The 136027-nt window shown below is 43.7% G+C and overlaps 1 long non-coding RNA gene across 2 annotated transcripts; it reads left to right on the top strand.

Moving 5' to 3' along the window:
• Positions 1 to 53770: 53770 nt before the first annotated feature.
• On the top strand, positions 53771 to 135037 carry LOC121533785. Of its 2 annotated transcripts, XR_005994504.2 has the most exons (6): positions 53771 to 53909; positions 54923 to 54945; positions 73126 to 73237; positions 129876 to 130057; positions 133684 to 133803; positions 134958 to 135037. It is a non-coding gene; the product is annotated as an uncharacterized LOC121533785 (long non-coding RNA). The 2 variants fall into 2 exon arrangements; XR_005994505.2 differs by lacking the exon at positions 54923 to 54945.
• The last annotated feature ends 990 nt before the right edge of the window (positions 135038 to 136027 follow it).

The raw sequence follows: 136027 nt of genomic DNA, 5'->3' as shown, positions 1-136027 counted from the left end.
TGGTGGAATTAAGCATTATAATAAACTATCTATTATTTCAGAAGCAGAGGTGATATAGTCAAGCAATTTTAGTATATTAGGGGGAAAATATAATTCATTTGGTTAGGTCGTTAGATCTGTTTCCAAATCAATGAATGTGGGGTTTGACTTGTTGACTGCTAAGTTGTTTACAGTGGGGGAAAAAAGTATTTAGTCAGCCACCAATTGTGCAAGTTCTCCCACTTAAAAAGATGAGAGAGGCCTGTAATTTTCATCATAGGTACACGTCAACTATGACAGAAAAATTGAGAAGAAAAAAATCCAGAAAATCACATTGTAGGATCTTTTATGAATTTATTTGCAAATGATGGTGGAAAATAAGTATTTGGTCACCTACAAACAAGCAAGATTTCTGGCACTCACAGACCTGTAACTTCTTCTTTAAGAGGTTCCTCTGTCCTCCACTCGTTACCTGTATTAATGGCACCTGTTTGAACTTGTTATCAGTATAAAAGACACCTGTCCACAACCTCAAACAGTCACACTCCAAACTCCACTATGGCCAAGACCAAAGAGCTGTCAAAGGACACCAGAAACAAAATTGTAGACCTGCACCATTATTATTATATTACAATTATTAGGAAATGGAAGACATACAAGACCACTGATAATCTCCCTCGATCTGGGGCTCCACGCAAAATCTCACCCCGTGGGGTCAAAATGATCACAAGAACAGTGAGCAAAAATCCCAGAACCACACAGGGTGACCTAGTGAATGACCTGCAGAGTAACACACTACGCCACCAGGGACTCAAATCCTGCAGTGCCAGACGTGTCCCCCTGCTTAAGCCAGTACATGTCCAGGCCCGTCTGAAGTTTGCTAGAGTGCATTTGGATGATCCAGAAGAGGATTGGGAGAATGTCATATGGTCAGTTGAAAACCAAAATAGAACTTTTTGGTAAAACTCAACTCGTTGTGTTTGGAGGACAAAGAATGCTGAGTTGCATCCAAAGAACACCATACCTACTGTGAAGCATGGGGGGTGGAAACATCATGCTTTGGGGCTGTTTTTCTGCAAAGGGACCAGGATGACTGATCCGTGTAAAGGAAAGAATGAATGGGGCCATGTATCGTGAGATTTTGAGTGAAAACCTCCTTCCATCAGCAAGGGCATTGAAGATGAAGTGTGGCTGGGTCTTTCAGCATGACAATGATCCCAAACACACCGCCCGAGCAACGAAGAGTGGCTTCGTGAAGAAGCATTTCAACATCCTGGAGTGGCCTGAGCCAGTCTCCAGATCTCAACCCCATAGAAAATCTTTGGAGGGAGTTGAAAGTCCGTGTTGCCCAGCGACAGCCCCAAAACATCACTGCTCTAGAGAGATCTGCATGGAGGAATGGGCCAAAATACCAGCAACAGTGTGTGAAAACCTTGTAAAGAGACTTACAGAAAACATTTGACCTGTGTCATTGCCAACAAAGGGTATATAACAAAGTATTGAGAAACTTTTGTTATTGACCAAATACTTATTTTCCACCATAATTTGCAAATAAATTCATAAAAAGTCCTACAATGTGATTTTCTGGATTATTTTTTCTCATTTTGTCTATCATAGTTGACGTGTACCTATGATTAAAATTACAGGCCTCTCTCATCTTTTTAAGTGGGATAACTTGCACAATTGTTGGCTGACTAAATACTTTTTTCCCCACTGTACATTGAGTGTGTGAGATCTGTGTCCTTCAAAGCTATTTTCTGATAAAGTGTGGTATGTGCCAGATAATAAAACTACTGACCATTATCATTTAAATAAAGGAGGATTAACTTGTCTTTTCAATAAAGCATAGATTCTGCATCGCTGATCAGTCTAGGTTTTCTAAGTATAGTTTAACTATGGTTGTGGGTTGTTTAGATTGACGGAACAGTCAGGATAAGACTGGACGATTTAGCAGCCTGCGTCTTTTCAGACTGGACAGTTACATACATTTGAATAGCGGACTGGCAATTGCGATAGAGGTATGGCCATAATTTGAATTGTTTAGGTAGACTGGAACGAAAGTAAGGTATTTTAATAATATGAATATAAATATATTATTAGTTATTGTTGGGATGTGAATAGACTTTACTAATGCCATGAACTAGTTTCCGGGTAAAAGAGTCGTACTTTCTTGACTGTATCGAGCTGAAAGAGATATTTGAAGCAAGTTTGAATAGTTGGATGGAAAACATTTATTTGACACATTCTAATTGTTATTACTTTATTCTATAGTTTGTGTGACACCAGTGATGTATGTGAATAGTTGGTGAATTCAAGAATGATAATGTATTTTCGTTACGTGAACCAGGGGATGCAAGGAGCTTTGGCTATTATGCTGAGTGAATAGCACCAATTTATAGTGGGTTCTAGATTTGTTGAATAAACAAACGTATATTTTAAACTAAAGTAATGCAATAGGCTACAATTATAACATTATCAGAAAAGGGCACTATACACTCATCTGTGGTCCTCTGTAGCTCAGTTGGTAGAGCATGGTGCTTGCAACGCCAGGGTTGGGTGTTCGATTCCCAAGGGGGACAAGTATAAGTATAAAAATGTATGAGCTCACTAATTATGTGTTGCTTGGGATAAGAGCATCAGCAAAATGACTAACATGTTAACGGGTATGGAGAGGAGAGTACGTGGTAGTCATTGAATAAGGTTTTGCTAGATTAAACGAGTGACAATGGTGGAATATGTCTATAAATAAATTGGATCGTGATAAATGGATGATTTCAATATATGATGGTAAACTACAGCAAGTGTTTGGTGTTACTTGTAGCTTACTTAGAAAGGATAGTTGAATAGATCTCATTCATTCTGTAATGGCGGAGTGATGGTTTAATTGCGTGGCTATGATTTTAGTTGATTACAAGAGAAATAGGATATAGTTTACGACGCATGGAGAAGTGAATGTCTTATATGGTAATAGATAAACTGAACCAAATATGACGTTACTACAGCAATTTAGGATGGTTAATGTTGTTAAGTACGTTTTTAAACCCTATGATAGAGGTAAATGCAGAACGCTGTTTGAAAGTGTGTTTTATTAGGTCTGCTAGTAAAAATTGAAGAATTTCCATTTTTGTCTGCGGGTGTTAACCATTGGGGCTTGCTGAAACGTGAGAGCGCTATAAGGGACATTGTGGGTTAAGTTAGGTGTACAAGGATCGCGTATTTTGTAGGACGTCGTAGGAGGTTGAATTTTATCGGCAGGAAATTGCTAGCTAGTTAGCGGTGAGAGCTAGTGCGGTTTTCGTTGGGTGATGTCACTTGCTCTATGAACTGGAAGTAGTTGCTTTGCGGGGACCGCGGCTTTTGTGGAGCGACGGGTAACGGTGCTTCGATGGTGAATGTTGTCCATGTGTGCAGAGGGTCCCTGGTTCGAATCCAGTAAGGGACAGAAAGCAAATATTTTACATTGATGTTATTGATGTGAATTACTGGTTTCATTGATAACATTATAGGAAAGATGTTGTCCTACCAATCCATGTCGGATAGGATAACATAGTAATTAAAATTGCATATCGGTGAATTGGATGTTTTATTGGTTTTTACTATAAATATAAAATTATTTGTCATCTGTTGAGGTACCGTTGTGAGGGAAATTAGCGGTAGAGTATGATAGATATTGTAGAGGGTTTAAAAAATAAGTTAATTGGGTGATGAGACAGGTTGACTTGATGTTGAATGGGATTGTTTAATAGAAGTAATTATTTATATTTAGGAGAATGAGAATATGTTATTAGGTAGTATTGCTTTGTGGAGACGATTTACTAATGAAGAACATGTCTCGATGTTGAATAAGGAACGATATTTGATAATTGATCATTTTATTATGACATTATATAGTTTGTTTAAACAGCAGTGAGTTATGACGATGGTTTATTACTTCAGATAACGATAATTTGTTTATAGTACGTTGAATTATGGGAGGTAGTTGTTGCTGTTGGCCTGATGGATTAAGTAGACATCTTTTTATGGGTTTTGGATTATGAAACAATAGGTTTATAAATATTTTTTAAAACATCAATGCAACAGTTTGCGATGTTTAAATTACTAAAAAGGAGTGAGATTGATACGAATGATTGTTGATGAGATAGGACTGGGGATATACAGTGGGGAAAAAAGTATTTAGTCAGCCACCCATTGTGCAAGTTCTCCCACTTAAAAAGATGAGAGAGGCCTGCAATTTTCATCATAGGTACACGTCAACTATGACAGACAAAATGAGAAAAGAAAATCCAGAAAATCACATTGTAGGATTTTTAATGAATTTATTTGCAAATTATGGTGGAAAATAAGTATTTGGTCAATGACAAAAGTTTGTCAATACTTTGTTATATACCCTTTGTTGGCAATGACACAGGTCAAACGTTTTCTGTAAGTCTTCACAAGGTTTTCACACACTGTTGCTGGTATTTTGGCCCATTCCTCCATGCAGATCTCCTCTAGAGCAGCTTTTCTATGGAGTTGAGATCTGGAGACTGGCTAGGCCACTCCAGGACCTTGAAATGCTTCTTATGAAGCTACTCCTTCGTTGCCCGGGCGGTGTGTTTGGGATCATTGTCATACTGAAAGACCCAGCCACGTTTCATCTTCAATGCCCTTGCTGATGGAAGGAGGTTTCACTAAAAATCTCACGATACATGGCCCCATTCATTCTTTCCTTTACACGGATCAGTCGTCCTGGTCCCTTTGCAGAAAAACAGCCCCAAAGCATGATATTTCCACCCCCCATGCTTCACAGTAGGTATGGTGTTCTTTGGATGCAACTCAGCATTCTTTGTCCTCCAAACACGACAAGTTGAGTTTTTACCAAAAGTTCTATTTTGGTTTCATCTGACCATATGACATTCTCCCAATCCTCTTCTGGATCATCCAAATGCACTCTAGCAAACTTCAGACGGGCCTGGACATGTACTGGCTTAAGCAGGGGACACGTCTGTCACTGCAGGATTTGAGTCCCTGGCGGCGTAGTGTGTTACTGATGGTAGGCTTTGTTACTTTGGTCCCAGCTCTCTGCAGGTCATTCACTAGGTCCCCCGTGTGGTTTTGGAATTTTTGCTCACCATTCTTGTGATCATTTTGACCCCACGGGGTGAGATCTTGCGTGGAGCCCCAGATCGAGGGACATTATCAGTGGTCTTGTATGTCTTCCATTTCCTAATAATTGCTCCCATAGTTGAATTCTTAAAACCAAGCTGCTTACCTATTGCAGATTCAGTCTTCCCAGCCTGGTGCAGGTCTACAATTTTGTTTCTGGTGTCCTTTGACAGCTCTTTGGTCTTGGCCATAGTGGAGTTTGGAGTGTGACTGTTTGAGGTTGTGGACAGGTGTCTTTTATACTGATAACATGTTCAAACAGGTGCCATTAATACAGGTAACGAGTGGAGGACAGAGGAGCCTCTTAAAGAAGAAGTTACAGGTCTGTGAGAGCCAGAAATCTTGCTTGTTTGTAGGTGACCAAATACTTATTTTCCACCATAATTTGCAAATAAATTCATTAAAAATCCTACAATTGTAACGATCCCGGCAGTCTGAGTCGGGTCCTGTCTGTGGACTAGTTTTTCTGTTCGTGATCTCCAGTTTCCCGAGGGTTCGGGAACGCTCCGGGGAGCTCTCTTGATTTCCGCACCTGCATCCCATCAGCAATCTGCACACCTGGTCCTGATCATCACCCTTCTTAGGCTCTGGCCTAACATCCATTCCCTGCCGGATCGTTAGCCATGAACAGTAGGTTTACCAGAGTATCAGTCTTAGAGCCTAGCGTTAGTTTTGTTGTTTTTGCACCTTGTTGGTTTGTTGCTTACTTACCCCCGTTTTGTTCCATCTGCAGTCACCGTCCGGAACCTTCATCCAACCTCTGCCTGGTGGTCGGGCGGCTGCCGACCCAGGATGGGATCAACCACTGCACCCCCAACAACTAATCAACGCCGCCCGCTCTGTTCCCTGGATTATTCAGCATCACTCTTGAATTTGTAAATAAACACTCACCTTCGTTTCAACTTACCTTGTCCTGGTCTGCTTCTGGGTTCTGGCTTAGCAACTCGTGACAGAACGATCCGGCCAGTAATGAACCCAGCGGACCTGGACTCTGTTCGCCATGCCATTACCCAGCAGGAGAAGATGTTGGGCCATCATAGCACGGTACTACAGGAGATCGCGTTGTCAGTTCGGAACCTTTCTACCGGTCTGACGGAGGTCCAGAACCAACGCAAGTGTCCGGTGGAGGATCCACTACCGGTTTCACCCATCTCGCCTGCCGCTTCTGAAGCTGTGTCCTTCCGTGAGCCCAAGGTTCCGACGCCGGATAAATATGAGGGGGAGCTGGGAAGATGCCGTTCCTTCCTTATGCAGTGTGGATTAGTGTTCGATCTACAGCCCTACTCTTATGCCACAGACAAGGCTAGGATAGCCTTTGTGATTGAGTTGCTGCGTGGTCGAGCGCTGGAGTGGGCTTCAGCCGTTTGGGAACGACAGGATCCCTGCATGGCTTCATACCAGGGGTTCACGGCCGAGATGAGGAAGCTCTTCGACCATTCCGTCCGAGGGAGGGACGCAGCTAGGCGCCTGTTTCGCTTCGCCAAGGAACTCGCAGCGTGGCCGACTTCGTGATCGAGTTCAAGACGTTGGCTGTGGAGAGTGGGTGGAATGAGGAGGCTCTGCAAGCGGCCTTTTACCAGGGTCTGTCGGAGCAGCTCAAGGATGAGTTGATCTCCTATCCGGAGCCTAGTGACCTGGACAGCTTGGTAGCCTTGTCTATTCGGGTGGATAATCGAGTCCGTGAGCGAAGGAGGGAGAAGCAATGGGTTCCGTGCCCAACCGATCAGCTTCTCAGGTTCCAGTCGGAGTCGATCAAACTGCGCGGCTCGCTAAAGTTGGGAGGACTTTTAGCGAGCCAGTTTCGACCTCTCAATACCTCTGTCAGACCCCGTTTCCCGGCTACCCTTATGAACAGGAATCAGAGCTTAGCGATTAACGCTTTTATCGATTCAGGTGCCGATGGAAGCTTTCTAGATGCCGAGTTGGTGGAACAGCTGGGGCTTTCAAGGAGCAATTGCCGGAAGCCATTGAAGCTACCACTCTGGACGGCAGTAGTCTGGCACGTATCACGATGAGGACTGAACCCGGTTAAGATGCGGTTGTCGGGGAATCATTCTGAGATGATTTCATTCTTCATTCTGCCGTCTTCCCATGTTCCTCTGGTCCTTGGATACCCCTGGCTGAAGGAACACAATCCCACGCTCGATTGGGTGACGGGCAAGGTAACGAGTTGGAGCCTTGATTGTCATGCTAACTGTCTCAAGACTGCCTGCCCCCCATTCGGTTCCCAGTCAGGTGATTGAGGCTAAACCCCCAGATTTGTCCCTGGTTCCCGAGACATATCACGATTTGGGGGAAGTTTTCAGTAAGCAGAAGGCTCTGTCACTCCCTCCCCACCGACCATATGATTGTGCCATCAACCTGTTCCCTGGAGCTGTCTACCCCAAGGGAAGGTTATACAGTATCTCCCGACCTGAACGTGAGGCTTTGGAGACCTACATCAAGGAGTCCCTAGCTGCTGGTCTCGTTCGTCCCTCGTCATCACCCCTGGGGGCAGGATTCTTCTTTGTGGGTAAGAAGGATGGCTCTCTTCGACCGTGTATTGATTATCGGGGTTGAATGACATCACGGTCAAGAACAAGTATCCCCTGCCCTTGATGAGTTCTGCCTTCGACTCCTTACAGGTTGCTACGGTGTTCACCAAGCTAGACCTACGCAATGCGTATCACATGGTCCGGATCAGAGAGTGGGACGAGTGGTTGACGGGTTTCAATACACCGATGGGTCACTTGAGTATCAGGTGATGCCGTTTGGACTGACCAATGCTCCAGCGGTATTCCAGAGTATGGTGAACGACGTCCTGAGAGATATGATCGGTCTCTTTGTGTTTGTTTACCTGGATGACATTCTGATCTTCTCGAAGGAACCTTCCGACCACGTCCAGCATGTCCGGCAGGTTCTGCAGCGATTGTTGGAGAATCGCCTGTTCGTGAAGGCCGAGAAGTGCGAGTTTCACGCCCACACGACATCCTTTCTCGGGTACATCATCTCCAGGGGAGAGATTAGGATGGACCAGGAGAAGGTTAGAGCGGTTCTGGAATGGGCCCAGCCCGGTACGAGATTGCAGCTCCAGAGATTTTTGGGGTTTGCGAATTTCTACCGCAGATTCATCCGGGATTACAGCCGTGTGGCCGCTCCGTTAACTGCCTTGACTTCCAGTATCAGGACCTTCAAGTGGAATCCGGAGGCGGATCGAGCGTTTCTGGATTTGAAGAGGCGATTCACCAACGCACCGATTCTCTCTCAACCGGACACGGCCCGTCAGTTCGTCGTTGAAGTGGACCGCGTCTGATGTGGGAGTTGGCGCCATCCTGTCGCAGCGATGCTCCACGGACAGTAAACTCCATCCCTGCGCCTACTACTCTAGTCGCCTTTCGCCTGCGGAGAGGAATTACGATGTGGGTAACCGGGAGCTTCTCGCGGTGAAACTTGCCTTGGAGGAGTGGCGCCACTGGTTGGAGGGGGCGGAGCAACCGTTTATTGTCTGGACTGACCACAAGAATCTTGCTTACGTGCAATCGGCTAAACGTCTCAACTCCCGGGCCAGGCCAGGTGGGCGTTGTTTTCGGACGATTCAAGTTTTCCCTGACGTTCCGACCTGGATCTAAGAACGGCAAGGCGGACGCCTTGTCCCGGATGTTCTCCAAGACGGAGGAGAGTGGAACCAAGACCGAGACAATTCTCCCCGGAACTGCGTCGTGGGAGCAGTTATGTGGAAGATTGAGGAGGAGGTGCTGGCGGCCCTTCGGACTCAGCCCGGTCCCGGTAACGGTCCACCCGGTCGGTTGTTTGTGCCTGAGTCGGTTCGTCCTGCTGTCCTCAAATGGTCCCACGCCAGCAAGATGGCTTGTCACCCTGGCGTGGCTCGGACAATGGCGTTTCTTCGCAGACGTTTTTGGTGGCCTGCCATGGCCGAGGATACTCGGGGGTTTTGTTGCTGCCTGTCCAGTGTGTGCGCAGAATAAGAGTACCAATCGGCCCAGCTCTGGACTACTTCACCCCCTTCCTATTCCCCGCGACCATGGTCGCATCTGGCCCTGGACTTCGTCACTGGGTTGCCCGCTTCTGAGGGGAACACGGTCGTTCTGACTATCGTGGACAGATTCAGCAAGTTCGCCCACTTTGTGCCAATTGCCAAGCTTCCCTCTGCCTCGGAGACGTCCGAGATCCTGGTTAGGGAGGTTTTCAGGGTCCACGGTTTGCCCAGTGATATCGTTTCCGACCGTGGCCCTCAGTTTACCTCTGCTGTCTGGAAGTCCTTCTGTTTGGCCATTGGAGCTACAGTCAGTCTCACATCTGGTTTTCACCCCCAATCCAATGGTCAGGCGGAGAGAGCCAACCAGAAGATGGAATCCACGCTACGCTGCCTGGTCTCTTCCAACCCCACCTCCTGGGTCTCTCAGTTGCCTTGGGTTGAGTATGCCCACAATACTCTCCCTACATCTGCCACTGGGATGTCTCCCTTCCAGTGCCTGTATGGCTACCAACCTCCCCTGTTCCCTTCTCAGGAGAAGGAGCTCTCAGTGCCTTCTGTTCAGGCCCATATTCGTCGTTGCCACCGGACCTGGCATCGGGCCAGAAAGGCACTCCTTAGAGTTTCGGACCGGTATCAGCTCCAGGCGAATCGTCGCCGGATCCCCGCTCCCACCTATACCATCGGAGATAGGGTCTGGTTGGCCACACGGGATCTTCCGTTACGGACTGAGTCTAGGAAGTTGTTACCGAAGTTCATTGGTCCGTTTGTGGTGGAGAAGGTGATCAATCCAGTGGCAGTTCGACTCAAACTACCGAGGACGCTCAGAGTCCATCCCACCTTTCATGTCTCCTGCCTCAAGCCTGTTTTCCTCAGTCCTCTGTTGCCTCCTCCGCCTCCTCCTCCTCCTCCTCGGATGATCGGAGGTGGTCCTGCCTACACGGTGCGACGCATCATGGATTCCAGACGGCGGGGCCGGGGTTTCCAGTATCTCGTGGACTGGGAGGGGTATGGTCCTGAAGAGAGGAGTTGGATTCCGCGGCGACAGATCCTAGATGCTGACCTCATCCGTGACTTCTACCGCCTCCATCCTGGCGCTCCGGGAGTCCGCCCGGTGGCGTTGTCGGAGGGGGGTACTGTAACGATCCCGGCAGTCTGAGTCGGGTCCTGTCTGTGGACTAGTTTTTCTGTTCGTGATCTCCAGTTTCCCGAGGGTTCGGGAACGCTCCGGGGAGCTCTCTTGATTTCCGCACCTGCATCCCATCAGCAATCTGCACACCTGGTCCTGATCATCACCCTTCTTAGGCTCTGGCCTAACATCCATTCCCTGCCGGATCGTTAGCCATGAACAGTAGGTTTACCAGAGTATCAGTCTTAGAGCCTAGCGTTAGTTTTGTTGTTTTTGCACCTTGTTGGTTTGTTGCTTACTTACCCCCGTTTTGTTCCATCTGCAGTCACCCGTCCGGAACCTTCATCCAACCTCTGCCTGGTGGTCGGCGGCTGCCGACCCAGGATGGGATCAACCACTGCACCCCCAACAACTAATCAACGCCGCCCGCTCTGTTCCCTGGATTATTCAGCATCACTCTTGAATTTGTAAATAAACACTCACCTTCGTTTCAACTTACCTTGTCCTGGTCTGCTTCTGGGTTCTGGCTTAGCAACTCGTGACAACAATGTGATTTTCTGGAATTATTTTCTCATTTTGTCTGTCATAGTTGACCTGTACCTATGATGAAAATTACAGGCCTCTCTCATCTTTTTAAGTAGGAGAACTTGCACAATTGGTGGCTGACTAAATACTTTTTTTCCCCACTGTATGTATGATGTTTTGTGTGTAATTACTATCTTTGGATTGTTGATGATATGTTAACGACATGTATACTTTCTCTTCCAGGAACATGGGGATTTCCTTATATCTCATTCGGATGTTAAAAAAGTCTGTAGGCTAGGGTGGAACTAGTTAGTAAAATTAAGTAGTTTTATTTTTAGGTTGTCATAGGGAGCTACCAAAATAAATAAGGCCTGGCCATTTTTTGTTTGTTTATTGTTTTACTATATGGTGTTCAAATAACCACAAACAAACTACTTAGTATGAAATGTTATTCTGTATAGGATTTTTATTTCTATTTTGTTTTTTTTTACGGGATGGAAGTGTAATATCTTCAAGGGGCATACACATGTAATTTGGGTTTTATTTACTGAGGGATAAGTAAATATGTGTGATTTATTTTGTAAAGAGCTGTACTAAGGACTTACTGTACACTCGGGATACAACATTTATGAAATGTCTTGATGGTTATTAATGAGTAGTATAGTATTGGATGAAACAATTAATTGAATGATTTCAATGACCTCTGAAATTTGTCCTGGCTTTATAGTGTGACCTGATCACCCGCACTATAAATTCTAGAGGCATGCTGTATTAGGGGGTTAGATATAGTAAGGATAATTGTGAAGAAGTTTATAATTTGGACAAAATCCTATATATATATTAGTCCAAACAGGACAAGGGTGAAGTGAGAGAGTTAGTCCTGAAGGAGAGGTATTCCTTGAATAGTGTTATGGGATACAGTTAAGTAAAGATATGGGTTGTCATTTTCAGTTTAGTTATTATTTTTGGTTTAATAGGCAGTATTGTTGTTGTTTTGTTTTTTTGAACACATGAATCACAATGTGATGCATGTGTCCAAGGGGGGAAGTTGGGCTTACAGAGGTTTTTAATGTTTTATAATGGTTTTGTGGGGAAATATGCAATGTGTATTAAGGATATGAGCAGTAGTAATAATGTGTTATGGGTTAGGTTAAATCTTTTTTTTGTTTTTGTGATAGGAGGCATGGTGTAGAGGTGTTCTGTCTATGAAATAAGTGGACTACAACAAGCTGGAAGCAGGTGTGCTTCATAATTTCAAGGCTTCTCTTGACGGATGAGAGCACATAAGTAGCATACTGTGTCTCACCTAACCTAACAATGTTCTTAAGATTTTATTTTCATGGGTGAAGATAACCCTGCCCAACTGAGTAGGAGAATCTGAGTATTTTCTGTGCCCTGGAGACTATGTGATGGCAAAAGACTACAGAAGAAAGAGCTGGAAAGACCCTATGTGGAGGGGCCTGTACCAGGTGTTGTTGGCTACCTTAATGATGGTAAAAGTGGTGGAGACAGATACTTAGATCCATGTTTCCCACTATAGAAGTGTTCCAACCTCAGCCATTGGGTAGCATTGTTGTCTTTTGTGTGTGTCTGTGCTTGTGTCTTTGCAGCAGTAACTCTGAGCTTCCCTATGGGTAGACTGATAGAAGGACACTCTTCGCAGACTGATGTTGATAGATTGAGAGGGACTCTGGCTGATCCGGAGACCCTAGTGATGGGAGAAGGTTAACAGCTAAAAGTGACCATACATCATCGTCCAGGTTACACCAACAGCGGTACGGATAGAGGGGAGTGTGATCGTGTATCATCTAAACCATTGTACCAGAGTGAGGGAACTGATGACTAGGAGACCACCGAGACTTCCAAGACCTTCCAGACTGCAGAGAGATTCCAGACCACCGAGAGATTCCAGACATTCAAGATGTTATTACAGATGGTGTTGTAATGCATAGTAGAAATAATTCGGTCCAGAGCGGTGTGAACCTCAATAAAAACAAAAAACCCTCTACCCGGCTGAAGAGGAACAACAAAGGCGGTGAAGACGTTCCTGTCCGACACCACCTCTGCCAGGAGACCTGAATCCAGCATCAAATCAAAGCAATCAATTGCCTTCTCTTTTGTGCCTTTTCTCTCAAGAATGTGACAGGAGTCCATGTGGAGTGAGCAGGAAGAGCGAGGTCTATGCCAATGCAACGTTCTTCGTAGTTTGGGTATACTGGTTTGCAAATTGACAAAACAGAATGATGGTGGAGGTGGGGCGGCTCAGGTGTGACATTGGAATTGGGACATTGCCATGGGCAATCCAAGATGAACTATGAAGCTATCTGAAGAACATAATGAAGACGCCAGAAGATTGAGTGCCGGTAGAGTAAGGGAGTGTTAGTTAAGGTAGTATGTTGATTAACGAGGTATTATCCACTGCTAAATTTATAGTAATTTAGACTAGGAATGTATTAAGATAATGATCTGTTGTAATTCTTGTTATGAGGTTAATGCTAGAATTATGATAGTATAAATATACGTTCTGCCAGTGTCAATATGTGCCAAGGTGAGAGATTTAACTTTGAATGATGGAACCAAAGTGAATAACTAAGAATTGTCATTCTAAATTTGTTTTGGGTAATTAATCTGATAATGACTATGAATTATAAGGTGACTGATTGATTTGAATAAGTTATTAATATGTTAATAACTAATGATGTTGACATCACAATTAATGGATTAGGCCGGGGCGGCAGGTAGCTTAGTGGTTAAGAGCGTTGTGCCAGTAACCGAAAGGTCGCTGGTTCTAATCCCCGAGCCGACTAGGTGAAAAATCTGTCGATGTGCCCTTGAGCAAGGCACTTAACCCTAATTGCTCCTGTAAGTCGCTCTGGATAAGAGCGTCTGCTAAATGACTAAAATGTAAATGTAATATTGATATTGATTCTTTTGATTGTTATAATAATTGTGATATGGGTAAAAAAGGTTATGTAAGCTAAAGATGTTGACACTATTCTTAACATGTCCTAGATATTATGGTTAAAACAAAGTTGCATTTATTTCTTATATATTTTGATGTGTTAGGATACTACCACGTATATTGGAAATACAACAAAACAAAAAGGGGAGCAATGGTTACAAAGCTCAACAGCAACAATTGGAGGTTAGCTTAGAGGGAAACCTTCAGGACTTGTAACCAATACCTGACTGGGCTCCTTGTCCTCATCAGGATGGGTCAGACAATGAGGAAGATACATTGGTCTGAATATATATTCTTATAAACATGTAACCACAGATGGCAAGGCTAAGAATAAGTATATGCACATGCTTACACTCATTTTATGTTAACTTTTGTTTTATTGGTTGGGACTTAGAAAGTCCCAAAGGGGGGAATATAAATAGATGATTTTCAAGTACATATGTTGTAGAATTAAACACCTATATGCCTTAAAATGTTTATGGATTGAGAACCAGTTGAAGGGTTAATAAAGAGCAGAGACATTTATGTGTTTTTCATAACTCCCTGCAGCTGGTCTGGGTATGTCAATGACATGTGATGGAGATACAACTCCTCGTGGTGGCTGTGTGCAGATTGGAGTAACAATGTAACTAGTGTTATCATTTGTTTGTGCTTATGACCTGACACATAGCCAAATGCACATAATCTCAAGGGCCAGGGAGGATGGTAAATGATAAATGCTTAAATGTATGTGGTTGAGAATGTGTTATGGATGACATGTTTAAACCATGTTTAAGTATTAATTGATATGTTTTATAATGTGTTATGAAATGATAAAGGTAAAACAGAATGAACATGATTGATACTTTGTACTTCAGATATATGTCTGGATAGTGAATATAGTCAATACAGAGTGTGATTGTTATTTAATGTACGTATGTACATAATTTTTTGAGTCACGCCACTAATAAGATACAGAGGCCCCATTTAGAGAAGCGCAAGTAGCCCTCGTGAGTAGCCAACATGTGATACTGAAATATGTTATTCATTCACATAGAGAGGAGTGACTATTTATGTTGTATCAGTGTGACTATGCATTTGTGTCTGCATAAAAGGACAGCTCCGGTTCAGGGCAAGCAGTTGCTCCATGGAGCAAGCTCGGCTTTGTTATGCAAATAATAAAAGTCAAATTTTTGAATTCACATGTTCCAGTCTCTTGAGAAATATTTTTAAGTTGACTACTTTTTGAGTCAAATATTTCTACGACAACAGCTATATAAAATTGAGCACACAGCCATGCAATCTCCATAGACAAACATTGGCAGAAGAATGACCTTACTGAAGAGCTCAGTGACTTTTAACGTGGCACTGTCATAGGAGTCCACCTTTACAACAAGTCAGTTCATCACATTTCTGCCCTGCTAGAGCTACCCCGATCAACTGTAAGTGCTGTTGTTGTAAAGTGGAAGCGTATAGGAGCAACAACGGCTCAGCTGCAAATGGTAGGCCGCACAAGCTCACAGAACGGGACCGCTGAGTGCTGAAGCGTGTAGCACGTAAAAATTGCCTGTCCTCGGTTGCAACACTCACTACTGAGTTCCAAACTGCCTCTGGAAGCAACGTCAGCACAAGAACTGTTCATCGGGAGCTTCATGAAATAGGTTTCCATTACCGAGCAGCCGCACACAAGCCTAAGATCATCATGTGCAATGCCAAGAATTGGCTGGAGTGGTGTAAAGCTAGCCGCCATTGGACTGGAGCAGTGGAAATGCGTTCTCTGGGGTGATGAATCACGTTTCACCATCTGGCAGTCCACCGGACAAATTTTGGTTTGGCGGATGCCAGGAGAACGATACCTGCCCCAATGCATAGTGCCAACTGTAAAGTTTGTTGGAGGAGGAATAATGGTCTGGGGCTGTTTTTCATGGTTCGATCTAGGCCCTTTAGTTCCAGTCCATATACTTTTAGTGTATATTGCAGAGGAGGCTGGTGGGGGGAGCTATAGGAGGATATACTCATTTTAAGGGCTGGAATGGAATTAATGGAATGGAGCCAAACATGTGGTTTCCATATGTTTGATGTGTTTGATACCATTCCATTGATTTCATTCTAGCCATTACAATGAGCTCATCCTCCTATACTGTAGCTCCTGGTGGCGAAGGATATCATTGCTACTTAATGCGGATCCAAGTTCAGTTTTGGCGTAGGGTTAGCTGGACGTTTCTGACTGGTCTTGGAACTGTGGCAACACTTGGCTCGATGGGATATGTAGTGATTTTGCCAACACAGCTATATATGTACACGGCCTTGTAACCTACACCTTTTTTAAACGGACTATTGTATGTGTTGATTAAATCGGACTTTATTAGTGTAATGAGTTATCCAGGAATGTCACAAGTTAATTGACACGAGAAAACTTGAGAAAATAGAAACTCTACAGAGCACCAATGGCTACAATTAATGGCACCAAGGGTCAACCGAGCTCCTCCTCCTCACAACTCTATAGGGGTAAAGTGACTAGGCATCAGGATATATACCTTTTATCAGGGCGTGGATCAGCTTTAATATTGCAGATAGATTGTAGCTTCCATCAATGTAATTGTCTGCATCAGGATATATGATAAACAGAGTATCAGCAGCGTATGTGATGATTGTATGTGAGTGTGTGTGTGTAGAGTCAGTATAAATGTGTGTGCATGTTATGTATGTGTGAGCAAATGAAGTGTGTGTGGGTGTGTGTTGGGGTGTCAGTGTGTGTGAGTGTGTACAGTCCTGTGAGTGTGCATAGAGACAGTGCAAAAATATAAATTAAATACAAGGGTCAACTCAGATTGTCCGTGTAGCCATTTTGTTAGCTATTCAGCAGTCTTATGGCTTGGTGATAGAAGCTGTTCGGGAGCCTGTTAGTGTCAGACTTGATGCACCGGTACCGCTTGCTGTGTGGAAGCAGAGAGCATAGTCTATGGCTTGGGAGGCTGGAGTCTTTTTTTTTTCTGGGCCTTCCTTTCACACCACCTGATATAGAGGTCCTGGATGGTAGGGCGCTCTGCCCCAGTGATGTACAGGTCTGTCCGCACCATCCTCTGTAGCGCCATGTGATCGAGGGTGGTGCTGTTGCCATATCAAGCAGTATTGCAGTCAGTCAAGATGCTCTCAATGGTGCAGCTGTATACCTTTTTTGAGGATTTGAGGGCCCATGCCAAATCTTTTCAACCTCCTGAGGTGGAAGAGGCACTGTCGCGCCTTCTTCACGACTGTGCGTGTGTGTGTGGACAATTTTAAGTCCTTAGTGATTTGGACACTGAGGAACTTGATGCTCTCGACCCGCTCCACTGCAACCCCGTTGATGTGGATGGGGGAGTGCTCGCCCCCCCCCCGTTTCCTGTAGTCCGCGATCAGCTCCTTGGTCTTACTAACGTTGAGGGAGAGGTTGTTGTCCCGGCACCACACTGCCAGGTCACTGACCTCCTCACTGTAGGCGGTCTCATCGTCGCCGGTGATCAGGCCTACCACTGTCGTGTCGTCAGCAAACTTGATGATGGTGTTGGAGTCGTGCGTGGCCACGCAGTCGTGGAGTGGGTCTATGATGTGTGCCATAACCAGCCTTTCAAACCACTTTATGATTACAGATGTGAGTGCTACAGGGCGGTAGTCATTGTGGCATGAAGCCTTAGTGCTCTTGGGAACAGGAATGATGGTGGTCAGCTTAAGACATGTGGGGATAAGGAGAGTTTGAAAATGACTCTGAATATACCTGCCAGCTGTTCTGTGCATGCTCTCAGATCGTGCCCTGGAATACCGGTGACGGAGGTGGTTAGCCCGTCGATGGAGTCTCCTATTCCAAACAGCACTAGCAAAGCAGTCTTGTAGCATAATCGAATGAAATGCAGATCACTATACAATAAGGGTAGAGTCAAAATCAACAGAGTACACTGTGATACGTGTGCCATTTGTACATTTCAAGTTTTAATGACAAGTGCACAAGGACAGTGAAATGCCTTTCTTGCAAGCTCAAATGAAATCAAACTTTTCCAAGCCCTCTACATTCGTACCCGTATATGGGTTGAAAATTGCAGATTTGGGCACTGTAAGCACCTAAATTGGAACGCAGTGACTACACAGTAACATGCTATAAATTATGTCAGAGCTCAGGCTCTACGCTTCACAGCGCTGTATGGGTTATTACTGACTGAACTTGAGCACCACACGCGACATTAAGTTGCCCCCATCACTCCCGCTAATTGGGAAATTTTTGCAATTCTTTTGTTGTCTGAGTGAGGGAAATGCTATGAATTAATAGGACTCGATGTATTTTGAAAGATGAGACGTTGAGGATTATAATAAAGGCTTTGATGTCATACAAGCAAGCCAAACATCCGTGAGTTCAAATGTGCGCTTCACATTTCCATATCATAAAACTCATGTCATTCACAGTGTCATGGTTTATGATCACTATGTTTGATGTTTGATGACATGGCATCATACCCTGGGTTGTTCTGAACAGAATGAGCCTATGTTTTTCTATTGTGAAGAAAATGTGCGGAACACACACCTGAATGCACGCATGACTCCTTTCTATGTGCACCAAAATTACAATCTGTTTCTCTGAATTGCCCTGTGAAAGCATAACACTGTAAGATCATATTTTATAACTTAGTTAGTCATGTTGGCAATAGAACAAGCTTTCAAATGATGCCCACCTGACCCAGAATGCGATTTATAATGGGTCATTTTTGGATTGCGTAAACAACAACGGTAATTGTGTGTTGCTGGGGATTCAGGGTTGTGTTCCAAACAAAACAACTACAAGTGTGTTTGCTCTAGTTCCTCAACAGCAGAGTTAGGAGAGCTCATAAAAACACCTTATATTTGAAGACTCTTCTTTGAGTCATAAAAGTGCATTGAAATTAGTTAAGTACTGTACATACTTTGGAGAGGTGTGTGGCCACTTGGAGACACCAGTTAGTCCTCTCACTCAAACCCTTGTCATTTTTCATATTCTTATCATGTTACTGAATGTATTTTCAGATTTCGTTATCAACAAATGCGGCGAAAAGTACAGTAAATGTAAAATGCACATAAAATCAACAGTGTAATGTTTGGATTCAGTCTTGTGTCAGGTATTTGTATTTGTATTTGTAATTATTATGGATCCCCATTGTTTGTATTCTTCCTGGGGTCCAGCAAAATTAAGGCAGTTCATACAATTTAAAAAACATTACAATACATTCACAGATTTCACAACACACTGTGTACCCTCAGGCCCCTACTCAACCACTACCACATATCTACAGTACAAAATCCATGTGTACGTGTGTGTATAGTGCATATGTTATCGTGTGCGTGTATGCATGTGTCTGCGCCTGTGTTTGTGTTTCTTCACAGTCCCTGCTGTTCCATAAGGTGTTTTTTTAATCTGTTTTTCTAATCTAATTTTACTACTTGCATCAGTTACTTGATGTGAAATAGAGATCCATGTAGTCATGGCTCTATGTAGTACTGTGCGCCTCCCATAGTCTGTTCTGGACTTTGGGACTGTGAAGAGACCTCTGGTGGCATGTCTTGTGGGGTATGCATGAGTGACCGAGCTGTGTGCCAGTAGTTCAAAACACCAGTCTCAACGTCAACAGTGAAGAGGCGACTCCGGGATGCTGACCTTCTAGGCAGAGTTGCAAAGAAAAAGCCATATCTCAGACTGCCCATCTTAATCTTTTCTTTTTATTGGCCAGTCTGAGATATGGCTTTTTCTTTGCAACTCTGCCTAGAAGGTCAGCATCCCGGAGTCGCCTCTTCACTGTTGATGTTGAGACTCGTGTTTTGCGGGTACTATTAAATGGAGCTGCCAGTTGAGGACCTGTGAGGCGTCTGTTTCTCAAACTAGACACTCTAATGTATTTGTCATCTTGCTCAGTTGTGCACCGGGGCCTCCCACTCCTCTTTCTATTCTGGTTAGAGCCAGTTTGCACTGTTCTGTGAAGGGAAGGGAGTAGAACACAGCGTTGTACAAGATCTTCAGTTTCTTGGCAATTTCTCGCATGGAATAGCATGGAATAACCTGGTTCCAATCCCCACTCTATCACTGTATATATACTCCCTCTGTCATTTGTCTTTGTCGGTCATTGTAAATGTTGCTTGTTTTCCTGAGAGGAATCTCTCCTACTATTTCCTGAGTACTTTATATTTTGCACTGTGGGTTTCGTCCCGCTTCAAGCTATGGCGCTTTAATATATTCAGTAGTTCTAAACCTGCGACTGCCTCCTGCCTACTCCTCTCTACACTTGTGACAGGCTCAGATGAAAATATTCAGGCATTAGATACAGTACATCTCCTTTAAATGTTGATATTTGGTTCCCTTGTCAACCAAACACATTTTTGTAATACAGTAAATAGCCTAAAGTTAAGGCTCTCTTACAAACTAATGTAACAGTATTTATTCATCCTTAAAATTAGTAAAAATTCAATGGCCACATTGTGAGGTTACTGTAGCTATACATGTCTTTTTATGTAATCTCCTGTGTGTAGACTGAAGAATCTGATGGGACTGAATGGGATGTGTGAGATAACGAGCTGCAGTAGTTCCGGTCTTTGGGTTTTCGTCACTGGTTATATGGACGTATCAGGATTAGGCGAAGGCACTTAAACTGCTTATTTTCTAATGCTTCACACGTGTGCTTACACAGATCAGAAGGGGGGTGGGGGAGGGGTTTGGCTAAGAGTTTCCTTTTGCGAGGGTGGAGAACTCTCAATTTCGAACACATATAGACCCAAAAGTTAATCACGCAGCTGACCAAATTACACAAGATTTTACTTCTGGGTTAACCGAGATGACTTCTTATGTAATCATAGAAAGCATGCCTGTTCAAGATACAGTAGCATACAAATCTCACAGGTCTGTGGAGATATTCACAATTGCTATAATAATGTGTGCAGAATCTCAAACAGCATGGAACTCTTGCACTATGTACTTTTACTGTAATCTCAACTGCAATCCAGGTCATTTGGTTGTGCAGTGATAACACATTAAGTTGTTGTATAAATACAAAATATCAGACATTTTATTCCCATTTGAACTATGTTGTGCTTTAAAATGGTTGGAAGTGCAGTAATAACACATTGCAAATTCAACAAAACTCTGGCTATCTTTTTGAGTGGGAGAATAAAGGTTGAAATCTCATTGATCAACGTCTCAACCAAATATTACCAAAATGTTCACATTGAAATGACGTGGTGTGCGCAGTGGGCAACAAATAGATACATTTCAAACATTGGTGTAGTTAGAGGAGCAACATTTGGGGAAGGGGTAGTCCAGGAAACCCACTTCTTTGGGTCCAGGAAAGGAATACAGTCAGAGAGACAGAAAAGCTGTCTCTCGCCTGGCGTCGTCATTTATCAGTGCAACACTTGGCTGTCTAGAGATAAATACAGCTGACGGAGACTCAGTGGGTGTCAGTGGGTGTCAATGAGCCTCGTGTCATGAAGGGCCCTCAGATGGCGACCCTGCAGGAGATCTCTGTGGCTCGCTCTTCAGCGAACACCTGAAGCTCACAAACAACTGATGCAACAGCAGGGAGAAATCAGAAAGACCCCTCATGTTGAAACTTACAAGGATAATGAACTCTTGTAGGCCTGTATGTCAAAATATGTTTCTATGTAGCACTATGCATTTGTAGCCTGGTCCCAGATCTGTTTGAGCCATCTTGCTAACTCTTATGGTCATTGTCACTCCAAATTGGTAAGACAGCACAAATAGATTTGGGCCAGGCTAATGCATTTCTGATCTTTTTATTTATATTTTTATGGAAGTTCCATGGCTGGATAAACTGATTTGTTTAATGGTTTAGTTGTTTGAGTTTAAATGTATTGTAGTTATCAGGAAATAATTTAGGCCTATCCAGTCAAGCTCCTCATACTGAAGAAAAATAATGTGGTAAAATTATGAGGTAATAAACTGCTGATCTCTTGACATGGTTAGGTTGTTTTTGATAATAAAGACTTTTCCACATTTTCTCCATATTCCCTCCCTCCCTGTTCCCACACATTTGTTTTGATATGGAGCGGCCAACTTCCTTTGTTGCGGTGACCGCTGAGCGATGCCGCCGTGGCTCGCGCCCTGGGTTCACGCGGCCACCTGGAAAGTGCGTCACACCATCACAAGTGGCCCGTTTCCTCGCATTATGCTGTTGCTTGCTGGCCTTGTGCATGACATTAAACACTGCAAATAAGGTAGACAAATGCAGAACTGGAACTAGTCCCGCTTAGAGTGTAAATAATTAGCTGTCATCCTGCTCCATTTACCAAGCAACCCATAGCTTACAGATCTTTTCTCTCCAACCACACCCGAGACCCCCTCATTGGCACAACAATGCTGCATGTTTATTAGGGATTCTTAGGTGGAGGGTGTCACACAGACACTGCTGCCTTTCTCGGCCTGTGTGCCACTAAAAGCCCTGTCTATGAAGCCTGTGTAGCATAGAGCCAGCCTCAGACTGGAGCAAATCAACGGCCCACTCTTTCACCCACCAACACTGAAGAGGAATGCGATACCATGGAATTTCCTCTATACATTTTAAATACTAGGCAATGTTAACATTCATCCCAGACAGCAGGACAAGACAAGTTGCCTTGAAAATGCGAATTCAACTTCATGCAGAGAGTGAGCATAGACATGACAATAAACAGCCTACACGCACGCACGTACGCACACACACACACACACACACATACGCACGCACGCATGCATACCCACACACACACACACACACAGTCTCCCTCTCACAAAACACACACACACAGTCTCTCTCTCACACAACACACATGCACACCCAGCATCCGCAGGACCACTCATTCTGTATCATGCAGCTGTCGTGTGAGTTGGCGAGGGAACCGCAGCCCACCACAGGATATGAGTACAGTGCAGCACTGGACAGTTTTATGCGCCGGGGACCAGGGTACACAAAGGGTGGCTCTGTAGGCAATATAGGCTAGGCACCTACCAGCCCAAGCTCCAAGCTCCACTATCTTGCTCCACTGTTTCTCAACGGCACAGAGAAGTGCACAGCACCGTGTGGGCAAGTTACAGTGGGGGAAAAAAGTATTTAGTCAGCCACCAATTGTGCAAGTTCTCCCACTTAAAAAGATGAGAGAGGCCTGTAATTTTCATCATAGGTACACGTCAACTATGACAGACAAAATGAGGGAAAAAAATCCAGAAAATCACATTGTAGGATTTTTAATGAATTTATTTGCAAATTATGGTGGAAAATAATTATTTGGTCAATAACAAAAGTTTCTCAATACTTTGTTATATACCCTTTGTTGGCAATGACACAGGTCAAACGTTTTCTGTAAGTCTTCACAAGGTTTTCACACACTGTTGTTGGTATTTTGGCCCATTCCTCCATGCAGATCTCCTCTAGAGCAGTGATGTTTTGGGGCTGTCGCTGGGCAACACGGACTTTCAACTCCCTCCAAATATTTTCTATGGGGTTGAGATCTGGAGACTGGCTAGGCCACTCCAGGACCTTGAAATGCTTCTCACGAAGCCACTCCTTCGTTGCCCGGGCGGTGTGTTTGGGATCATTGTCATGCTGAAAGACCCAGCCACGTTTCATCTTCAATGCCCTTGCTGATGGAAGGAGGTTTTCACTCAAAATCTCACGATACATGGCCCCATTCATTCTTTCCTTTACACGGATCAGTCGTCCTGGTCCCTTTGCAGAAAAACAGCCCCAAACCATGATGTTTCCACCCCCATGCTTCACAGTAGGTATGGTGTTCTTTGGATGCAACTCAGCATTCTTTTTCCTCCAAACACGACGAGTTGAGTTTTTACCAAAAGGTTATATTTTGGTTTCATCTGACCATATGACATTCTCCCAATCCTCTTCTGGATCATCCAAATGCACTCTAGCAAACTTCAGACGGGCCTGGACATGTACTGGCTTAAGCAGGGGGACACGTCTGGCACTGCAGGATTTGAGTCCCTGGCGGCGTAGTGTGTTACTGATGGTAGGCTTTGTAACTTTGGTCCCAGCTCTCTGCAGGTCATTCACTAGGTCCCCCCGTGTGGTTCTGGGATTTTTGCTCAATGTTCTTGTGATCATTTTGACCCCACGGGGTGAGATCTTGCGTGGAGCCCCAGATCGAGGGAGATTATCAGTGGTCTTGTATGTCTTCCATTTCCTAATAATTGCTCCCACAGTTGATTTCTTCAAACCAAGCTGCTTACCTATTGCAGATTCAGTCTTCCCAGCCTGGTGCAGGTCTACAATTTTGTTTCTGGTGTCCTTTGACAGCTCTTTGGTCTTGGCCATAGTGGAGTTTGGAGTGTGACTGTTTGAGGATGTGGACAGGTGTCTTTTATACTGATAACAAGTTCAAACAGGTGCCATTAATACAGGTAACGAGTGGAGGACAGAGGAGCCTCTTAAAGAAGAAGTTACAGGCATGTGAGAGCCAGAAATCTTGCTTGTTTGTAGGTGACCAAATACTTATTTTCCACCATAATTTGCAAATAAATTCATAAAAAATCCTACAATGTGATTTTCTGGATTTTTTTTCCTCAATTTGTCTGTCATTGTTGACGTGTACCTATGATGAAAATTACAGGCCTCTCACATCTTTTTAAGTGGGAGAACTTGCACAATCGGTGGCTGACTAAATACTTTTTTTCCCCACTGTATGCAAACTAGCCTACTTCTTTTGCTGTAATTAAAGTGAGTGGAGGGGGATTTACTGTGTAGGCTGGCTAGTGGCTACGTCTACTTGTGGGGCGAGGCGGTCAGTGTTATTGTCAGCATTTTCTTGTGGTGCAATATTCTCTACATGCCAAGAATAACTGACATCCAAGCAGACCTGGTTTTACATACTTTTTATTGTAATTCACCCTTCAATCCTAACCCTTTCAAATCCCTTTCGAAGTACTGTAAGTATTTATACAAAGTTTCTTTGAAAATGCAAGTAGTGTAATATTGGAATTTTACATTTAACATTTTCGTAATTTAGCAGACGCTCTTATCCAGGGCGACTTACAAATTGGTGCATTCACCTTATGATAGCCAGTGGGACAACCACTTTACAATTTATTTTTGTATTTTTATGTGGGGTGGGGTAAGGGGGGATAGAAGGATTACTTAATCCTATCCCAGGTATTCCTTAAAGAGGTGGGGTTTCAAGTGTCTCCGGAAGGTGGTGAGTGACTCCGCTGTCCTGGCATCGTGAGGGAGCTTGTTCCACCATTGGGGTGCCAGAGCAGCGAACAGTTTTGACTGGGCTGAGCGGGAACTGTGCTTCCGTAGAGGTAGGGGCAGACCAGAGGTGGATGAACACAATGCCCTCGTTTGGGTGTAGGGACTGATCAGAGCCTGAAGGTACAGAGATGCCGTTCCCCTCACAGCTCCGTAGGCAAGCACCATGGTCTTGTAGCAGATGCGGGCTTCAACTGGAAGCCAGTGGAGTGTGCGGAGGAGTGGGGTGATGTGAGAGAACTTGGGAAGTTTGAACACCAGACGGGCTGCGGTATTCTGGATGAGTTGTAGGGGTTTAATGGCACAGGCAGGGAGCCCAGCCAACAGCGAGTTGCAGTAATCCAGGGAGATGACAAGTGCCTGGATTAGGACCTGTGCCGCTTCCTGTGTAAGGCAGGGTCGTACTCTGCGAATGTTGTAGAGCATGAACCTACAGGATCGGGTCACCGCCTTGATGTTAGCGGAGAACGACAGGGTGTTGTCCAGGGTCACGCCAAGGCTCTTTGCACTCTGGGAGGAGGACACAATGGAGTTGTCATTCGTGATGGCGAGATCATGGAACGGGCAGTCCTTCCCCGGGAGGAAGAGCAGCTCCGTCTTGCCGAGGTTCAGCTTGAGGTGGTGATCCATCATCCACACTGATATGTCTGCCAGACATGCAGAGATGCGATTTGCCACCTGGTTATCAGAAGGGGGAAAAGAGAAGATTAATTGTGTGTCGTCTGCGTAGCAATGATAGAAGAGGCCATGTGAGGATATGACAGAGCCAAGTGACTTGGTGTATAGCGAGAATATGAGAGGGCCTAGAACTGAGCCCTGGGGGACACCAGTGGTGAGAGCTCGTGGTGCGGAGACAGATTCTCGCCACGCCACCTGGTAGGAGCGACCTGTCAGGTAGGACGCAATCCAAGAGTGAGCCGTGCTGGAGATGCCCAACTCGGAGAGGGTGGATAGGAGGATCTGATGGTTCACAGTATCAAAGGCAGCAGATAGGTCTAGAAGGACGAGAGCAGAGGAGAGAGAGTTAGCTTTAGCAGTGCTGAGAGCCTCCGTGACACAGAGAAGAGCAGTCTCAGTTGAATGACCAGTCTTGAAACCTGACTGGGAGGAGGATTCAGCAGGGAGGAGAAGGTGGCAAAGAGCTTCCTAGGGTTAGAGGCAGATGCTTGGAATTTAGAGTGGTAGAAAGAGGCTTTTGTAGCAGAAACAGAGGAAGAAAATGTAGAGAGGAGGGAGTGAAAAGATGCCAGGTCCGCAGGGAGTCTAGTTTTCCTCCATTTCCGCTCGGCTGCCCGGAGCCCTGTTCTGTGAGCTCGCAATGAGTCGTCAAGCCATGGACCAGGAGGGGAGGACAGAGCCGGCCGGGAGGATAGGGGACATAGAGAGTCAAAGGATGCAGAAAGGGAGGAGAGGAGGGTTGAGGAGGCAGAATCAGGAGATTGGAGGGAGAAGGATTGAGAAGAGGGAAGAGATGATAGGATGGAAGAGGAGAGAGTAGCGGGAGAGAGAGCGAAGGTTGCGACGGCGCATTACCAACTGAGTAGGGGCAGAGTGAGTAGTGTTGGAGGAGAGCGAGAGAGAAAAGGATACAAAGTAGTGGTCGGAGACTTGGAGGGGAGTTGCAGTGAGATTAGTAGAAGAACAGCATCTAGTAAAGATGAGGTCAAGCGTATTGCCTGCCTTGTGAGTAGGGGGGGACGGTGAGAGGGTGTGGTCAAAAGAGGAGAGGAGTGGAAAGAAGGAGGCAGAGATAAATTAGTCAAAGGTAGACGTAGGGAGGTTAAAGTCACCCAGAACTGTTAGGGGTGAGCCATCCTCAGGAAAGGAACTTATCAAGGCGTCAAGCTCATTGATGAACTCTCCAAGGGAACCTGGAGGGCGGTAAATGATAAGGATGTTAAGCTTGAATGGGCTAGTGACTGTGACAGCATGGAATTCAAATGAGGAGATAGACAGATGGGTCAGGGGAGAAAGAGAGAATGTCCACTTGGGAGAGATGAGGATTCCTGTGCCACCACACCGCTGACCAGATGCTCTCACGGTATGCGAGAACACATGGTCAGACGAGGAGAGAGCAGTAGGAGTAGCAGTGTTTACTGTGGTAAACCATGTTTCCGTCAGCGCCAAGAAGTCGAGGGACTGGAGGGTAGCATAGGCTGAGATGAACTCTGCCTTGTTGGCCGCAGAACGGCAGTTCCAGAGGCTGCCGGAGACCTGGAACTCCACATGGGTTGTGCGTGCAGGGACCACCAGGTTAGTGTGGCTGCAGCCACGCGGTGTGAGGCGTTTGTATAGCCTGTGCAGAGAGGAGAGAACAGGGATAGACATTGCATTGTCTTTTACGCTGCTGCTGCTCTGTTTATTATCTATGCATAGTCACTTTAACTCTACCCACATGTACATATTACCTCAATTACCTCGACTAACCGGTGCCCCCACACATTTACTAAAACCTGGTACCCCCTATATATACCCTCCTTACTGTTATTTTATTTTACTGCTGCTCTTTAATTATTTACATTTTATATTTTTTACTTATCAATTTTTTACTTAACATTTTTTTTTCTTAAAACTGCATTGTTGGTAAAGAGCTTGTAAATAATCATTTCACTGTAAGGTTGTACCTGTTGTATTTGGTGCATGTGGCAAAACATTTTTTTGTTGTTGATTGCTCAGAATGTTTGTGCAATAATTTCCTACAACAGACAAATACTTCTGGATCATGAATTGGAAGCTAAACACACTGTATCACGATTCAAGATAAGACCCAGATGCAGTTCGAATCACAGATGTTTCTCAACAAAACAGGGGGCAGGCAGACGACAGGTCAAGGGCAGGCAGAAGTTGGTAATCCAGGGCAGAGTTAGTAAGGTACAGAAGGGCAGGCAGGCTCAGGGTAAGGGCAGGCAGAGTGGTCAAAAACTAGAAAAACAGGGGCTAGAGGAAAACAGGAGCAAGGGAAAAACACGCTGGTAGGCTTGACGAGACAAGATGAACTGGCAACAGACAAACAGAAAACAAAGGTATAAATGCACACGGGATAATGGAGAAATTGGGCGACACCTGGATACTGTAAGGTCCCACAGTTGACAATGCATGTCAAAACAAAAAATAAGCCATGGAGTTTAAGGAATTGTACGTAGAGCTCCGAGACAGGATTGTGTCGAGGCACAGATCTGGGGAAGGGTACCAAAACATTTCTGCAGCATTGAAAGTCCCCAAGAACACAGTGGCCTCCATCATTCTTAAATGGAAGAAGTTTGGAACCACCAAGACTCTTCCTAGAGCTGGCCGCCCAGCCAAACTGAGCAATCGGGGGAGAAGGGCCTTGGTCAGGGAGGTGACCAAGATCCCGATGGTCACTCTGACAGAGCTCCAGAGTTCCTCTGTGGAGATGGTAGAACCTTCCAGAAGGACAACCATCTCTGCAGCACTCCACCAATCAGGCCTTTATGGTAGAGTGGCCAGACAGAAGCCACTCCTCAGTAAAAGGCACATGACAGCCCGCTTGGAGTTTGCCAAAAGGCACCTAAAAACTCTCAGACCATGAGAAACAAGATTCTCTGGTCTGATAAAACCAAGATTGAACTTTTTGGCCTGAATGCCAAGTGTCACATCTGGAGGAAACCTGGCACCATCCCTACGGTGAAGCATGGTGGTGGCAGCATCATGCTGTGGGGATGTTTTTCAGTGGCAGGGACTTGGAGACTAGTCAGAATCGAGGCAAAGATGAACGGAGCAAAGTACAGAGAGGTCCTTGATGAAAACCTGCTCCAGAGCATTCAGGACCTCAGACTGGGGCGAAGGTTCACCTTCTAACAGGCCAACGACCCTAAGCACACAGCCAAGACAATGCAGGAGTGGCTTCGGGACAAGTCTCTGAATGTCCTTGAATGGTCCAGCCAGAGCCCAGACTCGAACTCGATCGAACATCTCAAGAGACCTGAAAATAGCTGTGCAGCAACACTCCCCAATCAACTTGACAGAGCTTGAGAGGATCTGCAGAGAAGAATGGGAGAAACTCTCCAAATTCAGGTGTGCCAAGCTTGTAGCGTCATACCCAAGAAGACTCGTTGCTGTAATCGCTGCCAAAGGTGCTTCAACAAAGTACTGAGTAAAGGGTCTGAATACTTATGTCATATTTCAGTTTTTTTTTTTTTATAAATTAGTAAACATTTCCAAAAACCTGTTTCGCTTCGTCATTATGGGGTATTGTGTGTAGATTGATGACGGAAAAAACATATTTAATCAATTTCAGAATAAGGCTGTAACTTAATAAAATGTGCAAAAAGTCAAGGGGTCTGAATACTTCCTGAAGGCACTGTAAGTACTTCATCTTCAAAGCCTGTGTCTTTCTTTTAAACATTTTACTTTCTCTAATGAGAAGTTAAAACGATAGCAGCTATTCAAAGATAATCATGATTTAGTTAGTTGACATTTCTCTTCAAAGAGATAAGTAACCAACAAACAATTTACAAGTCAAGAGAAAATCCAGTCCAGCATAACTGAATTTGGCCAAACACAAAAGCCATGGTAAATAAGTAATTCAATCTTATTTTCGTTATAAGCATCCATATAGAAAGATAGACAAAATAATAATAAGACAAAAGAGACATACCATATTTCGAGGGACATAAATTAGGTTTCCTTATTCATAATATAACGTAACCAAAGCTGTAAGCCTTATTGTTTACAATTTCTCCAGAAGGAAATGGTCACAAGGAAAGAGAGAGAGCATCTGGGTAATTTAAGACATTGATGAGACACTGGCTGCATCCCATATGACAACCTATTCTCTATGTAGTGCACTACTTTTGACCAGGGCCCTTAGGACTCTGGTCGAAAGTAGTGCACTACATAGGGAATAGGGTACCACTTGGGACATATCCATCAACACCGTATAAGCTATGACAGCTCTGTTATGACAGCTGCTTATTTAGTTCTTATACGAAAGTATTAGCTAAGCATTTAACTTGAGAGCATTTCAGTTCAGACGGAATTCAGGGGGTTTGCGCAGATACACACACACACGCACACAAATCACTGGATACATTCCAAATGGACTTGGAAGGACAAATCATAACAAAACAAAAACAAAACAATCAAAGTCTTTTAACGGAATAAGAATGAGTATGTTATGTATCCTCTACTACAACCACCTTTTGACCTGAAAAGGACAGTTTTGTACATTAATCATGAATAACAAAGACAGCAACCTTCCCACTAGCCATGATTGGCTGAGATAATGAGTGGGCTGGACATGCTGAGAGATGAGTTCGGATTGGTCTGCCATGTAGAACGCTTCTGTCTATAATATGAACTGGTCAGTATGTGTAGGTAATCCTTTCTAAGCAGCTTTTTTAAAAAGATATCCAGTAGTAAAACTGCAGAAGTGTTGCTCTCCACTTTCTGGAGGACCGAGTTTTGAAATCAGTGGAATTAGAGCATGGTAGCTAAGGAGATGGAGAAAATTCTGGCGATTGATTGCAAATATGCAGACAGAGTCGAAAAGAGAACACACAGAAAGATGTTGTCTAAAACACCTGTCTCCGGATTACATCTTCAAACTAAGGGCAACCATGGCATCCGGGACAGAGAGGGAGAAGCATCCATCCATGTATACGGCTAAGAGAGTCTAGCTAGCTACATTTTCAGATATTACACGTTTCTAATTTTGTCAGAAAGTCGTTTTCATTTCAAGTTAATGTGTACTGTTAGCTAGCTAGCTAACATTAGCTGGCTGGCTGGCTAGCTAGTTAATATAACTTGTATGATCTGTGTATTAATATTATTTGGATCTCAGAGCCATTTGCATTGCAAGTTATAGTCTAATGTTAGCTAGCTAACATTGAACCTAGTTGGTTAGCTACCTGCAGATTCATGCAGGGTAGTAACGTTATGAGTTATGAGTTCATTGTTTAGCTACCTAGCTACATGTCTAAACAAAAGACTCCACTATGCAAGTAACTATTTCAATAGAATGTTTATGATGTCACTGCCACAACTGTCGATAGACGTAGCTGATAAATTCGCTCTGGTTTTCTACTCCAATTTCAGAGCACTCTCGCCTGAGTGTGCCAGAGCGCAGAATAACTGACAAATTTATGAACGCTCAACACCCGTTGAATATGGCCGGTGTCAGTAAAGGTTGATAAAAAAAGCAGAATACAATTTTTGCCAGCAGCAGAGTTGCAGTCACCAATGCTCTGGATAACATAACAACAGCCTAACCAGCTCTGCTAGGGCGAGTAAAATAGTCAGAGTGAGCTGTTCTCTCATTTGGAAGTAGCTAGCAAGCTAGCCAACGTTAGCCAGTTAGCTTGTAAAAATGCTTGACTGCTGTTGTTAGGTCAGAATACTCGGATCAACGTTACTCCTCGGCCAGAGTGTCCAGTGTGCGCTCTGAATGCTCCGAGAGCGAAACGCTCTGAATTACGAATGGACAATCTGACAACGCTCTGAGTTTACGAACGCCCAGAGCACACACTGGCACTCCAGATTAAATTTACGAACACACCCCTAGTATAAGCCAGCCTTTAGTCTTGAAATCTTTGGTTGTTTAGTACATAGCCTCACATGCGAATCCTTAAAGAGATGGGTGCGGCTAAAGCTTAAGAGGGTGTGAACGATGCTGAATGGGTGTAGACAAAGAAGAGCTCTCCAGAAGGTACCAAAAAATGTAATGGCCATTTTCTTAAAAATAAGGTTACAAGTTGATCAACTTTCAAAGCAGAATTACTTTCCCATTGTTCCTCAGCTGTAGTGTATGATACACCATTTTCTAGCTCTGAGTCTCTACTTCTATCCAATGTAAAAAAACACAATTTCAGATTTTGCTTTGAGCCGGAAGGAACCTATCCAACTTTTTCACCCATTGTAATCTTGATAGAAAGAAGACAAGGAAACAAAGACACACTATGAATCAATATTGGGACACAGCCTGTGGTTCTCAATAGTGCTACTACATTGTAGCTGGTAATGAACACTCTACAACAGAATTAGAAATAATGAATTCCATGTACAGTAGCTGGTTATGTAATGTTCTATAGGTGTTTAAGATGAAATTAGAGAGCAAGTACTGTGCTTTTATTTCCCTTTCCCTTACAGTAACCTAAAGTGACACAACGGGGAGGGATATGGGGGGGTAAAATAGGTATTTATTGACATATAATTTCCTGGGGGAGAGAGAGAGAGAGGTGAACAGAGAGAGAGAGGGGTAAACAGAGAGAGAGGTAAAGAGCGAGAAAAGAGGAAGAGAAGAAAGCTTTGGCCAGCTGGGTAGGTAGGGTGCATCGGGCGGCTCACGGGCTTGCATGATTATTGTGCTTATTTGAATTATGCCATGTTGTGTTACCAAAGTGTTCTATGCCAAGGTTGAAAGGGTACTCCGAGCCACTATCCTGCACATTATTTCCCCCTCCTCCTTTCCTCCTTTCCCTCCACCTCTCCCCCTCCCTGCCGATCTATTGTAGTGTTTATATTGCCCTGACGCTGATCACAACCTGCGGATGGAGTTACAGGAAGCTGGATGCTCCTCGGGAGATATGGTGACCTGTGGTGAAAAGTCATTTTTTCACGTCCTGTGCGACTGCCTGTCTGGAGAGCAGAGAGGGGAGGGGGGGGGCGTGGCAAGAGGGAAGGAGTGGGGGGGTTAGGTGGGGGTAAGTGGGAGCATTATCATGCTTCCCCAACAACCAGGATGTTCCGGTTTTCAGGGGAAATGGAAAAAGAGCCTGTGACGCGACTTCCACTTTTGGACGTTAACAAGGTGACGCTCCATCTTAACTCCTCCACATTTACTGGATTGGTTGAACAGTGCAGAAGAGAACCTCCCCCAACAGTATGTCGGGGATCTAATTTCACGCCTGCTACGTTAGGTTATCATGATCATTGCCATCATTATCACCATTATCGTTAGCACTTATTTGAAATTGGGTTAGGACTTCCCACATTCAGCAGATTAACAGCACTTACAAAATGAATGACAACGAAGGGCAAGAGTTGATGTGAATGCAATGTTGAGTGATATGCAGGATGTCATTTTTGTGATGCAATATCGGTATCAGGAAGTAAAAAGAATTATGTCACTTTTTTGTTGACAAATTTGATATTTGTGAGAAAGCATGCATTTCCAGATTTAGCCTACTGATTTCAAGACACACAGAAAATAAAACATATTTTTCTTCCCAAAAACATCACTCTCTGTTATGTGGGCAGCTTGTCTCTCCCTTTTCTGTTTCCCTTCCTCCTTGTTTTGTCCCCTCTTTGTCTGTTGTATCTGTATGTGTGTTTGTCCCCATTATGTGGGTGTGTCTGGAGTGGATCGGGGGGCGTGCTCAGGATCTGCCTCTCATGTGCAGCTGCGGGTTGTTTCCAGTGATTCCTGCCTACGCAGCTGCATCCTATTCTCTCATCAACCTGCACTACTAATCCTGGGCATGGCTCTCCACCGGCGCCAGATCGTTGTTCTTACTAGAGCGGTAACTTGGCTCACCAGTAGAGTTAAATTGTCTTTGTCTTCAGCCTGGCTCTTTACTCTCCTTAACCTGTCGTTTGTTTTGTCTTCAGTTCAGACATACCTGCCTGCCTGCCTGCCTCAGCCTCTCCTTCCTCCGGAGCCGACTAGCCCACTCTGTTCCTTTTCTTCAGTTGTTTTTGGACTGAGACAAATTGAACTTTTATTAAAATAATTTTTGTTTCCTCCACTCCCTTAGTCGTGTTTGTTTCTCTGAGTGCTGGGTTGAACCATAGCCTAACACTCTCACTGGTTCAACTCTTAATCACTTTTAGCATAATATGAATATCAGCTTGGCTGTCTCTTCAATACCACTATCAAAAGGAATGGAGCCTATTTTCTAATCATATCAATTATCACTGAGCAAGTGGGTCAGTGTGTGTGTGAGAGATCCAAGAGCATTATCACATTCTTCCACCTGCTCTGGTCGACATGGCAACACAAGGGGGGATCTGTCATCGCCATCGTGGAAAGAGACTCTGCAAGTCGACAGGATAACACATTTTTGTGTTCGTTGAATGAACCTAGGTCGTGTTCATTAGGCACCAAACGGATGACTGAAACAGGGAGGGACTACCTGAACTACATCCAATAAGAAACATTTACATTTTAGTCATTTAGCAGACGCTCTTATCCGGAGCGACTTACAGTTAGTGAGTGTTTACATGTTAATTGTTTTCATACTGGCCCCCCGTGGGAATCAAACCCACAACCATGGCGTTGCAAGCGCCGTGCTCTACCAACTGAGCTACAAGTGGTTTTTATTTTCTGTTGCAAAACATATTGCTACAGTGTGAATACGCCCCAGGTCTTTCTCCACTCGCTAATGCGGCAGCCCATGCTGTTGTAGCTCACTCCTCCCTGTGACATTCTGAAGCACCTGCCAGTCAGAGCAGTTTCCCTATAAACCTGACCCTGGACAACCACTCTCTCGCAGGGCCAGTGTTATGGGCGGGCCTTAGGGGGCCTGGCCCACCCTACCGTACCTCCTTGCCCGTCCAATGAAAATATAATTAATTTGACCGAGATGCACACCGACAGAAAGACGCATCAATCTCAGATAAATCATCTGAGCGAAACAGCGCCACTGTCTCAGTATGTGTAGCCCATGTATCTGATGCTGTCTGGACAAAAATAGTATATAAAAACATTTTCCTTAAAGTATAATTTTTAGAGATTACTAATTTTACTGTCCCCACTACAATAAAAAAATACTTAAATACATGTAATTTTGTCCTTGAAACATTTGATTGAAATACTGTAGAATTCCATTCATTCCTATGGAGACCAGGGTTTGGAACCGGTTCAGGGAACAGACCCGAAAACCGGAAAATATTTTTTTTTTTTCAAGGAACAGAAACGGAACTGGGAACAAAAGTGATCCATACTGTTCTGGAACAAAATTGTTATTCTAAAAGCATGGGAACCGGTTAACCCTTTAAAACCCATAGTGGCCTTCAACAACCTTTCTTTAAATTACTATAGCGGCTGCGAATGGCCTTGTTTTTCTAACATTAATCTCTGTGTCAATATCGCAAAATGTACTTGCTAACAACCTGTTGTCGTATTTGCATGGCTGTTGTCATCAACCAGAAACCGGAAACAGGGTATGCTGTAATTTGACTTTTTCAATAAAAAAGAACTTAATGGGCATTCATATGGAGTTGGTCCCCCCTTTGCTGCTATAACAGCCTCCACTCTTCTGGGAAGGCTTTCCACTAGATGTTGGAACATTGCTGGGGGACTTCCTTCTATTCAGCCACAAGAGCATTAGTGAGGTCGGGCACTGATGTTAGGCGATTACTTCTGGCTCGCAGTCGGAGTTCCAATTCATCCCAAAGGTGTTCGATGGGGTTGAGGTCAGGGCTCTGTGCAGGCCAGTCAAGTTCTTCCACACCGATCTCGACAAACCATTTCTGTACTGACCTCGCTTTGTGCACGGGGGCATTGTCATGCTTAAACAGGAAAGGGCTTTCCCCAAACTGTTGCCACAAAGTTGGAAGCACAGAATCGTCTAGAATGTCATTGTATGCTGTAGCGCTAAGATTTCCCTTCACAGGAACTAAGGGGCCTAGCCCAAACCATGTAAAAACAGCCCCAGACCATTATTCCTCCTCTACCGAACTTTACATTTGACACTATGCATTTGGGCAGGTAGCATTCTCCTGGCATCCGCCAAACCCAGATTTGTCCGTTGGACTGCCAGATGATGAAGCATGATTCATCACTCCAAAGTACGCGTTTCCACTGCGCCAGAGTCCAATGGCGGCAAGCTGTACACCACTCCAGCTGATGCTTGGTATTGCGCATGGTGATCTTAGGCTTGTGTGCGGCTGCTCAGCCATGGAAACCCATTTCATGAAGCTCCTGACGAACAGTTATTGTGCTGACGTTGCTTCCAGAGGCAGTTTGGAACTCGGTAGTGAGTGTTGCAACCAAGGACAGACGATTTGTACGCGCAACGTGCTTCAGCACTCAGCGGTCTCATTCTGTGAGCTTGTGTGGCCTACAAATTTGTGGATGAGCTGTTGCTACTCCTAGACCTCACAATAACGGGGCTGCTCTAGCAGGGCAGAAATATGACAAACTGACTTGTTGGAAAGGTGGCATTCTATTTGTGCTCGATTTTATATACCTGTCAGCAACAGGTGTGGCTGAAATAGCTGAATCCACTAATTTCAAGGGGTGTCCACATACTTTTGTATATATAGCGTATGTTGGTTGGTAATACAGATTCGGACACGTCCTTCCTTGCACTTTGAGAGCGATGATGTCGAGGTGAGTGAAATAAGTAAACAGCAGATATTTGTTTGGTGTTGTCGATGTTTGATGCTGTGAAACTTGGGGAATAGCTCTCAGATTAGGAACTCCTGTCATGATCACTTGGTTGGTACACATCAGCGATGGAGCAGGAGCTCGAATGATTGCTCTCTGTTTCATGGAAATAGTTGCAGTGTTTAACTGTATATAGTCAGCTAACTAGTTGGTTGTTTTGTCTTGTTTGTACCGATGTAATTCATATGGAAAGGACCCAAGCTGCTTGCTATAGCTAGCTAGCTAGCTAGTCTTTCAGGCAAGAAAAGTTGTGTGTGGCAGTAAATTTGGGCTGTGCTTGCGAAGTGTCAACCTCAGCTGTCACTTTCACTAGCTAGCCATTCAGACAACCAGCTAACTAGCTACCGAAATGGAGATTAGAGTAATTAGTGTTTATCTGTTGGGCTTAGGTCATGGTTTGTCATGTTTGCTAGGTACAGATATTCATTGCCTCGATTTCCTATTATTTGACAGCTTAGCTGTCCTGTTAGGGTAGATGCCCGCGCAGTGGAGCTCATATGATATTTAGTTTCAGTGATATTTGTTTATATAGCCAGCTAACAAGTTGCTTGTTTTGTCCTGTTTCTACCGATGCTATTCATGTGGAAACTGTGCCAGCTTCGTAACTAATCATTAACATTGGCAACCTCTGTAGTTAGTCTGTCAGGCAAGAAAACGGAAGTTGGAGACAACATTGTGCTTCGCTCGCGACACTGTCACTTCATCATCTCACTCCCTCCCTACAAAGACAACCAGCTACCTATTCCCATCGAAATAGATTAATAATTATTCTAAACCTGTTTGGCTAAATTGCACAGTGTCATCTTTGTAATATTTTACTTTCAACATCCTAAATAAATCAACAATAGTTGATGATGTGTTGAATCTGTAAACCATTGTGCCACATACTTTGACTTCTTACCATCTATGAAAAGTAGTCTGACCATGGGTCTTGAAGTGTGTGTACCCTATATAGCCTTTATGAACATATTCATGAACGTCTTTTTGTGTACTCCATACTGTGATTATCTATCAGTCTGACATACATATGCACACCATGAACTGAGAAATAATCTGGCCAGTAAGTATTTTGATTGATTTAGGTGATTAGTAGGAACAGAGTATGTGTATGGTTGAGAAAAAGAGAGGAAGGAAGAGAGAGACAGTGTGAGACAGAGGGAGAGAGATGATGTTCCTGACAACAATTGTATCCTATTTGTTGCTCTTCTCTCTCTCTCTCTCTCTCTCTCTCTCTCTCTCTCTCTCTCTCTCTCTCTCTCTCTCTCTCTCTCTCTCTCTCTCTCTCTCTCTCTCTCTCTCTCTCTCTCTCTCTCTCTCTCTCTCTCTCTCTCTCTCTCTCTCTCTCTCTCCCTCTGTTAGTCTGTTCCTCTAGGTCAGTGAAAACGAGGGAAGTGATGTGGAGAGTCAGGGCTCAGCAGCAGAAGGCAGGGAGGAAGAGGAGTTAGAGATGATTGGAGGGATAGAGACGTGGAGTGAGGAGGAAGAGGAGGGAGGAGTGGAGCGAGAGGAGAGAGGAGGGAGAGGAGAGTGGAGAGGAGAGAGAGGAGGAAGCAGAGCGAGAAGAGGAAGCAGAGGGAGAGGAAGAAGCAGAGGGAGAGGAAGAGGAAGACAGAGAGGAGGAGGAAGAGTGAGAGGAGGAGGAAGACCCTTAGGATGACAAATCAGAGCAAGATTGCTGAATGTAAGTACATTATTTACCTTCAGAGGTGAATGTATCAAACCAATTGCCATGATAAGTTTTGTTGTTGTTGTGCACTCTCCTCAAACAATAGCATGGTATTTTTTCACTGTAATAGCTACTGTAAATAGGACATTGCAGTTAGATTAACAAGAATTTAAGCTTTCTGCCCATATAAGACATTCTATGTCCTGGAAAGTTTGCTCTTACTTACAACAGTCATGCTAATCACATTAGCACACGTTAGCTCAACCGTCTGAGCCTCAGCATGAACCTACACCTCCGAAGCCTAAGCGCAAAAAAGCCAAAACAGGTGTCCACTGAGCAGGTCGCAGTGCCATCACCAAATAAAATGGTGAGAGAGGAAGGGACAGCACCGTTTGGATAGAACAAGCTAACTTGGCGCTTATAATGATGTTTAGTCTGCTAATGTTTTCATCATTTGACCGCACATTTTGCTTACCATTCGTCTTGGTGGTTGGGGTATTTATTTTATTATTATAAAAATAAGCTGTTACCGCGTTCCGAGTGGCGCAGCGGTCTAAGGCACTGCATTTCAGTGCTTGAGGCGTCACTACAGATTCCCTGGTTCGATTCCAGGCTGTATCACAACCGGCCGTGATTGGGAGTCCCATAGGTCGGCGCACAATTGGCCCAGTGTCGTCTGGGTTTGGCCGATGTAGGCCGCCATTGTAAATAAGAATTTGTTCTTAACTGACTTGCCTAGTTAAATAAATGTAAAAAAATATAAACACATATGCTTTCTGTTTCATAGTTGTAACAAAGGCACCCCACAAATACAATTTATTGAACAGTTGAATTTTGTTTTTGTTTTGTTTTTACATATATCCTACAGTAACAAGCCAATTAAATATTTGAAATATCTATTTTTTTGTATTCTAATGTTACTTAAGACCTTCATAAACCAAATGATTATTTATTGTGATAGCATATATGAAATGCATTAATTAAACTGTTTGAATGTTGCAGTCAGAATGACTGCTCATTAACTTGAAGGGGGGTCCCTCAAGGCCCAGCAGTTCTAGTGTTAAAAAAATAGGAGGTCCTGTGAAAAAAAAACATGCCCCCCCCCCCTATGGAAATCAAATGCCCATCCAACTGATTCGCCGGCCCTGCTCTCTCGAATCAATCTCCAATAAATACGTTTGAGTTGTTACTTCATTACCGGGTTGGATCTAACTAATATAGAACTTAGGAACTCCTCGTTTGGTTTAGGGTAGGTCAATCCAATAAAGTATGAAGGATTATGTGTGAAAAGCAATAATTCCTGATTTCCTGACTAATCAGGAACAATCACATCCCTGACACTTTGAAGCTTACTTCAAATGATTGTCAGCATATTCTAGATCCGCATTTGGTGAAAACAACGAGTGAGATTCCCAGCTCTGGGCTGACTAAGACAGGGGCTTTACAATGAACCATGATGTTGATAAAGCTTGTGTATAGGGTCTTTATCAGCTACCTCATTGTTGATTGCTAAGTAACCTGTGGCAGATGGCTCCAAGATGAACTACTAGGACTATATACAGTCCATCACCCTATAGAGAGTCTCATAGCTTCCTTTATACTATTGTGTATTTAAAGAGACAACTCCCAGACCTCCATAATGACTGGTAAACACATTGGGGATGGGGATGGGGATGTATGACTTAGCTGCAGTCTCTGTGACATTGCATTAAGGCCCATATCTGCCTTTCCAGTAAGGCATCGGGCGTAAAGACCGGATGTAATCACTTCCAAATGCAATAAAGACCTAGAAAGAGAGAGCATAGACCCAAGATGTTATCGCGCAACTAAGATACCAGACCACAAACATCAGGCCGTCCATCCTTCCATTTAACCATCCATCGAGCCATCAGATCACTGTTTAAGATGTGTCATAGCTTGATCAGGAATTAAGCAATAAAGCTCCGGTCTTTGAGGAGATAGTGTGGGAACGACTCATTATCTCTATGTCAATACGGCTTAGGAATACCCCCTATTATAAAGCCAGATAAAAAGCTTTCTCAACGTTAGCCATTGTGCCAGCAATAAGAGCTGACAGCAATGGCGGTAAGCTTACATTGCTAACATTGCGGTCATGTTTTGTTTTGAAATGGCTTCACTTTGACAGATGAGGCAGGACACAATGAGTTCCATAATAATATGACGAACACACCACAGGCACACACACACACGCACAGCACGCACACACACACACACACACACACACACACACACACACACACACACACACACACACACACACACACACACACACACACACACACACACACACACACACACACACACACACACACACACACACTCCTTGAGTCTTGGCGCTACTGTAAGTTTCCTGACCTCCAGCTTTAAAGTCCAGCAGGGGCAGATGCTACTGTCTTCACCAACATCCGTAACCCAAGACCCAGCTTCTGAAAATACACACTCTGGGAAACTCTGGGAAACTAATGGACACTACCCGCTTAACAAGCGCACAATGCATTTAAGGTCATCCTAAATGTTTTTTGTATCTTGTTTTGTTCCACTTCCAAGTTTATTTTCTTTTAATTTATCACTTGCTTTTTTCCCGCATCGATGGTATTCTACAATGAGGGCCAATTCGGATAAGAAACAGGGAAAAAAGGCACTTGGCAGTGTGTGTGTGTGTGTGTGTGTGTGTGTGTGTGTGTGTGTGTGTGTGTGTGTGTGTGTGTGTGTGCGTGTGTGAGTGTGTGCATGTGTGCGTGTATGCGTGTGTTCGTGCATTTCCTCGTGCAGTGAGATAACATTGGTTGGAAACAGATGCTACGCAGCCCAACTTCTTATCCAGTCAGAATATAGACTCCCTAGTCTGTTCCCAGATCTGTTTGTGCTCTTGCCAACTCCTATGATCATTTACTTATTTACTTATGGCCCTGCCAACACCTAACGACGTGTTTTTTAATTATATGAGCAAATCATATTCCACTTTATTTGGAACGGCAAGCCAGACAAAATTAAACGGGCCTATTTATATAATGATTATGAATTAGGAGGGCAGAAATGATTAAATAAAGCATTGGACCTCTCACTAAAACAAGCAATAGAAAGCTGGTTGCAATTTCAGTTTAATCCACCAGAAAAGACAGAACAAATATTATAACAAATATTATGGTTAATCTCAAATATATTATTAATAAAGAAAACATTATTTTGGGAATTAAAAAAAATGATATACTGTATATCATCTTTGTAAATTATATCTTAAATGGACTGGTGGAGTTATGTCACACATGCAGTTAACAAAAATATATGGAAATGTCTGTTCTATCCAAAATTACAACCAACTGATTGCAGCATTACCTCAAAAATGGAGGAGGCAAGTGGTAAGCGGAGAAGGTAAGGAACTTGTCTGTCGGCCCTGCATTAAAGACGAAAATTGGCTATAAATAATATTGTGATAAATAAAAAAGTATACCAGTTTCATTTAAAGACCCAAAAATGAAACTGGTTGCAAAATCTCTTCTCAACTATTTTGCAACCTGTATGGCGCAGCTGTCAATGTGAACTGATACAGCCTTATTCTAAAATGGATTAAATATCATATTTCCTCAGCAATCTACACACAATACCACGTAATTTTTGCAAATGTATAAAACATAAAAAAGAGAAATACCGTATTTACATAATTATTCAGACCCTTTGCTATGAGACTCGAAATTGAGCTCAGGTGCATCCTGTTTCCATTGATCATCCTTGAGATGTTTCTATAACTTGATTGGAGTCCACCTGAGGTCAATTCAATTGATTGGACATGATTTGGAAAGGCACACACCTGTCTATATAAGGTCCAACAGTTGACAGTGCATGTCAGAGCAAAAACCAAGCCATGAGGTCGAAGGAATTGTCCGTAGAGCTCTGAGACAGGATTGTGTCGAGGCACAGATCTGGGGAAGGGTACCAAAACATGTCTGCAGCATTGAAGGTCCCCAAGAACACAGTGGCCTCCATCATTTTTCTTTGTTGTATTTCTTTTGTACTTTTAGACCTTTTTCTCCCCAAATTCGTGATATCCAATTGGTAGTTACAGTCTTGTCCCATCGCTGCAACTCCTCTACGGACTTGGGAGATGTGAAGGTCGGGAGCCATGCGTCCTCCGAAACACGACCCTGCCAAGCCGCACTGCTTCTTGACACACTGTTCGCTTAACCCGGAAGCCAGCCGCACCAATGTGTCAGAGGAAGCACTATCCAGCTGGCGACAGAAGTTAGCTTGCAGGCGCCCGGCCCACCACAAGGAGTCGCTAGAGCGCGATGGGACAAGGAAAACCCGGCCGGCCAAACTCTCCCCTAACCCAGACAACGCTGGGCCAATTTTGCACTGTCTCATGGATCTCCCGGTCACGGCCGGCTGTGACACAGCTTGGGATCAAACCCGGGTCTGTAGTGACGCCTCAAGCACTGAGATGCAGTGCCGTAGGCCGCTGCGCCACTCGGGAGGCCAAGCCTCCATCATTCTTAAATGGAAGAAGTTTGGAACCACCAAGACTCTTCCTAGAACTGGACGTCCGGCCAAACTGAGCCAAAAATCGGGGGAGAAGGGCCTTGGTCAGGGAGGTGACCAAGATCCCGATGATCACTCTGACAGAGCTCTAGAGTTCCTCTGTGGAGATGGGAGAACCTTCCAGAAGGACAACCATCTCTGCAGCACTCCACCAATCAGGCCTTTATAGTAGAGTGGCCAGACGGAAGCCACTCCTCAGTAAATGGCACATGACAGCCCGCTTGGAGTTTGCCAAAAGGCACCTAAAAACTCTCAGACCATGAGAAACAAGATTTTCTGGTCTGATGAAACCAAGATTGAACTCTTTGGCCTGAATGCCAAGCGTCACGTCTGGAGGAAACCTGGCACCATCTCTACGGTGAAGCATGGTTGTGGCAGCATCATGCTGTGGCAATGTTTTTCAGCGGCAGGGGCTGGGAGACTAGTCAGAATCGAGGCAAAGATGAATGGAGTAAAGTACAGAGAGATCCTTGATGAAAACCTGCTCCAGAGCACTCAGGACCTCAGACTGAGGCGAAGGTTCACCTTCCAACAGGACAACGACCCTAAGCACACATCCAAGACAACGCAGCAGTGGCTTCGAAACAAGTCTCTGAATGTCCTTGAGTGGCCCAGCCAGAGCCCGGACTTGAACCCAATCAAACATCTCTGGAGAGTCCTGAAAATAGCTGTGCAGAAACGCTCCCCATCCAACCTGACAGAGCTTCAGAGGATCTGCAGAGAGGAATGGGAGAAACTCCCCAAATACAGGTGTGCCAAGCTTGTAGCATCATACCCAAGACGACTCGAGGCTATAATCACTGCCAAAGGTGCTTCAACAAAGTACTGTGTAAAGGATCTGAATAGTTATGTAAATTACATTCTTCAGTCTTAGATTGTTTTTAAATTTGCAAAAAATTCTGAAAACCTGTTTTTGCTTTGTCATTATGGGGTATTGTGTGTAGATTGATGATGGGGAAAAAACAATTTAATCAATTTTAGAATAAGGTTGTAACGTAATAAAAAGTCAAGGGGTCTGAATGTCATGAACCCTGCGTCCTGAGTCTGTTCCTGCCTGTGTTGCCGTTTTTCTGCTCTGTATCTCCTGTTTCCCGAAGGTGCCTGAACGCACCCTGTCCGGTTGCCGGGCGACATTGCTAGGCGGGTGATCTCTCGATTACCCGCAACTGCTTCTCATCAGCTTCGGCACACCTGGTCCTGATTATCACCCCTTCATAAGCTCTGACCTGACATCCATTCCCTGCCGGATTGTTAGCCAGAAACAGTATGTTTTGCCAGCGTATCAGCCTCTGAGTACTAGCGTTAGTTTTGTTGTTTTTTGCACCTTGTTGACCTGCCTTGTACTTACCTCCGTTTGTTCTGTCTACAGTCATTCTCCCGGAACCTTCACCCAACCCCTGCCGTGCCATCAGTTCATCTGCCACTTCACCACCACCTACTCATCTCCGCCACCCGCTCCGTCTCCTGGACTATTCTGCATCTTTTATCTGTAAATAAACACCCTCATTCGTTCAACTCACCTTGTCCTGGTCTGCTTCTGGGTTCGGTCTTAGAGAACCGTGACAGAACGATCCGGCCATAAATGAACCCAGCGGACCTGGACTCTGTTCGCCATGCCATTACCCATCAGGAGATGATGTTGGGACAACACAGCACGGCGCTACAGGAGATAGCGTTATCGGTTCGTAACTTTTCTACCAGTCTGACGAAGATCCAGGCTCAGCTCAGTTTGCCGGTGGAGAATCCACCACCGGTTTCACCTCTCTCGCCTGCCGCTTCTGGAGCTGTGCCCTTCAGTGAGCCCAAGGTTCCGACGCCTGAGAAGTATGAAGGGGATTTGGGAAGATGCCGTTCCTTTCTTATGCAGTGTGGATTAGTGTTCGATCTACAGCCCCACTCTTACGCCACAGACAAGGCTAGGATAGCCTTTGTTATTGAACTGCTGCGTGGTAGAGCCCTGGAGTGGGCTTCAGCCGTATGGGAACGACAGGACACCTGCATGGCGTCATACCAGCAGTTCACAGCAGAGATGAGGAAGCTGTTTGACCATCCAGTCCGAGGTAAGGACGCAGCTAAGCTCCTGTTTTCTCTTCGCCAAGGAACTCGCAGCGTTGCCGACTTCGTAGTCGAATTCAGGACATTGGCTGTGGAGAGTGGGTGGAATGAGGAGTCACTGCAAGCGGCCTTTTACCAGGGGCTGTCGGAGCAACTCAAGGATGAGTTTATCTCCTATCCGGAGCCTAGTAACCTGGACAGTTTGGTAGTTTTGTCTATTCGGGTGGATAACAGAGTTCGAGAGAAAAGGAGGGAGAAGCAATGGGGCCCATCCAATCAATCAGCTTCTCAGTTTCCAGTCGGGTCAGGAGGTGGACCAGAATGCGTCGATCATTGTCCACCACACGGGATTAGTGGAGAGGTCCTGCCTCCAGATTCTGAACCCATGCAAGTGGGGCGGCACGGGTTAACCAAGGAGGAGCGCCAACATAGACGTAAGACCAACCGCTGCCTCTACTGTGGTAGTTCGGGACATTACATCTCCACTTGTTCCCAGCAGCCGTCAAACTGCTCGGCTCGATAAAGTTGGGAGGACTTTTAGCAAGCCAGTTTCAACTTCTCAATACCCCTTTCAGACCCCGTTTCCCGGCTACCCTCATGAACAGGAATCAGAGTTTAGCGATGAACGCTTTCGTCGATTCAGGTGCCGATGGAAGCTTTATTGATGCCGACGTGGTGGAACAGCTGGGGCTTTCCAAGGAGCGATTAACGGAAGCCATTGAAGCGACCACTCTGAACGGCAGTAGTCTGGCACGTATCACGATGAGGACTGAACCGGTTAAGGTGCTGTTGTCAGGGAATCATTCTGAGGTTATCTCATTCTTCATTCTGCCTTCTTCCCATGTTCCTCTGGTCCTTGGATACCCCTGGCTGAAAGAACACAATCCCACGTTCGATTGGGTGACTGGCAAGGTAACTAGTTGGAGCATTGATTGTCATGCTAACTGCCCTGACTTCTAGTACCAGAACCTTCAGTTGGAATCCTGAGGCGGACCGAGCATTTCTGGATTTGAAGAGGCAATTCACCAACGCTCCAATTCTCTCTCAACCTAACACTGCCCGTCAGTTTGTCGTTGAAGTGGATGCGTCTGATGTGGGGGTTGGCGCCATCCTGTCCCAGCGATGCTCCACTGACGGTAAACTCCATCCCTGCGCCTACTACTCTCGTCGTCTTTCGTCTACGGAGAGGAACTACGATGTGGGTAACCGGGAGCTTCTCGCGGTGAAACTTGCCTTGGAGGAATGGCGCCACTTGTTGGAGGGGGCGGAGCAACCGTTTGTTGTCTGGACTGACCACAAGAATCTTGCTTAAGTGCAATCGGCTAAACGTCTCAACTCCCGTCAGGCCAGGTGGTCGTTGTTTTTTGGACGCTTTAATTTTTCCTTGACGTTCCGACCGGGGTCTAAGAACGGCAAGGCGGACGCCTTGTCCCGGATGTTCTCCAAGATGGAGGAGAGTGGGGCCAAGACTGAGACGATTCTTCCCCGGAACCTTGTCGTGGGAGCCGTTATGTGGAGGATTGAGGAGGAGGTTATGGCGGCCCTTCGGACGCAGCCCAGCCCCGGTAACGGTCCACCCGGTCGGTTGTTTGTGCCTGAGTCGGTTCGTTCGGCTGTCCTCCAATGGTCCCACGCCAGCAAGATGGCTTGTCACCCTGGCGTGGCTCGGACGATGGCGCTTCTACGCAGACGATTTTGGTGGCCTGCCATGGGAGAAGATACTCGGAGGTTTGTTGCTGCTTGTCCAGTTTGTGCGCAGAACAAGAGTGCCAATCGGCCCAGCTCTGGACTTCTTCACCCCCTACCGATCCCCCGGCGACCATGGTCGCATCTGGCTCTGGACTTTGTCACTGGGTTGCCCTCTTCTGAGGGGAACACGGTCATTCTGACTATTGTGGACCGATTCAGCAAGTTCGCCCACTTTGTGCCCATCTCCAAGCTTCCCTCTGCCTCTGAGACGTCCAAGATCCTGGTTAGGGAGGTTTTCAGGGTCCACGGATTGCCCAGTGACATAGTTTCCGACCGTGGCCCTCAGTTCACCTCTGCTGTCTGGAAATCCTTCTGTTTGGCCATTGGAGCTACAATCAGTCTTACATCTGGATTTCACCCCCAATCTAATGGACAGGCGGAGAGAGCCAACCAGAAGATGGAATCCACGCTGCGCTGCCTTGTTTCCTCCAACCCCACCTCTTGGGCCTCTCAGTTGCCTTGGGTTGAGTATGCTCACAATACTCTCCCTACTTCTGCCACTGGGATGTCTCCCTTCCAGTGCCTATACGGCTACCAACCCCCCTTGTTTCCTTCTCAGGAGAAAGATCTCTCGGTTCCCTCTGTCCAGGCCCACATTCGTCGTTGCCACCGGACCTGGCATCGGGCCAGAAAGGCCCTCCTTAGAGTTTCTGACCGGTATCAGCTCCAGGCGAATCGTCGCCGTATTCCAGCCCCCGCTTATGCAATCGGAGATAGGGTCTGGTTGGCTACACTGGACCTTCCTCTGCGGACTGAGTCAAGGAAACTGTCGCCGAGGTTCATTGGTCCGTTTGTGGTGGAGAGAGTGATTAATCCTGTTGTGGTTCGACTCAAGTTGCCTAGTACGCTCAGAGTCCATCCCACCTTCCATGTCTCCTGCCTCAAGCCTGTTCTCCTCAGCCCTCTGTTGCCCCCTCCACCTCCCCCTCCTCCTCCTCGGATGATCGGAGGAGGTCCTGTCTACACGGTGCGCCGCATCATGGATTCCAGACGGCGGGGCCGGGGTTTCCAGTATCTCGTGGACTGGGAGGGGTATGGTCCTGAGGAGAGGAGTTGGATTGCTCGGCGTCAGATCCTTGAAGCTGACCTCCTTCGTGACTTCTACCGCCTCCATCCTGGCGCTCCGGGTAGTCCGCCCGGTGGCGTTCGTCGGAGGGGGGGTACTGTCATGAACCCTGCGTCCTGAGTCTGTTCCTGCCTGTGTTGCCGTTTTTCTGCTCTGTATCTCCTGTTTCCCGAAGGTGCCTGAACGCACCCTGTCCGGTTGCCGGGCGACGTTGCTAGGCGGGTGATCTCTCGATTACCCGCACCTGCTTCTCATCAGCTTCGGCACACCTGGTCCTGATCATCACCCCTTCATAAGCTCTGACCTGACATCCATTCCCTGCCGGATCGTTAGCCATAAACAGTATGTTTTGCCAGCGTATCAGCCTCTGAGTACTAGCGTTAGTTTTGTTGTTTTTTGCACCTTGTTGACCTGCCTTGTACTTACCTCCGTTTGTTCTGTCTACAGTCATTCTCCCGGAACCTTCACCCAACCCCTGCCGTGCCATCAGTTCATCTGCCACTTCACCACCACCTACTCATCTCCGCCACCCGCTCCGTCTCCTGGACTATTCTGCATCTTTTATCTGTAAATAAACACCCTCATTCGTTCAACTCACCTTGTCCTGGTCTGCTTCTGGGTTCGGTCTTAGAGAACCGTGACACTGAATAGTTTCCAAATTAACTGTATACAACCATCCCAGCTCTGCAGATTTTGCTGCGAAGAGACAGAATCATTAGATCACTTGCTTTGGTACTGCCCATACAGTAGGTAGCATGTTTTTGGTTGCAGGTTCAGGAATGGTTGAACAATTGCAACATTTACTTGGAGCTAACTCTGCAACTCTGTGTGAGATTTGAAAAGTCATAGTCAATCGATCAATACTATAATAATACTCTTAGCAAAGGTGTTTATCTTTAATTTACAATCTGTAGAAACTATTAGAATAGAAAGGTTCAGAACTTTTGTGAAACATCACAACACAGCGGAAAAATATATGGCAGCTACAAATCAAAATTGGATGGTCTTCAGAGATGAATGAGAGGTGTTGAGGGTAGCTGAAGGCTGGGACTAAAAACAAACAAAGATAACTCATGTAAAATATACTGTCCTTGAAATGTATGTAGTACTGTATGTGTAAGCGGGAAGCGTAAGTATTGTTGTCCATTAGTTTACTCCAATTAGGGGAGGGGTGGTAGGGTTAGGGTAAAATAATAAAGAAGGAAAATATATTTAATTAGTTTACTCCAATTAGGGGAGGGATGGTAGGGTTAGGGGAAAATAATAAAGAAGGAAAATAATATATATTTACAAATAAAAAATATATGGGGGATTGGAAATTATGCAGATAATTACATTGATAGAAGCCACAATCTATCTGCAATATTAAAGCTGATCTACCCCACATTTCTTTTGCAAATCAAATAATAATAATACTCCTATTTTCATTGTCATGTTTGGCATGAGGTGGGAATCTGTATTCTTAGCCTGGTCCCAGATATGTCTGTGTGCCATCTCGCCAACTACCATGGTCATTGTCATGACAACTCCCATAAGAGTTAGCTATACAGCACAAACAGATCTGGGACCAGTCCAAAAATAAAAAGACTCCTTTCTTGATAACCGCAAAACACAGACAAAAGAAGCTGGCGGTTATGAAATCATATTTTTCATTTGTGTCAAATACACATATTGTCTCTCCAAGAACAGAGAGGATTATGTGGAGAGGAAATTACAAGTAGGACTTTTATTTAGAATGGCAGAAATGGCAGAAAAATGCCATGGGGATGCTTCCAGTCTAAAATGTAGGTGCCACGATGACGTAGGTTGGTCCACAACACAAAACACAATGGGCTTCATTTAACTTCATTTATCAAACACCTGTGACTAGGCCAAATCACAAGAAACATTCACCCACACAAGAGGACCAACCAAAGCTTGGCCTACAATAGCCTGCTCCAAATGAGAAGCTTACAAAGGAGATGGGCAGAGTGAATGCTGACAGAATGTCCCGGTGCAAATCTGACAGGGTCGTGATTTCAACATTCCCCAGTGGGTTATCTCACTCTCACTAAAACAAGAGGTTGATTGGAGAGATTAGTTATTCTCCACAAGGACAGAGCAACACAAGGATAAAAATTAATAATAAATGATTATGATAAAGAGAGATAGACAAAAGAGAGAGTGAATGTGACAGAGAGATATTGTGAGAGATAAATTAAAGTGTGTGTGTGTGTTTGTGAGAGAGAGAGAAATGTGTGTGTGTGTCTGTCTGTCTGTGTGTATGTGTGCGTTTGCGTCTGTTTGTGTGTTAGAAAGAGAGCGGTGAGACGTTAAGACTCCATCTGCTGCTCCTGGCCCTCCCACGTTGACAGAGCCACCTGATCCAGACCGGCTGCTGCTCTGTTGGGGCTCAGACTGGGAGAATTGGGGGGCCAGTGGCGGGACAACGCGACCCCTCTGAGGAACGCTGCCTGGTTCGTCACTCTCAGGTGTGCGGAGAATCTTGGGCCGGCTTGTAAACCCGGGGACATTCTCACCACTGAGGACAGGACCAGGGGGAAAAAAGATTATGAGCTATGCAGTCCGTCATTGGTTCACACGGTCAAAGGATTTTACCTTGGCTAGACTTGGGTCTCAGTCATATCATAACACACTGTAACACTGTATTATTGTATCAGTTTACAGGGATTATTTGTTAACGGGGGGAAAGAATAACTTGATTTAGAAATATGAGGATAATGATTTAAGAGTCTGTCTTCATCAGTTGAACATATTTTGGGGATATTTTTTATAACCAGCATCTGCTCAAAGAAAATGGATGTGAGTATGTACAATAGGCTTAATCTTTTGGGACAATGCTTTCAAATCATGGCTACCATTGGTCATTCTTTGATTTCTAACTTAAATAGCTGGCTTTGATTTTAGACACTCATGGCAGTTGGCATTTGTCCATTAAATGTGATATGTCTATCATCAAAATGAGCCATACTGTTATTTTATTAGGCCACTGAACAAGAAAATGTAACGTAATGGAAAGATTTCGGTAACACTTTACTTGACATCCAGCATCATAACACGTTATGACATAACCATGTCATAATATGTCATAACAGCTGACATAACTTGTCAGTACCTGTTAAAATATGGTCATAACACTGTCATGACACATAAATGTAGACATGTTGTGACATATGCTGTGTTATTTTATGGCTGGTTATGACACCTACATAACAGTGTCAAAACCCACAAAACCTACCACACAAAGCATTACACCATAGCCTATGTGTCAACAGTATGTTTATATTATATACAGTATATATATTTTTTAAACTGACCACATTAAATTATCATTGTAATTGCGCACACATTGATGTCAGACATGCACCTACCCCAATGCTCTGTTGCTGATGACTGGGATGAATGCAGGAGCAGATTTCAGGAGCAGGACAAGACACCCTCTTTTTGACTGATGACTGATATAAGGGCATGTACGTGATAGGCCTATCTGGCTTATATGATTATGATGGTCATAATGCTTCTTGACTGTGTCATAAAGTGTATTTTCCACAAGATATTTTAAATATGATTTTAAAAAATTGACCGTAAATAATTAATTACAACAACAACAAAATATTTAAGAAACAAACTTTCAAACGAAAGGAAACTTATTGGCAGGGAGAAAAACTAATTTAAATAAATGTGGGTTTTGACACTCTTATGTAGGTGTCATTACCAGCCATAAAATAACGCAATATTTGTCACAATAGGTGTAAATATATGGGGGATGACAGTGTTATGACCATATTATGACAGGTTATGACAAGTTATTTCAGCTGTTATGAAATATTATGACATGGTTATGACCCTGGGTGTCAAGTAAAGTGTTACCAAGATTTCATTTCACAAAGGCCTCCGTGTGTGTGTGTGTGTGTGTGTGTGTGATACTTGGTATTCCCCACAGAATATGCAACTCAAATCCTCATCCTGAGATGGGTGCACAAATGCAATTCATTATTCATCACTTTCATAAATCATCATCACAAAATAATATATGATAGGAATTGCAAACTGGTCATGATGTGGCCCCTATGACTTGCTAGTAGAGTCATAATGGACCCCAATGTCCCAGCGAGAAACTGTGGCTTGGATACCCCAGTCGAACCAAAATGGATAGCAAATAGCAATCTCTACACCACAAGGGAGCCAAAATGAAATCCTATAGAAATGCAATGCCCCCCTTATCTTTACAGAGATAGAGGGAGCCTCTGTCCTATCTAACACCGCATTTCAGCCGCAGTTGCAATCGTTACCACTGACCTTTCTGCCTACAGAGATAAAACTGTCCTCCATGTAAACAGAGGGGTGAAGTGAGGTTGAGTTTCAAGGCGTTTTTACATTGGCCCTCAGCATTCCTGGGGAGAAGAGAGCTTAATTAAAGTGGCGTTTCCTAGGCTCATTACGTGCAGGGAGATGCAGGAATCAAGTTCCCATGGGATTTAGACTAAAAGGAGGGGTAACTGAATGATCCTCATTGTTGACTGCTCATTTAAACACATGTCACACACAGCCAGGCTAGTGCTGAGTCATAGATTAGTGTAGTCCCCCCTCCCTCCTCCTCCTCCCTGCTTTCTCGGACTCAAGCCCTCTACCCTTCTGTCTTCTACTCTATGTGGCTCCCTCCCTTCCACTGCTTAATGTTGTCTCATTTTCTCTCCTCTTAACACTGCTAGTCCTATTTCCTCTCTTCCTCTGTCCTCTCTTTCTTTACCAGTTTATTGTCCTCACTATATTCTCATATCCTCTTCTCCTCCGTAGCTCTTCCTCTCTCATCTGTACTGAGGCCAGGATAAGAGAGAGAGAGAGAGAGAAGAAGAAAAGAGAGACAGAAAGAGACAGACAGGGAGAGAGACAGAAGGAGCAAGAGAGAGCAAAATAGAGACTGAGAGCGGGAGAGGGAAAGAGAGTGATATAGAGGGCAAGACTGAGCTGAACCTCCCAGACCTCTAACATTCCAGTACTGACGTGTCACTCTCAGCCAGGAATTTCACACTCTGTCACGTGGCCCTCGCCCTCTTTTAGTCTGGCACAGCTAAAGGGTGCCAGGGCACCACTAGATTGATATAGAAGAGATAGATGTGCATATGGCACTGCTGCTGCTGTGTGTGTGTGTGCGTGTGTGTTAAAGAGAGTATAAACATGAGTGTGTGGGATGTATTGTATGTAAATGTAAGTGTTGTGTATGTATACATTAGTGCATTTAAGTAATGTTCTTGCAAGTAGATACATTAGTGTGTGTGTGTATCTGTGTGTATGTTAATCTGGCGGAGTGTCCGTTGGACTCCTCCCTCTCCCCCTCCTGGGTTTTTCATCCTTCATACGGCCTGTCCAACTCAGACTCCTGGGACGAACGGCCACACTCTGAGTCTGTGTGTGAGCAGAGAGAGGGAGAGAGAGAGAGATCGAAGAGAGAGCAAGAGAGAGCAAGAGAGAGAGTGATAGAGAGAGAGCGAGATAGAGACCAGAGAGGTCACACACTCCATTCTTCACACACTCTCAACGGCCCTGGCGTCATTAACACACATATAGCAAACTTCGATACCCCCCAGCATTTTGGCTTAATGCAGAGGTGTCAAGTGCACCAAGACAGAGAGGGGAGCATGTCATTTTGGGTCTTGACAATGTCAGATTTACTTAACGCTTTTTGAGATTGCTCTTATTGCACCTATTTTTTTAAAAATCTTAATGAACGAATTCAAAAACAATTCTTAATTATAAGAATTCAGTCATTTACAACAATATATATTTTTCCTTTTTAAGATACATTTTCGTTCACTTAACAATACATTGAGGGTGAAAAACTTCAGTGACTTGTTTGTATCCCTCTAATAATGTATTTGCAAACGCATCAAAGATGTCATTGTGCTAACCAAGTGCCTACCATTGCTATTTAAAATAACTGCCCAGTGTTTCCAAATGTCTATAATTACTTAGAATACGAGTGAAAGTGTTTTCCTTCCCAAAAAATGCTAATTAAGTATGTTAAAAAGCAGCTTAAAAATATTCGCAAGTAGACCGTTAATTGGCCAGCTCATCCTCCTCATGTTCTATGAAGAAATAGCAAGCATTTTTTAAACGGTCTGTTTGAGATAGAAGTTTGAGGTGGGGTTTTTGAAGTGGTTTTTTTTTTCTCCAAAATTATCCTTTGGCCACAAATACAAGTATAGGATCAGTCAACATTATTTGGATATGAGTTAACAGAATGAACTTTTAAAAGATTTTCACTGGTGAAAACATATCAATGAATAATCAAAATGCAAAAGGGAGGGGACAGGATGTGTGTGAGTGTGTGTGTGGCAGTAGCTATGACTGGTCTTTTTCAACGGCGGATATCTAAGGAACCGCCCTGCCCTGTGGACATTGGACATCACATAAAAAGAAATCAAATAAATCTCAAACATGGGGTGGTGTTTTCTGTAGAAGTAGAAGCAGCAAGAAATGAAATCGCCCTGTAGCAACAATGGACATTTATTGGAAACCTACTGCTAGGTATGAGCTCATCTTTTCATAGCAAGCCAAGATCACAGTTAAGGTGCAAAGACCGTAAAGCTAATGTAGCCCATCAGGAATCTAGGCTACTGCAATGAAGCATTTAGGTGAAAAGAGAAGCTTCTTGTGATTTATTATATGAATATTATTATTTATTCATTTTTTTTATTGGGGGTGGGGATCAGGGTATTTTGAAGCTTCTTGTTATTTGTAAAATATCATTTATCAGTTAAGTTGATGAATAACTGCCACTCGCTACAAACCAAAGCCTGTTTCATCTCTGATCAAAATAACTCTTCTTTGCCAAAGTTTTATCAATGAGAAACATTTATTGACTGAGGTGGGGTGTAATACGCATGAAAAGTAAATATGCATGGAAGCTGCGTCACAATTGCTAAATGTAAACACAACTGAAGACACCTTGTCATTTTTGGAGACAGGTGTTTGACGTTGCTAAATACAGTAAACAAATTTAGCTGGCAAGCTAGTAAAAGCAACACTGTAACCAAGTAATGTTTACTTTTTAAATGTTTGTGATACTATTACTACTTTCTAAAGGTATATCCGTTGTCCGCACGCACATGCGCACACACACTCACATGTCCATGCTGAAGATATCACCCACCCATGGAGTGGCACAGGGAGTCGCTGTTGGTGGGCCGGCTGTCGGAGTGGGTAGGGGAGCGGGAGCTGTAGCAGGATGGGGGCAGGCTGTCCTCGTTCCTCTGTATGCTCAGGGGGTACTCTCCTCCACCCTGTCGCCCTCGCTGCCCACTCGGAAGTCCCTACAAACCGCACGCACACATGCACAACCAATAAAAACATGGTTGTAAGGATACTAGACACGACCCAACTCACTTGACTTAGCATTAGACTAATCGTATAGAACAGGAAACTGTCTCAGTCACACTTGACGTCTTCATTGATTGAAATAACTGTGTAATCTTGTTATGATCTGCAGCTCTTTCATACACAATATGCTACAGCTGCTCTAACTCCATTCTCATCCCCAGGTCTCCCTCCCTCAAGACCACAAGTAAGGTGTCAAATTCATTATACTAGCCTGAGCCCAGATCTGCTTGTGCCGTCTAGCCAATTATATTAGGCCAATTACACCACCCAATTCAGAGAATCCCAAGAGATACTGTGACTCACAACTGCTTTGTTTTACAACCACTGGCCTCTGCCCTGACAATAACCACAATTGACCACACTTTCTCCTTTGTGCTCCACCATCGCTTCGATGACTAAGACCTCTTCAAATCTTCTTTAGTCCAGGGAAACACTGGCACTTAGGGGCAGGAGACAATGGACTGAAAATACCTCCTAAACCTTAGCAGAAGCCTTTGTAATAGCTTGGCTGATACAGCGAGTGATACAGCGAGTGATTTAGCAAGATATTCAGTGAGTTATTTAGCGAGTCCAACGGGGAACAATGGTGGTGCAGAACATGAGCCCTGAGGACCTAGAAGACGTCCAGGGAGAGAGGGAGGGTGGGAGACATCCTGCTTGTTGTTTGATTCTAGGGCAGGCTGGCTGACCTTCTTTTGGCACTGTTGATTGACTTGATTACCCCTCCATTCTAATAACAGCCACAGAGTAGACTGGCAGTGGAAACCAGCCAACAGGTGCAAACGTGTGACCTACACTGTGGTGCTTTGTTGGCGCTTAGTGACTTATTCTGTGAATGCTTTGTGTCATGTTTGTGCTTTGTTCACCCTGTTGATACTGAGTAGTGTGTAGTAGTGTGTAGTTACTTTGTTCGTATGTTATACTTTTAGTTTATTTTTGTTAGGTAAGACTTCATTTGAAGTGTTGTATATGACATGTTCATAACAGACTTGACGCTTACATGCGACTTCTGCTATCAGAATACGATGGTTGCATTGAAAAGACAGGTCTAGCTGCACAAAAGTCGCATTGTGGTCTAATTGAGGTCTTGACTGTGTTCAGATCTGGCTGACCACCTCAGGATGTTTAACGTTTTTTTTATTACACTCATATCAAATCAAATCAATATAGCAGTCAATACAAACTGAAATCCATGAGCATACAAAATATTAACGGATAAGAGCAAAAAAATTACAAAATAAGAGTACAAAAATGTAAATCAATAATGTCCTTCGGTCATAAAGCGACTCATTAATCAATGAGCAGAAAATGGGATTGGTGAACTCATGTACTGTTCAGTTCTAGACTTTGGTATAGTCCGTTTGTTTTGGCTGCAGGTGTTCCTGCCTGTCCCTGTGAGTTGGTAGCCAGTCTCTGAATTGCGATTTTAGGAGGCTGACAGTATATGCCAAGGATGGTGCAGCATGCTCTCTTCTGAATACGCTCCAGGTTTTTAAAGGACCAAAGAGTGCTTCGTGTTTTCATATTCGCCATGGATTTTTTTTTGCGATACTGGTATTGTCACAGCCCTAGTTACCATAGTAGCAATCTACTCGCCCCATTGTAAGTCCTTCTGTACCATTAACCCTAAAATCTTTACACTAAATCACACTGAGATCCTGGCCCTCGATCTGAAGAGGGCATTGGACAGGTGAATTTCTTGTGAAGGTCCTTGCACTTGGCAGGGTTCAGCGACATTCTGCTTACATAAACCAACGTGTCGAAGTTGTTCAGGGCCGGCTGTGATGTTCTGATATTTCCTGTTGTACACGTGTGGACCAGATTTAGATCGTCAACATATTTCCACCTACTGTCGTCATCCCGGGCTGCACTGTCAATGACCGCAAGGTAGATGAGAGGGCCCAGAAGATTTCCTTGAGCCACACTTCCCGTCAGCTCCTGCCAGTCTGAGAGGCTTTCCTGGTAGCGTACCTGTTGTTTGCAGCCGGTCACAAAACTGCAGAGCCATGCTGTGAGGGCAGGTCTGACACCCAGTTGGATTAGGCAGTGGGCTAAATCAGGTTTCTTGGTAGCATGTCAGATATAGACTTGAAATGTATTCAATTTTGAGTTTGCATCCCAATATTACACTTTATATAGAGTACATCACAGAAGACTCAAACAGAACAAAACCGTTTGACATAGAAACATCGTATTTTCAGGTTTAAATATCTTAATTTTTATTAATGATAAAATAATGACAAATATTTATAACATTCCACCAATGAGGCCACTGAGTCATTTGACTGCAGGAAAGGGCTACAGGCGATGGTATGGTGGATTTTGTCAAAGGCCTTGGAGAAGTCAGTTGTGATGAGGGTGGTTATGGTGGATGGGATGTCTGAATGCTTGTATAAACAGACCAGGAGGCTAACAAGTGCCTGAGGTGGTCAGGGATGCATTGTGTGCAGATTTCTCCTCAGTGTGGACAGAATCCGGCTACAGAAAGCGCATACAATGGGTGACGTAATCAGCATTCCGCCCAGTGCCCACAAGTATCCAGCAAACGTGTGTTTTGAGAGTGAGAGGCATCTTTTCATTATAAAGTTGGAGGAAATACGTTCCTAGTTTGTGAGGAACGTTCTGTTTGGCTATTGTTATATAGACGGCTATGCTTACCCGTTTGCAGTCTCTTTAGCTTTGCTAGCCATCTTACAGGCTAGCTACAGAGATTAACTGTCTAGTTACGCTAGTTAGTTAATGCCATCAAGTTGTTGTGTTATAATTAAGCAATAAGGCCCGAGGGGGTGTGGTGTATTGGCCAATTTACCACAGCTAATGCAAAGTGGAGTGCCTGGATACAGCCCTTTGCAGTGGTATACTGGCCATATACCACAAACCCCCGAGGTGCCTTATTGCGATTATAAACTGGTTACCAATATAAATAAACAGTAAACAAGTATTTTTGCATCATACACATGGTATATTGGCTGATATGCACAAGGCTGAAATGCTTTTCAGCCAATCAGCATCCAGGATCTTTTGTTTATACTTTGGCCCATTGTTAGTACTCTTGTTAGACTTTTAGCATGTACTTTGTTGGTGCTTAGTATTTTATTGGTCCTCTTTGTAAATTAATGGTACTTTCTTAGTTCTTTGTACTTTCACTGACAAATAAATGTCTAACAGATGCAAATCAATCAAATATTAAACACTAGGCTAATTCACTATTCCTAAAGCATGGAATTAATTGCCTGACCCTTTTGGTAGCATATTATTGGCACTTTGCTGCTACATTGTTGCATCTTTGTCACTGCTATTGGGTCATTCATTTGTTCGTAGGATGGCCTTGTGGAATATTCCAAAAAGCCCTAATTAATAGTTATCTACTCTTGTATTGTTTGACACCACTCTTTGACGTTATGAGGGTCACCAATACATCATGGTGTAATTGTCACGCCCTGGCTCTGGGGACACGGTTATGTTGAGCCAGGGTGTGTAGATCTATGTACTCTATTTCTATGTTGGCCTGAGTGACTCCCAATCAGAGGCAACGAGTGTCAGCTGTTTGCTGGTTGTCTCTGATTGGGAGCCATATTTAAACTGTCGGTTTTTCCTTTGTTTTTGTGGGTTCTTGTTTCAAGTTGGTTGTGTTTGACCGTGAACTGTCACGTTACGGTCTTTGTTGTTTTGATCGTGTTTCGCTCAATAAAGAGTATGTTTGCCTGCAACGCTGCGCCTTGGTCCTCATCTGTTCCTGACGATCGTGACAGAAGAACCCACCAAGACAGGACCAAGCAGCGTGAAGAGGAGAGAGGATGGACCTGGGATCAGTGGAGTAGGAGTCTCGACTGGGCCAAGCCAAGTGAGGAGCAGAAAGGTTGGACTTTGAAGCAGTGGAGTGAGTGTCTGGCTAGAGACATGGAGACCTGGTCCACGGGTAGGAAAGAACCCCAGAAAATTTTTAGGGGGGGGCTCACGACGTCGGGGCAGCAGGAGGCCGCGATAGAGCGGTCCAACAGGTTGGCAGAGGAGGCCGCCAGGTTACGGGGGCCACTGGTCGAAGAGGGGATGGAAGGTGGAGAGGCACGGCGAGAGGTACTGGGGTGTGTTACCAGTCCGGTCCGGCCCGTTCCAGATCCCGGTGTAGGGCCAGTGGTGTGTGTCCCCAGTACGGTCCGGTCTGTTCCTGCTCCCCGCACCAAGTCTGTGGTGCGTTTCGTCAGCCCAGTCCGGCCCATTCCTGCTCCCCGCACCAAGTCTGTGGTGCGTTTCGTCAGCCCTGTCCGGCCCGCTCCTGCTCTCCACACCAAGCCAGTGGTGTGCGTCATCAGTCCAGCACGGCCCGTGCCTGTTCCCCGCACCAAGCCAGGGGTGCGTATCGTCAGCCCGGCTCGGCCCGTTCCTCCTCCACGCACCAAGCCAGGGGTGCGCATCGTCAGCCCGGTCCGGTCCATTCCTGCTCCACGCACCAAGCCAGGGGTGCGTATCGTCAGCCCGGTCCGGCCAGTTGCTACTCCACGCACCAAGCCAGGGGTGCGCATCGTCAGCCCGGTCCGGTCCATTCCTGCTCCACGCACCAAGCCAGGGGTGTGTATCGTCAGCCCGGTCCGGCCAGTTGCTACTCCACGCACCAAGCCAGGGGTGCGCGTCGTCAGCCCGGTCCGGTCCGTTCCTGCTCCACGCACCAAGCCAGGGGTGCGTGTCGTCAGTCCGGCTCCGGCCAGCGGGGCCAGACCGGACCAGGGGTACTTTGGGGGGTTGGAGAGGGAGTGGGGATCAGGCCCGGAGCCGGATCCGCCGCCAAGGCGGAGTGCCCACCCGGTCCCTCCCCTGTGGTATTTAGTTGGCGCGGTCGGAGTCCGCGCCTTTAGGGGGGGGTACTGTCACGCCCTGGCTCTGGGGACACGGTTATGTTGAGCCAGGGTGTGTAGATCTATGTACTCTATTTCTATGTTGGCCTGAGTGACTCCCAATCAGAGGCAACGAGTGTCAGCTGTTTGCTGGTTGTCTCTGATTGGGAGCTATATTTAAACTGTCGGTTTTTCCTTTGTTTTTGTGGGTTCTTGTTTCAAGTTGGTTGTGTTTGACCGTGAACTGTCACGTTACCGTCTTTGTTGTTTTGATCGTGTTTCGCTCAATAAAGAGTATGTTTGCCTGCAACGCTGCGCCTTGGTCCTCATCTGTTCCTGACGATCGTGACAGTAATATTATCCCTCCTTATTAACTGGTCTCTGGCAGAGCAAAAGTCATTTGTATTGACCACGGGGCAGCATTCAATAGTAAGTGCCTCTAGTCCTGGATTCTTCCTATTGAAAATAACCAGACGCATTATCTGCATCCCAAATGGCACTCTATTCCCTATATCAGGATTCTCTAACCTTTTCTAGCATGAGAGCTACTTTTTAAAAAATTAACATGTCACGTGCTACTGATTATATTCTAGGTTTCAAATAGGCACATTCTTCTCTTCTCCCCTACTAAGTTTTCTGTCAATAGAGTTGGTTAAAGTTGGTTAATAAACCAACTCTAAGGGGGGCCCTATAACATCTGTAATTGCTTCCCAAATTATGTTACATATATTCCTAAATTATGTTTTTTGTCAGTTGTATTCTTCCAGATTTTAGATTTTAGTTTAGTTTTTCACTCTCAAAATTACAATTGTTCATAAAGAAACAATGAAATTGAATGTTCTCAGTCCATGTCAATGATTAAATCAAATAAGAAGAAACATTTTATATATTTTTGAGTGTAATTAACCTTTAATTGTACATCTGGTCCTTTAATTGAGCATATAGCAGCGAGGAATGTGCCATTTAATATGCCAGTCTAGCGATGGTTCTGTACTGTTGCTGCTCACTTCATGGCAAAGTTTGTAAATAATAAATAATATTGTAGATACAAATTATACACTTACTTATGGTATACTTCTGCCAGGTACAGTGGTTTGCGAAAGTATTCACTCCTCTTGGCATTTATCCTATTTTATAAAAAAAAAAAAAAAAAAAAAATTGCCTTACAACCTGGAATTAAAATTGATTTTTGGGGGGGTTTTTATCATTTGATTTACACTGTCACGATCGTCGTATACAGAGGACCAAGGCGCAGCGTTATTTGCGAACATGCTTTTATTATAGATACACGAACAAAATAACAAAAACGATACGTGACGTCCAAAGGTGCAAAACACAAACCTACAACAGGAACAAGATCCCACAAACACTGTGGAAAAACAGACAACAGCTGACACTCGTTGCCTCTGATTGAGAACCACTCTGGCCAACATAGAAACACAAATACAAGAACTATACCCTAGAAACACAAAACTAGAACAACATAAAGAACACTCACACCCTGGCTCAACATACAAGCCTCCCCAGAGCCAGGTCGTGACAGTACCCCCCCCCCCCAAAGGCGCGGACTCCGACCGCGCCTACAGAACACCACAGGGGAGGGACCGGGTGGGCACTCCGCCTTGGCGGCGGATCCGGCTCTGGGCATGATCCCCACTCCCTCTCTAACCCCCCACAGTACCCCTGGTCCGGTCTGGCCCTGCTGACCGGAGCTGGACTGCACACTGGTGGAGCGGATTGCTCTAGCTCCGGCGTGAAGCAGCTGACCCGTGCCGAACCAGGCACCGGTGGAACAGGCACGGGCTGTGCCGGACTGGCTGACGCACACCACTGGCTTGGTGTGGGGAGCAGGAACGGGCCGAGCCGGGCTGGCCAAACGCACCCCTGACTTGGTGCGGGGAGCAGGAGCGGGCCGGACCGGGCTGACGAGTGCACCACTGACTTGGTGCGGGAAGCAGGAACGGGCCGAGCCGGGCTGACGAAGCGCACCACTGACTTGGTGCGGGGAGCAGGAGCGGGCCGAGCTGGGCTGACGAAACGCACCACTGACTTGGTGCGGGGAGCAGGAACTGGCCGGGCCGGGCTGGCGACGCGCACCACTGGCTTGGTGCGGGGAGCAGGAACTGGCCGGGCCAGGCTGGCAACGCGCACCACTGGCTTGGTGCGGGGAGCAGGAACAGGCCGGACCGGGCTGGCGACGCGCACCACAGGCTCGATGCGAGGGACAGGAACAAGCCGGACCGTACTGGGGACACACACCACTGGCCCTACGCGGGGATCAGGAACGGGCCGGACCGGACTGGTAACACACCCCAGTACCTCTCGCCGTGCCTCTACACTTTCCTTCCCCTTTAATACCAGTGGCCCCCGTAACCTGGCGGCCTCCTCTGCCAACCTGCTGGACCGCTCTATCGCTGCCTCCTGCTGCCCCGTCGTCCACGGCGTGAGCCCCCCCCTAAACATTTTCTGGGCGGCTCTCATCTTGGACCAGGTCTCTAGCCAGACACTCACTCCACTGCTTCAAAGTCCAACCTCTCTGCTCTTCACTTGGCTTGGCCCAGTCGAGACTCTTACTACACTGCTCCAAAGTCCAACCTCTCTGCTTTTCACTTGGCTTGACCCAGTCGAGGTTGCAACGGAGATCCGCAAGAGATTCCCCTGGCGATGGCTCCTGGACACGCTGCTTGGTCCAGTTTTGGTGGGATCTTCTGTCACGATCGTCGTATACAGAGGACCAAGGCGCAGCGTTATTTGCGAACATGCTTTTATTATAGATACACGAACAAAATAACAAAAACGATACGTGACGTCCTAAGGTGCAAAACACAAACCTACAACAGGAACAAGATCCCACAAACACTGTGGAAAAACAGACTGTTTAAATATGGTTCCCAATCAGAGACAACCAGCAACAGCTGACACTCGTTGCCTCTGATTGAGAACCACTCTGGCCAACATAGAAACACAATACAATAACTATACCCTAGAAACACAAAACTAGAACAACATAAAGAACACTCACACCCTGGCTCAACATACAAGCCTCCCCAGAGCCAGGGCGTGACATACACAACATGCCTACTACTTTGAAGATGCAAAATATATTTTATTGTGAAACAAACAAGAAATAAGACAAAAAAAACTGAAAACTTGAGCGTGCTTAACAAATTCAATACTTTGTAGAGCCAACTGTTTTCAGCAATTATACTGCAAGTCTCTTGGGGTATGTCTCTATAAGCCTGTCACACCTAGCCACTGGGATTTATGCCCATTCTCCAAGGGAAAACTGCTCCAGCTCCTTCAAGTTGGATGGGTTCCGCTGGTGTACAGCAATCTTTAAGTCATACCACAGATTCTCAATTGAATTGAGGTCTGGGCTTTGACTAGGCCATTCCAAGACATTTAAATGTTTCCCCTTAAACCACTCGAGTGTTGCTTTAGCAGTATGCTTAGGGTCATTGTCCTGCTGGAAGGTGAACCTCTGTCCCAGTCTCAAATCTCTGGAAGACTGAAACAGGTTTCCCTCAAGAATTTCCCTGTATTTAGCGCCATCCATCATTCCTTCAATTCTGACCAGTTTCCCAGTCCCTGCCGATGAAAAACATCCCCACAGCATGATGCTGCCACCACCATGCTTCACTGTGGGGATGGTGTTCTCGGGGTGATGAGAGGTGTTGGGTTTGCTCCAAACATAGCATTTTCCTTGATGGCCAAAAAGCTCAATTTTAGTATCATCTGACCAGAGTAACTTCTTCCATATGTTTGGGGAGTCTCCCACATGCCTTTTGGTGAACACCAAAAGTGTTTGCTTAATTTTTTCTTTAAGCAATGGTTTTTTTCTGGCCACTCTTCCGTAAAGCCCAGCTCTGTGGAGTGTATGGCTTAAAGTGGTCCTATGGACAGATACTCAAATCTCCGCTGTGGAGCTTTGCAGCTCCTTCAGGGTTATCTTTGGTCTCCTTGTTGCCTCTCTGATTAATGCCCTCCTTGCCTGGTCCGTGAGTTTTGGTGGGCGGCCCTCTCTTGGCAGGTTTGTTGTGGTGCCATATTCTTTAAATTTTTTAATAATGGATTTAATGGTGATCCGTGGGATGTTCAAAGTTTCTGATCTTTTTTTATAACCCAACTCTGAACTGTATTTCTCCACAACTTTGTCCCTGACCTGTTTGGAGAGGGTGGGGGGGGTGAATAGTTATGCACGCTCAAGTTTTCTGTTTTTTTGTCTTATTTCTTGTTTGTTTCACAATAAAAAATATTTTGCATCTTCAAAGTAGTAAATGTAGGCATGTTGTGTAAATCAAATGACACAAACCCCCCAAAAATAAATTTTAATTCCAGGTTGTAAGGCAACAAAATAGGAAAAATGCCAAGGGGGGGTGAATACTTTTGCAAACCACTGTGTATAGGATGCCATTTGGGACATAACCATTCAGTTGTTGTTATGTGAAGCCTGATAGTGATCTATTAATGTAGAGGATGATTGATGATGACAGCATGGTAGGGTTTCTTGAAGGCTATTATCTCTCCTTCCTCCCAAAGTGTACATTAATTTAAAAGGAAATGACTGGTATAAGAAATATGGTGGAAACTCCCACTAGCCCATGACTCCACCAATCCAATGCTTTTAAATTTGTAGGAAGTAGTGAATGAGTGCACACTTCAGGAGAAAGTAGATATTATTGGGATGCACTATAAGTAGTTACCCACATCCCCCCACTCATACCTTGCCTACTGCGCTGGGTAATGTATGCTATCTAGTTAGTACACTACATGACCAAAAGTATGTGGACACCTGCTCATCGAACATCTCATTCCAAAATCATGGGCATTCATATAAAGTTGGTCCACCCTTTGCTGCTATAACAGCCTCCATTCTTCTGGGAAGGCTTTCCACTAGATGTTGGAACATTGCTGCAGGGACATGTTTCCATTCAGCCACAAGTGCATTAGTGAGGTCAGCCACTGATGTTGGGCGATTAGGCCTAGCTCACAATCGGCATTCCAACTCATCCCAAAGGTTTTTGATGGGGTCAAAAAGTCAAGTACTTCCACACAGATCTCGACAAATCATTTCTGTATGGACCTCGCTTTGTGCACAGGGGCATTTTCATGCTGAAACAGGAAAGGGCCTTCCCCAAACTGTTGCCACAAAGTTAGAAGCACATAATCGTCTAGAACGTCATTGTATGGTGTAGCGTTAGGATTTCCCTTAACTGGAACTAAGGGGCCAAGCCGGAACCATAAAAAACCATTATTCCTCCTCCTCAAACTTTACAGTTGGCACTATGCATTCGGGCAGGTAGTGTTCTCCTGGCATCAGATTTGTCGGTAGGACTGCCAAATGGTGAAGCGTGATTCATCACTCCAGAGAACGCGTATTCACTGCTCCAGAGTCCAATGTCGTCGAGCTTTACACCCCTCCAGCCGACGCTTGGCATTGTGCATGGTGATATTAGACTTGTTTGCGGCTGCTCAGCCATTGAAACCCATTTCATGAAGCTCCCGACGAACAGTTATTGTGCGGACGTTAATTCCAGAGGCAGTTTGGAACTCGGTAGTGAGTGTTGCAACCGAGGACAGACGATGTTTACGTGCTACGTGCTTCAGCCCTCAGCGGTCCTGTTCTGTGAGCTTGTGTGGCCTAACACTTTGTGGCTGAGCCGTTGTTGCTCCTAGACATTTTCACTTCACAATAACAGCACTTACACTTGACCTAGCAGGGCAGAAATTTGACACGTTGAAAGACACTGAGCTCTTCAGGAAGGCCATTCTACTGGCAATGTTTGTCTATGGAGATTGCATGGCTGTGTGCTCAATTTTATACACCAGTCAGCAACAGGTGTGGCTGAAATAGCCGAATCCACTAATTTGAAGGGGTGTCCACAGTCCATTGATATGGTATGTATTATTTTGTGGATGTCCATCACCCATTTCGTATGATATGTTACGATTTACAATTCGTATTACATGTTACGAATTTGCAAAATCTACAATATGTTATGAATTTGCAAAATGTACAATGTGTTACTAATTTGCAAAACGTATGATATGTTATGAATTCTAGCTAGGTGGCTAGGGTTAGTGGTTAAGGTTAGGGTTAAGTTTAAGAGTTAGGGTTAGGGTTAGAGGAAGGGTTAGCTAACATTCTAAGTAGTTGCAAAGTAGCTAAGAAGTAGTAAGTAGTTGAAAAGTTGCTAATTAGCTAAAATGCTGAAGTTGTCCGTGATGAGATTCAAACTCGCAACCTTTGGGTTGATAGAAGTTCATGTTATACGCCCACCAATCCACCCTATACATTTTTTAAGGGGTAGATCAGCTTTAATATTGCAGATAGATTGTAACTTCCATCAATGTAATTGTCTGCATCACTTCCAATCCCCCATATGGTCCCCCATTTTCTCGCAAATATATATATATATATATATATATATATATATATATATATATATATATATCATACATACAGTGGGGAAAAAAAGTATTTAGTCAGCCACCAATTGTGCAAGTTCTCCCACTTAAAAAGATGAGAGAGGCCTGTAATTTTCATCATAGGTACACGTCAACTATGACAGACAAATTGAGAATTTTTTTCCCAGAAAATCACATTGTAGGATTTTTAATGAATTTATTTGCAAATTATGGTGGAAAATAAGTATTTTGTCAATAACAAAAGTTTCTCAATACTTTGTTATATACCCTTTGTTGGCAATGACACAGGTCAAACGTTTTCTGTATGTCTTCACAAGGTTTTCACACACTGTTGCTGGTATTTTGGCCCATTCCTCCATGCAGATCTCCTCTAGAGCAGTGATGTTTTGGGGCTGTCGCTGGGCAACACGGACTTTCAACTCCCTCCAAAGATTTTCTATGGGGTTGAGATCTGGAGACTGGCTAGGCCACTCCAGGACCTTGAAATGCTTCTTACGAAGCCACTCCTTCGTTGCCCGGGCGGTGTGTTTGGGATCATTGTCATGCTGAAAGACCCAGCCACGTCTCATATTCAATGCCCTTGCTGATGGAAGGAGGTTTTCACTCAAAATCTCACGATACATGGCCCCATTCATTCTTTCCTTTACACAGATCAGTCGTCCTGGTCCCTTTGCAGAAAAACAGCCCCAAAGCATGATGTTTCCACCCCTATGCTTCACAGTAGGTATGGTGTTCTTTGGATGCAACTCAGCATTCTTTGTCCTCCAAACACGACGAGTTGAGTTTTTACCAAAAAGTTCTATTTTGGTTTCATCTGACAATATGACATTCTCCCAATCCTCTTCTGGATCATCCAAATGCACTCTAGCAAACTTCAGACGGGCCTGGACATGTACTGGCTTAAGCAGGGAGACACGTCTTGCACTGCAGGATTTGAGTCCCTGGCGGCGTAGTATGTTACTGATGGTAGGCTTTGTTACTTTGGTCCCAGCTCTCTGCAGGTCATTCACTAGGTCCCCCCGTGTGGTTCTGGGATTTTTGCTCACCGTTCTTGTGATCATTTTGACCCCACGGGTGAGATCTTGCATGGAGCCCCAGATCGAGGGAGATTATCAGTGGTCTTGTATGTCTTCCATTTCCTAATAATTGCTCCCACAGTTGATTTCTTAAAACCAAGCTGCTTACCTATTGCAGATTCAGTCTTCCCAGCCTGGTGCAGGTCTACAATTTTGTTTCTGGTGTCCTTTGACAGCTCTTTGGTCTTGGCCATAGTGGAGTTTGGAGTGTGACTGTTTGAGGTTGTGGACAGGTGTCTTTTATACTGATAACAAGTTCAAACAGGTGCCATTAATACAGGTAACGAGTGGAGGACAGAGGAGCCTCTTAAAGAAGAAGTTACAGGTCTGTGAGAGCCAGAAATCTTGCTTGTTTGTAGGTGACCAAATACTTATTTTCCACCATAATTTGCAAATAAATTCATTAAAAATCCTACAATGTGATTTTCTGGATTTTTTTTCCTCAATTTGTCTGTCATAGTTGACGTGTACCTATGATGAAAATTACAGGCCTCTCTCATCTTTTTAAGTGGGAGAACTTGCACAATTGGTGGCTGACTAAATACTTTTTTTCCCCACTGTACATACATTTACAGTGGGGAGAACATTTATTTTATACACTGCCGATTTTGCAGGTTTTCCTACTTACAAAGCATGTAGAGGTCTGTAATTTTTATCATAGGTACACTTCAACTGTGAGGGACGGAATTTACAACAATAATCCAGAAAATCACATTGTTTGATTTTTAAGTAATTAATTTGCATTTTATTGCATGACATAAGTATTTGATACTTCAGAAAAGCAGAACTTAATATTTGGTACAGAAACCTTTGTTTGCAATTACAGAGATCATACGTTTCCTGTAGGTCTTGACCAGGTTTGCACATACTGCAGCAGGGATTTTGGCCCACTACTCCATACAGACCTTCTCCAGATCCATCAGGTTTCGGGGCTGTCGCTGGGCAATACGGACTTTCAGCTCCCTCCAAAGATTTTCTATATATATATATATACAGTGGGGAGAACAAGTATTTGATACACTGCCGATTTTGCAGGTTTTCCTACTTACAAAGCATGTAGAGGTCTGTAATTTTTATCATAGGTACACTTCAACTGTGAGAGACGGAATCTAAAACAAAAATCCAGAAAATCACATTGTATGATTTTTAAGTAATTAATTTGCATTTTATTGCATGACATAAGTATTTGATACATCAGAAAAGCAGAACTTAATATTTCGTACAGAAACCTTTGTTTGCAATTACAGAGATCATACATTTCCTGTAGGTCTTGACCAAGTTTGCACACACTTCAGCAGGGATGTTGGCCCACTCCTCCATACAGACCTTCTCCAGATCCTTCAGGTTTCGGGGCTGTCGCTGGGCAATACAGACTTTCAGCTCCCTCCAAAGATTTTCTATTGGGTTCAGGTCTGGAGACTGGCTAGGCCACTCCAGGACCTTGAGATGCTTCTTACGAAGCCACTCCTTTGTTGCCCTGGCTGTGTGTTTCGGGTTATTGTCATGCTGGAAGACCCAGCCACGACCCATCTTCAATGCTCTTACTGAGGGAAGGAGGTTGTTGGCCAAGATCTCGCCATACATGGCCCCATCCATCCTCCCCTCAATACGGTGCAGTCGTCCTGTCCCATTTGCAGAAAAGCATCCCCAAAGAATGATGTTTCCACCTCCATGCTTCATGGTTGGGATGGTGTTCTTGGGGTTGTACTCATCCTTCTTCTTCCTCCAAACACGGCGAGTGGAGTTTAGACCAAAAAGCTCTAATTTTGTCTCATCAGACCACATGACCTTCTCCCATTCCTCCTCTGGATCATCCAGATGGTCATTGGCAAACTTCAGACGGGCCTGGAAATGCGCTGGCTTGAGCAGGGGGACCTTGCCTGCGCTGCAGGATTTTAATCCATGACGGCGTAGTGTGTTACTAATGGTTTTCTTTGAGACTGTGGTCCCAGCTCTCTTCAGGTCATTGACCAGGTACTGCCGTGTAGTTCTGGGCTGATCCCTCACCTTCCTCATGATCATTGATGCCCCACGAGGTGAGATCTTACATGGAGCCCCAGACCGAGGGTGATTGACCGTCATCTTGAACTTCTTCCATTTTCTAATAATTGCGCCAACAGTTGTTGCCTTCTCATCAAGCTGATTGCCTATTGTCCTGTAGTCCATCCCAGGCTTGTGCAGGTCTACAATTTTATCCCTGATGTCCTTACACAGCTCTCTGGTCTTGGCCATTGTGGAGAGGTTGGAGTCTGTTTGATTGAGTGTGTGGACAGGTGTCTTTTATACAGGTAACGAGTTCAAACAGGTGCAGTTAATACAGGTAATGAGTGGAGAACAGGAGGGCTTCTTAAAGAAAAACTAACAGGTCTGTGAGAGCCGGAATTCTTACTGGTTGGTAGGTGATCAAATACTTATGTCATGCAATAAAATGCAAATTAATTACTTAAAAATCCTACAATGTGATTTTCTGGATTTTTGTTTTAGATTCCGTCTCTCACAGTTGAAGTATACATATGATAAAAATTACAGACCTCTACATGCTTTGTAAGTAGGAAAACCTGCAAAATCAGCAGTGTATCAAATACTTATTCTCCCCACTGTATATATATATGTATATATTTATATATATACAGTGGGGAAAAAAAGTATTTAGTCAGCAACCAATTGTGCAAGTTCTCCCACTTATAAAGATGAGAGAGGCCTGTAATTTTCATCATAGGTACATGAAAATCACATTGTAGGATTTTTAATTAATTTATTTGCAAATTATGGTAGAAAATAAGTATTTGGTCAATAACAAAAGTTTCTCAATACTTTGTTATATACCATTTGTTGGCAATGACACAGGTCAAACGTTTTCTGTAAGTCTTCACAAGGTTTTCACACACTGTTGCTGGTATTTTGGCCCATTCCTCCATGCAGATCTCCTCTAGAGCAGTGATGTTTTGGGGCTGTCGCTAGGCAACACGGACTTTCAACTCCCTCCAAAGATTTTCTATGGGGTTGAGATCTGGAGACTGGCTAGGCCACTCCAGGACCTTGAAATGCTTCTTACGAAGCCACTCCTTCGTTGCCCGGGCGGTGTGTTTGGGATCATTGTCATGCTGAAAGACCCAGCCACGTTTCATCTTCAATGCCCTTGCTGATGGAAGGAGGTTTTCACTCAAAATCTCACGATACATGGCCCCATTCATTATTTCCTTTACACGGATCAGTCGTCCTGGTCCCTTTGCAGAAAAACAGCCCCAAAGCATGATGTTTCCACCCCCATGCTTCACAGTAGGTATGGTGTTCTTTGGATGCAACTCAGCATTCTTTGTCCTCCAAACACGACGAGTTGAGTTTTTACCAAAAAGTTATATTTTGGTTTCATCTGACCATATGACATTCCCCCAATCATATTCTGGATCATCCAAATGCACTCTAGCAAACTTCAGAAGGGCCTGGACATGTACTGGCTTAAGCAGGGGGACACGTCTGGCACTGCAGGATTTGAGTCCCTGGCGACGTAGTGTGTTACTGATGGTAGGCTTTGTACTTTGGTCCCAGCTCTCTGCAGGTCATTCACTAGGTCCCCCCGTGTGGTTCTGGGATTTTTGCTCACCGTTCTTTTGATCATTTTGACCCCACGGGGTGAGATCTTGCGTGGAGCCCCAGATCGAGGGAGATTATCAGTGGTCTTGTATGTCTTCCATTTCCTAATAATTGCTCCCACAGTTGTTTTATTCAAACCAAGCTGCTTACCTATTGCAGATTCAGTCTTCCCAGCCTGGTGCAGGTCTACAATTTTGTTTCTGGTGTCCTTTGACAGCTCTTTGGTCTTGGCCATAGTGGAGTTTGGAGTGTGACTGTTTGAGGTTGTGGACAGGTGTCTTTTATACTGATAACAAGTTCAAACAGGTGCCATTAATACAGGTAACGAGTGGAGGACAGAGGAGCCTCTTAAAGAAGAAGTTACAGGTCTGTGAGAGCCAGAAATCTTGCTTGTTTGTAGGTGACCAAATACTTATTTTCCACCATAATTTGCAAATAAATTCATAAAAAATCCTACAATGTGATTTTCTGGATATTTTTTTCTCATTTTGTCTGTCATAGTTGACGTGTACCTATGATGAAAATTACAGGCCTCTCTCATCTTTTTAAGTGGGAGTACTTGCACAATTGGTGGCTGACTAAATACTTTTTTCCCCCACTGTATATATATATACACATACATACATATAAATACATATACAGTTGAAGTCGGAAGTTTACATACACTTAGGTTGGAGTCATTAAAACAAGTTTTTCAACCACTCCACACATTTCTTGTTAACAACCTATAGTTTTGGCAAGTCGGTTATGACATCTACTTTGTGCATGACACAAGTAATTTTTCCAACAATTGTTTACAGACAGATTATTTCAATTATAATTTACTGTATCACAATTCCAGTGGGTCAAAAGTTTACATACACTAAATTGACTGTGCCTTTAAACAGCTAGGAAAATTCCAGAAAATGATGTCATGGCTTTCGAAGCTTCTGATAGGCTAATTGACATCATTTGAATTAATTGGAGGTGTACCTGTGGATGTATTTCAAGGCCTACCTTCAAACTCAGTGCCTCTTTGCTTGATATCATGGGAAAATCAAAAGAAATCAGCCAAGACTTCAGAAAAAAAATTGTAGACCTCCACAAGTCTGGTTCATCCTTGGGAGCAATTTCCAAACGCCTGAAGGTACCACATTCATCTGTACAAACAATAGTACGCAAGTATAAACACTATGGGACCACGCAGCCGTCATACCGCTCAGGAAGGAGACGCATTCTGTCTCCTAGAGATGAACGTACTTTGGTGCGAAAAGTGCAAATCAATCGCAGAACAACAGCAAAGGACCTTGTGAAGATGCTGGAGGAAACAGGTACAAAAGTATCTATATCCACAGTAAAACGAGTCCTATATCAACATAACCTGAAAGGCCGCTCAGCAAGGAAGAAGCCACTGCTCCAAAACCGCCATAAAAAAGCCAGACTACGGTTTGCAACTGCAAATGGGGACAAAGATCGTACTTTTTGGAGAAATGTCCTCTGGTCTGATGAAACAAAAATAGAACTGTTTGGCCATAATGACCATCGTTACGTTTGGAGGAAAAAGGGGGCGGCTTGCAAGCCGAAGAACACCATCCCAACCGTGAAGCACGGGGGTGGCAGCATCATGCTGTGGGGGTGCTTTGCTGCAGGAGGGACTGGTGCACTTCACAAAATAGATGGCATCATGAGGAAGGAAAATTATGTGGATATATTGAAGCAACATCTCAAGACATCAGTCAGGAAGTTAAAGCTTGGTCGCAAATGGGTCATCCAAATGGACAATGACCCCAAGCATACTTCCAAAGTTGTGGCAAAATGGCTTAAGGACAACAAAGTCAAGGTATTGGAGTGGCCATCACCAATCCATGACCTCAATCCTATAGAAAATTTGCGGGCAGAACTGCTGAAAAAGCATGTGCGAGCAAGGAGGCCTACAAACCTGACTCAGTTACACCAGCTCTGTCAGGAGGAATGGGCTAAAATTCACCCAACTTATTGTGGGAAGCTTGTGGAAGGCTACCCAAATCGTTTGACCCAAGTTAAACAATTTAAAGGCAATGCTACCAAATACTAATTGAGTGTATGTGAACTTCTGACTTCTTCTGACAACTTCCGATAATTTTCATGATGTCCATTCGGTTTGCTTCAATATGCCATATCTTTCTAACTGTGCTCTTTCACAAAAGCTCTCAACCTATAACCTATATACTTATTATGGACACAGTATGCTTTACATTAGTTATCTTGTTGTTATTAGTTGTTATTAGTCCCATCCTTCAACTTCATTCAACACCACCCATCTATCTCTTAACACCATCCATATTGGATTTCTATTTGCCATATATTTTTCAACTGTACTGTGATGTTTTACAAAAGTTCTGAACCTTTCTATTCTCATTGTTTCTACAGATTGTAAATTGAAAATAAACATTTTTGCACTTCCTCTTTGTCCAGGTCCGTCTCCATCCCGTTCTCCTGTTACAGACTCAGGACATACCGGTCATCATAAATCCACACCAGGGTTGTGTTCATTAAGCACCAAACAGAGGAAAACAGACTGAAAAAGGTACGGACTACCGGGACTATTCCAATAAGAAACACTCATTTTCTTTTTCTGTTGCAAAATGTTTTAAGGTGTGCCCTAATGAACATGATGAGAATAGCATGACATAAAATTATACTGGGAGAGAGGTAAGATCTGGTGATGGAGAGAGAATCAGTTTTGGAGATTGATGGGTTTGTTTGTAAAGACCTAAATCAAATGTTGTGCCGACTTTGCCAACTCATATTATTGCACCAATCTGTAGTACAATGGTAACAGTGATAGTAAAATTGTTATTATTATTGGCATAACATTGGGGACTACGGTGGTTTCATTGTGGGTTTCACTTTGCTGGTCTCACTTTCCAAAATAGAAGTGCAGTGCTTCACATATTTGCCCGTAGACGGTCAGTGAATGGGGGCACATGCCCTTACACATAGTTCACACAACACACACACCTGGGCGACCCCAGGCCCCCGAGGTGCTGCCGCAGCTCCATTGGACGGCTGACAGGTGGGAGACAACCAATATCTGTGTCACGCCGATATTACCTTCAGCAGTTTGGGTGTGTGTGTGTGTGTGTGTGTGTGTTTGTGTGTGTGTGTGTGTGTGTGTGTGTGTGTGTGTGTGTGTGTGTGTGTGTGTGGCGGAGTTGGTAGGTATGTAGGAGTGTGTCCTATTTGCGGAGGAATGTCTAGGTGACATGGGGCAGCCTTACCTCATCATCGTCGTCCTCATCTTCCTCATCAGACTCTGGCCCCTCTTCAGTCACCTCCCCTGAATAGCAAAGAGCCACAAAGGTCAGCTCAGGTCAAGGGTGAGAGGTCACATAGGAATTACAGACCCTTCAGTTTGTACATAAGGTGCCCTCCAACAAAAAACTGTGTGTGTCAATGCACAGTGCCTTTAGAATGTATTCACACCCCTTGACCTTTTCCACATTTTGTTGTGTTACAGCCTGAATTTAAAATGTATGCCATTATTTTTATTTTTTTGACAATACCCCATAAAGTGGAATTATGTTTTTCGGAACTTTACAAATTAATTACAAATGAAAAGTTGAAAAGTCTTGAGTCAATAAGTATTCAACCCTATTGTTATGGCAAGCATACATAAGTTCAGGAGTAAAAATGTGCTTAATAATTCACATAATAAGTTGCATGGACTCACTCTGTGTGCGAGAATAGTGTTTATTAACATGATTTTGAATGACTACCTCATCTCTGTATCCCACACATACAATTATCTGTAAGGTCCCTCAGTCGAGCAGTGAATTTCAAACACAGATTCAACCACAAAGACCGGAGAGGTTTTCCAATGCCTCGCAAAGAAGGTCACCCTTTGGTAGATAGGTAAAAATAAAAAAGCAGACATTGAATATCCCATTGAGCATGGTGAAGTTATTAATTACACTTTGAATGGTCTGTATCTATACACCCAATCACTACAAAGATACAGGTGTCCTTCCTAACTCAGTTGCCAGAGAGGAAGGAAACCTAACTTAGAGATTTCACCATGAGGCCAATGGTGACTTTAAAACAGTTGAATGGCTGTGATAGGAGAAAACTGAGGATAGAACAACATTGTAGTTACTCCACAACACTAACCTAATGTGAAATGAAGGAAGCATGTACATAATTTTTTTTTTTACAAAACATGCATCCTGTTTGCAATAAGGCAGTAAATTAATACCGCAAAGAATTTGGCAAAGCAATTCCCTTTTTGTCCTGAATACAAAGTATTATGTTTGGGGCAAATCCAATACAACACATTACTGAGTACCACTTTCCATATTTTCAAGCATAGTGGTGGCTGCGTTATGTTATGGGCATGTTTGTAATTGTTAAGAACTGGGGAGTTTTTCAGGATAAAAAAGAAACAGAATGGTGCTAAGCAGAAGCACAATTCTAGAGGAAAACCTGGTTCAGTCAGCTTTCCAATAGACACTGGGAGATGAATTCACCTTAAACCTAAAACACAAGGCCAAATACACACTGTAGTTGCTTACCATGAAGACAATGAATGTTCATGAGAGGCCTAGCAAGACCTGAAAATGGTTGTCTAGCAATGATCAACAACCAATTTGACAGAGCTTGAAGAGTTTTGAAAATAATAATGGGCAAATGTTGCACAATCCAGGTGTGGAAAGCTCTTACAAACTTACCCAGAAAGACTCACAGCTCTAATTGCTGCCAAAGGTGTTTTTACAAAGTACTCAGGGGTGTGAATACTTACATTTGAAGTCGGAAGTTTACATACACCTTAGGCAAATACATTTAAACTCAGTTTTTCACAATTCCTGACATTTAATCCTAGTAGCAATTCCCTGTTTTAGGTCAGTTAGGATCACTACTATATTTTAAGAATGTGAAATGTCAGAATAATAGTAGAGATAATGATTTATTTCAGCTTTTATTTCTTTCATCACATTCCCAGTTGGTCAGAAGTTTGCATACACTCAATTAGTATTTGGTAGCATTGCCTTTAAATTGTTTAACTTGGGTCAAACGTTTCAGGTTGTCACGGTCGCTGACAGATGAAGCGGACCAAGGCGCAGCGTGATAAGCGTACATTCTTTATTAGTACACACACGAACCAAAACAATAAACCAAACGATACGTGAAGTCCTAGGTTATACACAAAACCTAAACGGAACAAGATCCCACAACCTAACATGCCAAAAGGCTGCCTAAGTATGGTCCCCAATCAGAGACAACGAGCTACAGCCGTCTCTGATTGGGAACCACCCTGGCCAAACATAGATATAAACGATCTAGAACAAAAACCAATGAAAACTAAACATAGAAAATCCACTCCCTGGCTCAACAATTAAGAGTCCCCAGAGCCAGGGCGTGACAGTACCCCCCAAAGGCGCGGACTGCGACCGCGCCACACCAACACAACAGGGTAGGGGCCGGGTGGGCATTCCGCCTCCGGGCGTGACCACCACTCTCTCTCTACACCCCCGTTGTGCCCCTGGTCTGGTCTGGCCCCACTGGCCGGAGCTGGACTGAACACCGGTGGAGCGGATTGCTCTGGCGCCGGAGTGGAGCAGCTGACCGGTGCCGGACCAGGCACCGGTGGAACAGGCACGGACCGTGCCGGACTGATGACGCGCACCACTGGCTTGGTGCGGGGAGCAGGAACGGGCCGGACCGGGCTGGCGACGCGCACCACTGGCTTGGTGCGACGAGCAGGAACGGGCCGGACCGGGCTGATGACGCGCACCACTGGCTTGGTGCGAGGAGCAGGAACGGGCCGGACCGGGCTGACGACGCGCACCACTGGCTTGGTGCGGGGAACAGGAACAGGCCGGACCGGGCTGGCGACGCGCACCACTGGCTTGGTGCGGGGAACAGGAACAGGCCGGACCGGGCTGGCGACGCGCACCACAGGCTTGGTGCAGGGAGCAGGAACGGGCCGGACCGGGCTGGCGACACGCACCACAGGCTTGGTGCGAAGGACAGGAACAGGCCGGACCGGGCTGGCGACGCGCACCACAGGCTTGGTGCGAGGGACAGGAACAGGCCGGACCGGGCTGGCGACGCGCACCACTGGCTTGGTGCGGGGAGCAAGAACAGGCCAGACCGGGCTGGCGACGCGCACCACAGGCTTGGTGCGGGGAGCAGGAACAGGCCGGACCGGGCTGACGACGCGCACCACAGGCTTGGTGCGAGGGTCAGGAACAGGCCGAGCTGGACTGTGGAGACGGACTGGAGGTCTGGAGCGGAGAGCTGACACAACCCGTCCTGGCTGAATGCCTATTTCCACACACTCTGTGTGAGGCATCAGCACAGGACGTACAGGGCTGTCCACTCGTACTGGCACTACAGCACGTAGCACTGGCGCAGGATATCCAGGACCGAGGAGGGGTACTGGAGGCCACGAGCGTTGAGCCGGCACACTCCGTCCTGGCTGCATGCCCACCTTAGCACGACACGTGCGTGGTGCTAGCACAGGACGTACAGGACTGTGCCGGAACACTCGCGGCACAGTACGTGGCTCCGCATAACACGGAACCTGGCCAGTCTCACGCTGCCTAGCCTGAGTACAGGGAGTTGGCTCTGCTCTACCTTTAGGCTCCGCCAACCACCCTTCCAGCCCCCCAAACCTGATGGCCTCCTCTCCTAGTCCGCCGAATCGTCCTGTAGCTGCCTCCAGCAGCCCCGTCGTCCACGCCATGTGCCCCCCCCCCCCCAATTTTGTTTTATTGGGGTTGCCTCTCGCGTGTCCGTCGTCGGCACGGTTGGCGCCGTTTCTCCTCTCCTGCCTGGGCATAAACTTTTGCCCATGGCCCTCTGCCCGCGAATATGTCCTCCCATGACCACCATTCGCCCACCTGAGCCATCGCCCTCTTCTCCTCCTGGGCACGCTGCTTGGTCCTCTGGTGGTGGGATCTTCTGTCACGGTCGCTGACAGATGAAGCGGACCAAGGCGCAGCGTGATAAGCGTACATTCTTTATTAGTACACACACGAACCAAAACAATAAACCAAACGATACGTGAAGTCCTAGGTTATACACAAAACCATACGGAACAAGATCCCACAACCTAACATACCAAAAGGCTGCCTAAGTATGGTCCCCAATCAGAGACAACGAGCTACAGCCGTCTCTGATTGGGAACCACCCTGGCCAAACATAGATATAAACGATCTAGAACAAAAACCATTGAAAACTAAACATAGAAAATCCACACCCTGGCTCAACAATTAAGAGTCCCCAGAGCCAGGGCGTGACACAGGTAGCCTTCCACAAGCTTCCCACAATAAGCTGGGTGAATTTTGGCCCATTCCTCCTGACAGAGCTGGTGTAACTGAGTCAGGTTTGTAGGCCTCCTTGCTCGCACACGCTTTTTCAGTTCTGCCCACAGATCATCTATAGGATTGAGGTCAGGGATTTGTGATGGCCACTCCAATACCTTGACTTTGTTGTCCTTAAGCCATTTTGCCACAACTTTGGAAGTATGCTTGGGGTCATTGTCCATTTGGATGACCCATTTGCGACCAAGCTTTAACTTTCTGACTGATGTCTTGAGATGTTGCTTCAATATATCCACATGATTTTCCTTCCTCATGATGCTATCTATTTTGTGAAGTGCACCAATCCCTCCTGCAGCAAAGCACCCCCACAACATGATGCTGCCACCCCCGTGCTCCACGGTTGGAATGGTGTTCTTCAGCTTGCAAGCAACCCCCTTTTTCCTCCAAACATAACAAAGGTCATTATGGCCAAACAGTTATATTTTTGTTTCATCAGACCAGAGGACAATTCTCCAAAAAGTACGATCTTTGTCCCCATGTGCAGTTGCAAACCGTAGTCTGGCTATTTTATGGTGGTTTTGGAGCAGTGGCTTCTTCCTTGCTGAGCGGCCTTCAGGTTATGTCGATATAGGACTGAAGGTAGGCCTTGAAATACATCCACAGGTACACCTCCACTTGACTGAAATGATGTCAATTAGCCTATCAGAATCTTCTAAAGCCATGACAGCATTTTCTGGAATTTTCCAAGCTGTTTAAAGGCACAGTCAACTTATTGTATGTAAACTTCTGACCCACTGGAATTGTGGTACAGTGAATTATAAGTGAAATTATCTGTCTGTAAACAATTGTTGGAAAAATTACTTGTGTCAATCACAAAGAAGATGTCCCAACCGACTTGCCAAAACTATAGTTTGTTAATAAGAAATTTGTGGAGTGGTTGAAAAACGAGTTTTAATTACTCCAACCTAAGTGTATGTAAACTTCTGACTTCAACTGTATGTAAATTAGATATTTCTGTATTTTATTGTCAATAAATTTCTAAAATCATGTTTTCACTTTGTCATTATGGGGTATTATGTGTAAATGGCTGAGAAACAGTTGTATTTAATCCATTTTGAATTCAGGCTGTAGCACAACAAAATGTGGACTAATTCAAGGGGTATGAATACTTTCTGAAGGCGCTGTATGTCATGCTGATACATACACTACCACGCAGGCGTGGACAAGTGGAGTGAAAGAGGCTTTGGGTCGAGTGGGTACGGTACGTTTTGTGGTTGAGTCAAAAACAGAATGAGCCATTCTGTTAAAACCTATCATATGACATGGCACTTTTCTATCAACCTTCCGCACCAGTATAGTATATTACGTAAAGGTACAGTATATTACGTAAAGGATTTAACCTTTTCGAGCTGTAGGGTGTGCTTGTGTGTGTTCTGTTGGGGTGACGTCCTTAAACTTTTGCAGAACTTCTCAGAATGAGGAGTGCCACTATGCTACAATATTACTCATGGACAGCTAGGAGCTGTTATGATTTGTAAGGACAATTTCAGGGGAAATGCTCTGCAAATACAGTATTGTATTGGGTAGCAACTAACTTTCCTACTTGGTTACGATTAGGCCTACCAACTTGAGAGACTAAAGAAATTAGCTCTGATAAGTTATGTTGCTATAAAGTATTGCTACACAATGCTATGTCACGTTTAGAAATCATTCACTCAGGAGAAAGCAGAGAGGCTATACTGTAGAAAGTACACTACATTTCCCGTAATTGTTTTCTACAGTACTCATGGGAAATGAAGTGTTTTTCCCCGATCAGTGAGAGGTTGTGTGCTTCACTCACAATGTCAGGCCTGGTGAAGTCGATGCTCTGCACTGCACTCTGCCTCAGCTGGCTACTGAAGAGAAGCACACACACACTCTTGATGTACTCTGGGGAAAACAGTACCATGACATCCCACCTGAGCTCTGAGAGGAGTGTGTGGGGAGGAGGGAGGAAGGGGTTGCTATTTTTGTGTGTGTTGTGAGTGTAGCCTATGGGTCGTTCCACCTCAAAAAGCACAAGAAAGAGGATTTCGACACCCACCATCTCAAATTGTTCTGAAATCGTTTCTGTTGTTCGGAACAGATAAGATTAGCATTCTTGCAATATTATCAACTAAATAATATTATGTTTCAAACTACAGAAACAATTTCAGAACAATCTGAGATGGTGGGTGTCATGGCTTGCTGAAATTACATGGAGCAGTCATTCCTGATGTGCTATGAAAAAGTATTTGCCCCCTTTCTAATTTTCTCTACTTTTGCATATTTGTGATACTGAATGTTATCAGATCTTCAACCAAAACCTAATATTAGATAAAGGGAACATAAGTTAACAAATAACACAACAATTACATATTTATTTCATAAACCACCATGCTTGACCTTTGGTATGATGTTCTTACTGTGGAATGCAGAGTTTGGTTTTCGCCAGGCATTACTGGAACCATGTCGTCCAAAAAGTTATACTTTTGAATCATCTGTCCATAGAATGTTCTTCCAAGAGTCTTGATGATCATCCAGGTGCTTTTTGGCAAACTTGAGTCAACTGTTTGGATGAGATGGGTCCCATTATGCCTGGCGAAAACCGAACACATCATACCAAAGGTCAAGCATGGTGGTGGTGGTGTGATGGTTTGGGGATGCTTTGCTGGCTCAGGACCTGGACGACTTGCCTTAATAGAATAATTAATTCTGTATCAGAGAATTCTACAGGAGAATAGCAGACCATCCGTCTGTGAGCTGAAGCTGAAGCGCAGCTGGGTCATGCAGCAAGACAATGATCCAAAACACACAATCAAGTCTACATGAAAATTGCTAAAAAGCAACAAATTGGACGTTTTGGAATGGTCTAGTCAAAGTCCAGACCTAATCCCAATTGAGATGTTGTGGCAGGACTTGAAACGAGCAGTTCATGCTTGAAAACCCACACGTCACTGAGTTAAAGCAGTTCTGCATGGAAGAGTGGGCCAAAATTCCTCCACTGCGATGTGAGAGACTGATCAACAACTACAGGAAGCATTTGGTTGGAGTCATTGCAGCTAAAGGTGGCACAACCAGTTATTGAGTGTAAGGGGGCAATTACTTTTTCACACAGGGGAATTGGGTGTTGCATGACTTTGTTTATGAAATAAATTGATTCAAAAGTATAACTTTTTGGACGCCATGGTTCCTGTAATGCCTGGCGAAAACCAAACTCTGCATTCCACAGTAAGAACATCATACCAAAGGTCAAGCATGGTGGTTTACGAAATAAATATGTAATTGTTGTGTTATTTGTTCACTTATGTTCCCTTTATCTAATATTATGTTTTGGTTGAAGATCTGATAACATTCAGTATCACAAATGTGCAAAAGTAGAGAAAATTAGAAAGGGGCCAAATACTTTTTCATAGCACTGTATGATGGTTTTAGTATACTGTGTGTGCGTGTATGTGTGCGTTCAGTGTTTTATGTTTGTTATATTCACATTAGCCAAGTAGCCTTTCCATAAAAGGTTTCTAAAAGGCCTACTCGTGAGACTTTTGCCATCATATGATTTTGCATTATTCACAATTCACATAGGCCTACCTGTAGTGCATACTCCATTCAGCAATCCATCCCCACCTCTTGTCCGGTTACCAAAGACTCGCTCCTCCAAACATATTCAATTTATTCAGTCCTTCAACATCATAACAAAAGGAAGGCTATATCATGCTTAGTGAGAACGTGCCTCACACATACAATACAATTTAACGGAGCCTAGTATTTTTTATTTGAGGAGAAGTCTGATGCGTAAAGACATATAGGCCTATTCTCGTTGAAGACAATTACAAAAAGTTGACTGTTAACACTCCATACATATTGAGCAAACACTGGATGTTAAAATGTTTTACTGTTGCTATTACTCGTTACTGTAGCCTATGTTATTTAATAAACTATCAATTCCCAATGGACTAGGACAATAATATTCCTTTCCCCTAGCCAAATTGGTGTTGATGACAATGCAAAGACTGTCAATAACCTACAGAACTTGAGACAACTGCATGCAGTATTAAGCCATGAAACGCGTTGATTGGCAAGTGAGTGGCCAAGCCCTCATCACACCTCCAATGTATTTATTCATCAAAACCCAGCACTTTTGCTCCACTGCCAGCTATTGCACTCATAATTCTCACTGTGAAAATAGCCAAAATATTTCTGACACACCCCTGGACCTATAGCACTAAGATTATTGTGTTAGGTTTGTTAAAATAAGAGCCCATAGAGATAGTTCCTCTAACATTTCTTTGACTGAATGTACCCATGAGGGTGCAGTCAAATAGTCGTGGCCCGAGGATTTAGTCATTATTTTTATATGGTAGCTCCTACAATGCCTCTGAGGATATAGAAGAGTTATATAAAGGCATTGAACTGAGGGCATGTCGTTAGGATGCGCATTATTAACTAATGCATTTGCTGTATCAGTATGTGTGTCTGCATTGGCTCTACCCTTTGACATTGAGACGTGTAAATACTAAGGATAAGTTACAACACAACAAATAATCATATTATGTATGGTGAATATTCAATAAGAGCTTAATGGTTAAAAAAAAATACTAGACTCTTGGTATTTTAGATACAGTAGTGACAGTAGTGACAGGTGTATGAAAGTCCAAAGTGCATCTGATGTAAATATGCTTTTCACAAAATACTTGAGAAAGACAATTATAGAAATATAATGACAATAGAATAGAGAATATTAATTATATTTCCATGGAGACAATCACCTTTGGTACTCCTTCTGCCATCCTTACGCATGACTCCCACATTAAAGAAATAATTAGCATAATAAAAAAATCTGTTGGATGCGTCTCAATCTACCGCATTAGCCGATGTCGTACTTCCGCATCTGCGGTGAAAGGTGGCAAAGCTAGAGCAATGTTTGTCAGACCATGAGACATCCCGAAAATCTGTTTTCTCACGAAATCGTCTGTAGCCACCGAACGAACATGATCGTGTTCTCCGTTTTGCTCTACGACCCCCACAAGCATCTTGGGACTCATCTGAAGTCGGTATAGCCAAACTGCCAACTTCTGTCTGTAGCGTCCGAACAGTTTGGGCTACACACTAGTATGACCCCGGTGTGGAAAGGTGAGTCTCTCATGAACACGGTTTTGCTCTAGGATGCCCACAAGCCACACAAGACTCATCTGAATATCCCCCGGTACCAGTTAAAAAAATTAGTGGAAGCATACAGTGCCTTCGGAAAGTATTCAGAACCCTTGACTTTTTCCACATTTTGTTACGTTACAGCCTTATTCTAAAATATATATTTTTTAAAGGTCCCACAGTTGACAGTCCATGTCAGAGCAAAACCCAAGCCATGAGGTCGAAGGAATTGTCCGCAGAGCTCCGAGACAGGATTGTGTCGAGGCACAGATCTGGGGAAGGGTACCAAAAAATTTCTGCAGCATTGAAGGTCCCCAAGAACACAGTGGTCTTCATCATTCTTAAATGGAAGAAGTTTGGAACCACCAAGACTCTTCCTAGAGCTGGCCGCCCGGTCAAACTGAGAAATCGGGGGAGAAGGGCCTTGGTCAGGGAGGTGACCAAGAACCCAATGGTCACTCTGACAGAGCTCTAGAGTTCCTATGTGGAGATGGGAGAACCTTCCAGAAACCCAACCATCTCTGCAGCACTCCACCAACCAGGCCTTTATGGTAGAGAGGCCAGACGGAAGCCACTCCTCAGTAAAAAGGCATGACAGCCCACTTGGAGTTTGCCAAAAGGCACCTAAAGGTCTCTCAGACCCTGAGAAACAAGATTCTCTGGTCTGTTGAAACCAAGATTGAACTCTTTGGCCTTAATGCCAAGCGTCACGTCTGGAGGAAACCTGGCACCATCCCTATGGTGAAGCATGGTGGTTGCAGCATCATGCTGTGGCAATGTTTTTCAGTGGCAGGGACTGGAAGACTAGTCAGCATCGAGGCACAGATTAACAGAGAAAAGTACACAGAGATCCTTGACGAAAACCTGCTCCAGAGCGCTCAGGACCTCAGACTGGGGCGAAGTTTCACCTTCCAAAAGGACAACGACCCTAAGCACACAGCCAAGACAACGAGGGAGTGGCTTCTGGACAAGTCTCTGAATGTCCTTGAGTGGCCGAGCCAGAGCCCGTTCTTGAACCCGATCGAACATCTCTGGAGAGACCTGAAAATAGCTGTGCAGCAACGCTCCCCATCCAACCTGACAGAGCTTGAGAGGATCTGCAGAGAGGAATAGGATAAACTCCCAAAATACAGGTGTACCAAGCTTGTAGGGTCATACATAATACATGTGCAAAAAATTCTAAAAAACTTGTTTTTGCTTTGACATTATGGGGTATTGTCTGTAGATTGATGAGGAAAAAATACAATTTAATCAATTTTAGAATAAGGCTGTAACGTAACAAAATGTGGAAAAAGTCAAGGGGTCTGAATACTTTCTGAATGCACTGTATATGGAGATCGTTTAGGGGTTAAATACATGTCAAAGAGAACAAAAAAAAGTTTCCTGATCTGCTTATATCTCTCAGATAAACTTCCTTTTGATTTTTTGGGGGGGACTATCTTTTTATTCATGTATGAAGCTGTTATTCAATGCCCTTCTATGGGCTTATAGCAGTAAGGCCAAATTCAATGTTTTAGCAAATACGTTTTTAATTAAAAATATATGTATACCTTAAGGGGTCCTAAAACTCAAAATCAAATAGCTAAATGATCCTTGGTATGACCATCTTAAAACAATTCCATATGTTAGCTTAGAAGACCCTCCCCCCCACCTGCTTAGGGGGGATTATATTATTAATGTTTTGTACACTCAGTGTATATCATCATATCTGACAGGTGTAAATGTCTTGCCATTTAAAATTACTGCCACCCTTCAATGTTGTTCAAGGCAAACATTATGTGTCACAAGCGGGACAAGGGAGAACGTTGTTTTAAGGCAAAGGCCATGGACATCTTACACAAAGTCCCATGGGTCGGTAAACACTACGACTATGAATGTCCATCAGGCCGGAACAGTGAAGTGGAGGAACTCCCATGCGGATACTAAACAAACCTTGATGTCTTGGTTGTTGGGTAAAGGCCGAGCTCCATAGTCATAATTATATAACGTTATAATCCTGAAGGCTTTTCATGATGAGGCAGATAAGGTTTAATGCCGTGAATGGACGAGGGAAGAAAATCTATCCACTGTGTTTTTAATATGATGCTACAAATGTTCTGACGTCATCATTCTATCCATTTCTCTCACTACTTGCCCTTAAACCATAACAAGGGTCAGGGGTGGGACCGGGTGGTTGTTGTTGCACTTGAATGTAGCCCAGCTTTCACAATATCAAAATCGGTTTTATTCCCCTGCCTAAAGCTTGAGGAGGTTGCTGGATGTGATACAATCAAGTATGGGTGACTGTCTGAATCTTAACGATCTCTTTAGTGGCTGAATGAAAAGCTTTTTTATTGGAGGCTTTAATATGCGTCTCAGATGAGAGAAAGAGAGCTAGTCTCTATTTGGAGTGGCTTGAATATGCTTAGTTTTTTTATTTCTCACTGATTCATTATTTAGAGTCAATTTCATGTCCTTCGTCTCTCTAGAATAGGCTACAGGCCTTTGACTTAGCATTCACTGATGACTCAGACTTTCTAAGCCATCTCTGTAACTAAGGATGGTGAAGCGCTCTCTGAATGCAGAGAACCTTAGGAAATTGGCCACTGGCTACTCGGCAGGGTGAGAATAGAGCTTTACTACTTGAACAACTCTTGGTTAACACCCAATGCCTTAGATGAACTCAGTCCCTCCATTTAGGGTACTGACTACTGAGTACAATACTGTCATGAATGTGGTTTGAGACAGAAGCTTTGATGAATAAGATCCATTAAATTGTTGTTGTATTCCCGGTGTGCACGGACTGTTGTAAGTCTATCTGGATGTCTGCTAAGTGACTAAAATGTAAATGTAGTGAGTGCCAATAACAGTATAACTGTATTCAATTCCCAATCATAACTACTTTTAAAAAAAAAACATTACTGTGAGTTTTGAGATAAAGGATGCATATCAACTGTTACTCATCAGTCCTTCAATGCTCAATAGAAATGTAGTGCACTAAAATCCTATTTTCTTATCCAACTGCCACACCATTGCATATTTGCACTGCCTTATTTGCACTGTACTCATCCCCTATGAAAATATATTGTATTATTTTCTAAACATATTTTATGCTGCTCAAATTGCCCTTCAGGGTTAATAAAGATTTACTGATTTGAACTCAACTTTACTGAACTGAACATAGGTCACATTCAACCATTCTGGTCAAAAGGATACTTACACTGCTCAAAGAAATAAAGGGAACACTAAAATAACACATCCTAGATCTGAATGAATGAAATAATCTTATTAAATACTTTTTTCTTTACATAGTTGAATGTGCTGACAACAAAATCACACAAAAATTATCAATGGAAATCAAATTTATCAATGATCCAACTTTGATGTAATGTCCTTAAAACAAGTCAAAATTAGGCTCAGTAGTGTGTGTGGCCTCCACGTGCCTGTATGACCTCCCTACAACGCCTGGGCATGCTCCTGATGAGGTGGCGGGGATCTCCTCCCAGACCTGGACTAAAGCATCCGCCAACTCCTGGACAGTCTGTGGTGCAACGTGGCGTTGGTGGATGGAGCGAGTCATGATGTCCCAGATGTGCTCAATTGGATTCAGGTCTGGGGAACGGGCGGTCCATAGCATCAATGCCTTCCTCTTGCAGGAACTGCTGACACACTCCAGCCACATGAGGTCTAGCATTGTCTTGCATTAGGAGGAACCCAGGGCCAACCGCACCAGCATATGGTCTCACAAGGGGTCTGAGGATCTCATCTCGGTACCTAATGGCAGTCAGGCTACCTCTGGCGAGCACATGGAGGGCTGTGCGGCCCCCCAAAGAAATGCCACCCCACACCATGACTGACCCACCGCCAAACCGGTCATGCTGGAGGATGTTGCAGGCAGCAGAACGTTCTCCACAGCGTCTCCAGACTCTGTCACGTCTGTCACATGTGCTCAGTGTGAACCTGCTTTCATCTGTGAAGAGCACAGGGCGCCAGTGGCGAATTTGCCAATCTTGGTGTTCTCTGGCAAATGCCAAACGTCCTGCACGGTGTTGGGTTGTAAGCACAACCCCCACCTGTGGACGTCGGGCCCTCATACCACCCTCATGGAGTCTGTTTCTGACCGTTTGAGCAGACACATGCACATTTGTGGCCTGCTGGAGGTCATTTTTCAGGGCTCTGGCAGTGCTCCTCCTGCTCCTCCTTGCACAAAGGCGGAGGTAGCGGTCCTGCTGCTGGGTTGTTGCCCTCCTACGGCCTCCTCCACGTCTCCTGATGTACTGGCCTGTCTCCTGGTAGCGCCTCCATGCTCTGGACACTACGTTGACAGACACAGCAAACCTTCTTGCCACAGCTCGCATTGATGTGCCATCCTGGATGAGCTGCACTACCTGAGCCACTTGTGTGGGTTGTAGACTCCGTCTCATGCTACCACTAGAGTGAAAGCACCGCCAGCATTCAAAAGTGACCAAAACATCAGCCAGGAAGCATAGGAACTGAGAAGTGGTCTGTGGTCACCACCTGCAGAACCACTCCTTTATTGGGGGTGTCTTGCTAATTGCCTATAATTTCCACCTGTTGTCTATCCATTTGCACAACAGCATGTGCAATTTATTGTCAATCAGTGTTGCTTCCTAAGTGGACAGTTTGATTTCAAAGAAGTGTGATTGACTTGGAGTTACATTGTGTTGTTTAAGTGTTCCCTTTATTTTTTTGAGCAGTGTATAACGGCAGAAGCCTCGGAGTGTTGGAGACTTTCAGTGTTACTCTGGCATCCAGGAATCCTGAAAACGACATAACATAACATATCATGAGGAGTTAGTGAAAAAGTGCTGCACATTCCTTCCTTCCTTCCTTCCTTCCTTCCTTCCTTCCTTCCTTCCTTCCTTCCTTCCTTCCTTCCTTCCTTCCTTCCTTCCTTCCTTCCTTCCTTCCTTCCTTCCTTCCTTCCTTATCCCAGTAACTCTGTCTCCTGGCCTGCAGTGCCTTTTGGTTGTTACATACTGCTAATGTTGACATCACATGTATAGTTGCTACGTTCAGGGACAATGGTGTAAAACGGAGTGGGTGAAAGAGGAGAGAGGTACCTGGAAGAGATCTCTGAAGGATGGGTGCACCATGGGATTGGGCACGAAGGGGAGGGCATAGTAGGACAGGAACTCAGTGGTCTGGCTGAGCGCCGCCCCCCGTGTCTCCAGGTAGTGCTTGAAGTGGGTGATGCTCTCCTCAAAGTCTGCTCGGTCCTGTGGGACAAACACATTCAAACTAAATTATTGATTGTTTGATTGAGTTTATCAGGTAAGTAGTGGGCTGCTCCAACTGGAGACAATGTTGCTAGAAGTATTGGACTATTGATATTGTACATAGGCTCTGTATGTATTGCACTGTTTATGCATTGTATTGTATTAACAACTTACATTTTTAAGCACATGTGACCAAATTAATTTACTCTGGTTGGATAATCAAGTTAATCTAATCTTATCTATGGTTCACAACTTTCACAAATCCTGTAGGCTATACAATTGTACTGGATAAGATCACCATTTTGGTCTACTTGAACCAAGGAGTTGGGAAGAGAGCTTGGTGCAATGAGGCCATCTGTGGGTTGAAGATGATTTGATACATTTTGCATTTCATTTGTCATCACAGAGATGAGGGAGCTGATATGCAAAAATAGCAACACACACTTAGCCTATAACTCTGATATAAGAGTGACAATGTTGAGACAAACTGAATACAACAGACCTGGGTTCAATAGTATTTGTTTTCTTTCAAGGTGTGTTCGATTGAGCTTGCCTAGTGCGGTGGTACTCCGGGAACAGTAAAATGTACTTGGTGGTACAGTAACCGAAAAAGGTTGATAACCACTGGCCTAGCGCAATGGAACCAATAAAATAGTTCCAAAAGTGCAAAATCTGCCCATCTTGCACTCCATATCCGGCTCCATCAAATGCTCAACATATTTGAAAGAAAACAAATACTATTCGAACCAGGGTCTGGAACTCATACTAAAACACATTTAGGGCTCTATTTTAACAAACTTAGGTTTACAATGGTAAATATTTGCGCTGGTGGTAGCATTACAGATTTGGGGGTGTGACAGAAATATTTTGGCTATTTTCACAACCGGAATTATGGGCACAGTAGCTGGCGGTGGCGTGAAAGGGCTGGGTTTTGATGAATAAACAAGTTGTGGGTGTGTCGAGGCTTGGCTCCTCACTGGCCAATCAGAACACATTCCATGGCTAAATATGTGGTTACTTCAAGTTTCATTGTCATCAATTCCAATTCAAATGTTAGTCCGTTAAAGCTTAGTTTTTAAATAGCCTGCTCCATATTTACTAAATATGTTGAACATGTTTGCAGTCCACATTGCCCTAATTGCATTGCTTCAATATGGAAATACATTGTTAAACATAGGCTATAGCATTCACACTGATACAGGGGCTAGGCCTACTGTAAATTGCCGTTTGGACATGCCAAACGTAGTCAATAAGCAATATTATATTCACTAGGCTATTGATAAGGCCTCAAAAGAGAATAATTCGAATCAAATTTGTATAATAAGAAACAACTTGTTTTCAATAGGCTATGTCTAAATACAGTTACTGGCACCATAATTGCTCCCCATGGGTGTATAATAGAGACAAAGCAACTTAGACTATGGAGTGTTTTACACACATCCAAACTTTTCACAGGAGCTGGATAAAGATTCAATATAAAGAGAACGGGGAATGTCCACTCACCGTTATACTGCTCAGAAATGTAATGTTATATAAACATCAATGAACCATCTTACAGATCCCCTCCCTCCCCCACAATTATAATTTAATAAATATAAAAAGAATACTATTTTTTTTAAAGGAACTCAGTCCGGATTTCAACTTACTCTTTAAAGTTGTAATAGTAGAATGCACAAGGTGCAATTTCGAAATTGGGCAGTGCGTCATCCGTTTTCCTCTTGTCATGTCAGTCATTGCAGCTATTTACAGTGGGGAAAAAAAGTATTTATTCAGCCACCAATTGTGCAAGTTCTCCCACTTAAAAAGATGAGAGAGGCCTGTAATTTTCATCATAGGTACACGTCAACTATGACAGACAAAATGAGGAAAAATTTTTCCAGAAAATCACATTGTAGGATTTTTTATGAATTTATTTGCAAATTATGGTGGAAAATAAGTATTTGGTCACCTACAAACAAGCAAGATTTCTGGCTCTCACAGACCTGTAACTTCTTCTTTAAGAGGCTCCTCTGTCCTCCACTCATTACCGGTATTAATGGCACCTGTTTGAGCTTGTTATCAGTATAAAAGACACCTGTCCAAAACCTCAAACAGTCACACTCCAAACTCCACTATGGCCAAGACCAAAGAGCTGTCAAAGGGCACCAGAAACAAAATTGTAGACCTGCACCAGGCTGGGAAGACTGAATCTGCAATAGGTAAGCAGCTTGGTTTGAAGAAATCAACTGTGGGAGCAATTATTAGGAAATGGAAGACATACAAGACCACTGATAATCTCCCTCGATCTGGGGCTCCACGCAAGATCTCACCCCGTGGGGTCAAAATGATCACAAGAACGGTGAGCAAATATCCCAGAACCACACGGGGGGACGTAGTGAATGACCTGCAGAGAGCTGGGACCAAAGTAACAAAGCCTACAATCAGTAACACACTACGCCGCTAGGGACTCAAATCCTGCAGTGCAAGACATTTCCCCCTGCTTAAGCCAGTACATGTCCAGGCCCGTCTGAAGTTTGCTAGAGTGCATTTGGATGATCCAGAAGATCATTGGGAGAATGTCATATGGTCAGATGAAACCAAAATATAACTTTTTGGTAAAAACTCAACTCATCGTGTTTGGAGGACAAAGAATGCTGAGTTGCATCCAAAGAACACCATACCTACTGTGAAGCATGGGGGTGGAAACATCATGCTTTGGGGCTGTTTTTCTGCAAAGGGACCAGGACGACTGATCCGTGTAAAGGAAAGAATGAATGGGGCCATGTATCGTGAGATTTTGAGTGAAAATCTCCTTCCATCAGCAAGGGCATTGAAGATGAAACGTGGCTGGGTCTTTCAGCATGACAATGATCCCAAACACACCGCCCGGGCAACGAAGGAGTGGCTTCGTAAGAAGCATTTCAAGGTCCTGGAGTGGCCTAGCTAGTCTCCAGATCTCAACCCCATAGAAAATCTTTGGAGGGAGTTGAAAGTCCGTGTTGCCCAGCGACAGCCCCAAAACATCACTACTCTAGAGAAGATCTGCATGGAGGAATGGGCCAAAATACCAGCAACAGTGTGTGAAAACCTTGTGAAGACTTACAGAAAACGTTTGACCTGTGTCATTGCCAACAAAGGGTATATAACAAAGTATTGAGAAACTTTTGTTATTGATCAAATACTTATTTGCCACCATAATTTGCAAATAAATTCATAAAAAATCCTACAATGTGATTTTCTGGATTTTTTTTCCTCATTTTGTCTGTCATAGTTGACGTGTACCTATGATGAAAATTACAGGCCTCTCTCATCTTTTTAAGTGGGAGAACATGCACAATTGGTGGCTGACTAAATACTTTTTTTCCCCACTGTATAACTTGTCAGAAATGTCCAGATCAAGTAGCCCATGTCAGCTAATGTTTTTTAGACCATAGATTGCCCAAGATGTCCCCCATCTCCACTACTTCCCTAGAAATCATGTGAACACTCTGGCTAAAAGACATGGAAAGCATGCATTGGTTTCTCTGCTCAACACTTTACAATTTGAGTGTCACATGAGGCATCCAGCAATGATGACAAGCCTGAAAACAAGGCTATGGATGGTTTTCAACACTAGGCAGGTTTCCATTGAACCAGGTTTATTCGACAAAAGCAATGTCGCAAAAAAAATCTTTGCGACATGTGTAATGGAAATGTCAGATATAGGAAAACATTTTCTAAATATCAACAACATTTTCATCCGTTCGACAAGGGAGGATTTTACTTTTGTCGAACTTGGAACTGCGTTTTCGAATAAATTACGATTAGTGAATAATTTTGAAGGTATATAATAATAATAATAATATAATATGCCATTTAGCAGACGCTTTTATCCAAAGCGACTTACAGTCATGCGTGCATACATTTTTGTGTATGGGTGGTCCCGGGGATCGAACCCACTACCTTGGCGTTACAAGCGCCGTGCTCTACCACCTCGTTCCTATAAAGCTCCACTCCACATTTCATTCTAAATGCCTACTGCTTGCAAAATCCATTTTTTCAACCTTAAAAATAATGTTTCTTTGCAGGACAAGGATTGTCCTGACTTTCAAGAATGGCTGCATTGCTTCACCTTGCTTTTCTGGTTGGCTGGCAAGTTTAACCATCCAATGATTTCAGATCTACAGGAGTGCAAGTTTCACCATGGCACGGACCGTGGTGATACGTTGGCACTAGTCTGGGTACCAGTCTTTTTAGCTAAGTTTCCACTCCTTGCCACTCCTGTCATTTGCAAAAGAGACTGGCCTTTCAGCAATCTCAAAGTTCAATATGCAGCCGAATTTACGCGCAGTTGCAAATTGGTAGTTGGAAACAACATTCAAATTTTCCATGACAACATCAGAATTTTAAGAACAACAATAAACATTACGTTCTGCTGCGTTCATTCCCTTGTGAGATGGCAGTGACAATTCAAGATCATGTTGCTCAGAGTGCCTAGAGAGGATTCTGTAATGAGAGACAAAGAAGAGATACGGAAAATATTACCCTACAAGTTCAATTGAGCTACATTTGCTTCAGTTGCATACCATTAATGATAATGAGAGGAAAGAAACACAAAAACTGGCACCTGTAATCATTCCACACACATTCAGTGCATTCTGAAAGTATTCAGACCCCTTGGCCTTTTCCACATTTTGTTACGTTACAGCCTTATTCTGAAATGTTTTTATTGTTTTTATTCCCTCGTCAATCTACACACAATACCCCATTATGACAAAGCAAAAAACAGTTTTATTGAAATTTTTGCAAATGTATTAATAATCACATTTACATAAGTATTCAAACCCTTTACTCAGTACTTTGTTGAAGCACCTTTGGCAGCGGTTACAACCTTGAGACTTCTTGGATATGACGATACAAGCTTGGCACACCTGTATTTGGGGAATTTCTCCCATTCTTCTCTGCAGAACCTCTCAAGCTCTGTCAGGTTGGATGGGGAGCGTTGCTGCACAGCTATTTTCAGGTCTCTCAAGAGATGTTCAATCAGGTTCAAGTCAAGGATCTGGCTGGGCCACTCAAGGACATTCAGAGACTTGTCCCGAAGCCACTCGATCCTGACTAGTCTCGCAGTCCCAGCCGCTGAAAAACATCCCCACAGCATGATGCTGCCACCACCATGCTTTACCGTAGGGATGGCCCCAGGTCTCCTCCAGACGTGATGCTTGGCATTCAGGCCAAAGAGTTCAACCTTGGTTTCATCAGACCAGAGAATCTTGTTTCTCATGCACTGAGAGTCTTTAGGTGCCTTTTGGCAAACTCCAAGCAAGCTGTCATGTGCCTTTTACTAAGGAGTGGCTTCCATCTGGCCACTCTACCATAAAGGCCTGATTGGTGGAGTGCTGCAGAGATGGTTGTCCTTCTGGAAGGTTCTCCCATCTCCACAGAGGAACTCTAGAGCTCTGTCAGAGTGACCATCGGGTTCTTGGTCACCTCCCTGACCAAGGCCCTTCTCCCCCGATTGCTCAGTTTGGCCGGGCAGCCAGCTCAAGGAAGAGTCTTGGTGGTTCAAAACTTCTTCCATTTAAGAATGATGGTGGCCACTCTGTTCTTGGGGACCTTCCATGCTGCAGAAATGTTTTGGTACCCTTCCCCAGATCTGTGCCTCAACACAATCCTGTCTCTGAGCTCTACGGACAATTCCTTCAACATCATGGCTTGATTTTTGCTCTGACATGCACTGTTAACTGTGGGACTTTATATAGACAGGTGTTTGCCTTTACAAATCATGTCCAATCAATTGAATTTACCACAGGTGGACTCCAATCAAGTTGTAGAAACATCTCAAGGATGATCTATGGAAACAAGATGCACCTGAGCTCAATTTCGAGTCTCATACCAAAAGGTCTGAATAATTATGTATATAAGGTATCTATTTTTTTATTTTTTATAAATTTGCAAAACTTTCTAAAAACCTATTTTCACTTTGTCATTATGGGGTATTGTCTGTAGATTGATGAGAAAACATATATAATTTAATCAATTTTAGAATAAGGCTGTAACGTAACAAAATGTGGAAAAAGGGAAGGGGTCTGAATACTTTACAAAGGCACTGTATGCTGATCAACATGACTTGCTTAAATGTTTTCCATTTTGTTATGCTAATTTCAGTTATATTGGGTTATGTGTCCCTCTGTTATTAAGAGATGGATTCTAGGCAGTCTACTTTAGTAAACTTTCTTAATGGACTTAGAGAGAATCATGGCTGGGGGAAGATGTTTTGGGTTGGAGGTGCATGTCTTTCCTGGATAACATCGGTTATGTTGAACTGGAAGAGAATACAAGATAAAAAAACAATGTTATCACACTGTATTAGATTAAATCAAAGTTTACTATCCTGACAAGTTTCAACAGGTGTAAAATGTTAAATAAAAGTTGTTGCTTGCAAATTCAATATAGGATTCAATACCCAAAATAATCAAGAGAACAAATCAAAACAAATTCAAAATATCAAGTATGTTGTAAACAAGGAAGTGGTATGCATAGTAATAAAATGAATATTTGCACAGTAAGATATATAGTAGAAGTTATTATCGTCTATGTGTATTATAATGCTATTTACAATATAAAAAGTTAATAGTGTATTTTACGTGAAGTTCAATAAACAGTTAAAATAGAATAGGAGTGTTGACTATGTATTTATATTAATGTGAGTGTATATCTACTGTGTTTGTTTGTTTGTTTGTTTGTTTGTTTGTTTGTGTGTGTGTGTGTGTGTGTGTGTGTGTGTATCTACTGTGTGTGTGTGTATTTGTGTTAATGTGTACCGGTGTCTATTCCACAAGTTACCACCAGCTAAATCTATTACTTTTAAATGCCTATTTACTCTATTCCATCTGACTGCACAATCCACTGTCTCATCAGCTCAGTCAGGCAATTTACAGTACATTTGGAAAGTATTCAGACCCCTTGACTTTTTCCACATTTTGTTATGTTACAGCCTTATTCTAAAATGTATACAATAGTTTTTTCCCCTCATCAATCTACACACAATACCCCATAATGACGAAGCAAAAACAGGTTTTTAGAATTGGTAGCAAAAAATAAAATAAATTACATATCACATTTACATAAGTCTTCAGACCCTTTACTCAATGCTTTGTTGAAGCACCTTTGGCAGTGATTACAGCCTAGAGTCTTCTTGGGTATGAAGCTACAAGCTTGGCACACCTGTATTTGGGGAGTTTCTCCCATTCTTCTCAGCAGATCCTCTAAAGCTCTGTCAGGTTGGATAGGGAGTGTCACTACACAGCTATTTCCAGGTCTCCAGAGATGTTTGAAGGGTTCAAATCTGGCCTCTGGCTGGGCCACTCAAGGGCATTCAGAGACTTGTCCTGAAGCCACTCCTGCATTGTCTTGGCTGTGTGCTTACGGTCATTGTCCTGTTGGAAGGTGAACTTTCACCCCAGCCTGAGGTCCTGAGCGCTTTGGAGCAGATTTTCATCAAGGATCTCTCTTTACTTTGATCTGTTCATCTTTCCCTCGATCCTGACTAGTCTCCCAGTCACTGCTGCTTATTAACATCCCCAAAGCATGATGCTGCCACCACCATACTTCACCGTAGGGATGGTGCCTGGTTTCGTCCAGACGTGACGTTTGGCATTCAGGCCAAATAATTCAATCTTGGTTTCATCATTTACATTTACATTTACGTCATTTAGCAGACGCTCTTATCCAGAGCGACTTACAAGTTGGACAGACCAGCGAATCTTGTTTCTCATGGTCTGAGAGTCCTTTAGGTGCCTTTGGCAAACTCCAAGCGGGCTGTCATGTGCCTTTTACTGAGGAGTGGCTTCCTTCTGGCAACTCTACCATAAAGGCCTGATTGATGCAGTGCTGCAGAGATGTTTGTCTTTCTCGAAGGTTCTCCAATGTCCACAGAGGAACTCTGGAGCTCTGTCAGAGTGACCATTGGGTTCTTGGTCACCTCCCTGACCAAGGCCCTTCTCCCGAGATTGCTCAGTTTGGCCGGGCTTGAGTTGTTCCTAAAACTTGATTGGAACAACTCAAGCCCAGCCAGCTCTAGGAAGAGTCTTGGTGGTTCCAAACTTCTTCCATTTTAGAATGATGGAGGCCACTGTGTTCTTGGGGACCTTCAATGCTGCAGACAGTTTTTGGTACCCTTCCCCAGATCTGTGCCCACACACAATCCTGTCTCTGAGCTCTACAGACAATTCCTTCAACATCATGGCTTGGTTTTTGCTCTGACATGCGCTGTCAACTGTGGGTCCTTATATAGACAGGTGTGTGCATTTCCAAATAATGTCCAATCAATTGAATTTACCACAGGCAGACTCCAATCAAGATTTAGGAACAACTCAAGCATGATCAATGGAAACAAGATGCACCTGAGCTCAATTTTGAGTCTCATTGCAAAGGGTCTGAATACTTATGTAAATATAAATATATATATACACTATATATATACACTACCAGTCAAAAGTTTTAGAACACCTACTCATTCAAGGGTCTTTCTTGATTTTTACTATTTTCTACATTGTAGAATAATAGTGAAGACATCAAAACTATGAAATAGCACATATGGAATCATGTAGCAACCAAAAAGGTGTTAAAGAAATCAAATCATATTTCATATTTGAGATTCTTCAAAGTAGCCACCCATTCTCTCAACCAGCTTCATGAGGTAGTCACCTGGAATGCATTTCAATTAACAGGTGTGGCTTGTTAAAAGCTAATTTGTGGAATTTCTTTCCTTCTTAATGCGTTTGACCCAATCAGTTTTATTGTGACAAGGTAGGGGTGGTATACAGAAGATAGCCCTATTTGGTAAAAGACCAAGTTCATATTATGGCAAGAACAGCTCAAATAAGCAAAGAGAAATGACAGGTCATCATTACTTTAAGATATGAAGGTCAGTCAATCCGGAAACTTTCAAGAACTTTGAAAGTTTCTTCAAGTGCAGTCGCAAAAACCATCAAGCTCTATGATGAAACTGGCTCTCATGAGGACCGCCACAGGAAAGGAAGACCCAGAGATACCTCTGCTGTAGAGGATAAGTTCATTAGCGTTAACTGCACCTCAGATTGCAGCCCAAATAAACCACTACTAAAGGAGACCAATAAGAAGAAGAGAGTTGCTTGGGCCAAGAAACACCAGAAATGGACATTACACCGGTGGAAATCTGTCCTTTGGTCTGATGAGTCCAAATTTGAGATTTTTGGTTTCAACCGCTGTTTCTTTTTGAGACACAGAGTAGGTGAACGGATTATCTCTGCATGTGTGGTTCCCACCGTGAAGCATGGAGGAGGAGGTGTGATCGTGTGGGGGTGCTTTGCTGGTGACACTGTCTGTGATTTATTTAGAATTCAAGGCACACTTAACCAGCATGATTACCACAGCATTGATAAGCCATCCCATCTAGTTTGAGCGTAGTGGGAATATCATTTGTTTTTCAAAAGGCACGACGGCCGACTTGGAGTTTGCCAAAAATAACCTAAAGACTCTCAGACCATGACAAACAAGATTCTCTGGTCTGATGAAACCAAGATTGAACTCGTTGGCCTGAATGCCAAGCGTGACATCTGGAGGAAACCTGGCACCATCCCTACGGTGAGGCATGGTGTTGGCAGCATCATGCTGTGGGGATATTTTTCAGCGGCAGGACTACGAGACTAGTCAGGATCGAGGCAAAGATGAATGGAGCAAAGTACAGAGAATCCTTGATTAAAACCTGCTCCAGAGCGCTCAGGACCTAAGACTGGGGAGAAGGTTCACCTTCCATCAGGACAACGACCCTAAGCACACAGCCAAGACAATGCAGGAGTGGCTTTGGGACAAGTCTCTGAATGTCCTTGAGTGGCCCAGCCAGAGCCCAGACTTGAACCCGATCGAACCTGAAAATACCTGTGCATCGACGTTCCCCATCCAACCTGACAGAGCTTGAGAGGATCTGCTGAGAAGAATGAGAGAAACTCCCCAAATACAGGTGTGCCAAGCTGGTAGCGTCATACCCAAGAAGACTCAAGGCTGTAATCGCTGCCAAATGTGCTTCAACAAAGTACTGAGTAAAATGTCTGAATACTTATGTAAATGTATTTTCTAAAAACCTGTTTTTGCTTTGTCATTATGGGGTATTGTGTGTAGATTGATGAGGGGAAAAAACAATGTAATCCATTTTAGAACAAGGTCTGAATGCTTTCCGAATGCACTGTATATTTTTACTTTCACTTTCACTTACTTAGCTAGCTATTGCAGCTAGCTAATTTAGCCTACACAAACACCAGGCTCAAACAGAGAGGAATGCTATTTATGTTAGCTAGCTGGCTAAGGTTATCCAACACTGGAACTCTTCCAAATCAAGTTAAGCTTTTGGTTTTATTAATTTATTGCCACCGGAGCCCGCCAGTGTAACTGCTAAACAGCTTGCTGTACACTGTACTGCATGATTGTAGCCGGTTTACTTTTCAATCCTCTCAAAAATGTTTTCTTGCCTAACATTATTATTTGGAAACGGTACATTGATGATATTTTTGTTCTATGGAGGGGTGATTCGAAACAGCTCCAGGCATTCCATGCTTTTCTTCACTCTTGTTCTGAGCACCTGAGATTTACTATGCAATCTGACACACGTCAAATCAGTTTCCTTGATCTTCTGATTTTGTGTGAGGATAATGTTCTATACACTGATCTTTACAGGAAACCTACTGATCGTAACAAATCAAATCAAATCAAATTTTATTGGTCACATGCGCCGAATACAACAGGTGCAGACATTACAGTGAAATGCTTACTTACAGCCCTTAACCAACAGTGCATTTATTTTTAACAAAAAAAGTAAAAATAAAACGACAACAAAAAAAGTGTTGAGAAAAAAAAGAGCAGAAGTAAAATAAAGTGACAGTAGGGAGGCTATATATACAGGGGGGTACCGTTGCAGAGTCAATGTGCGGGGGCACCAGCTAGTTGAGGTAGTTGAGGTAATATGTACATGTGGGTAGACTTAAAGTGACTATGCATAAATAATTAACAGAGTAGCAGCAGCGTAAAAAGGATGGGGTGGGGGGGCAGTGCAAATAGTCCGGGTAGCCATGATTAGCTGTTCAGGAGTCTTATGGCTTGGGGGTAGAAGCTGTTGAGAAGTCTTTTGGACCTAGACTTGGCACTCCGGTACCGCTTGCCGTGCGGTAGCAGAGAGAACAGTCTATGACTAGGGTGGCTGGAGTCTTTGACAATTTTGAGGGTCTTCCTCTGACACCGCCTGGTATAGAGGTCCTGGATGGCAGGAAGCTTGGCCCCAGTGATGTACTGGGCCGTACGCACTACCCTCTGTAGTGCCTTGCGGTCGGAGGCCAAGCTGTTGCCATACCAGGCGGTGATGCAACCAGTCAGGATGCTCTCGATGGTGCAGCTGTAGAATTTTTTGAGGATCTGAGGACCCATGCCAAATATTTTCAGTCTCCTGAGGGGGAATAGGCTTTGTCGTGCCCTCTTCACAACTGTCTTGGTGTGTTTGGACCATGATAGTTCGTTGGTGATGTGGACACCAAGGAACTTGAAGCTCTCAACCTGTTCCACTACAGCCCCGTCGATGAGAATGGGGGCGTGCTCAGTCCTCTTTTTTTTCCTGTAGTCCACAATCATCTCCTTTGTCTTGGTCACGTTGAGGGAGATGTTGTTATCCTGGCACCACACGGCCAGGTCTCTGACCTCCTCCCTATAGGCTGTCTCATCGTTGTCGGTGATCAGGCCTACCACTGTTGTGTCGTCGGCAAACTTAATGATGGTGTTGGAGTCGTGCCTGGCCATGCAGTCATGGGTGAACAGAGAGTACAGGAGGGGACTGAGCACGCACCCCTGAGGGGCCCCCGTGTTGAGGATCAGTGTGGCAGATGTGTTGTTACCTACCCTTACCACCTGGGGCGGCCCGTCAGGAAGTCCAGGATCCAGTTGCAGAGGGAGGTGTTTAGTCCCAGGATCCTTAGCTTAGTGATGAGCTTAGAGGGCACTATGGTGTTGAATGCTGAGCTGTAGTCAATGAATAGCATTCTCACGTAGGTGTTCCTCTTGTCCAGCTGGGAAAGGGCAGTGTGGAGTGCAATAGAGATTGCATCATCTGTGGATCTGTTGGGGAGGTATGCAAATTGGAGTGGGTCTAGGGTTTCTGGGATAATGCTGTTGATGTGAGCCATGACCAGCCTTTCAAAGCACTTCATGGCTACAGACGTCAGTGCTACGGGTCGGTAGTCATTTAGGCAGGTTATCTTAGAGTCCTTGGGCACGGGGACTATGGTGGTCTGCTTGAAACATGTTGGTATTACAGACTCAGTCAGGGACATGTTGAAAATGTCAGTGAAGACACTTGCCAGTTGGTCAGCACATGCTCGGAGTACACGTCCTGGTAATCCGTCTGGCCCTGCGGCCTTGTGAATGTTAACCTGCTTAAAAGTCTTACTCACATCGGCCCTGGAGAGCGTGATCACATAGTCATCCGGAACAGCTGGTGCTCTCATGCATGCTTCAGTGTTGCTTGCCTCGAAGCGAGCATAGAAGTAGTTTAGCTCGTCTGGTAGGCTTGTGTCACTGGGCAGCTCGCGGCTGTGCTTCCCTTTGTAGTCTGTAATAGTTTTCAAGCCCTGCCACATCCGACGAGCGTCAGACCCAGTGTAGTACGATTCAATCTTAGTCCTGTATTGACTCTTTGCCTGTTTGATGGTTCATCGGAGGTCATAGCGGGATTTCTTATAAGCGTCCGGGTTAGAGTCCCGTTCCTTGAAAGCGGCAGCTCTACCCTTTAGCTCAGTGCGGATGTTTCCTGTAATCCATGGCTTCTGGTTGGGGTATGTACGTACGGTCACTGTGGGGACGACATCATCGATGCACTTATTGATGAAGCCAGTGACTGATGTGGTGTACTCCTCAATGCTGTCTGAAGAATCCCGGAACATGTTCCAGTCTGTGCTAGCAAAACAGTCCTGTAGCTTAGCATCTGCGTCATCTGACCACTTTTTTATTAACCGAGTCACTGGTGCTTCCTGCTTTAGTTTTTGCTTACAAGCAGGAATCAGGAGGATAGGGTTATGGTCAGATTTGCCAAATGGAGGGCGAGGGTGAGCTTTGTATGCATCTCTGTGTGTGGAGTAAAGGTGGTCTAGAGTTTTTTTTCCTCTGGTTGCACATTTAACATGCTGGTAGAAATTAGGTAGAACGGATTTAAGTTTCCCTGCATTAAAGTCCCCGGCCACTAGGAGCGCTGCCTCTGGATGAGCGTTTTCCTGTTGATTTATGGCCTTGAACAACTCATTCAGTGCAATCTTAATGCCAGCATTGGTTTGTGGTGGTAAATAGACAGCTATGAAAAATATAGATGAAAACTCTCTTGGTAAATAGTGTGGTCTACAGCTTATCATAAGATACTCTACCTCAGGCGAGCAAAACCTCGAGACTTCCTTAGTATTTGATTTTGTGCACCAGCTGTTGTTTACAAATATACACAGACCGCCACCCCTTGTCTTACTGGAGTCAGCCGTTCTATCCTGCCGATGTAGCGTATAGCCCGCTAGCTGTATGATATCCATGTCGTCGTTCAGCCACGACTCGGTGAAACATAAGATATTACAGTTTTTAATGTCCCGTTGGTAGGATAACCGTAATCTTAAGTCATCCAATTTATTTTCAAATGATTGAACGTTGGCTAATAGGATTGATGGAAGAGGCAGTTTACTCGCTCGCCGTCGGATCCTTACAAGGCACCCCGATCTACGTCCACGATATCTCCGTCTCTTCCTTACGCGAATGACGGGGATTTGGGCCTTGTCGGGTGTCTGTATGATATCCTTCGCGGCCGCCTCGTTGAAGAAAAAATCTTCGTCCAATACGAGGTGAGTAATCGCTGTCCTGATATCCAGAAGCTCTTTTTGGTTATAAGAGACGATGGCAGAAACATTATATACAAAATAAATTACAAATAACGCGGAAAAACACACATAATAGTACAATTGATTAGAGGGCTGTAAAACGGCAGCCATATTCTCCGGCGCTGTTCTTCTGATTTTGTTGAGGGTACAAAAATGGTCAGATTAATACTGCCATTGAGAAAATTCAAAACAAATCGAGACCTGATCTCTTTCAAGGACAGTCTCGCAAAAAGAAGCATTCTTGCGTTCTAACTGCACGCTATTCAAAGTGCTCTGAACAAATTAAGGGAATCGTTCACAAACATTGGCACATTCTAAGATCCGATGACAGTATTGGTAATGTGTTTTCAGACCCTCCCTTGGTTGTATTCTCGCGGGGCAGAAATCTCAGAGATCAATTGGTAAACTCTGATTTACCACCCCTAAATATCCCTGCACAACGTCTATTTGCGCCTCTACCGGATGGAAACTACAAGTGTAACGGCTGCGCTCAATGCAATGGCACTTACAAATGTAGATCCTTCAAACACCCCCAAATAGGGAAACATATCCCAATCACAGCCTCTCTCTCAACAACTGATTGATTCATTTAACTGATGGTAACTTCGAAACAAAACTGTGTTGAGATACTTGAATAAAATTCAGTATCCCTGCAGCAAGTGGGTGTTTGTGTTGGCTAGAGGATGCGTTGAATCTCTCCTCTTTCTTTCTCTCTCTCCCCTCTTTTTTTTCTCTATCTCTCTGTTGTTCAACCTGTTGTTGAGCCATTGTGAAATGTACATTGTGATGACATTTGTATTGCTCTACGAAGGCAGTTATTTATCTTATAACTTGTCCTTGTGGTAAAAATTACGTGGGTAAAACAAAGCGCAAATTAAAAGTACGAATCTCAGAGCATCGTAGCACCATTAGGTGCAAAAACTCGACATACCCAGTCACTGCCCACTTTTTGGAAGCGAACCACTCGATTTCTTCCGTACGTTATATTGGCATCGAACAGGTCACACTCCCTAGGAGAGGGGGTGACCTCGACAACTTATTGTTAAAACGAGAGGCTGCCTGGATCTTTAATTTAAAGACCCTTGCTCCCTTCGGTCTCAACGTAGACTTTGATTTGAAGCCATTCTGGTGATTTTGCTATTCATTGTAAATGTTGTGGGCCTATGTAGCCAAGTATTTATGATTATATGCTATCCATGTTTTTTGTATGTTGTTTTTATCTGTGAATTGGCCAATGCTATTAGGCCACACCCGGCCATGATTACAGACACCTGCGTGTCCTTTGACACTATATAAACTAGTGACCCGCAGTGTTTGTCATTATACCCTGATGAAGACAGCTTGTCTGTCGAAACGTTGGTTATTAGGATATTAAATTATTGCATCTGAGCTCCTAGAGTGTGTGGCTTTCCTTTTATTTTTCAAGTGTAGCCGGTTTACTAACACGTTAGTTCTAGTAGCTTTGTTGACTATGACGTTAGCTAAGATGGTGACAATGATGTAAGTTAGGCTGTGTGTAGCAGTTAGTGGTTATGGTATGAAGGTTTGGCTTGGAGAGTTTTTTTCGCCTGGTCACAGACAGCTGTTGTGTTGTCCACAAGCGAAGGGAAAAGGTGAGAGGAGGAGAGTGCTTAGATGCTAGAAGAAATTATACAACGAGCAAAGTGATGATGCTGTTTGTATGTGGCTGCTACGAAAGTGAACTGTGTGTCCGGGTGATCAGGGGTGTATTCATTCCACCAATTCTGTTGAAAAGCTTTTCTTAAATGGAACGAAACGGAGATAGACCTACTTGAATTTGTCCAATAGAAACTGTTTGGACTAATGATTACACCCTAGATCAACTAGATGCAGGCAAGAGTGTGCAAGGCGGTATTGAATGTGTCACTGTCTGTCACCTTGATTACTCCAATTTGTCTCTCGACATGTGCACCTTCATTATAAACTTTCATTTGTAGGTTGTAGCAACCTCATGATGGGAATAGGGAAAATTCAACCTAGCGATGTTACATTGAGCTGGGTAAATGGAAAATGAATGACAGTCCTCCAATATGCTGTAATAGAAATAAGGCCATGCTCATTAAAATAAATCGTCGTCCCCAATCTTAAATGGCACCGACCGCCACTGATATATACCTATCTCCTAGCTTGTTAGCAGGCTACTGGTTCGATCGACACCTCAATACCGGATGTTTGTGCACCAAAACATGTCCCCACATCTTTGTTTGCTGCCTCTGTCGTTCTATTTAAAGTATTACAGGCACCTTCCACGCATGTATGAAGCTGAAGGAACTAGATGGTCATCCTGATGAGCCCTTCCCAGCTAGCTAGTTTATGCTATTCTGGGTCTTTTCAGTGAACATTCCACTCCTTGCCACTCCTGTCTTTGGCAAGGAGTGGAATGTAATAGCTGAGCAGAGACGGCAACCAGGCTAAGTATATGCTGGCTAGCTAGCAACAACAGCAGCATGCACTAGTTAAAACTTGTAAAAGAAAGTTATGTTTATTTCGATGGGCGAGGGAGAAATAACTTGTAGTATTGGTCACCATCTGGATGTCACCGTGACATGCCAATTAGCTAATCTAACGACAAGCCGGTGCGAGGTGCTTGCCGACGTGAGACTTTGTATTTGTATTTGTATTTATTTAGGATCCCCATTAGCTGCTGCCAAGGCAGCAGCTACTCTTCCTGGGGTCCTGCAACATTAAGGCAGTTATATATAATTTAAAATATTACATGACATTATATTTCATAACACTTTACCCTATACATTTAGTGTGTTCCCTCAGTGTGTTCCCTCACTACTCCACTATCACAAGACTTGCTTCTCACTGGCAGCAGTTGCTAGCCACCGGGCAGCTGTAGGCTATCACATGTCACCTGCTGTAGCTAACGTGGCCAATTTGTTCCATCCCACTTGATTTTATTTCAAGTAGGATAGCAGCCTACACGAAAAATAACTTGCAATATTGGTAGTAACCATGTAGATGTCACCATGATACAGTCTACTGCTCAATGGGGAGAGTTTGAGCTGCAAGCTGGCAACAGAACAACATGGGCACAGTGTCCTTCCCTCCTGATTGGCGCAGCATTAGGAGAGGGAAGTAGATAGATCAGGGATGGGCAACTTTGATGGGGATGGGGGCACAACAAATCTGAACTCATAGGGGCCGCAGTTGCTCGCGGGTCTGCGTACCCACATCCATACACCCCCCCCCCACAACACATTGAGAGCAAAACATTTTAGTGGCCCCCCTCTTGACAGCGGAGAGAAACATTTTTTGTTTGAGTTAATTTAGTGGAATTCTACTAATTTTGCCATGGGGCAGAGACGAAAATGTGCTGTTTTACAGCCAATTTCCTGCAATTCTACACATTTTGCATAGGGTGGAGAGAAATGTTTGCAGTTTTTAATATGATATCTGAGTGAGACCATGATAACAAGTTTAGATAGCTGGCAGTTAAACTAACTTAACAATCTAAAATATTTTTGCTGACATGGGCTAATTGACTGACTATCAGTGACTGACATAACAAGATCAAAACTGCTGATGCACAACCAAATTTCGAAATTGCATCTTGTGTAGTCTACTATTTTTGCAACAGTAAGTAACGGGGGTGGGGAGGGGCTCGGAATTGAGGGAGGATCACCCTTCTCAACTCGAACAGTAATCTGTGCCGCTTGGTCATGTTGTCAACAAGGCAGCATGGCGCATCGTACAGAAACATTAATCTCTTTTCTATTAAATATATGTGTCACGACTTCCACCAAGGCTGCCCCCCCTCCTGGTTTGGGCAGGCTTCGGCGTACTAGCTACTGCCGATCCCATTCTCATCACTCCACTTGTCATGTCTTGTCAATCACACACACCTGGTGCTCATTCCCCTAATTAGTATGTGTATAAGTGTTCCCTCTGTTCCCCTTGTCTTTGTGAGTGATTGTTTTGTTGTGAGAGCGTGTAGCTCGGTTGAGCTACATTTCACTGTGTTATTGCCAAGGTGGATGTTTTCCCTTGTACAGTTTCGTTTGACGCTTGGGGCATTTGATTTATGCAAACAGATTAAACTCTGGACTTCGGGATTTTACCTCCTGCGCCTGATTCCTTCTTCCACACCTCGTCACAATATGTTTGAATTCTCTAACTAGTTTTAATTGGGAAAGCAGATAAAGCATTTTTATCAAAAGCAATCACTTTTGCATGTGAAAACAGAATTCTACTCATTACGCCATGTGCTAAATCTAGACTAGGCTACGTCACTTTTGTTTTGAGCCAACTTTGCCATGCGCTTTGAAAGAGGCACCTGGCGCACGCCCGTGAGGTGGTTCCAAAACTAATGCAATCACTTTTCACCCGGTACAAACTCCTCCCACCGGGGTAACCCTGGCAAAATAATCTAATCTCTTCAATTCCAGCCTGCACTTTAAGCCCCGCCCACCCAAACTTGTGATTTGTTGGGAGAGTTGTCTGTCTGAAGAGGACCCTCCCCGGAACAATTTACTTTCCCTTTTTGAATTTACTAATAGACTCCATCATTAATCCCAGTGTCACGAGAATTTTGTTATCTCAATGGTTGAAGTCAACTACTTCTTAAATCTTTGAATAATTCCCAAAAGGTTGTAAATCTCTTAGTTTGAATAAATTAAACAAAGACCCAATTCTGCAATGGTCAGCATGTTTATTCATTGAGAGCGCTCTGCTACAAAATGGTCATACAATCTTTTTATACGCACACGTCAGAGGAAAAATCCCACCCCGCTGTAGGCGGGCTGTATTTTTCCACTGTACGCATTTTGTAAGCTCACACCTGGGTTTAGCTCATGTGATTTTCCTCTGCTCTCCTGACCATCAGGTCACACACACACACACACATACACACACATATACACACACACACACACACAAACACATGTTCTTATCATAGTCTACTCCTTGCTCGGGCAGGCTGTATTCTTTAGTTATCGCTGTCCTCACAATATCCTGCAAGCCTTTTTTCACTCTCCTTTCCCTGCGTGTTTTGCGAACCAGTCTCCTGTTATTGGTTTCAATCGTTTTGCACTTCTGCTTGCCTAATTACAAGACACAAATACTCTGTTGCTGTGATATAAACACATTTGATTAACTCTCTAAGCTCTAGTCTACTAATTAGTCATACATTATTAGTTTAATTGAGGGTGTGACATTTTAGTCATATCTTACTCACACATTTCTTTATCAATCCACCCTTTGACTAAATTTCACACACACATTTAAAATACATTCTTATAAAATGAAACACACAACAAGGCATACAACTTGTTTTGCATATTAAATGAATCACTAGTACAAAACACACTATAAAAATACAATTTGTCTTGCATTGCTACCAAATTTTACTTCCAACCATAACTCACTCTCCTTGTTAGGATTTTCACTATAACTTTCATTGAAAAGATAGTATACTAAACATCAAAAATTGTCTAAATTCCAATTTAGGTTCATCAGGGTTAAAAGCTTCTGCATCGTCCACTAGAGCGGGAGGATATAGGTCGTCGTTCCATCGGTCTGAGTAGGGAATGGGCCCATAGGTCATTGCTTTCTCCAACGCCTTGCTCACCAACCCTCTGACACAGGGAATAAGACAACATCCACAAAGAACAAGCATACCCATACAAGCTATAGCTGCACCCAGAATAGTTTTCCATTTACCAAACATTTCATCAAACCATCCAGTCATTGATGTATTCACCCCAGAGTTCTCAGCCCATTCTTCACTTAATGCCGTGAGACCGGCCAGTGCTCTAGTTACTGTACCATCTGGGGCTGTATTGTTGGGGATAAACGTACAACAATGACCTCCCACCATCTTGCAAACTCCGCCCTTCTCTGCTAAAAGCATACCGAGAGCCAACCTATTCTGCCAGGTTGGAGGAATCTGCGATTCACATTACTTTGGTGTCTATAACATTGATAATCTCCGGGGGTCATGGTGAATTGGGGTGCCTTAGTATTATCCTTTTTAAGAGTGGTTATTTTAATATCAGAACAATTAGGTGAGGTTTGGTTTGATCCCAAATCTATCACACAAGAGAACATGGTCTGAGGCATAGGTGCAGTTAAAAGGGTTGGCCTACCTGTTGAACAGGCATAACAATTAGTTTGACCCAACGCCCTAGCTGTGTAGTTCATCCACCTTACCCAGAAGTTCTCATTTGAAATTCCTTCTACTTCTCCTTGGTTCATTTCCTGCAAGAGGAAATATTCTACCCTTGGTGGTTTAGTGCTATTTAGGATTCCTTCTGAGGGCCTTCCAAGGGGTATTAGACAATTTTTTTATACCTCTGGTGATAACATTGGATCTACCTGCTGTTCTGTCTCGGAGGTGGAAGATTCATTTCTCTCCTGAAAAATGAACCTCACACATGTATCTGCCCCGTGCTCATCAACACAGGCCCAATAGTTCCTTGCTATGTCATCTTGCATAATTGACTTTACCGTTATCACCAGTTCCATTTTACATTTATCATGGGTTTGTTTAATTCCCCATTGGTGAATTAAACAAACCCATTTCATAGTATGTTCCCCAGGTATGTTTAAACACCTTTGCCCAAGGACATGAGCGTTCCCCAGTGCAAATGTATTTACCATACCTTCTAGGACCTAACTTTCTTGTACACGCCCCCTTCTTACCAAAGCCCCCAAAACCTCCTATCTCTTCATGGGAGAAGTCGAATGGTATCTTGAATCCCCCATCTTGTCCTAAATTGAATTTAACTATAAAATAATAATTCCCCCAATAGTCTTTCTTGGTTTCAGTATTTCTACGAGATCAAATCAGTGCCTTGGTATTATTTTGTTAATAATTTCCCTGTTTGGGTTGACCTGGATTAATCCATAATATGGTTAACACGATGATACAGCTCAGAGTCCCCCAAAATCCCCAAAACCGCCATCCCAATCCTGTCCCTGACCCACCTGCCTGTTACTTCCCCATACCCACACCTCTATAAACACCACACAGTGATGAAAGGTCGGGGTAGGGTTTCTTCATTAACAGAGTTTTCCCCCGAACCCTAGTGGGACAGTTCTTCTCTTTAACTCTGTGTGTGTTCAACGGTGTTGGTATGTGGGCCTACCTTTTTGCAGTGGGTAACGTGGCCCCAAGTGGCTCTCTCAACTATTCTTATAGCGAAGGCAGTTACCAATAGGACTTGGTATGGTCCCTCCCAGCGTGACTGCTTTCAATCCTTTTTCCTCAATGATTGGATCCACACCCAGTCTCCAGGTTGTATACTATGAGTCACCTTCTCCTTCAATTCTCCTGTAGGACACAAATTCTTAGACATACGGGTATGGTTAACAAACAATTTTCTCATGTGTTCTGCTAGTGTTTTCTCTAGTTCTATGTCTGCCTGTTCTGGTCCTGCCAACTGTGGCATTCTGTAAGGTCTTCCAAACACTTTCTCAAAGGGGGACAATCCGTTCTTATCTGGCGTTATTCGGATAGTCATTAGTATGATTGGCAGACATTGTACCCAATTTCTTCCTTTCACTCCGTGATAACTCTATAAAATCAATTTCCAATTGCTGGACTGGATATTTTGCCAGGGGGATATTCCCCCTGTAGTGCTCTCTGTCTATCTTGGTGATTATTCTGTGCACAGATGACACATCTGGAACCCCCACATTTTTTTTTTTGTAATTCGTTATACCATAGGCCACAAAGTGTTTCCTAACCTGCTCTACCATCCCCCCTATTGACACATTGCTTTACCCATGTGTCAATATTTCCGCATATCAAAACAGTGACTTTAATACATTTAATAATTTATCCTTATGCCAGACATTATCTCGTATGATTGCCCCTGTCTTTACAATATGACAATGTATGCATTCACCAACTGTAAGTCACTCCGGATAAGAGCGTCTGCCAAATGGCCAAAATTCTAAATGTAATCAAGAACATAGGAAATATCTGTTTCCCCGTATATTGTTCCTGTCACCCTTCTTAATGTCATATTTCACTAATTTGCCAATATAATCCCTTACTTCGTATAAGTAAGCAGTGATATTTTATTCCAGGCATCTATTAAAACAAATGTTTGATACGTTGTCTCCTACTGTCCCTTAACATATACTGTAGGGGATTCCCCTCAATCCTGGGAAAAAAACAAAAAACAAAAAACTCCCCCCTCAGAACACATCGGATAAATCCACATTTAATTAAATTCACTAAACCTATAAATAACAATCCCATAACCACCTTCCGGTAATCTACTGATTTAAACCTGTTGCATTAATTTATTAAAATATAAACCTATTGTTTAATAAATCCAGAACCTACGAAAAATGTTTACTTCGCCATCAGCCTAATAGTAAAAACAATATCCCATTGGTCAACGTGAACTGTCTGCATAACTCACTGTTGTATAAACAAACTATTCAGACATCTGCTTCACATTACCCTCTGCTTCATTTACTAAATCCTGGCATTAATAAATTCTATCCACACATAACCAAAAACAAATAACATATTTGCATACACGTAACTAGAAACCATGAATTTAATACCATTCTTGCTTAAACAATGCAATTCAACATTTCTCATCACCCAATTTCTATTACTTTTTTCACACAGGAAACCCTGTACAATCTCTATCCTCTATTGCTGACTTTCCATCTAACATTACTTTAACAGATAACCAATTATTTTTAGTCAAAACAAACAAAACATCTGTTCCCAGAGCTGCAACTTAAACTACTATGTTATACTAACCGCTATGTGTTGCTAGGACAATCTCTTTTCTCACCCATGACGTATATCTACGTTTGGGTGAGCAAGTCAATATATAATTATTCTTCCAATTATTATTTTATGAAATCTCTAGTCTCTAATTTAACACATCCCCTTCATCAACAATACTCCCAGTAGAACCCACAAAGAACAGACTGTGATTTCCAGGACACTGTCCCTTTGTTCTGGCCTCCTATCTCCCCGAGAGTTGGCATGACTCAACTCCCTTTAGGTCTCTCTTAATGAGTGTTACTGTGCCCCAGCCAATCAGGGTCTTTTTTATTGTTTGAGAAATTTCAGGCCTCATTCCGCTTAAAAAGGATATATTTAATTGTTGATGATACTGCCCATCTGCTACCTGTTTGCACTCATGGATTTTAGAAAAATCAGCACCTGGAATCACCCCTTTCTGTTCTGGAATTCATCCCCTCAAATGTAATCTTGACAATTCCTGACAGTCTCATACAACAGGAATGGGGTTTCCCTCTTCTAGTGATCTTAGCTGTCCAATTTTACTCAATTATATTCTCTCTTTTACTTTTTGTATTTGTTTAACCCGATTATTTGTTGAACATTACTGTTCTATAATCTACTACAGGTTCTTTCCCTTAGGTATACTTTTAATAGTTCCTTCTATTTCAATACCGGGTAGTTTATTTTGGTAATGGCCTATTACCGTGAATCGTTACGGGCCCACTCTAAGCAATCCCAGACTGCTTCACTTTTAATTGGCTAATCCATTGATCTGTTGCTACTTTGAATTATGACGTTTACTTCAGTCAATATTTTAGCAAGTTCTCAAATCAATTGCCCCAATTAATGAATAAAGACTACTGACCTTATCCTTGCAGCCGAGATTCAATGTAGGTTGAATTCCATCACCGTCTCTGTCATTATTCAGGTGTCCTCTGGCCTGTTTTATTGAACCCTTAATGCCAAAGGGCAGGTCTTTCTATTTCCGAATGTATCATTCGCCCGTCGACAGTTTTCAGAGTTACCTGGAATGACAGAGGCAGGCATTGGAATCCAGCTCGAAGGACCAAGCTGTCACGAGAATTTTGTTATCTCAATGGTTGAAGTCAACTACTTCTTAAATCTTTGAATCATTCCCAAAAGGTTGTACATCTCTTAGTTTTAATAAATTAAACAAAGACCCAATTCTGCAATGGTCAGCATGTTTATTAATTGAGAGTGCTCTGCAACAAATTGGTCATACAATATTTTTATACGCACACGTCAGAGGAAAAATCCCACCCCGCTGTAGGCGGGCTGTATTTTTCCACTGTACGCATTTTGTAAGCTCACACCTGGGTTTAGCTCATGTGATTTTCCTCTGCTCTCCTGACCATCAGGTCACACACACACACACATACACACACACACATGTTCTTATCATAGTCTACTCCTTGCTCGGGCAGGCTGCATTCTTTAGTTATCGCCGTCCTCACAATATCATGCAAGCCTTTTTACACTCCCCTTTCCCTGTGTGTTTTAGGAACCAGTCTCCTGTTATTGGTTTCAATCGTTTTGCACTTCTGCTTGCCAAATTACAAGACACAAATACTCTGTTGCTGTGATATAAACACATTTGATTAACTCTCTAAGCTCTAGTCTACTAATTAGTCATACATTATTAGTTTAACTGAGGGTGTGACATTTTACTCATATCTTACTCACACATTTCTTTATCACCCAGACATAGTCATTACTGCTGCCAAGGTCTGGGTTTCTGAGACAACACGGATAGTGGCTCTACTCAATCAATACTGACCATTAGTGTGCGGGCATTATTTTGGATGCTTAATACAGAAGGTTATACTATACTAACAAACAAAAAAATATTTGAACAACAGTGCAGAAAGTGTGGTTTCACATAAAACAATTGTGTCTTCAACAGGATTCAACCTCATACCTTCACGTTCCTGAACGTGACAACAGTTCCCTACTCTACCCAAAGAGCCAGACGTGTATAACCATATCGGAAATTTTGGTGACCTTATTTGACCTTTTCTGCTGCTTTTGGGACACGATTCAATCCCACCTTGGGACACTACTTGTTGAGTAATTAAAACACTAAACAATCACAATACATTAACTATTGGTCACTCTCTTATGTATTATTATTCTAATATGTTTTCATTATAGAATTGTGTCAGTTATTAATGATAAACCTTTAAACTGCACTCTTCCTCCCCTTCCTCCCCAACTCTCTATGTTTCAGCTTCAGATGACAAAACCTGCACACACTCTGAGGGTTGCAGGTCTGCCAACTACCTTTTGGTCATACATTTTATTCTGAGAAATATCCAATAAACCAAAGACACTGCTTTAACTGTGAATGTACTTTATTGCAGACATTTTCCTCAAATAAAATGGAGCATAGATAAATAAAAAAGTTATTACAATTTATTTACATTGGGTCTAATGTGGGTGTGTGAGAGTGAGTGTCAGAGAGTCATGTTTTGTAACTCAGACAAAAGCACACAAAATTTGCCCACATACTATACACCTATAAAATGGAGTATACAGTGCCTTGCAAAAGTATTCATCCCCCTTGGCGTTTTTCCTATTTTGTTGTATTACAACCTGTAATTTAAATGGATTTTAATTTTAATTTAATGTAATGGACATACACAAAATAGTCCACATTTGTGGAGTGGAATGAAAAAAAAGTAACTTATTTAAAAAAATTGAAAAAAATATATAACAGAAAAGTGGTGCGTGCATATGTATTCACCCCCTTTGCTATGAAGCCCCTAAATAACATCTGGTGCAACCAATTACCTTCAGAAGTCACATAATTAGTTAAATAAAGTCCAACTGTGTACAATCTAAGTGTCACATGATCTCAATATCTATATACCTGTTCTGAAAGGCCCCAGAGTCTGCAACACCACTAAGCAAGGGGCACCACCAAGCAAGAGGCACCATGAAGACCAAGGAGCTCTCCAAACAGGTCAGGGACAAAGTTGTGGAAAAGTACAGATCAGGGTTGGGTTATTTAAAAATATCTGAAACTTTGAACATTCCACGGAGCACCATTAAATCCATTAATAAAAAATTGAAAGAATATGGCACCACAACAAACCTGCCAAGAGAGAGCCGCCCACCAAAACTCATGGACCAGGCAAGGAAGGCATTAATCAGAGAGGCAACAAAGAGACCAAAGATAACCCTGAAGGAGCTGCAAAGCTCCACAGCAGAGATTGGAGTATCTGTCCATAGGACCACTTTAAGCCGTACATTCCACAGAGCTGGGCTTTACAGAAGAGTGGCCAGAAAAAATACATTGCTTAAAGAAAAGAATAAGCAAACACATTTGGTGTTCGCCAAAAGGCATGTGGGAGACTCCCCAAACATATGGAAGAAGGTACTCTGGTCAGATGAGCCTAAAATTGAGCTTTTTGACCATCAAGGAAAACACAATGTCTGGCGCAAACCCAACACCTCTCATCACCCCGAGAACACCATCCCCACAGTGAAGCATGGTGGTGGCAGCATCATGCTGTGGGGAAGGAAACTGGTCAGAATTGAAGGAATGATGGATGGCGCTAAATACAGGGAAATTCTTGAGGGAAACCTGTTTCATTCTTCCAGAGATTTGAGACCGGGACGGAGGTTCACCTTCCAGCAGGACAATGACCCAAAGCATCCTGCTAAAGCAACACTCGAGTGGTTTATGTGGAAACATTTAAATGTATTGGAATGGCCTAGTTTAAAGCCCAGACCTCAATCCAACTGAGAATATGTGGTATGACATCTGTGGTGAATAGTTATGCACGCTCAAGTTGTTTTTTTGTCTTATTTCTTGTTTGTTTCACAGTAAAAAATATTTTGCATCTTCAAAGTGGTAGGCATGTTGTGTAAATCAAATGATACAAACCCCCCAAAAATCCAAGTGGGGTGAAAAACTTTCGCATGCCACTGTACATAAAATAAACAAGTAATTACAATTTATTTACATATTCACATATTATTTTGTGTGTGTGGGAGAGCGAGAGAGAGGGGCAGAGAGTGTGTGTGCATGTTGTATTTCAATTTTCCTTGTCAGCCACCATCTCTCCTAACCATGCCCTCTCCACCAACTGTGAGTAAGCACATGTCCGTTGTGGGAAATGGATAACACAATTTGTAGGCCTAAATATCTCCAATCCTACAATAAAATGGAGCATACATATAAAATAATCAAGTAATTACAATGTATTTACATACTAGTGTGTGTGTGAGACAGAGAGAGCGTGTATGTTTAATTTTTTCTTGTTAGTCACCCATCTCTGCTTTTCTGCTTCATTAAAAAACGGAGGTCTGGAACTCCCTCCAGGTCATCTCTCTCTCCATTCCTTGGCCTTGGTTGCCTGATGACTCACCCTGAATTTTAATCACTACATACATTAATTGTGGATAACAAAGGTCAGTTTGGCCTGAGCGATGTGGATGGGTAGCCAGGGAATGGCCTTGGTACATAGAAAATACTTTGCTGGACAATAAACATATTTGCCTGCCACTCCTGGGAACCCTGTACATATGTGAGGGCTGTTGGGGCCGTTTCAGCTCCAGATTACAAAACCTGCACACACTCCCAGAGGGTTGCAAGTCTGCCGACTTCCTTTTGGTCATTCATTTTAAATCAGAGAAATATCCAATAAACAAAAGAGGCATGTTTTTCAACTCACAAAAAAGCACACAAAATTTCCTCAAACTGTACAAATTACACAATAGTCTTATACAATATTAGCATTCACACTTTGATTGGATAGATATTGAGAGTAATTATATATATCTTGATAATGGATATGTAGGCATATATATCTCTAATCCTAAAATAAAATGGAGCATACATAAAATAAACAAGTAATTACAACGTTTTTACATTCGGGATATTGTGTGTGTGTGTGTGACAGAGACAGAGAGTGTGTGTGCATGTTGTGTTTTATCTTTCCGCGTCAGCCACCCATCTCTGCTTTGTCAGTCTTGATAGGCCCAGTGTATGCACTTCTGGGTGAGGCTGTTGGGCAGTGGTGGAGTGCATGGCAGATCTGAAAGAGAGATCCACAAAGTGACAGTAAGTACACAGTCCAACAACATGTTTGTGTGTACACGTCAGTTGGTGTGAGTGAGCATATGTGTATGTAATATAATTCTGAATTACCTGTATCCATCTGGGAATCCTCAAAAGTTTCTCCCTTCATGGCCAGTGTAGTAGGAACTGGTGCAGCCGGTAAATTAAATACCACAGCAGAGGACTACTGTGACTGCAGCGGAACTGCTGGGGGTGGCAGATCTAAAAGAGAGGCACAATTTTCTTAATCATACAACTAAACAGACAATGTGTGTTAGGCCTAGATTTAATCAGATCAAACACCCGCATAGCTGATGTTTTGGCAGTGTCTGAGGTGTAACTGCGTTGGATCTGTCAATTCGGTAAGCAGCTGCTCTTGATCATTGTCCCGAAACTACACCCGTCCTACTCGCGTTACAAGTTCAGAACGAGAAAGTGTAGGCTATATAGAAAATGTCACTCAAACTCAAAATCATTAAACTAAATAATGAGGATTTCTATCAGCCTAATCGAGGTGTAGATTACATCTGAAATTCCAGTGTTCTAACTTGTAAACAGGGCTACATGAGATTGCCAAAGATAACAGTTACGGATGTACATCGTCTGGCCAAGACAAGTAGCAAAGCACCGATCTCCAAGTTGGAAAAAGGATTCAAACTTTATGTCTCCAGTTACCTTTTCAACTATGAAGATAAGTGTAGCAAAGTTGCCTATCAGAGAGGTCAGCATAATGGCTTGCTGCTACAGGTCCATTAGGAAAAATGAGAAACCACACAGTTTGAGTGTAGGGTGAAAAGTCAGCTGTTTGTGACACACTACACGCCGGTTACACAGTCAGAGATTAAGCCTAGTATTGGACTAAGAAGCAATGTTGCCAATTCCTCAGTAAGGAAAGTTGCTATTGGCTGTCCTAAAAGTTTCTAAATGACGTCATCACCTAATTTGCATAATTTGCCATGTGCATGTAATTGTGATGGACTCTGTAGGAGAGAGGAATAACGTTGTGGGAGAGACAAAAAGTGATTAAAAAACACCTTACATTTACATCAGCCAGCGGCGGCTTCCCGCATACACGATTCATTTGCAGTCTGGACACGGAAGGGTGAACATCTCCTGCTCTGACTGCAGCTGGGAGGGACTGCTGCGCGAGGACTGGGCCGCATGTGAGTGCTTTGGGATGGGGGTAACAAAGCACCCGCAGCTCGTTGAGAAGAGTAAGAACGATATGTGCTTTCACGTCAGAGTCTCCGCTAGATTTGTCGCTAGTCGCTTTTTTGAAAATGTGTTGCTAGAGGGCTCTGAACTCGCTATATATAGCGACAAAGTCGCTAAATTGGCAACACTGCTAAGAAGTTCCTGTCAATGGAGATCTGCATTAAGAGGTATTACTTAGTCTAGGACTAGGCTTAACCCATGTCTATGAAACCTTTCTTAGTGTAGTAATTGTTCAGTTGTCTTCCTTGCTGTTTCTGTAAGCAATGTAATGTTGGACGCATTAGATTACATTTAAACAAGGGCATATACACTTAATAGAAAATGTTAAACCCCTATTGCTGTAATGAATTTAGTGGCTGTTGCATGTTGCGCCGGTCACTTCTGTTTGCTGGTCATGACACAGCAGCACAGAGGCCTAGCAGGAGTGGCATACGCCAAGGACTATGTATGTTTTGTGGGGATCTATTTTCTTGTAACTGGATGTGATGCCTAGCTTAGAAATAATGCATTAATGATTAAACATAAAAGGTTTGTACTGTACTGATATAAATTGTTTAACCTAACAAGCTGTGATTAATGTGAGGAGCTGTTTTAGGGAGTAGGGGGAGATAAGAACTTGTGTCTCACATACAGTGGCGGCTCCTGAAAAAATTCTCAGGAGGGGCAATTTTTCTGATGATTTAGGTGACCTACACACGTGCACGAGTCCGTGCACGCGATTCCAGATATCTTTACCTCTGAATAAACTGCCTTTATTATACCATATCCACCCTGTCCAAAGTCTCTACTTGGTCTCAGTTCTCCAGTAAACTTGTGATTATCAACAGTACACAACGGTAACAAACAATTGGGGGAACTCACGGGGCAGATAGTAACCACTTAAAAGGAAGCGATTCCCAAACCTTCCATAACAAAGCCATCACCTACAGAGAGATGAACTTGGAGAAGAGTCCCCTAAGTAAGCTTGTCCTGGGCCTCTGTTCACAAACACAAACAGACCCCACACAGCCCCAGGACAACAACAACAACAACAACAACAACACAATTAGACCCAACCAAATCATGAGAAAACAAAAAGAGAATTACTTGACACATTGGAAAGAACAAACAAAAAAACAGAGCAAACTAGAATGCTATTTGGCCCTAAACAGAGAGTACACAGTGGCAGAATACCTGACCACTGTGACTGACCCAAACTTAATGAAAGCTTTGACTATGTACAGACTCAGTGACCATAGCCTTGCTATTGAGAAAGGCCGCCGTAGGCAGACCTGGCTCTCAAGAGAAGACAGGCTATGTGCACACTGCCCACAAAATGAGGTGGAAACTGAGCTGCACTTCCTAACCTCCTGCCAAATGTATGACCATATTAGAGACACATATTTCCCTCAGATTACAGCGATCCACAAAGAATTCGAAAACAAACCCAATTTTGATAAACTCCCTTATCTACTGGGTGAAAAACCACAGTGTGCCATCACAGCTGCAAGATTTGTGACCTGTTGCCACAAGAAAAGGGCAACCAGTGAAGAACAAACACCATTGTAAATACAACCCATATTTATGTTTATTTATTTTCCCATTTGTACTTTAACTATTTGCACATTGTAACAACACTGTATATATACATAATATGACATTTGAAATGTCTTTATTCTTTTGAAACTTCTGAGTGTAATGTTTACTGTTAATATTTATTGTTTATTTCACTTTTGTTTACTATCTACTTCCCTTGCTTTGGCAATGTTAACACACGTTTCCCATGCCAATAAAGCCCTTAAATTGAATTGAATTGATAGTAAGGTCGCAATGACACAGAAAGCAGTTCAATGTCGGGGTACAGAGTCGCTCTCTTACCAGGATCGCGGTCCGCTCTGACCAGGGTGAAGGTGGCCGGCTCCACTTCTCTGTCCGGGACTCATCCAGCCAAGTCTCCCCAGCTGTATTGGGATTCAGCTGCCAGCAGCGTTTTCATTATTTAGTCCGTTCGTAGCGGGTATGTACACGATCAACAAGATCAGTCCAAAACCAACCACTGGAAATCCATGGTTGGCAGAATGTTTGTAAACTAAGTCTACAAATTAAAAACATAAAATAACGCCGCACTGCAGGTCGCAACAGAGACGCTTCTAGCCGCCATTGTCTTAGTTACGTTCAACGTTACGTCACGTATGATGAGCGCGTAAGTGCATGCCCACAGACACCCATAGAGAATGTATTGAAAGCTTTGAAATGTGAAAAAATAGATTTTACATGACAGGCTATGAGAGACTTCTGGGCGATTTTCAACTTGACTGAAATCGCCCCAAAAACGGGCGGGGCCATTTGAAGCACGACTTTAGCCTGATTTGACATTTAGTGGCTGGCAGATCAGACGTGAACACTGATAACTGCTGTTGCCGTGATATAATTGATTAGAAAAAAAATCCCTTCCTTTTCCCGTTTGGCAGTGCGTCGCCCATATCGCCCTATTGAACAAGCCGTCCCTGCTCACATACACGAACACTGCCTCTTTGTGATCTGTGAACCGTCCAAGGACGTACAGTGGGGAGAACAAGTATTTGATACACTGCCGATTTTGCAGGTTTTCCTACTTTCAAAGCATGTAGAGGTCTGTAATTTTTATCATAGGTACACTTCAACTGTGAGAGACGGAATCTAAAACAAAAATCCAGAAAATCACATTGTATGATTTTTAAGTAATTAATTTGCATTTTATTGCATGACATAAGTATTTGATCACCTACCAATCAGTAAGAATTCCGGCTCTCACAGACTTGTTAGTTTTTCTTTAAGAAGCCCTCCTGTTCTCCACTCATTACCTGTATTAACTGCACCTGTTTGAACTCGTTACCTGTATAAAAGACACCTGTCCACACACTCAATCAAACAGACTCCAACCTCTCCACAATGGCCAAGACCAGAGAGCTGTGTAAGGACATCAGGGATACAATTGTAGACATGCACAAGGCTGGGATGGGCTACAGGACAAAGGCAAGCAGCTTGGTGAGAAGGCAACAACTGTTGGCGCAATTATTAGAAAATGGAAGAAGTTCAAGATGACGGTCAATCACCCTCGGTCTGGGGCTCCATGCAAGATATCACCTTGTGGGGCATCAATGATCATGAGGAAGGTGAGAGATCAGCCCAGAACTACACGGCAGGACCTGGTAAATGACCTGAAGAGAGCTGGGACCACAGTCTCAAAGAAAACCATTAGTAACACACTACGCCGTCATGGATTAAAATCCTGCAGCGCACGCAAGGTCCCCCTGCTCAAGCCAGCGCATGTCCAGGCCCGTCTGAAGTTTGCCAATGACCACCTGGATGATCCAGAGGAGGAATGGGAGAAGGTCATGTGGTCTGATGAGACAAAAATATAGCTTTTTGGTCTAAACTCCACTCGCCGTGTTTGGAGGAAGAAGAAGGATGAGGACAACCCCAAGAACACCATCCCAACCGTGAAGCATGGATGTGGAAACATCATTCTTTGGGGATGCTTTTCTGCAAATGGGACAGGACGACTGCACCGTATTGAGGGGAGGATGGATGGGGCCATGTATCGCGAGATCTTGGCCAACAACCTCCTTCCCTCAGTAAGAGCATTGAAGATGGGTCGTGGCTGGGTCTTCCAGCATGACAACGACCCGAAACACAGCCAGGGCAACTAAGGAGTGGCTCCGTAAGAAGCATCTCAAGGTCCTGGAGTGGCCTAGGCAGTCTCCAGACCTGAACCCAATAGAAAATCTTTGGAGGGAGCTGAATGTCCGTATTGCCCAGCGACAGCCCCGAAACCTGAAGGATCTGGAGAAGGTCTGTATGGAGGAGTGGGCCAAAATCCCTGCTGCAGTGTGTGCAAACCTGGTCAAGACCTACAGGAAACATTTACATTACATTTACATTTACGTCATTTAGCAGACGCTCTTATCCAGAGCGACTTACAAATAGGTGCATTCACCTTATAGCCAGTGGGTTCACCACTTTACAAAGTTTTTTTTTTTGGGGGGTGGGGTTTGGGTTCGGTTAAGGGGGTAGAAGGGATTACTTTATCCTATCCCAGGTATTCCTTAAAGAGGTGGGGTTTCAAATGTCTCCGGAAGGTGGTGAGTGACTCCGCTGTCCTGGCTTCGTGAGGGAGCTTGTTCCACCATTGGGGTGCCAGAGCAGCGAACAGTTTTGACTGGGCTGAGCGGGAACTATGCTTCCGCAGAGGTAGGGAGCCAGCAGGCCAGAGGTGGATGAACGCAATGCCCTCGTTTGGGTGTAGGGACTGATCAGAGCCTGAAGGTACGGAGGTGCCGTTCCCCTCACAGCTCCGTAGGCAAGCACCATGGTCTTGTAGCAGATGCGAGCTTCAACTGGAAGCCAGTGGAGTGTGCGGAGGAGCGGGGTGACGTGAGAAAACTTGGGAAGGTTGAACACCAGACGGGCTGCGGCATTCTGGATGAGTTGTAGGGGTTTAATGGCACAGGCAGGAAACGTATGATCTCTGTAATTGCAAACAAAGGTTTCTGTACCAAACATTAAGTTCTGCTTTTCTGATGTATCAAATACTTATGTCATGCAATAAAATGCAAACTAATAACTTAAAAATCATATAATGTGATTTTCTGGAATTTTGTTTTAGATTCCGTCTCTCACAGTTGAAGTGTACCTATGATAAAAATTACAGACCTCTACATGCTTTGTAAGTAGGAAAACCTGCAAAATCGGCAGTGTATCAAATACTTGTTCTCCCCACTGTATATGTATATACATACAGTTGAAGTCGGAAGTTTACATACACCTTAGCCAAATACATTTAAACATTTATAAATTTTTCACAATTCCTGACATTTAATCCTAGTAAAAAGTCCCTGTCTTAGGTCAGTTAGGATCACCACTTTATTTTCAGAATGTGAAATGTCAGAATAATAGTAGAGAGAATGATTTATTTCAGCTTTTATTTATTTCATCACATTCCCAGTGGGTCAGAAGTTTACATACACTAAATTAGTATTTGGTAGCATTGCCTTTAAGTTGTTTAACTTGGGTCAAACGTTTCGGGTAGCCTTCCACAAGCTTCCCACAGTAAGTTGGGTGAATTATGGCCCATTCCTCCTGACAGAGCTGGTGTAACTGAGTCAGGTTTGTAGGTCTCCTTGCGTGCACACGGTTTTTCAGTTCTGCCCACAAATGTTCTATAGGATTAAGGTCAGGGGTTTGTGATGGCCACTCCAATACCTTGACTTTGTTGTCCTTAACCCTTTTTGCCACAACTTTGGAAGTATGCTTGGGGTCATTGTCCATTTGGAAGGCCCATTTGAGACCAAGCTTTAACTTCCTGACTGATGTATTGAGATGTTGCTTCAATATATCCACATAATTTTCCTTCCTCATGATGCCATCTATTTTGTGAAGTGCACCAGTCCCTCCTGCAGCAAAGCACCCCCACAGCATGATGCTGCCACCCCTGTGCTACACGGTTGAGATGGTGTTCTTCGGCTTGCAAGCGTGCCCCTTTTTCCTCCAAACATATCGATTGTCATTATGGCCAAACAGTTCTATTTTTGTTTCATCAGACCAGAGGACATTTCTCCAAGAAGTACGATCTTGGTCGCCATGTGCAATTTCAAACCGTAGTCTGACTTTTTTATGGCGGTTTTGGAGCAGTGGCTTCTTCCTTGCTGAGCGGCCTTTCAGGTTATGTCGATATAGGACACGTTTTACTGTGGATATAGATACTTTTGTCACTGTTTCCTCCAGCATCTTCACAAGGTCCTTTACTGTTGTTCTGGGATTGATTTGCACTTTTCGCACCAAAGTACGTTCATCTCTAGGAGACAGAACGCGTCTCCTTCCTGAGCGGTATGATGGCTGCGTGGTCCCATGGTGTTTATACATGCGTACTATTGTTTGTACAGATGAACGTGGCACCTTCAGGCGTTTGGAAATTGTTCCCAAGGTTGAACCAGACTTGTGGAGGTCTACATGTTTTTTTACTGAGGTCTTGGCTTATTTATTTCGATTTTCCCATGATGTCAAACAAAGAGGCACTGGGTTTGAAGGTAGGCCTTGAAATACATCCACATGTCCACCTTCAATTGACTCAAATGATGTCAATTAGCCTATAATTTTCTGGAATTTTCCAAGCTGTTTAAAGGCACAGTCAACTTAGTGTATGTACACTTCTGACCCACTGGAATTGTGATACAGTGAATTATAAGTGAAATAATCTGTCTGTAAACAATTGTTGTAAAAATTACGTGTGTCATGAACAAAGTAGATGTCCTAACCGACTTGCCGAAATGTGTGGAGTGGTTGAAAAACAAGTTTTAATGACTCCAACATACAGTGAGGGAAAAAAGTATTTGATCCCCTGCTGATTTTGTACGTTTGCCCACTGACAAAGAAATGATCAGTCTATAATTTTAATGGTAGGTTTATTTGAACAGTGAGAGCCAGAATAACAACAAAAATGTTATAAATTGATTTGCATTTTAATGAGGGAAATAAGTATTTGACCCCCTCTCAATCAGAAAGATTTCTGGCTCCCAGGTGTCTTTTATACAGGTAACGAGATGAGATTAGGAGCACTCCCTTTAAGAGAGCAATCAATCAATCAGATTCCAAACTCTCCACCATGGCCAAGACCAAAGAGCTCTCCAAGGATGTCAGGGACAAGATTGTAGACCTACACAAGGCTGGAATGGGCTACAAGACCATCGCCAAGCAGCTTGGTGAGAAGGTGACAACAGTTGGTGCGATTATTCGCAAATGGAAGAAACACAAAATAACTGTCAATCTTCCTCGGCCTGGGGCTCCATGCAAGATCTCACCTCGTGGAGTTGCAATGATCATGAGAACGGTGAGGAATCAGCCCAGATCTACACGGGAGGATCTTGTCAATGATCTCAAGTCAGCTGGGATCATGCTAAATGGCATATTATTATTATTATTATTATTATTAGAATCACCAAGAAAACAATTGGTAACACACTACGCCGTGAAGGACTGAAATCCTGCAGCGCCCGCAATGTCCCCCTGCTCAAGAAAGCACATATACAGGGCCATCTGAAGTTTGCCAATGAACATCTGAATGATTCAGAGGAGAACTGGGTGAAAGTGTTGTGGTCAGATGAGACCAAAATCGAGCTCTTTGGCATCAACTCAACTCACCGTGTTTGGAGGAGGAGGAATGCTGCCTATGACCCCAAGAACACCATCCCTACCGTCAAACATGGAGGTGGAAACATAACGCTTTGGGGGTGATTTTCTGCTAAGGGGATAGGACAACTTCACCGCATCAAAGGGACGATGGACGGGGCCATGTACCGTCAAATCTTTGGTGAGAACCTCCTTCCCTCAGCCAGGGAATTGAAAATGGGTTGTGGATGGGTATTCCAGCATGACAATGACCCAAAACACACGGCCAAGGCAACAAAGGAGTGTCTCAAGAAGAAGCACATTAAGGTCCTGGAGTGGCCTAGCCAGTCTCCAGACCTTAATCCCATAGAAAATCTGTGGAGGGGGCTGAAGGTTCGATTTGTCAAACGTCAGCCTCGAAACCTTAATGACTTGGAGAAGATCTGCAAAGAGGAGTGGGACAAAATCCCTCCTGAGATGTGTGCAAACCTGGTGGCCAACTACAAGAAACGTCTGACCTCTGTGATTGCCAACAAGGGTTTTGCCACCAAGTACTAAGTAATATTTTGCAGAGGGGTCAAATACTTATTTCTCTCATTAAAATGCAAATCAATTTATAACATTTTTGACATTTGTTTTTCTGGATTTGTTTGTTGTTATTCTGTCTCTGACTGTTCAAATAAACCTACCATTGAAATTATAGACTGATCATGTATTTGTCAGTGTGCAAACGTACAAAATCAGCAGGGGATCAAATATTTTTTTCCCTCACTGTAAGTGTATGTAAACTTCCGACTTCAACTGTACATACACACATAGCGTCCTCTCACTGTCAACTGCGTTTATTTTCAGAAAACTTAACATGTGCAAATATTTGTATGAACATAACAAGATTCAACAACTGAGACATAAACTGAAGTTCCACAGACATGTGACTAAAATAAATGGAATAATGTGTCCCTGAACAAAGGGGGGGTCAAAATCAAAAGTAACAGTCAGTATCTGGTGTGGCCACCAGCTACATTAAGTACTGCAGTGAATCTCCTCCTTATGGACTGCACGAAGCTCAGTCCGATGATGCTGTGACACACTGCCCCAGACCATGACGGACCCTCCACCTCCAAATCGATCCCGCTCCAGAGTACAGGCCTCGGTGTAACGCTCATTCCTTTGACGATAAACGCGAATCCGACAATGACCCTTTGAGAGACAAAACCGCGACTCGTTAGTGAAGAGCACTTTTTGCCAGACCTGTCTGGTCCAGCGACGGTGGGTTTGTGCCCATAGGCGATGTTGTTGCCGGTGATGTCTGGTGAGGACCTGCCTTACAACAGGCCTACAAGCCCTCAGTCCAGCCTCTCTCAGCCTATTGCGGACAGTCTGAGCACTGATGGAGGGATTGTGCGTTCCTGGTGTAACTCGGGCAGTTGTTGTTGCCATCCTGTACGTGTCCCGCAGGTGTGACGTTCGGATGTACCGATCCTGTGCAGGTGTTGTTACATGTGGTCTGCCTCTGCGAGGATAATCCGCTGTCCATCCTCTCCCCTGTAATGCTGTCTTAGGCGTCTCACAGTACGGACTTTGCAATTTATTGCCATGGCCACATCTGCAGTCCTCATGCCTCCTTGCAGCATGCCTAAGGCACTTTCACGCAGATGAGCAGGGACACTGGGCATCTTTCTTTTGGTGTTTTTCAGAGTCAGTAGATTGGCCTCTTTAGTGTCCTAAGTTTTCATAACTGTGACCTACCGTCTGTAAGCTGTTAGTGTCTTAACGATCGTTCCACAGGTGCATGTTCATTAATTGTTTATGGTTCATTGAACAAGCATGGGAAACAGTGTTTAAACCCTTTACAATGAATATCTGTGAAGTTATTTGGATTTTTACTAATTATCTTTGAATGACAGGGTCCTGAAAAAGGGAAGTTTCTGTTTTTTGCTGAGTTTACATACATACAGTGGGGAAAAAAAGTATTTAGTCAGCCACCAATTGTGCAAGTTCTCCCACTTAAAAAGATGAGAGAGGCCTGTAATTTTCATCATAGGTACACGTCAACTATGACAGACAAAATGAGAAAAAATAATCCAGAAAATCACATTGTAGGATTTTTAATGAATTTATTTGCAAATTATGGTGGAAAATAAGTATTTGGTCAATAACAAAAGTTTCTCAATACTTTGTTATATACCCTTTGTTGGCAATGACACAGGTCAAATGTTTTCTGTAAGTCTTCACAATGTTTTCACACACTGTTGCTGGCCCAATTTTGGCCCATTCCTCCATGCAGATCTCCTCTAGAGCAGTGATGTTTTGGGGCTGTTGCTGGGCAACACAGACTTTCAACTCCCTCCAAAGATTTTCTATAGGGTTGAGATCTGGAGACTGGCTAGGCCACTCCAGGACCTTGAAATGCTTCTTACGAAGCCACTCCTTCGTTGCCCGGGCGGTGTGTTTGGGATCGTTGTCATGCTGAAAGACCCAGCCACGTTTCATCTTCAATGCCCTTGCTGATGGAAGGGCAAATTCACGATACATGGCCCCATTCATTCTTTCCTTTACACGGATCAGTCGTCCTGGTCCCTTTGCAGAAAAACAGCCCCAAAGCATGATGTTTCCACGCCCATGCTTCACACTAGGTATGGTGTTCTTTGGATGCAACTCAGCATTCTTTGTCCTCCAAACACGACGAGTTGAGTTTTTACCAAAAAGTTCTATTTTGGTTTCATCTGACCATATGGCATTCTCCCAATCCTCTTCTGGATCATCCAAATGCACTCTAGCACACTTCAGACGGGCCTGGACATGTACTGGCTTAAGCAGGGGGACACGTCTGGCGCAGCAGGATTTGAGTCCCTGGCGGCGTAGTGTGTTACTGATGGTAGGCTTTGTTACTTTTGTCCCAGCTCTCTGCAGGTCATTCACTAGGTCCCCCCGTGTGGTTCTGGGATTTTTGCTCACCGTTCTTGTGATCATTTTGACCCCACGGGGTGAGATCTTGCGTGGAGCCTCAGATCGAGGGAGATTATCAGTGGTCTTGTATGTCTTCCATTTCCTAATAATTGCTCCCACAGTTGATTTATTCAAACCAAGCTGCTTACCTATTGCAGATTCAGTCTTCTCAGCCTGTTGCAGGTCTACAATTTTGTTTCTGGTGTCCTTTGACAGCTCTTTGGTCTTGGCCATAGTGGAGTTTGGAGTGTGACTGTTTGAGGTTGTGGACAGGTGTCTTTTATACTGATAACAAGTTCAAACAGGTGCCATTAATACAGGTAACGAGTGGAGGACAGAGGAGCCTCTTAAAGAAGAAGTTACAGGTCTGTGAGAGCCAGAAATCTTGCTTGTTTGTAGGTGACCAAATACTTATTTTCCACCATAATTTGCAAATAAATTCATAAAAAATCCTACAATGTGATTTTCTGGATTTTGTTTTCTAAATTTGTCTGTCATAGTTGACGTGTACCTATGATGAAAATTACAGGCCTCTCTCATCTTTTTAAGTGGGAGAACTTGCACAATTGGTGGCTGACTAAATACTTTTTTTCCCCACTGTACATATAAATATAAATGTGTATATATATATATATATATATATATATATATCTTTTCAAAATATATTTTCCTTTATTATTTTACACTAACCCTACCACCCCTCCCCTAATTGCAATAAATAATGAACACTTAGGCTTCTACTTCCAGCTTATACATACTATATACATTTCACGGACACAATAGTTATATTCTGTTTGTTTTTAGTCCTGTCCTTCCTCAACCTCTCCCATCTATTTCTGATGTCTGTCCAGTTTGATATCTATTTGCCATATATTTTTAACTGTGCTGTTTCACAAAAGTTCTGAACCTATATACATTTTACATTAGTTATCTTGTTGTTATTAGTCCCACCCTTCAGCTCCATTCAACCCCTCCCATCTATCTCTTAACACCATCCATATTGAATTTCTATTTGCCATATATTTTTCAACTGTTCTGTGATGTTTCACAAAAGTTCTGAACCTTTCTATTCTCATAGTTTCTACAGATTGTAAATTAAAGATAAACATTTTTACTAAAAGTATTATTATATTATTGATCGATTTGACTATGACTTCAAATCACCCAGTAGTGCTATCTGCAGAGTTAGCTGCAGGTAAATGTTGCAATTCTTCAGCCATTCCTGGACCTGTTAGCAAAAATAAGCTACATATGAACACTACCAAAATGATCTAATGACTGTCTCTTCACAGCAAAATCTGCAGAGCTGGGAAAGTTGTATTCCCCATATATATACAATTATATTGGTTGCAAAAATTTTGTATAATCTTTTAAATTGAAAAATTCTAAGTTTTGAATCCGGCGTTGTTTTGCGTATCAGTTCATAAACCATGTGCCGTGGAATCGATACATCGAAAATCTCTTCCCAACTATTTTGCAATCTATATGGCACAGCTGTCATTTTTGTGGTCCTTAAATTAAACTGGTATACTTTTTTATTTATCACAGTTGTCTATAACCAATTTTGGTCTTTAATGCAGGGCCGACAGACAAGTTCCTTACTTTTTCTCCCTTCCACTTGCGTCTTCCATTTTTGCGGTAATGATGCAATTAGTTGGTTGTAATTTTGGGTAGAGCAGACATTTCCATATATTTGTGTTAGCAGCATGTGTGACATAACTCCACCAGTCCTATTTATAATATAATTTACAAAGATTATACCTTAATCTTAAGCATACAGTTGCTTGAGCCACTAGTTAACCATGTGTTGAAAAGTGTGATCCCCATTCCCCATTGATCTAATATAAGACATGAGGACAGTCAGGTGAGGTCACTGAGTCAGGGGATTAGACTGAGTCAGCTGTGTCTCATTTGGTAGAGCTCCATCAGATTCACTCCTTAGCATGGAATCTCCCATGATCCTGGATCCAGTGCACATTTAGTGATGACTCAGTGGCCTACTGTCCTTTAGGGTTGGACCCAGGGCCCGTATTCAGAAAGCGTCTCAGAGTATGAATACTGATCTAGGATCAGTTTATGACTAAGGTTAGGTGGATAGAGTGGGGTGGGGGTGGGCTGATCCTAGGTCAGCACTCCTACTCTGAGACACTTTATGAAAATGGGACCCAGAGTTTCAATGCTAAGGCAAAAAGAAAATGCTCACAATGTTTCTCTGCATTTATCATGTGATGTTGTAGAACTCACTGGACTACACCATAACCTGCTCATTACCTAACCTAGTGGCTGCTGGCTATCAAAGTTACCTCTTCCATATGGCCTCAGCCTATGCACTCGTACATCTTTTTTCCTTTTACCTATTACACACTCATTTCAATGATCTTTTAAAATGTGTGTTTAAAAAGTGTTCAGTTGTTAAGGAAATTGAGACTGTTCAGCCTAAATGTAAATAGAGGAACGAAATGAGCAAATTGTTTAAACTAATCTAGGCTCCCCTCTCTCCAGCTGTGATCTTGCCCACGATATGGAAGTACCTGCAGACACTTGGGGCAGCGCCCTACTTCCTGGGTCTGGGCCTATCAGCGTTCAGCCTGACTGGTCTCCTCTCGGGGCCTCTGTTTGGACACTGGTCCGACAAGACCCGCACCACCAAGAAGATCATCCTGTTCACCAACCTCTTCGAGATTGTGAGTAAGAATCCCAAATCAACCCCCTAACTCCTACCCCTTGGGCACCTTTATAGATCTGAGAGGATTGGATAGATGTAAACAATATGGCGACATTTCAACCTGACCTACCAGAGTGCAAGATGGAGCTTTCACCATATTGCTTACATCTATCCAATTCTCTGAGTTAAGTCCCATCCAGAAAAAATAACCTAGGGCCTAGGCACATGTTGATATCTGATAATATTGCATAGGTGTATGAAATATGGCTAAAGTTCCCTCTAGCGTTTCAGAGGGCAGGTTAGAGCTAGGCCTGCTTTTCCAGGTACAACTATTATTTATTTAGGATAGTATAAAGCATTCCCCTCGTGAATTTTACATTTCAGCTGCACCTCGACTTTAGGTTTGTCAAAACACCGTTTTTTCCCACGGAAATGTCTCTTTGACATTTACATAAAGTGCCTAAGCCAGGGGTTAAGGGCCAGCAGTAGTTTCTGGATGGGGCCATGGTAACCTGAGATACAAAAACATCCAAATGGATTAGTCTTCTCTCTCTTTTCGTAGCTTTTTTTGCCTTGAGACTGTATGAGTAGGGAAAATAAAGCAACACCATTGTGTTGAGAGTTCCTGTTGCCAGTGGTTGTGTCCTAATAATCTCTCCTTTGTCTGGGAGTGTTCACTTGTTCACTTCCCTTCATGGATTTACAAGGAAATTACTGGTATATTGAAACTCCCTCTAGCCTATGCCTACACCAATCCAATGCTTTTAAGGTTGTGGGGAGTGGTAAACGAGTGTACACTTCAGGGGAGATTATTGGGACTCACCCCAATACCTTTTACTACCTGGGGTGTATTCACTATGAACTAGGGCTGGGAATTGCCAGGGACCTCACGATACAATATTATCAAGATAATTTGGTGCTGACACAATATGTATTTCGATTCTCACTATTCTGTATGTATCGCGATTCGATACTGTGATGTTTTTGCGATTCAATGTTCCAAACATATTGCTCACCATATGTCTACTGCAGAGGGACAAGAGTGAGCCAATGGAAAACAAGTTTTGATCAGTCATGGAAATAAAAGTGCTGAAAACAAATTGGCTTCCTATTTAAAAAAGAAGACGGAGAACAAGCTATGAAAGACAAATACTGGAGTTTTGCTGCCGGTATAGCCAAGTAGTGCAAAAATTACATTACGATATTGTCAAAACGATACTATACAGTGCATTCGGAAAGTATTCAGACCCCTTGACTTTTTCCACATTTTGTTACGTTTCAGCCTTATTCTCAAATTAATTAAATTGTTTTTTCCTCCTCATCAATCTACACACATTACCCCATAATGACAAAGCAAAAACAGGTTTTTAGAAATGTTAGCAAATTTATAAAAATCAATAACTAAAATATCACATTTACATAAGTATTCAGACCCTTTACTCAGTACTTTGTTTAAGCACCTTTGGCAACGATTACAGCCTTGAGTCTTCTTTGCTATGACGCTACAAGCTTGGCACATCTGTATTCAGGGAGTTTCTCCCATTCTTCTCTGCAGATCCTCTCAAGCTCTGTCAGGTTGGATGGGGAGCATCGCTGCACAGCTATTTTCAGAGACACTCCTGTGTTGTCCTGTTGGAAGGTGAACCTTCGCCCCAGTCTGAGGTCCTGAGCGCTCTGGAGCAGGTTTTCATCAAGAATCTCTCTGTATTTTTTTCTGTTCATCTTTCCCTCGATCCTGATTAATCTCCCAGTCCCTGCCGCTGAAAAACATCCCCCACAGCATGATGCTGCCACCACCATGCTTCATTGTAAGGATGGTGCCACGTTTCCTCCAGATGTGACGATTGGCATTCAGGCCAGAATTCAATATTGGTTTCATCAGACCAGAGAATCTTGCTTCTCATGGTCTGAGAGTCCTTAGGTGCCTTTTGGCAAACTCCAAGCGGGCTATCATGTGCCTTTTACTGAGGAGTGGCTTCCATCTGGCCACTCTACCATAAAGGCCTGATTGGTGGAGTGCTGCAGAGATGATTGTCCTTCTGGAAGGTTCTCCCATCCCCACAGAGGAACTCTGGAGCTCTGTCAGAGTGACCATCGGGTTCTTGGTCACCTCCCTAACCAAGGCTCTTCTCCCCTGATTGCTCAGTTTGGCCGGGCGGCCAGCTCTAGGAAGAGTCTTGGTGGTTCCAAACTTATTCCATTTAAGAATGATGGAGGCCGTTGTGTTCTTGGGGACCTTCAATGTTGCAGACACAATCCTGTCTCGGAGCTCTATGGACAATTCCTTCATGGCTTGGTTTTTGCTCTGACATGCACTGTCAACTGTGGGACCTTATATAGACAGATGTGTGCCTTTCCAAATCATGTCCAACCAATTGAAATTACCATAGGTGGACTCCAATCAAGTTGTAGAAACATCTCAAGGATGATCAATGGAAACAGGATGCACCTGAGCTCAATTTCGAGTCTCATTGCAAAGGTTCTGAATACTTATGTAAATAAGGTATTTCTGTTTTTTATTAGTTATAAATTTGCACACACACACAATTTTATTTTTTTTCACTTAGTCGTTATGGGGTATTGTGTGTAGATTGATTAGGACTTTAAAAAAAAATCCATTTTAGAATAAGGCTGTAACGTAACAAAATGTGGAAAAGGGAAGGCGTCTGAATACTTTCCGAATGCACTGTATATCGTGAAAAATATTGTCCAGATGTGCAACTGTATTCTTTCCCTCATCACTACTAGGAACCAAACAGAAGCTAACGGGACGAAACTGGGAGGGATCTACCTGAATTTGTCCAATGGAAACTCATTGGAAAATGTTTTATGAATACATCCCTGGTCATTTTACTGTTCTGTCTCCCTGACGTTGGTCTTTGTCCTCCAGGTAACTTTATGTATTTTATGAGCAACTCCAAATGGCTTTTGCTCTCCAGCAGACTAGTAGCAGGTGAGAATACCCATATTCTACTAGAGCAATGCAGTTTTTGTCAAGGGTTCTGATGCGAATGTGGTGTGGAATCAAGTGCAGGACATAGGAGCTCAGTCAAACCTGACTTTACTGAAATGAAACAAATACAAACGGGTCCAACTAACCCGGAGGCGAACAATACGCAACAGTGCGTAAAATACTACGCACGAAAACAAAAGTGCGACGGTACACTCTGGCGTCTGTCCAAACAAATGAAGAGCACCAACAGACAGGTGAAAACAATTACACACAACACATGACAGAAACAACGAGAACTTATAGGACACATAATCAACACTAAACATGAACAGGTGTACCAAACAGACCTAACCAAACAAACATCGAAAACAAAGAACGGTGGCAGCTAGTACTCCGGAGACGACGACCGCCAAAGCCTGCCCGAACAAGGAGGAGGAGCAGCCTCGGCCGAAACCGTGACAGTTTTAAAGGACATCATTAATTTGTTTGAATTTATCTGATTGTTAAGATTATAGCCTAATCAAAATGCATCGGTGTGAGTAAAATGGGCTCACATTTTGCATGCTTGTAGATAGAGTACTAGAACACTCATCTTTTTATAGTATGATGCATATTCTGCTTATGGTTTTAGTGGTGGTCCGTACTTAAATGGTTTTAGTATGGACATCCATGTATGTGGTCTGCTACTGTAGGTATTGGTACAGGTGCGGGCTCATCCATCTTTGGCTTCCTGACCCGAAGCACTGCCCCGGAGGACCGCTCCACCATGTCCGCAGTGGTCATGGCGTGCCGACAGGCTGGCCTTCTGATTGGTCAGTGCTGCTATCTGTCTGCTTCCTGTGTGCCATTCATAGCATGTTGTCATTCGCTCTGTGTATGGGTATGTTCAAGGTTGTCCTTTTTGCAGTCCCGCTGCGAAAATGATCAGGGCATGTGTTCAGAAAGTGCCTCAGATTAGGAGTGCTGACTGATCTAGGATCAGTAGGGCAATGATGGTTATGGAATTTTGGATGATGGTAATTGCCTGCCAAATGATGCGGTCACCGTAATAACTGCTCAAATAGCTAAAAAAAGCAGCTCCTGACTGCATGTGCTGCCATGGAAATATAATTAATAGAACGGGCGTCCCCATTCAAGTCAATGATGGCATAATGGGTGGACTAGCGACCATTGTGATAGTACCCATAGGAGCAAAGTACGAAGCAAAATATGTGCTAAAATATGCGCACACTCAACTGACATTACAAATAGCACATTCCATTGCATGAGCCACATCAGTAAACACCATTTGAATGAACATTTTACATTACCATGAAAATTATTGCTTCACAAGGCAGGCAGCCATTGCGAGTGTACCCATGAGTTTAACAGTCAAATTGCCAGGGTTAGAGGTTCCAAGGCTGTTCTATTCATTCAATTTATATGTGTGCTGCTGCTGCATTGTGGGGGGTGTTGCCTAGGCAACCAAATATTGTTTGCCACAACACCTTGCTTGTTTCAGCAAGGAGCAACAAAGTTTCATCGGGTTGTTAGGAGTCCATGTTACGGCAGAAACGGACTCAATAACACTAATGCTCGGCCGTCCCCTCTTCAGTTCGTTCCGTTTTTTTAAACGGTTATGACTGTTATTTTATTTTCAAGACGGTATTCATCATAACCTTCTGTTACCTGGTTATACTGTAATTGTGCCAGCCCTAAGGATCAGGTCCCCCTTGTCCATATAATCTTATTCATTATGATCTAAAATGCTAAACTGATCGTAGATCGGCACTCCTACACTGAGATGTTTCACGGCCCCTGAACTCACAACAATGCCTTGAGAAGTGTTTTTAATATCTCAGGAATATGATATTGCTTTATTTTGACATGTGCAGCAGGACTGCAAAAAAGACAACTGGGATGCACCCACCTTCTGTATGTCTCTGTTAGTGTGTCTGTCTCATGATGTCCCTCTCATCACACACAGGTCCAGCATTTAACATCTTCCTGAGGCTCTGTGATTTTCAGTATGGGCCGTTTGTGGTGAACAAGTACACTGCACCTGGGGTAAGATACTAACAACTGAAGCTTTTCTCCTACTCTCCTCACAGTAAAATAGTAATATGGCAACGTCAAGTGTAGTAAGATGTACTGTATGTTATGTTATTCTATGTCAAATGATATATTTAGAATAATTGAATGATGCATGAGATGGTCTGTTTATATGTAAAATATGCTAGTTTGAATAGGGACTTACAGTTTTAACACATCCATGCATACAGTTCAACCTCTTTCATGACTCTCTGGCCAAAATTAATTGGATGTTGTTGTTTTTTTGAACGCCCCATTCAGTGATCAAACCCGCAATTGACAGGTTACTGGTCTGTTGCTCTAACTGCTAGGCCAACTCATTGTGTCTCCTCTCACCCTCTGCTTAGAGAGAAAGAGGTGGGGGATGGGGAGGTGGTTGAAGAAGGTGAGGGGGAGGACGAAGAAGGGAAGCCCCTGATTGGGTCGCGCCACAACCTGCTGGGGTCCTACGGCTCGGTGGTGATCCCTGACGCCTCCAGGACCGCTCACCCGGCCATATCCAACGGCAACCTGCCTCACCTCTCCCCTACCCCCTCGCCCGAGGAGGAGGGCGACTCCAGCCCTTCAAAGAGGTTCAGCATGAGCTGAGGTGGGTGATGATGGGGGCTTTTCGCAAGGTGGTAAAATATGTTCTTGTAAATGTGTATAATTATGTTGTGGGACACACACCTGTACAATGGTACCTGTGCAACTTGAAAACCCTGTTCCTCACCTTCTCTCTCTCTCTCTCTCTCTGTCTCGCTCTGCCCCCCGTTCTCTCCCTCTTTCTCTTTGCCCTTGTCTCTGTCTCTCCGTCTCTCTCTGTTCCCCGCCTGTTTAGAGTTCCTAAGGGAAGAAGGGGTTAGGCTGTTAACAGCTCAGTTCATCACACTCTTTAACCAAACAGTGCTCTCTCACCTGTCCAGTCACACTCACTCACTCACTCACTCACTCACTCACTCACTCACTCACTCACTCACTCACTCA

Source organism: Coregonus clupeaformis, chromosome 20 (assembly GCF_020615455.1).
Source record: "Coregonus clupeaformis isolate EN_2021a chromosome 20, ASM2061545v1, whole genome shotgun sequence".
In the NCBI taxonomy this organism is placed as follows: domain Eukaryota; kingdom Metazoa; phylum Chordata; class Actinopteri; order Salmoniformes; family Salmonidae; genus Coregonus; species Coregonus clupeaformis.
This window is presented reverse-complemented; position numbering and strand designations above follow the sequence as displayed.